Source organism: Enhydra lutris, unplaced genomic scaffold (genome assembly GCF_002288905.1).
Source record: "Enhydra lutris kenyoni isolate GAN:26980312 unplaced genomic scaffold, ASM228890v2 scaffoldscaffold57, whole genome shotgun sequence".
In the NCBI taxonomy this organism is placed as follows: domain Eukaryota; kingdom Metazoa; phylum Chordata; class Mammalia; order Carnivora; family Mustelidae; genus Enhydra; species Enhydra lutris.
In genome coordinates, this window is record NW_019154141.1 from 4452807 (window position 1) to 4574702 (window position 121896).

At 36.6% G+C, this 121896-nt stretch overlaps 1 protein-coding gene across 1 annotated transcript; it reads left to right on the forward strand.

The window, feature by feature from the left end:
* Positions 1-36006: 36006 nt before the first annotated feature.
* On the forward strand, positions 36007-107250 carry LOC111158165 (ATP binding cassette subfamily A member 5). Its single transcript, XM_022520062.1, is given in 40 exon segments — positions 36007-36058; positions 48720-48836; positions 49880-50084; positions 51988-52149; positions 53087-53175; positions 54943-55172; positions 56838-56979; positions 57926-58114; positions 59578-59725; positions 61875-62043; positions 63153-63211; positions 69898-70008; positions 71224-71399; positions 71943-72062; positions 73165-73303; positions 74293-74383; positions 74568-74707; positions 75634-75753; positions 79599-79800; positions 82001-82019; positions 82021-82171; positions 84451-84578; positions 85014-85151; positions 86450-86563; positions 89248-89418; positions 90373-90486; positions 90861-90995; positions 92536-92610; positions 93115-93206; positions 95256-95382; positions 95674-95791; positions 95888-95979; positions 100374-100549; positions 100920-100995; positions 101119-101213; positions 102367-102486; positions 103813-103962; positions 104362-104441; positions 105538-105593; positions 106289-107250. Coding segments are annotated over 39 exon segments (4929 nt in total). The 5' UTR covers positions 36007-36058; positions 48720-48734; the 3' UTR covers positions 106397-107250.
* Positions 107251-121896: the final 14646 nt, after the last annotated feature.

Genomic DNA, 121896 nt, shown 5'->3' on the forward strand with positions numbered 1-121896 from the left:
GGAGAGGGAGAAGCAGGCTCCCTGCTGAACAAGAAGCCCGACGCAGGGTTGGATCCCAAGACCCTGGGATCATGACCTGAGCTGAAGGCAGGCACTTAAATGACTGAGCCACCCAGGCACCCCTGTTTTTCAAGTTTGTATTCTACTATCAGCTGCATGGTGAAGCGGTCTCTAACCATCCTACCTACAATCGCCCCTTTGATTCCTCTCCCCTGATTTATTTTTTTTTCCCATAACTCTTACCATTATCTGACATACTAAAATTTTACCCATTTCTTTACTTACTTACACCCTAGTTTATTGTGTGGATCTTGGGATAAGGATGCTGAGTCCACGAAGGCCGGGATTTTTCTCTGTTTTATTTGCTGTGCTGTGCCCTGTGCCCTTTGCAGTTTTTCCAGGAAACATGTAGTAGTTACTCATTAAATACTGAAGGAGTGTAATAGTGAATTTATTGAATACTTCCTTTCTTCTAGGCATTGGGCTCAATACTGCGTATATGAAAGGGAGTGGAGTCCTGTCCCTGCCTTCAAGAAGCTTACAGTCGTGTACAGGACACGTGCACGTGAACACTTAAGCACAGTTGAGAGAGACACTTGCAATAAAGAGGAAAATGCAGGGAGGTAGGCTAGAGGCATAGAAGGGGCTGGTGGAACACAAGGGGACTGCAGTGTATTGAGGAGGAAAAGGAAGGGGCGGGATAAGACTTAAGATGCTCTCTCTTGGGCCACCTGGGTAGCTCAGTGGGTTAAGCCTCTACCTTCAGCTCAGGTCATGATCTCAGGGTCCTGGGATCGAGCCCGGCATCAGGCTCTCTGCTCAGCAGGAAGCCTGCTTCCCCCCCTCTCTCTGCCTGCCTCTCTGCCTACTTGTGATCTCTGTCTGTCAAATAAGTAAACAAAATATTTTTTTAATGTTTATATTAAAAAAAAAGAGAGAGAGAGAGATGCTCCCTCTTGCTACCCTGTCTCAGTCCATCAGCTGCCTGTCTGCTACAGAGTCAATATAAAGTGAATGGCAACAGAAAGCTACTGTGTCTGCCAGTGGCCCCTCATCCTGGACACCTACACTTGCAACATGAATTCTAACTCTTTGGCATGCTATGGGAGGCTCATCGTAAGTTGGCTCTCTGCCCAGATTTATCTGTTGCCACTCTCCTCCAAACCGCCTTTCTCACAAACTAGGCTGGTGGGAACAGGATGTGGTCTCGCCACGTGGAGGCTGCCCCCACCTGGGGGATGTCCTCCCCCACTGCTTGGTCCCCCTTACAGGTTTCAAGATTGGGCTGTCATGGAATAACCCCTACGAAGGTTTCCTCGATGTCACCTCCCATCTGGGTGACTTATCACACAAAAGGCCAGAGTCACCTGTATCAGACAGCTTGGAAGAGTGCATTTCTAAACAGAATGATCCTATTAAGCAGGTTCAAAGAACGGTGCAAAAAAATAAATACCATCCATCAAGTCTGTGTTATGAAATTTGAGTAACTGCAGTCTAAGATGCTCATTCCCGGAACAAGAAATGACAAACCTGTCATAGATCGGTATAAACGAGGAGAAGGCCTGGGCACAGAGCCCAGACAGTGAAAGAAGGGGAAGATCAGTACCTTTTCCAAGCATTTCCCTCATCTGCCTGAAGTTTAATCTGGGAAGGATTAGAATTAAATTCTGGACCACACTATGTTTGTGACTACATATAATTATATTTAAGTGTACATGACAGCGAAATGGGTAGTAAACTAGGTACGTTTATTTTGGGTTTTCAGTTTTATGATTTATTACTCCTAATTCCTATTATCCTGATAAAGTTGTAGGTTGAAAGTACTGACTCAGGTAATTTTTTAAAGTTTTTTTTTTTTTTTAATTGATTTGACACAGAGTTAGAGAGTACAAGTAGGCAGCGCAACAGGCAGAGGGAGAGGGAGAAGCAGGCTCTGCTGAGCAGAGAGTCCAATGCAGGGCTCGATTCCAGGACCCTGAGACCATGACCTGAGCCGAAGGCAGCGGCTTAAACAACTGAGCCACCCAGGTGCCCCTAAGTAATTATTTTTTTAAGGAAATGCTATAATCAGGTAGACCAGAGTGTGGTTACAATGAAGATTCAACCGGAGTCTTAACATTTGGTTAGCAGCATGCTTTGTAGAAGGTTATTTCTGTAGAACCTGTTACTCTTTGAATATTTATTCAACAATTGAATAATTCAATATTAAATTCAATATCCAAGTGAACAATTCTATAATCAAAGGCCTAAGCGTCAGGCATTATTTTGATCTTACGACATTCTCAAGAACCTGGGAATTAAGTGTATTCTCTCCACTTCTGGATAATGAAGCTGAAACTTAAGGTGATTTAAGACCTTCACCAGCCAGCAAGACAAGAACTCAAGATCCAAACCCAGTCCGTTTCAAATTCAAATTCAAAGCTCATCCTTTTTTTAAAAAAAGATTATTTATTTATTTATTTATGAGAGAGAGAGAGAGCACGCGCATGGGGAGGAGCAGAGGGAGAGGGACAAGCAGGCTCCAAGCTGAGCATGAAGCCCGGCGCAGAACTCCATCCCAGGATCTTGAGATCATGATCTGAGCTGAAACAAAGAATCGGACACTTAACTGACTGAGCCACCCAGGTACCCCAAACCTCATTCTTTTTTTTTTTTTCCCCCAAACCTCATTCTTAACTACCATGCACGTCTGCCTCTGTGCTACATCAATGAACGATTTCATTTTGGGCCTTTGTGTCTGAATTGAGGATAATCTATTCCATCTAATTTATACAGATTTTGATGGTAATCTGTATCATGAATCTTGGTGAGTCACAGAAATTATTTATTCAGGTTGTAATTATTACACACTGTCAACTCACTGAGGTTAATGAAATAGCTGATAATAATGTTTGAGGCCTAATTGTCAGTTTGGGCAGGTTTACTGCAGGCTAGGTATCTAATCACATAATGGGCCTTTGTGAAAACGGAACAGTTGTGAGACTAGTATCGGCAACTCTTGAAGGAAGATTAAAGCAGCTGACAAGGTCTTGAAAATTCCCATGGGTATTATGGATTTCATTTTAATTGAAAAATGCAAAGCCATTATATTTCCTGTAACAGAATTCCTTGATCACACACAATTCACACTATTCAAAAGTTAGCAACCTCGATTTCTTACAAATATGTAAAAGATATTGGTGCATATGGAAAAGATGAAGTGGTTATACAAAAAAAGAAAACATTTTTGGTCTAAGGCTAGTAGGAGAACTAGAGGATTTTTCTCTTTAAAAGTTTTTCAGTATTACTTACTGTTTTAGTGGTTTCTCATTTTTAAAAGAAATAAGTAAAACTCATTTACTATTTAATGCGTAGAAGAATGTAGTGGGTTGGATTCTGTTTTACTATTTATGTTGCTACATAAACATGTTGATGTTACACAATTCACTCCATTGTAGACATTTAGAATATATTTACTATAAAAACAACTAGATGACAAGTTATCCCCATCCCTTCTACTTGTCTTGTGATCCCTTGGGGGCAGATCACCTGTGGTAGGTTGGATTATATTCCCCAAAAGATACATTCTAGCCCTAACTCCTGTGAATTTGACCTTGTTTGGAAATATGTCTTTGCAGATGCAGTCAAATTAAGACTAGATAACATTGGATTAATATGGGCTTTAATCCCTGGTATCCTTACCATGCAAGGGGCATTTGGGCACATGGAAGACAAACAGGGAGAAGGCTATGGGCCAACAGAAGCAGCAGTGGGAGTGATGCATCCAGAAACCAATCAACGCTAAGGATTGCAGGCAACCACCAGAAGGAAGAAGCAAGGAAGCCTGGGGCGGGGTGGGCAGGGAGCGTGGCCCTGCCAACACCTTGATTTCAGACTTCTGGCTGCCTGAGTTTTGAGACGATGAATTTCTGTTGTTTGAATCTACTCCGTTTGTGGTCATTTGGTACAACAGCTCAACTTTGGGTGCTGCATATCCCAAACCTGCAAGGTCCACATGGAATCACCATCTGCATGGGATGAAGCCAAGGAAGGGCCCCCAAATCACCCACAGGTACTCACTGAGAGCAGCAGCCCAAACTGGGAAGGACTCTGCTGGGTTCAATTCATGAGTTTATGTGAGAGGCTAGGATGGCAAAAGGTCTAATCATGTCTACTGATAACTTGAGGAATCCAGTTTCCGTAAGCTCAGGGAACTAGTACATCTAAGATCCTTTCCAGGTTACTTCTGCTTTAGACGTGACAGAGTAACAGACTATCCAGCCTTCCTTCAGATGAACTCTGAGCCAAACACCAAAAACAATAAGCAATAGCAGGCAGATTTGGGAAGGCTTAAGCTTGGATGGAAAGCTCCCCTTCTTTCTGGTCGGGCAGACCAGGAAAGGAGCTCAGGGTAATCAGAGCTTCCACAGAGTGAGGAGGGAACCCAAGAAATGGTCCCATCTCATGAGAGATCGAGGACCCCAAAGTCAGCGTGAAAACCTGCCAAGTTTCATGTTCACCCTCAGAACGAACATGCACAAAACAGACCCAAGTCAGACTGAACTGAGAGCAGAGATGCCACCCAACACAGGTGTTGACAGTTTGAAGTTAATTGCCTACAAAAATGTAAATATCAACAATCTGGAGGAAAATAAGAGAATCCACAATGTCCAGGTGACAATGCAAAATTATTGCATGTACAAAGAGCCAGAACAGATGTGATCCGTTTCAAAGAGAGAAGACTGTCCACTGATGCCAACTCCAGGATGACCAACGTGTTGGAGTTAATCAGGCTAGGTTTAAAAGCAACTATTGTAACTATACTAAATGAGGCAAAAGGGAACATGCCCACAGGGGATCAAAATAGAGGAAATTTATAGAGATGCAGAAGAGAAACAGATTTTTAAACATAAATCCAATATAAAAATATATTCCTATGATATAAATTCAAACATAAAATGTATTGGAGAGGGCACCTGGGTGGCTCAGTCTGTTAAGCATCTGACTTTTGACTTTGGCTCAGGTCATGATCTTGGGGGCCTGGAATCAAACCCCCATCAAGCTCCACCTTCAGCAGGGAGTCTGCTTGAGGACTCTCTTTCTCCCTCTCCCTCTGCTCCTCACCCCCCCCTTACACAAATTAAAAGAAAAAGAGAATCAGTAACAGTTATAAGGGATAATGTGTTGTACTGTAGATATAGTACAATTATTTTCAAGGGTGAAGAATTGGGACTTTATGTAAAAAGTAGAATAAGCTTTCTGGTCTTCTTAGTGGTCTTAAAACTAAAAAAAGCTAAAGTCAGATGTTGGGCAACTGAGGGATAAAAAGAAAAGGTAGGTGAGATTGTTGACAATTCAATATTGTTTACAGTAGGATACCAGCCCACAATACATTATGACTACATGCAGTTTATCTCAGGAACGCAGCTCAGTATTAGAAAATCCAAAATTTATTGCATTTATAGGGCTAGACAGGAAGATAATATAATCATCCCTATAGATATATAAAAGAAAAAAAGACATTTGACAAATTCAATACCTGTTCTCTAATACCTTTCTAAAAATACTCAAGTATTGATACATGGATACCTCCTTATATATGAACTATGGACACACACACACACAAACACATACACGCACAGTATCAGCATTTTTCTTACTTAATGGGGAATTATTAGAGTTTGTCCTGCAAAACTCAGAAACAATATAATGATGCTTGCAGTTTCCACTCCTATTTAATATTGTGTTGGAAGGATTAGCTGATATAATTAGATAAGAGTTAGCAATCAAGACACACAGATTAAAAAGCAAGAAGTAAAACTATAGAGACCTCTGCTATCCAATATGATAGCCCATAGCCACCTGTGTTAATTCACATTTAAAGTAAGCATTGTCAGTCTTGGGGTACCTGAGTGGCTCAGTTGGTTAAGTGTCTGCTCGAGTCACAATCTTCAGTCTTAGGACCAAACCCTGCATGGGGTTCCCTGCTCAGCGGGGCATCTGTTTCTCCCTCTCCCTCTCCCTCTGTCCCTCCCTGCTGTTCGAGCTCTCTCTCTCTCAAATAAATAAGCAAAAATCTTAAAAAAAAAAAAAAAAGTATTGTCAGTTTTTTGTTTACTTTTCAGGTTTGTATTACAAGGTTTATTTTTTATTTTTAAGATTTATTTATTTCAGAGAGTGAGCAAGCAGGGGGAGGGGCAGGAGGAGAGAAAGAGCAAATCTCCAGCAGACTCCCCACTGAGCTTACAGCCTGTTGCGGGGCTTGATCCTAGGACCCCGAACTCATGACCTGAATGAAAATCAAGAGCCAACCACTTAACCTATGGAGCCATCCAGGTACCCCCACGGTTTAATAATACAAACAGTTTTTTGGAAAAAAATTAAGTAATTATAAGTGAAAGAAATTTAGAATTCAGTTCCTCAGTCATACTAGGCACATTCCAGGTGCTTAATAGCCACAGGCATATAGTGGCTGCTTTTTTGAACAAGGTAGATATTAACCATTTCCATCATTACAAAAACTTCTATTGGACACTTCTATTACAGATGATATATGTATAACTTGAAAACCCAAAAAAAGCAATGGAAAAAATACTACAAACAAACATTAGGAAGATACTGAGTTTTAAAATTAACACACCAAACCAATAGCTTTTATATATAGACAATTTTTACAATAGCAATAAATAAACATAAATCGAAATACTCATGTTCTTGGATGGGAATATTCAACATCGTATAAATTTTTGTTTTCCCTTCATTCATCAACAAACATAATGCAAATCTCCCCCAGAAATATTGTGATGTTTTTTCTGTAACTAGACACATGGGTTATAAAAGTTTGGGGAGAATTAAGCAAGAAGACTGTGACTAAAGAGAGAATGGGGAGGGGGGCACACTGGCCCCCTACAGGGAGGACCAGGAGAGACAAAGGCAGGTCACTCCAGAAGGACAGGTGGTGGTTTTAAGAAGAAGGAGACTCAATGAGGCTTGCCTTGGGTGCCACCCGTGACTCCTACCTCAACCCCTAGCTGTGACAATCAAAAATGTTCCCTGCCCTGGAGGGGAAACAAAAGTTGAGAATCCCTGCCTTAGAGTATATTTTAGTATCTGGCAGTACTACTATTGGAGGAGGTCATGGAAGGAATATGACTGCCGGTTGACCCCCGCAATGGACCCAGGTACTCAGGCTTCTCACCCCCTCCCCTGCCTTTGGAATGTATAAAGCATGTTTTGCCAGCCATGCGGACAGCCAGAGGTATTTTCAAGGAAATACGACATCAACATATGTGACATATGTCACAACAGAAGGTATTTTCCTGATGACAATATTTCCTCCTTCCAGAATTAATCACTACTCTGATATTCTGACTTTTATGGAAATCAGTTCCTTGATTTTCTTGGTACCTTTTAAGAGTCTAAATAGAACTATTGCATTCTGCCCTTTATTACATTTTATATAAATGGAAGCATATTGTATCTCTTCTTAGGTATCTTCCTTTTTTTTTTTTTTTTTTCCTTAAGACGTTTTTGTAATATATCCACATTGGTCTGTCTGATTATAGTTCATTTTGATTCTTATAATATTCCTTTTATGGGTTTACCCCCATTTATCCATTCTGTTGTTGATAGGTTGTTTCCACATTTTGGCTCTTATGAATACTGCTGTTACAAACATTCTTACATATGTGTAATGGTGCACATATCCACTCCAACAGTATATTGTTCCAGAATATATAGGAGTCTCTGGGGGAAGGATATGTTATCTTCTTGAAAAGAATGTGCAATCTGTGGTTGTCACAAGCAATGCTCTATAGAGGTCTATTCAAGTTTTGCTAATCATGTTTTTCAAATCTTTTATATCTGTCTGTCCTGACTTTTTATTTATTGCATTACTCAAAGGGCTTTTCTTCCCCCTCCTCCACAATACAATTTATGGATATTTGTTCTTTTTCCTGTGGTTCTTTTTTCTATTTTTATACTGTGTCATTGAGTGTACCTAAAATGTAGAATGGTTTCCTTCCTTTTAAAGTTAAATGCTTTATCCCTATGAAGTCGTCCACTTTATCCCTAGTTTTGTTTTTGATTTTTGAGTTTACTTTCTTGCGTATCTACTTGGTTACCCCAGGTGCCCCACTGGGCGTGGAGCCTACTTAAGTTTCTCTCTTCTGGCTCCCTCTGCCCCTCCATCCCTCCTCTCTTGTGCTTTCTCTTTCATAAATAAATAAATAAATAAATAAATAAATAAATAAATAAATAAATGAAATTTTCTTGAATGTAGTGTAAGAAAAATAAAAGGAAGTGAAACTGGAATTGTTGAACTTCACATATCTCTTTACCACAGGAAAACTCATTTCCTAAAATATGTCTCCAAGGTTAATTTAAAAAAATAACTACAGGTATGAAAACATTAAAAACAAGAAGCTATTGGAGTCATGCTCTTTGAAAACACGGCAGGCTTCGTATTTAGGAAGTACTTCTAGACCGTCTGCTGGGAGCCTTAAGGATCCTCTCCCCCACATCTTCCCTGTGCCGAGTTGCAGCCCTCTTACACCATGGGGCTTACTGTCTTCCTTCACATTTGGTTTGCTGTAATCCTCGTGGTGGTTTTGCTCTCTGACCAAATGGATTCGAAGTTACCACTGTGCTTTCACTTCTTGCTTCTTTGTTCCTGAATTCTCTGAGACATCTGTATTGTGCTATCAAGCCTTCAGAAAGGTTCATGGTGCAATTGCACAGAGTCATTTCGCGTTTGAAAGTCTGACCTTCTAAAGAGAATAGCAAACTAACTGAAAGAGAATATTCCTGCCGACGCCCTGTTTCCGTGAAGGCATTGTAGGTCACTAATTCTCACACTTTCATATGTGTCAGCATTACCAGCAGACTTGTTAAAAATGCAGACTCAGGAAGCCTGGCATTGGGTCTGAGATTCTGCATTTCTAACAGGGGTGCAGGTAGCGCCCATGCTACTGACCTGTGGATCCCACTCTGAGTAGCCCTCTTAAGAACTTTGCTCCATTGTCTTTGGACCTTGGATGTGGCAACAGGGAGGTTGAACACCAGTTTTACTTTTCCCCTCTGAAAAGATGATTTGCTTTTTCACCCTGGATGGCTCAAGAATTCTTCTGTCCTTGAGATTCATCTATCATGTGGGATTTGAGCATTCTCTCTCAGATTTCCTGGGAGTGGGGGGGAAGAGTGTCCTTTTTAATTTGGAAATGCAACCTCTTTCTTCATTTATGGGATATTCTTCTTGAATTATATTTTTGTGCACATCTGTAGCATCTGATGGGTCCTGATTTTGTGGAGCGAAATTTATGATTGAATTATCTTGGTCTGTGTTCTGGGTCTTGTCACTTCATTTATTGCTTTAATTTCTGTATTTTTTTTAAAAAGATTTTCTTTATTTATTTGACAGAGAGATCACAAGTAGGCAGCAGCAGGCAGAGAGAGAGAGATGGGGAAGCAGGATCCTCGCTGAGCAGGGAGTCGGATGTGGGGCTCAATCCCAGGACCTTGGGATCATGACCTGAGCCGAAGGCAGAGGCTTAACCCACTGAGCCACCTGGGCACCCCATATTTCTGTATTATTTTTTATATGCATTTACTCTGATTATCCAAACCTTCTCTATGCCAGTAATTCAATTATCACTAGTGTCTATCCTATTAATTATTCATTCTTCTTTCCTTCCTCCCTTCCTTCCTTCCTTTTTTTTCTTTCTTTCATTCTTTCTTTCTTCCTTCTTGGTTCTGTAATTATATAGTTTTGGACTTTGTGATAATTTTCCTTAGGTCAATATTACCCTTCCTGATTACATTGTTGAACTATGTTTTCCTGTAAGGTAGCTCTGTGCGTCTTATAAACTATATTCACTCCTCCCTCCATATGATACTTGAAGTTACCAAGCCACTGCCTTTTGCTAAGACTTGAGTTCCTCTCTCTCACCTGATACAATATGATGACACCTTGATTCTTTTCCCACAGTGCATTACATCTGTTTATTCAACCTTTGGACCAGTTCCCTCAATTCAGAGTGTAGCCCAGCAAGATAGTGAAGCTCATTGTTCATCTCTTTATCTCCCTTGCCCCCAACCACAGTGAGATATTGTGACTTATGGGAAATATATGTCTTTGGTCTTTCAGAGGACCGAAATATATTTCTCATATGCATTTGTTTTTTAATCACTGTTCCTGACTCGCAGATCACAAAACCCTTAGAATTTCCTGAGCAATAAAGGCAAGGACAGCATCCTCTGTTATAATATTTAGTCTCTTGTCCTTATCCCCTGCAAATGCTTCAAAGCCATCAAGGTGCAGTGGGGGTCTCCATATTCATAACCAGCCCCTTTCCACTACAATTGGGTTTATGTTAATGAGGTGACTTTCGGAAAGCACTACGAATGAGGGCTGGTTGTCAGGGGAACAACCCAGAATACGTTCCACCCTCTGATTTCCGGGGAGTAGGGAAGGGTTAGAGGAATCAATCACCAATGACCAATGAGTTAATCAATCATGCCTATGTACTGAAGCCTCCAATAAAAACCCAAAGAGGAGGGGCTTCAGAGAGCTTCCACATTGGGGAACCAGAAGCTTCCATGTGCCAACATGTCAGGCCCCAAACTCCAGGAGGACAGAATCTCTTTAGTTTGGGATCTCATTCTGTGTATCTCTTTATCTGGCTATTGATTTGTATCTTTTAATATCCTTTGCCATAAACTGGTGATCTAGTATGTAAATGGGTTTTCTGAGTTCTGTGAGCCACTCTAGCCCATTAATGGAACCCAAGGAGGAGGTTGAGGGAACCTCTGATTTACAGTCCATGGGTCAGAAGCTTAAGGCTTGCAATTGGTGTGTGAAGAGTAGGGTAGTCTCGTGGTACCAAAACCTTACCTTTGGAATCTGACACTTTCTCCAGATAGAAAGCATCTGAATTTGGTTGAATTATAGGACATCCAGCTAGTGTCCCAAGAAATGTGGGGAGAAATCTCCTCCTTTACACATTGGCATTGGGTGCAGAACCCAAAGTAAACCATGTTCCTCATCCTTGGTTCAAAGAGAAAAAAGAGAATAAACCAACTCAACTTGGTTGTCTCCAGACTTGGGAGAGGACATTTTTTTATAATGGCTCTTTGCCTGTAGGAAGCTGGTGGGGGAAGCATAAGACAAGGATGAGAGCCAAGTACTTCCCATTGACTCTTTTATTTCTTGTTGATTCTTTCATTATTTGATTGTAGGTGTTGTTTTTCCCCTCTGGCAATTTTTTTTTTTAAGATTTTATTCATTTGTCAGAGAGAGAGAGAGAGGCAGAAGGAGAAGCAGGCTCCCTGCTGAGCAAGTAACCTGACGCGGGACTCGATCCTGGGACCCTGAGATCATGACCTGAGCTGAAAGCAGATGCTTAACCAGCTAAGCCACCCAGGCATCCCATCTAGCAATTCTTTTAAAATTTATGTCAGCTCATAGCACTCCATTATTTGAAATTCTCCAGTGGCTCCCCATCTCTGAGTGGAAAGCTAAAGACTACACTGGTTCCCATAAGGATCTGCTTCCCTTCTCAACAGTTACCTCCCTGACAGTTACCTGACAGATCCCATAAGGATCTGCTTCCCTTCTCAACAGTTACCTCCCTCGTCCAGTTCTCTCCTTCTTGCTCATTCTGATGAGGCCAGCTGGCCTCCCTGTTACTCCTCAAGTACACCAGGCTTTTACCTGTCTCAGTGACTTCTGCCTCGAACATTCTCCCCTCCTCCCATCCCACCCCGTATCTTCAGGTTGGCTTCTTCTCTTTAAGTCTTTGTTCAACTATCCTCTCAAGGTGACCTTTTCTGACCAGGCTTTTTAAAACTATAGCCCTCAGTCTTTCTCTTCACTGTTCACATTTTCTCCATAGTGCCTATGACTCTAACATACCATATCATTTATTTCTTCATTTGACCTCCTGACCGTCTCTACTACTGTGCTCCCTGCCAAGGTAAGCTTCACCAGGGAAGAGATTTTTCCGGCTAAAAAAGGACTTGGCACGTGGACAGTATTTAATAAATATTTGTTGAATTTATTTGTTTGGTGGTAGTTGTGTATTTTGCTCATCATGGTATTCAGGGAAAGAAATTGGGGGGGGGGGTGTTTCTCCTGCCTCTTCAACCCATCTCACTTAATCTTCTCAACAATCTGCTTTATATATCTTGATGAAAGCCAGGCTTGTTCCCAGAAAACCAGCTCTAGTGTGTAATAAGTTTGTAATCGGGATGCCTTCCTATTGGTTCAAACTGTTTCTTTAACTGTAACCAGATCAGATTCCCTTGTTCCCTGGGGTAACTGAGAAATACATCCATCAATAAAATATCCTTTGCTTCTCTGCAGTGCAACATTTATTTTGGTAGTAAGATAAACTGGAGGAAGTTTATTTTGACTCCCTTATTTTGCCTTTTATTTACCAATCCTTCTTATATCTTCCCCCTTGATGACAAAAGCCATATGATTAACGAATCTTCAGCAAGTGGATGCCCTCGATTAGTGGCAGAACTGTGAGCAGGAAGAGTTGGTTCCTTTCAAACTCTCTATGTTTTTTTCAGGTGGTTTTTTTGAGCCTCTGTGTCCATATACACTTCAGGTGATAATTTCCGCTAGTCCCTTCACAGACTTAGAAAATATTTAATATGAATCAAAACATGACTTTAAGTAAGATTGATATTTGAACACTTATAACCAAAATAGATGGAGTTTATGGATACATAAGTCCTTTCCTCAAGTAACTGTAGCTTTAATGATCTTCAAACCGTCTGAGTTAAGCCTTTGTTATTTTTTTTTAAAGATTTTATTTATTTGTTTGACAGACAGAGATCACAAGCAGGCAGAGAGGCAGGCAGAGAGAGAGGGGGAAGCAGGCTCCCCGCTGAGCAGAGAGCCCCGATGCAGGGCTCGATCCCAGGACCCTGAGATCATGACCTGAGCTGAAGGCAGAGGCTTTAACCCACTGAGCCACCCAGGGACCCCAAGCCTTTGTTATTTTGAATTCTAACCCACTCCCTGTGAAGAAGACGCTTGTTCACTGGAACCAAATCTCACCTGGTCGTAGACTAAACATAAATCATCACCATCATTATGTCTCAGGCATTGTGCCTAGTACTTAACACGTACACATTATCTTACTTAATCTTTACAGTAATCTAATTATGTAGGATAATTTTTTAAAGGTGAAAATAAAATAAGTAAATCGTGACCCTAATACAAATATGCAATGAACACATCCAAGATTTTATTTAACTTACTATTTAACCAGGAAACTGATACATGTTATAACTGATTCAAAGGAAATTCAAGGAATTACAGAGCAATTAGGAATGCTGAAATGAATTTACAAATGAACCTAAAACATGGTCATATCCAAAGGCAACGGTCAATTGCATTTCAGTGGACCCAATCTGCACATCTTTAAACACGAATCTGTTTGAATCACTACCAGTGTTTGACATCCTACAAAGTTACAAAATACCTCGATAACCCAGCAGGATATTCTCAACAGGACACTTAATATTCTGTCCACTACCCCGTCTTTCACAGCTGCTGTGTTTTCCTGATGGTATTATTCCAACTTCGAGATTTTAGAACTCAATACATAAGAAAAAAAGATCAGCTTAATATAAGTAAATTCAATTTTTGGAAAACAAAAGGTGATGTTTAAATAAAGCAAATTATCACTGAATAGTAGATCTGGAATCCAACACTGAAGATCAAACTTGACATTTTATACCTGAAAGACTCTGTTGTTAAATAATTTGCCAAAATCATAAAGCTGGCTGTTAATGGGCTAGGAAAACAGAGAAACTGGGACTTACTCCTAGAGGATTACTAAAAAAACACAAAAAAGAAAAACCGTGTGTGTTAAAAGTACCTTTAAATATATTATGTTTAATGAATTATCTCTTTAAGATAAAAATATATTGAAGCAAACGTCAGTCAGAATTCCCTAAGGATTATATAGTTTAGAATAAGACCAGAGTCTGTTAGTTTCAGAAAACCTATTTTCTCCCATCAGAGCAAATGCGATGGACTCACATTGCCTAATGACACAAATAGTATATTCATTTAAAAATTACAAATATGTTCTCTAACTGTAAGGTTTCACTGAGCTGATTATTATTTCTTTGATTCAATATATCTGCAAAGAGACATTCTCTGAAAAGACAGACTCATCAACTGGCATTCTCTTTTTAATTAAGTCAAAATATTCCCTTGCCTTAAGGATACATTATCAAAGAGATTACTTCAATTACAGACTTCAACGCTAATTTAGTAAATTAAGGATGTGCGTGACATTTCATCCAACAGATAGCTAACCAGAGCGCTACAGTATTTAAATTAAAAATCAAGTCCTGTTCAGATTTGCTTCATGTATATAAAAAAAAAAATTTACAAGAATTTTTCTTAAGTTCTTTAGGCTTCTAAAATTCAAATAGAGGTTTTGATGCAGCTTCATACTTTAGCAAATGGGAAAGTCCTGGAAACCCACTGGTCTGCTTACTCAGATTGGCATGACCGATATAACAAAAAGTAAACAGATACCATAACTTACTGTTTTGGGAAACAAGCCAGGGCTCCTGGGGTGGACGGAGTCCACAAATCTCTGTTCTTTGTACTGACCCAGTCTATGTCTCTTCCTCTATTCTAAAACCATTCACTTTGACTTTGACAAAGCATTTCTTTTTTGTTCAAAGTAGCAACTGATCTGTCAACATTACTACTGGACAGAGATTAACCATGACATGGTCTAAAGACTGGACAGGTTCTGGTGAACAGAAGGAGAAGATTACAATCTCCCTTGGGAATAGAGATTGTCGTCCTGCACTAATATATGCTTGGTTTAAAACTCAGTTATACTGGCCAGGGCAAGGGTTTTTTTAGATACATCTTGCCTTTGGAAAAATAAAAAATGTGGGATGGGTACTATGAAATCTTTTCACTGTACTTGTAGTTCTGATTGACCTTCTTTCTAGTGCCATATTGAATTTTAGATACTATAATTTGAATGTTTCATTGAACCTTATGTGTCTTACTACCAGGGAGGAAGAGTTTCCTCTGCCTTGTGGTCCTTCTGTCTGGACTTAGAATCAAATAGACATGAAGCCGACTAGCAGGAGAAAATCAAATGTAATGGGTATATCTGTGGGGAATCCACACAGACTGGAAATTCTAAAGACAGTGTGACAACATGAAGCTCATCTGAGTTAAGGAGAGGGGTAGCGTCAAGGCAACAAAGGGAAGGGAGGCCATTAACAGGAAGGAGAAGGGACATGTTTGGAAAAACAGGGTTGCCTTATTATGCCGATAAGTTTCTTAGGTAAAGGGGAGTCATCATTAATAGTTCTCTTCCTGGAACGGCTCTCCTTTCCGATGCAAACTTTAGCAGAGAGCTTTTCCTGCATCTGCTGGGTTTTGATTACTTATAACTCAAAATAATCTTTATGCCAAAGTGGCCTATCTTGGGGCAGCCTGCCCTTGGCTTCTACACTATCATTAAAATTGGAAATAGGGATTTGAGAATATAGAATGCCAAGGTTAAATGAAACTGGGATTTAATCTTGAGAAGAGAAAAATGACTTTTAAGTCTTGAGTTAGTGATTCAGTGAACACAGAGCCCTCCCCGTGTGGTTGCTAAGGATGGATCACATAAACCCTGTTGTCCCAAAGCTTTTCCACATCATTGTTGCAATACCTGAGGAGGTGGTGCCTCCTAGCAGATCCAGATTTGCTTTTTAAAAGCTGTGAGCCACTAAACTGAGCTCTTTTCCTAGTTTTGTAAAATGGGGATAATAATGCTCATTAATTCCTGGAATGATTTTAAAGTTCAAATATGTTAATATTTGTAACATGTTTAGGACAGAGTCTAGAACGTATAGGCATTGTATAAATATTTGTAAATTAAATACATAACACAAAGAAACCCCATAGTGCTAGATATGGTTGGAATCCATTGGACGCTAGAACCTAGTAAGGGAGCTGAGAAGAGCTATGGAACAGAAGTTCTAAGTCATGCCCAGGTGACCTGCAGCTTGTGTATGCCCAGGTGACCTGCAGCTTGTGTATGCCCAGGTGACCTGCAGCTTGTTGTCCTCTACTCATGAGTTCACAAGCTGGAGATCCACCGTGAAAAATCAGGACTTCTAAGTCATGGCATTGAAAATTCGGGATCTTCACTCTTTTTTATTAAAAAAAATTTTGTTCCCCAGTCTTATTAGTAAAGAGACAAGAGATAACAGGTGCTGGTAAGGATGTGGAGAAAAGGAACCCTTGTGCGTGGTTGGTGGGAACGTAAGTTGGTGCAGCCACTATGGAAAACAGTATGGAGGTTCCTCGGAAAGGTAAAAATAGAACTACACTATGATTCAGCAATGCCACTTCTGGGACATCCATGTGAGAACACAGATGGACCTTTTCTCTTTTCTATTTACACTCTCCCTTGGTGATCCCATCCAGTCTTGTGGCTATCAGAATTTGGTAAGTTTTGAATTTATATCATGTCTGAATCTGTGTCCTGAGTTCCATATGCCTACTTAACACCTGCATGTGAATATTTAATAATGAATATTAGTAATGCCAGTGATGATATTAGCAGTTTATTTTGCTCATTATAATTTATATTAGTATGCAATTTTATTTTATTAATAAAATTTGCATATTTAAAATATTTTATTTTGTAAAGCACATGATTATATGTTTATTATATTATTTACATTATACATTTTTATTTGTGTTAATGTTATTTTATTTATTATAATTTAATATTTAAGAGGTCCAATATTAAATTCTTTGTAGTCTCTCCCAAACCAAGTACTCCTATATGGTTATCTTCGTCTCATTATAAAGACATCTTAATTCTATACTTTCTTAAGCCAACAACCTTGAAGATGGCTTTGACCACTCTTTTTCTCACTAACTCATATTCAATTCCGTGAACAAATCTATAGTCTCCCCTTCAACATTTTTCCAGAAATCGACTTTGTTATCATGTCTGAATGACCCTGGGCCAAGTCATCATCACCCTAATTTATTACTGTAACAAATAATATTAGAATGGAGGATACTGATTTTTTTTTAAATCAAGAAACATTAAATAACAACTTCATAAGAATTTTGATTATCTGTATTCACCCTGAGTATAAAACATTATGGTCAGCAAAGGCCTTAACAAATCTCCGGGGATTTTTTAAATAGCATCTGATTTCTGAAATATTTATATTGATAACAGTTTACTTATATATATTTAACCTAGGCCAGACTCTGTATACTTTCTTACTTGACAGATATTCCAATGTGACTCTTTCTACTGTAACACATCAAACAAACTTACCTAATTATTTCTAACATCTCTCTTTTTATAAAGTAAAAGAATAAACTTCTGTGCTTTTCCAAAAGCCCTCTACAAAATCTCTCAGATAGTTTTAATATACAAAAATTTTTTAAAAAATGTTTTTATATGTAATATCTAGTTGTAGGAAAGGAATTAAAAATGTCATTAAAGGAAATGTGGGGACTTGATTAAGATAAGATAATGGGAGCCTGTGAAACTGTTTAACCAAATTGACAATGTAACATTTAATAATCATCACAGAAACAAAGATCGCCATCTATGAACCAGGAAGTGGACCCTCACGAAGCCAAATCTGCCAGCACTTTGATCTTGGACTTCATCTTCAAGTCTCCAGAACTGTGAGAAATACATGTCTGGATTTTTATTTAAAAATAAATATATGAAAAAATAAGCATGGAAAATAGCATTATTTTAAAGACCCTCTTAGTTCTTTCAAAGGTGAGAATCTTTGTTTTTCTTTTTCCTGAATAATCAAGGATATAATAACGTTAAGATAAAGCAAAGAAAATCATTCTGATATGACACAGACTCTTTGCTCTGTAGGCAGATTACACATAAGGGAAACAATAAACTTTGATATTATGGGTAAAGCCACTGATCAGTAAGGCCAGGAAGCAAGACCATCAGAATTGAGAAAATTTTGTTATAAATTTTAATATTTTATAGCTTTTATTGAGACTCGAGTAATATAAATCAAAGCAAATAAATTCGCTTTCAAAGTTTTGCGCTTAATTATGCTCTTTCATATTCTGGAACAAACCAAAATTTTAGGAGAGTGGTTCTCTCAGGGTCTCTGTGATGTAAAAATCATACTAATGTAATAATAATACTGGGATGACATTAATGTTAATATACAATGTGTTCACCATTGCTGTCTTCAAATCAACAAAATAACTTTTCAATTTTTCAATCTTCAATACTTTAAGTATGGATAATCCTAACCCACATAAAACTCTTTGGGAACCTCAGTAGGTCCTAAAAGTGTAACATAGCCCAGAGATGAAAAACCCTAAAGCTTGTTGTTTTAGAACAAAACTACTCTTCTTGAAAAAAGGACTATTACTCCTGACAGAGTCTCCAACCCTTGGAAGTAAGTTTTTTTTTTTTTTCTTTTAAAGATTTTATTATTTATTTGAAAGAAAGAGAGACTACAAGTAGGCAGAGAGGCAGGCAGAGAGAGAGAAGCAGCCTTGGGGCTTGATCCCAGAACCCTAAGATCATGACCTAAGCCAAAGGCAGAGGCTTAGCCCCCTGAGCCACCCAGGCACCCCTAGCCCTTGGCTATAACTTTTAAAGAAGTGTCTGCCTTCTGCTTCTCAGAGGAAGGCAGGGGATGGACAATGAGAACTGTATCATACACAAGGCTTTTCTCACAGACTAGCAACACTGTTGAACACACATGCCAGAACTCAGCAACCACGTTGTTACGGACCCAACGGCTGTGTCCCCTTCAATTTGTATATCAAAATCCTAACCTCCAGCGTGGTGACATTTGGAGGCGAGGCTGTCTGAAGGTGATTAGGCTGTGAAGGTGAAGCTCTAATGAATGGGATTAGCACCTTATAAAAGAGACAGTTACAGAGCTCTCCCACACCAAAAGCCAGGTGAGAAACGGAGAAAATGGCCAGGATGCGGGCTCTCACCAGATACCAAATCTGCTGGTGCCTTGATCTCAGACTTCTCAAAAACTGCATGGAAATGGATGGGATCCTCACATTTTTATCTATGGTATTTGGTATTTTTATTATGGCAGCCTGAATAGTCCAAAACACAAATACATCTCGTACATGTTCCTAAAGTGACAAAAAAAAAAAAAAAAAAAAGAATACATTGATCAGTATGACCTCAAACTATGGCCTTGCTGTAGAATAAAAAATAAAATAAAATAAAATAAAAGCAAAAGTATGTAAAACCCATTAATCAACTAAGTTTAGTATTTGTCCAAGACTGGGTGGGAAATGTGAACTAGAAGAGGATGGTGAGTAAGACTGAAGAATTAAAGTTAGCTTTGAGGTTCCTCATGGGTGGGAATTTTGTAAACAGAGAAGAAGATCACAAAGTGTAGGCACAAATTCCCAGCAGGTGATGATTTCTGCTTGAGAGGTCAAACAATCAGAGGAAGGTGGGCAGCCAGCATCTGGCCACATGTTACTGTATTTGGAAGATGTGTCCCCCTTTATCAGAGGAGGCCATGTTCCAACACCCCCTAGCAGATGCCCAAAACAGTGGATAGGACAGAACCCTATAACATACTATATTGTAGGCTCTACATACCTACCTAGGATAAAGCTTAATTTATAATTTAGGCACAGTAAGAGATTAACAATACAATTTAATTACAAAATAGAACCATTATTACACTATACGGTAGTAAAAGTTATGTGAATGTGGCCACTCTCTCAAAATATCTTTTGTTGCTGTACTTACTCTTCTTGTGGTGATGTGAAATGAGAAAATACCAACACTGCGATGATGTGAAGTGAGCTGAATGACACAGGTATGGGGACCTAGTGAGGCTACTATTGACCTGAGAGTGTGTCAAAGTGAGGGCTGTCAGCTTCTGGACCATGGTTGACCATGGTTGACCATGGGTAACTGAAACCACAGATAGGGTGACATTATTTGGGCTGGGTCTTGAAGTTAAGAGATTTGTTGGGTACCTGGGTGGCTCAATCAGTTGAGTACCTGCCTCTTGGTTTCGGCTCAGGTCATGATCTCAAGGTACTGGAATTGAGCCCCGTGTCAGGCTCTGTGTTCGGTGGGGAGTCTGCTTGAGGATTCTCTCTCTCTCTCTCTCAAATAAATAAATCTTGTTTTGTTTTTTTTTTTCTTAAAGGTAGCAGATTTGTGATTTGTCTTTTTTGAGGTGATACTAAGGCCATGCAAATAGATGAAATGGCAAAGAGAAGTTTAAGAATAACAGATTTTTTTTTTCAGAATGTAATTGTTATTCTGTGTGTAGGTATAACTTCATTCACTTCTGAAATAGTGTTGCTTATAACTGTTTTTGAAAGTGTAAAAGCTAAGGGGCTCGGTTGGTTGAGAGCCTGACTCTTAATTTCAGCTCAGGTCATGATCTCAGGGTCATGAGATGGAGCCCTGCATTGGGCTCCATGCTGGGTGTTTGCGACACTTTCTCCCTCTCCCTCTGTCCCTCCTGCCCATCCCCTACTTGCACTCGTGTGCTTTCTCTCTCTTAAAAAAAAAAGTTCAAAAGCCAAAAGAGGTGATCACCATGGCACGTTCAGGCTTGAGGTTACTGACACAATTTAAAAAAACAAAAACAAATAAAAAAACCCCAAAATACATCTTAATGAATACTTAAACCAGGCTCTGACAATTTCGCCGGTTTTTAACCTTCCTTCTCTCTACATGGAGCTTCTTTTGCATTGGTTCCCCTACAGTTTGTGACGTACTTCATTTTTTAGCTCATTTATTTCTTGTTGCATCTGCCTTGGGTTTCTAACACTGTCCTGATTTACCTGGATGCCACCCTGGAAAGCAAATGGGATTCTGCTTTTGTAACTTAGTTCATGGTTTTACTCAGGCGATGGTATGCACACCTTGCCTGTGTGTGTTTTCCTAGCCTAAAATAGTAAATAATATGATGAATATTTTTAAGCATTCATTTAGGGCCACATTCTGGTTACCTCTCCCCACTCCAAACCCCTACCTTGATACCACACGAAAGGATGGGTTCCTGGAAACTGAATTATTAGGTCAAAGGTTATACACATTGCTATGGACAGAGTTTTGTTCCCCCTAAAATTCATAAATTGAAGCTCTTACCTCCAGCATCCTGGTATCTGGGGATAAGGCTTTCAGGAGGTAATTAAAGTTAAATGTCATCCTAACAGTGGGGTCTAATCCCGTAGGACTATGGCCTTTTAAGCAAAGGAGGTGAGAGCAGTCTCTCTCTCATTATCTCTCTGTGGCCCCCTCCACCACGTGAGCACACAGAGAGATGACAGTGCTCTACAAGCCAGGAAGAGAGTTGTCCCCAGAAACTCAGCCATGCCAACACCTTGGCCTTGGACTGCCAGGCTCCAGACCTGTGAGAAATAAATTTCCATTCTTTAAGTCCCCCAATCTGTGGTATTTTGTTAAGGCAGCCTGAGCGAGTATAAACATTTTGGAAGTTGTTGATATATATTGATAAATTACTTTTTAGAAAGGTATTACCAAATTACCCCTTATGACCCTATATCCTCAACAGTACATTCAAATTTTTTAATGCCTAACTTTATTCTTTGAATATAAGTAGATAGCCTTTCAAAGTGTTTAGAAGCTCATTCTTTTAAAGGGCTACTTCATCCAAATAGACCGAGTTTCCATGGCATTGCCTCATGGATATTTTGAAGTTCTCAGTGTTAGTAATATTTCACAGAGATAAAAACGTCCACTTGGGAATCCCAAAACAAAGCAAACAAACTCATAAGAAAAAAACTTAAAATTTTCCATCATTTTATCATCTCCATTTTTATATTTATTGAAAGGAAAAGCTACGAACTAAGAACTTGAGATGGTCTCAAGGCCATGTATTAATAGAATTGACAAAGACCTATCATATAGGCTCTCTTCATTTTAAAGCCCGCACCTATTTTGCAAAAAAAAAAAAAAAAACAAAAACAAAAAACAAAAAACAAAAAAAACCATTTTTGTAAGAAAAGAATAATACAGAAAGATTGCTTTAGAAACATAAAAAAATACTTCTTTAGTAACTTTTTATTATGCCTTGAAATAAAGTGCTTACTAGCAGAACACCCTCTTTTCCCCATTTTGTACCCTTAACTGTTCTGTTTCACGTTCCATACTTTTCTCTCCTTCAGCTTCCAATAGAAATCAGTGACTTAAGAGGTAGAATGGAATTAAGAACTAAATTCCACTTTCTGATCTACTTTCCTGCTGAGAACATTGTGCCATGCTGTCCACAGAATGCAAATATTTATAGCACAAAATCATGTACTATTAAATAGTAGCAGAAGTTTGCCCATGACGGCCACTGGTGATTATCCTGAGGATAAATTCATGATGCCGTGACTTTATGTCTGACTCTGACTCACTTTTCCATTCTTAACTCCATTCTTAACTCACCTGTTCCATTCAGGATTACTTTACAGCACATAGCGCACTCTTCTCCTAACTTTGTCCTGAGTTGGCACCGAGTGAGTGGAGATGAAAATATCTTTCACGTCAGTCTGTCTTGCCTCATAACATTCTCAAGCTGTTTTCCCCATTTTAGCATTTCAAGGACAGTTCTGCCCTCCTGGGTCCTCTTGAGGTTGAATGGATTTCCACGGAAGAGGGGCCTGCAGAGTTGATAATTGAAGAAAGCAAAGAGAAAATGAAATTATCCTATCCTGACCAAGTGGGCAAATGAGGGCAATCCAATGTCAAATCAAGGATGTTTCCCAAGTCCGTCTTCGCGGACTTCTGTTTGATGGGAAACCTGGCCAGAAAGGCCCTCAACCCAGAAAGTTTTTCTTATGGGCTTTCAGTTTGTATCTTAGTGTTATTTTTATAGCATCTGTATTGGTTTTCATCTACCATAAATAGAAAAAAACAGAAACAAAAACAAAACCAAACCAAAAAAACCACGGAGTTGAGGAACTGGAAAGATAATTTGAGCAGAGTGATGAGTAGGTACCGTATGGAATAAAAATGCCAGTGTTTCATATAGAAAAGTGTTCTATTTCAGAAAAGAAAAGAAAAAAAACCTTCTGGCTCTAAAAAAAAAAGTCATTTCAGCGATCCTTGTTTTGTTCAATGTAGAAGTGCATAGAGCAATTCTAATTTTTTAAATGACTAATGCTCTTTAAGTTGAACATAAAAGATGTAATTTAGTGTGTATAATTTACTTGAAATGAAATTAGGTTCAAATTTAATTCTTCCTCTGTGCTCATTGTAGTGTGAAAATGCCAGATTTTTAATAATCTTTCAGAAAAAAATGCTGTTTCCTTATATTAGGATCTAATACGATTGGAAAATAATATTCATGTGGCTTCAGTGGAGACATTAAGGAAGGGGTTGTGTCTAAGTCAAAGAACATTTTGTGCAGTCAAAAATCCACATATAAATTTTGACTTCCCCAAAATTTAACTAATAACTTACTTACCAGTAACATGAACAGTCAACACATAGTTTGTACGTTGTATGTGTTACACACTGTATTCTTATTTGAAATTAGCTAGAGAAATAAATAATAAGGTTAGAGAAAAGAAAACAGGTTTATGGTACTGTGCTGTCTTTGAAAAACAGCATATACGCAGACCTGCACCATTCAAACCCATATTGTTCAACTGAGTACGCTGAGGAGAATATTTTGTACTTAGGTAACAGACACCATAGTGTTTAGGCGGAAAGGGCTATAGTGTTCGCTACTTATTCTCAGATGGTTCAGACAATAAAAACAATCTGTGCGTCCACAAAGTTTTAAGGGGAAAGGGTGTTAATGCAAGAATTCTGTGTTCAGCTAAAGTGTGATTCATGCATCAAGGTAACAACATTGGAGGGGCGCTTGGCTGGCTTAGTTGTTAAGTGTCTGCCTTCGGCTCTGGTCATGATCCCAGGGTGCTGGGATCGAGCCCCACATTGGGCTCCCTGCTCAGCAGAAAGCCTCCTTCTCCCTCTCCCACTCCCCCTGCTTGTGTTCCCTCTCTCTGTCTCTCTCTTTGTCAAATAAATAGATAAAATCTTAAAAAAAAAAAACTAAACTAAAAAACCGAAGCAACCAAATTGGAGTATAAACATCCAACTTGCTAAGAGACTAGATCTTAATTATTCCCACCACAAAAAATAAATGACAATTATGTGAAGAGATACAGGTGCTCGGGAAAGATTTCAGTGTATCGAAATCAACGCGCTGGACACCTTAGCCTTATACAATGTTCTCTGTCAAGTGTACTTCAGTTTTTTAAGAAAGTTCCTCAGATGAACCTGATGCCCAGCTAGATTTAGGATCTGCTGACATCATACTCTGTCTTATAGTTGTATACATGGCTTTCTCCTTCACTGCCGTTCAAGTTTCTTAAAGACAGGAACTCTGTTTTTCAGTATTGCTTTCTCTTGTAGAGTGCCTTGCACATTCACAGTAAGAAATCAGTGGCTGGGGGCACCTGGGTGGCTCAGTGGGTTAAAGCCTCTGCCTTTGGCTCAGGTCATGATCCCAGGGTCCTGGGATTGGGCCCTGCATCAGGCTCTCTGCTAGGTGGGGAGCCTGCTTCCCCCTCCCTCTCTCTCTGCCTGCCTCTCTGCCTACTTGTGATCTGTCTGTCAAATAAATACATAAAATCTTAAAAAAAAAAAGAAATCAGTGGCTGTTTGTAGAATTCAGTTGCATAATGGCTGAAAGTTCTTACCAATTAAAGGCATATCATTATACCTTCTTTTCTTTGTAGTAGCAATAGATATATTATATATTTATGTATATAATATATATAAAACTTTATGATTTTAATGCAATTGTGGATATTATAAATATTCTTATTTGAGTTAGTAGCATACACATTCAGTTTTGTCTTTGTAAAATGATCAAGTGTTAGAGCACCAATTGGAAAAAAAAAAAAAAACCCTAAAAGATAATATAATCAAGTTGTTGAAAGCTCTGGGAATTGGTAGTGATTTTTAAAGCTTAGAAAATCTGGATCACGGAAGGCAAATATGTGCCTCACATTCTTTCTTCTTATTTCTAGTGCCTCTTAGGAGACATTGCTATAGATGAGGGTATCACTTCATTCACTTCACTTTCACTTCAGTGAGGCTTGGCTTTAGAATTCTTCTTTTCTTTTCTTTTCCTTTCTTTTCTTTAAAAAAAAAAATTTAAAGTAATCTTTACGCCCTATGTGGGACTTGAACTCATGACCCCCAAATCAAGTGCAGCATGCACTTTCCAACTGAGCCGGCCAGATGCCCCTAGAACACTCCTTAACCCGCATTTCACACAGCCACTAAAAAATTATGTGGAGAAGCATGTAAATAAAAAAAAACCCTGACCATCCATTCTTAAAATAAAGGAAAAGGTAATCAAGTTTGGTTTTTTTAATGTAACTTCTTGAGTTCTTTCTGTACTTTTCTCCCTCCACTTGAGTGATTTTTTTTCTTCCTCTTTCTCCCCCTTCTTTGTTTACGAGTTATATATTCATCTCCACTTTTTAGTTGGTGTGTCAGTGGGAAATTACCTTGGTGCAACGATGGCCTCCAAGTCCCACTACCAAAGGGCTGACCAGAAAGACTGACAGAACAAATTAAGATGCTGAAATCACACTATTTGTTGACTCCATTTAAAGCATCTGGCAAGAGGCAAAGGGAAGGAGATGCAGGAGATTAATAGTGTTGAGAAGGACCAAATTACCTGAATCTGGTGTTATGAAATAGTCATGTGTCCTACCTCCCATTTTTCCACATCGGCTTTCCCTACTAACATTGTGGCTACGAGGACCAGAGTTGAGAGTGAGGTAAGAAGACTGGGAAATCAAAGGTACCTAGAGCCAACTTATGTTTTCTCTACCAGCCCCAAGGACTGATATGCCTGGCTACCATTGTTACTCAGTACTGATGACTCGCTGAGCTCCTACGGATTTGATCTACCTGGCTTGAGCAGAGGACACATGGGGCCAAAGGGGCGTCCTCGTGAATATCTGGTGCTTCACGGGTCTCATGAATATTTAGTGCTTATGAGGCAACATTGGTAATAACTGTAGCCTCCTCTCAAAAGCCTTCCAGAATTTAGAAACACAAAATGTTTCAACCCAACTTCTTTCATGGGATACTGTTTTCATTTTGGTGGTTAGAATGTATTATTATTATTATAGTCAATACTTATTTCCTTTCCCCCAAACTTTGAGATGTTTTCTTTATTTGGTCTTTCTTCTTGCTGTTGTTTTGTCCTTTTGGATTCATGCTTCATCCTTTTGGATTCAACTTTTTGTCTCACTGAAATACATCTGTTAGTAACCTAGGTCTGTAAATGGTAAACTCTATTGATTTTTTTTTTCTGAAACTGTCTTTTTCCATCCCCACTTTGAATGACAGTTTAGCTGAGAATAGAATTTCCAGCACTTTAAAATTTTTATTTCAATCTTATTTTACAATGAGTTGCTGGATTTTTTTTTTTTTTTTTTTTTGGCATTCTAGACACTTTGTAGATGTTCTTTCTTTGTTTCTTTATTTTTTTTTTCCTGTTACAGTTTTCCTCTTGTTTTTAGTGTTCTTCAATTTTAAATAGAAGCTTTTGGATATAGTATTTACTTTTTCTTTTTAAAGAAGCTTTTTTTTTCTTTTCTTTCTTTTTTTTTTTTTTTTTTAAGTTTTTTTTTACTGGGTGCCTGGGTGGCTCAGTGGGTTAGGCCGCTGCCTTCGGCTTGGGTCATGATCTCAGGGTCCTGGGATCGAGTCCCACGTCAGGCTCTCTGCTCAGCAGGAAGCCTGCTTCCCTTCCTCTCTCTCTGCCTGCCTCTCTGCCTACTTATGATCTCTGTCTGTCAAATAAATAAATAAAAAAAATTAAAAAAAAAGATTTTATTTACTTACTTGACACAGAGAGAGAAAGAGGGAGAGAGCACAAGCAGGGGGAACATGGCAGGCAGAGGGAGAAGGAGGAGTAGGCTTCCCACTGAGCAGGGAGACTGACATGGGACTCCATCCCAGGATCCTGGGATCATGATCTGAGCTGAAGGCACACACTTAACCCACTGAGCCACCCACGTACCACCAGTATTGACTTCTTGAAAATTTATTCGGTTGAGGACTCACTGTATTATTCCATGGGTCATGCCTTTCTTTCTTTCTGAGAAATTCTTTGCCATTTTCTCTCTGAATAGTGCCTCTTCTCCATGATCTCTTTACTCTCTTTTTGGGACGTCTATTAGATGTGCATTGGACCTTCTTATTGTTTCCCTACCTCTTTCTCTTTCTTTTTTAAAAGATTATTTATTTTAGAGAGAGGGAGAGAGCGCACAAGCAGGAGGGACAGAGGGAGAAGGAGAGAGAACCTCAAGCTGGCTCCCCAGTGAGTGCAGAGCCGAGGTGGGGCTCAATCTTAGGAAGAGATTGGAACCACAAGATCATGATCTGAGCTGAAACCAAGAGTTGGACCTTCAAACAACTGAGCCACCCAGGCATCCCTATTCTCTGTATCTCTTAACTTCACTTTCATATTCACCATTTTGTTTTAATCCTCTGTGCTGTGCTATGGGTAGTTTTCTAAGGTTTATTTCTAGTTGAATAATCATCTCTTCTGCTGTTTTTGTTAAACCCATCTGTTGAGTGTTTTATTCTCAATAGAATACAAGCTCTATGGTAGTAGGGAATCTGTATATCTTGGTCACCGTTTTATCTCCAGCACCTCAAAGAATGACTGTTCAATAAATAGTTGTTGAAAGAACTAATGATTCAATAAAGTCCACCTTTTTCAAATATTTCTTTGTTCAAATATTTCTATTTTTTAATCTCGTTCTTTCACTTTATTTTTATTTTACATTCTTTCTTTTACATTTTAAATCATTTTATTCTTTGGTAGTCATGTTAAAGTTGTTTTATTAACAAGTTAAATGGGCACAGATTTTTTTTTTTTTTTCCAATTTGGTGTATCTGCTGACTCTCTCTTGTGGTGGATCATTCCCTTGTGTATAAGGACATTGTTACACAATTTACTGAGAACTTATCTTCAGTGAAGGTAGTTTATTCTGTGGGATTCTTCTGTGCCCTGAGTTGTACAAGTATCCTTATTACACATTTTTATACTTGTTTCTCTAGTGCGTTGGCAGTTTCTCTGTTTCTAAGCTTGGGCTTCTGTTTTCAAATGTAAAACTGGATTTCCATAGACAAGGACTTTCCATTTTCATGGGAACTGTGACCCCCTCACCTCTATCCAACCTAGGCTACTGGGCAGAAGTTAAGCTTCTTGGCACTTTCCTTAGGCTTTGAAAAGTGAGAAGCTTTAGGGTCCTAACTTATGCAGGACTTTTAGTTCCAGCCTCATTAAGTGACTCTAGGGCCTCACCTCTTGGCCCTGCAAGAAATTAAACCTTAACTCTTGGCTCTGATTACTATGACTTTGAATTTCTTCTTCATTTCTGGTATCTGAAGTTTTGAGTACTCTCAATTTTGAACTCAGCTTTATAGTTTAAAATAGGTATATTCTATCCATTATTTCTATAAATTTAGAGGAGGTGAGTTGCATGCCATGGGTGTGATTTCTACTCGGAAAGATGATTTAGTTCCCCCCCATCTTGCTAATGAATTTCATCCAAATTATCCTAGAGACTATCACTAAGAGTCATCATCTCTCTTTTTTTTAAAAAGATTTTTATTTATTTATTTGACAGACAGAGATCATAAGTAGGCAGAGAGGCAGGCAGAGAGAGAGAGAGGAGGAAACAGGCTCCCTGCCGAGCAGAGAGCCCCATGTGGGGCTTGATCCCAGGACTCTGGGATCATGACCCGAGCCAGAGGCAGAGGCTTTAACCCACTGAGCCATCCAGGCACCCCCATCATCTCATTTTTGATTCATAGAGTTTTTGGCAACAATCTTATAGAGACTACCATTCAAATCAACTCAATAAATAATACAGTGCTAAATGCTTCGGGACATATAAAGATGACTAAGGTGGTTTCTGTGCTCAAAACGCAAACATTATATAGCAGGGAGATTATGAAATGTTCATAAATAATCGTGAGGCAGGAAGTCTTTAAGTGCTACAGAGATGCATACAACTTTAGAACCAGGCATGCTATATTTATTATTAAACAAAACACAAAGCTTGTTTATACAAGGAAAAGAGAACTGAAAGGTATTTTCTAGTGGTAGTAACAGAAAAAATGTCATGGTAGAGGTGGTAGTTGAAAGGTGTCTTGAAGAACGAGTGGGATTTCTAAAGGGAATAATAATGGAGGCAGAAGTATTTGACCGGTGAGAGTGGCTCTTTCAAACAGAGGGAAATTCAGAAGCTTGGATTAGGAGATGGGGCAGTAGAGAGCATGTAATAGGGAACAGGTAGTCTAATTTGACAGCTTAGGATGCTGGAATGATAGTATTATTAGAAAGTAAAAATTAAAAAAAATAAAAATTTTAAAAATAAAAATATTTTTAAAAAGTAAGTAAAAATAAAAGAAATGGAAATAAAGCATGAGTGGGTGTGGGGATGGAGGTACAGGTAATTAAATTATAAATTTATCCAAAAAGAAAGAAAGATGTTGGGTTTATTTTGTTGAGGATACATGTAAGAACCAGGATCACTTAAAAATTTAGTTTGGGTAGTTTCTTCTTCCCCACGTCCCAATCTTCTAATTGGTTAGTTTCTCTAGTTCCCAGGAAAAGAGGGAAACTGAATCAGCATGTTTGTCTCTCAGGCATACGTGCGCCATCTAGTGGGCATAGCAGTAATCACAGGGAATCCCAATTCCTCTCTATAGAAATATTTGTTTATTTTTCACTTGTTATTTATAGTATGATTAGCTAATTAAAGGGGGCCAAGTCTGACTGGATAAGGAAATAGAGTGGTCTAAAACAGTATTGCTTGATCATTGGATTAAGTGAATGTGGAATCAGATACAAATGGATTAGTCACCAAAGCCTTACTCAGTATGAAACGTGAACATTTCCTATCTGAGACTTAACATCAAATTGTATTTTGGGATGAACCTTAAAGCAGGATCTATCTGAGTTTGTAGAGAGAGCTGAGAATAAGAAAGTCAGTAAGTGAGGAAGGACCTGAGCGACTGCAGGTTACAGTACTCTCCCAAAGTTTTCTGTCCTTCTCCTTTGCCTAACTCCATTCAGCCTTCAGACCCTAATACGACTTCTGTGAACCATGTTCCTTCACCTCTCAGATGTGTATTAGGTGAATCGCTTACCTCCTCCTACTGACAACTATACCCATCATGCTACTGACACACTGTTATGTCACTCCCAATTTATTTTTAAAGATTTTATTTATTTATTTGACAGACAGAGATCGCACGTAGGCAGAGAGGCAGGCAGAGAGAGAGAGGAGGAAGCAGGCTCCCCGCTGAGCAGGGAGCCCGATGTGATGCGGGGCTCGATCCCAGTACTCTGGGATCATGACCTGAGCCATCCAGGCATCCCAAATAACAGTAAAGTTTAAATGAAAAAAAATGTTTTTGAGGAATATTACTAGTAGGAAAAAGCTTTTTTTTTTTTTCATTGTATACCGATTCCCTCCATGATATCCATTTATTTGTAATCTCTGGCGTTTTATAACTTTAAAAATATTTTTCTCTGCCTTGGTGGGGGAAACATAGTAGTCTATAGCTCACATTGTCCTTGTAGAGATTAAATAAAAGACTACATGTGAGGCATATACAGCAGCGTGGAGCACATATTACGTGCTTAATAGTTGGCTTTTATGATTTCACTCACCTCCTCTCAAAAACTCCCTGAAGCAACCCAGAGACTCAAAGATGGTAGATATGTTCTATCCTCCTTTATAAGTTGGAAAATTAGTGATCATACAGGCTAACGATGCATCTATGATGATGGAGTCACATGAGTTATTAAGTTTATGAATCCACAATATCTAAGTAATAATTCATTGTCCTTTCTATGGCATTATGTTGCTCACTTCGACGGAGAGAAGGAAAGAAAGGACATTTGGATGCTAAATAATAAAAAGACTATAAGGCAGAGAATGAAAGCGAGTTGTAAGAGGTGTATTATTTTTCTAATGCTGCTCTAAGAAATAACCACAGCCTTAGTGACTTCAACACCACAAATTTATTATCTGATTGTTCGGTGGCTTAGAACACAGGATTAGCTCTGCAATAAAAATCAAGGGGTTGGAAGGGTTGCATTTCTTTCTGGAGGTTCTCAGGAGAGCGTGCTTCACTTTTTCCAGCTCCTAGAGGCCACTTGCAATCTTTCATCCAGCTTCAAAGCCAGTGGTAGGTTGAGTCCTCACTCTCTGTCACGCTGACCTATTCCTCTGTTTCCTTCTACTTTTAAAGACCCTTGTAATTGATTACACGGAGTCCCCCTGGATAATCCGGGATGATCTCCCTATTTTAAGGTCAGCTGATTAACAAACCTAATCTTCTTTTTCCCTGTAAAGTGACATATTCTCAGTTTCCAGGGATCGGGATGTGGACATCTTCGGGCAGATTACAGGCCATATTCTGCCTATTCCAAAGGGATAGGGAATCCTAAGGCGAAGACTGGGAAAGGGATCCCCTAAGGATGAAAGGAAGGGGCAAATGCTTTGTGGGCACAATGTTTTCAAATGGAAATGTTAGAGGCATCGCTGCAAGCTATCGGACATATATTATTAACTCACATTGATTTTGGCAGACAAGGAAACCTCTTGATGATTTTCACAGGGCTAAACCAGAATCTTGTTTTGTACTTCCTTTGTGCTTTTATTTTTCTATTTAAACCGATGTAGGGACTTTCATATATTCCTGTTAAATTTTATCTTTATATTTCAGCGCAGGGTTCAAGTGTTTGTTTGTTTTTTTTCCCAAAGATTTTATTTATTTATTTGACAGAGAGAGATCACAAGTAGGCAGAGAGGCAGGCAGAGAGAGAGGGGGAAACAGGCTCCCTGTTGAGCAGAGAGCCCGATGTGGGGCTCGATCCCAGGACCCTGGGATCATGACCTGAGCCAAAGGCAGAAGCTTTAACCCACTGAGCCACCCAGGTGCCCCAGGGTTCAAGTTGTTAATCTAATTTTGTTTCCTGGTCCTGTCTTCAGAACAGAACTTTGGTTACAATTATCCAACTTACTTCGAGTTTATCTAATTATAATTATAATTGATTATAATTATATTATAATTATGTTGATTATAATCAAGCCATTATTTAGGAGTCTTATCCACAAGTATCATGGAAGACTGGATTAAATGCTTTGTTGAAATTAATTTCTATCATGACTATACAATTCCCATTTTAACTCAAAGATCAAATAAAAAAAAGAAGTATAGGATGACTTCTCTTTAGGTAGTCTGGTTCTCAGTAACCAGCAAACCCTCTTCTAAATGTTCGCAAATCTATGAATTGTGGAATGTTACTTTTTTGTTCTAAAGCTTTTAGTGTCTGTCTTTAAGCCAGTTTTTTGAAAGCAGGTGATTTGTCATCTTTTTTTTTTTCATTTTTTACAGTTTCTCTGAACTTCCCAGTCACGGGTCTTAGGTTATCCGTGAATAGCTGTGGGATGTAATTTGTGCCTGGAAACATGAACTTATTTGAAACAGATAGGTGTGATCGCTATCCCCTCACCTCTCTCGAGTTTCACTTCTTTCTCTACTTAGTTTCACCTTTACCACTTTCAAGTCCATTTTCCTTACTGAAGAAAAAACGCACAGATGGAGTCAGCTCTCCAGTTTAGCCTCTATGTTATTCTCTTCTGTAAACTGATAATTCTGTGTTTATGAAAATCTAGGCAGACATAATTATTTCTTTGAGCCCTCTATTATACTCCATGCTACTTTAAACCCATCTTTCCACCTTTTCCTCTCGAAGGTACCAGGTAACTCCAGCCCTCAATGTTTTCTTCATGGCCCTTTATAGTTTATATGACATCGTTTAATGGTGGAAAAAGTATCACCTTCCATTTGAGGCTTTTTAATTATTTATTTTGTTGTCTCTCAGAATAACTGTTGATTTCTTTGCCTTTTTTTAATTTACCTGCAAAGCTGGGGTTCTTTCTAAGCAAGAATGCCAGGTACTGAATATATATTGTAGGTTAGTTGAGTTTCTTAAATATCAAATTTGGATAGATATTCTTCACATATTAATCTCTTTGACTGATTTTCTTGTAATAAAAGCCAAACAAAACTACCTTTAGAAGTGGTCCTCATCTCCAACCTTCTACCGATTATTAATTAATCATGTCTTTAAGCTATTTAATAACAATCTCAGCTACATTTGAGATGGCAGTTTGGAATTCTATTGCTAAAGAGGCAAGACTCTCTTTCTGCTTTGCCAGTCAAGGCTGTGTTTCTTTATTTGTCTGGCCTTATTCTAGAAAAAGATTCTAATTTGAAACTTCTAAATTATACCTAATTTAAACCCTGAATTTAGAAACCACATCCCTTCTCTTGGCACTATTTTTTAGCTTGGAGAATTGGTAAATGTTTAAAAACAAGAAATTATAAAGAGTGCTTAATAGTACTAATTTAAAAATGTTATATATAATTTTCAATGCATTGATAATCATGCAGAATAAGCTACTGATGTAACATCGGGAAAAGGGTAGCAAGTTTAATTCTCTTTTCTACATTAAATACTGTCAAAATTCTGGTTCACCGTTTATTTCGTTCAGCTAGGCAACTTGTTAAATCTCAGTCTATGACTTCTATGATCTATGTATTCCCATGTGATTTATTTGTCTAAAAATCTATTAATGAGATATGGGGATTTGGGTTGCCGTCATGACAACCACGCAGTACAGCTTGTTTGCTATTTCCTAGATACAGAAGCTCAGAAAGGAATATCCTCCCTGCAGATGCTTATTTAGTACTGGGACCTGGTAACTATGGAAATTTAGTTTGAGATTATGTAGCTAAATTGTTTACAAGGTACACGAAAACAGATAAAAGAGAGAGTAAAATATGTTATGGTCAATATATTTTTTGGTGGCAGTCTTATTATGTAAAGGTCTTGGTGTTCTCTCTCTATAATTCCCCAAACCATATTATCTTCCTAATTTTGTGATCCATTGTATAAGAAGAATTTAATATCTTCCCTTTCTTTTATTAGGTAGATTTTGTTGAGTGACTAGTTCTATTTTGTGGGGATAATAATGACAATAATATTCACATCCTATTGCACACGTGCTTTTTTCATCCCTAGGTACCTCACATTATGATGCATAAGACATGGAAATCCGGATTGATGTAGGAAAAAAATCTTAATCCCAGACCACTTATAATTTAAAGAGACAGTACATATGTAAAATGATGGTGAACAAGACAGGAGCATGTGTGCTGTTGAGAGGACAGTGGGATCATTTTGCCTGAGGTGAGATGAGTTTCGGAGAACTGGGTTTTGGTCTTGAAACAAGAGTAGAAACACCAGCAGGCAGAATGGATGACAGAGAACCTTATAAAAACAAGAAGCTCAGGAAATAAATTCCCCCTATAGCTCCATAAAAGAGGAGAACTCTGAAGTTAGAGCAGATTGAGACTACTAGTGAGAAGTATAATTGCAGAGTTGATATGAATATGTGTTTCAGTAACCCATTTTTACCAAGTTGATTTATGTTTGACCTCCATCGTATTTACTTGCCCACAAATCCTAGGCCATCAGGAATTCACTCCTCTGAATTTGTAGCTAACGCGTCTTACATATTTCAAAAGCGAAAAAAAAAAAAAAAAACATGGTTGAATAGTTTTTATTACCTGCCTTCTTCAGTTTCCTGCATCGTTTCTAGGACATTCTATTTCCCCTCCTGCACTCCCACTGCCAGATTTTTAAGCATCATGGATTCTGCCAACCCTCTTTGAATTTCTCATTTAATCCATGTTGGGTAGGAGAAACAAAACGCGATTCCTTGATATTTTGGGGGGGATAGGATTTGGCAGTGACATTTGGAGAGATTTAGTTTAAATTTGAGAAATTTGGTGTATACAGGATTAACAATTTTCTAAAAAGGTTTTAAATAGTTAAATCCCCCCAAGTAAAGAACTGTGCAAGAAATGTGACCATACAGAAGTCTGGAGAGGAAAGTCTGTAACGCTGGGCGTTGAGCTTTTCTTTCCTTTATGGTAACTTTTGACTACCATCTGGGTCACTTTGGGCAATAAAACTCAAAACATCGGTTTATATTTTTAGCAAAAATAAGTGCGGTTTAGAATCTCCCACAGATGCCTGTGCATCAGGCCATTTGGAAAATTCAGGATTCTCCCCATTCCCAGACTCTCCTGAGGACACTTAGAAACTAAAAGCATCCTCAGTGTCCAGATGTCTCAGGTCTGATGGGGGAACGAGGCAGAAGGTAGGAGACAATGAGGACACTGCAACCCAGACACTGCAGTGGGGAGGACAAGGGGCAGCGAAGTGAATCGAAACGCAGCCCTGCGAGAGGGCCCCTCAAAAGCCGGGAAACACATAAGAAAGGGATCCTAAAACTAGATGCCACCGGGGAGGCGGATGGAAGGGCTGCAGGTCAAGGTCAAACGCTAGGAGGCGGCAGCGTCTGGAGTCAAACGCAAGCAGCTGGCTTCAGGCGCGTTGTTTTGCCTGTGCCTCGAGGGAGAGCATGCCAAGGTCTCCGCAGACCATACAGAACCCAAGCTCCAGGGCCGGCGCCAGAGACACTCCAGCTCTGCGGCTGGGCGCGCGCGCGCGCATGCCCCAACCTCAGCGCGCCTCGTTCGCCCCGCTCGCCCCGCCCCCTCGGAGCCCCGCCCCCAGGTGCGCAGGCCTCGCACGCGCGTCAGCCCCACAGCCCGCGACGGGACGCGCGGGGCCAAGCGCCGGGAGCGCGCGTGTCCGCAGATCCCGGTCCTTCGGGAGCCCCGCCCCCAGGTGCGTTCGGCAGGAGGCGGAGCGAGGCTTCCCGCGCTGCGCGCTCCCCAGGCAGGCGCGCTGCCGACCCTGCGGCTCTGGGGCTCACGGGGCCGAGCGTCAGGGGCGCGCGCGCGGGGCCGCGCTCTCTCCTCACACACACTCCTATTTCCGAGCTCCGTCACCCGTGCGGAGTGTCTCCCCAGGCGGAGCCTGTCCCTGCCTGACCGCGCTGCGGCTCGGCCCTGAGGTGAGGGGGGCTTGGAGGGCCGCGGCGCGGGCGGCTCGCCCCGGGGGACGCCGCCTCTTCGGAAGTGAGAGACGGGCGAGGGAGAGGGGTGGCGCGGAGGGGGTGGAGGGGCGGGATGCAGCGGGCCTCCGTGGCGGCCCCAGCCCGCGAGCTGAGGGGGTCGGGAGGAGACCCCAGGTGGGAGGAAGCGCGGTTTGCGGGGGTCGCGGTGGCCGCTGCCCGGGTGTCGCGCGCGGGTGCGGGGGCCGCCGCGGGACGGCGGCTCCGGGGCTGCCGTGGGCGCGACGGGGTCGGTTCCCTCGGGACGAGAGGGGCGACGAGAGAGAGAAAATGTTGTGCGAGTCCGTTTCCCTCCAAGCGCCTGAGGCGCCGAGCGCCGGTCACCCCCGGGGACTCTCGCGCCGCTCCTCGCCCTGGGTGTTAGGAGGAGAGTTTGGGTGAGAGGAGAACGCGCAGGTCTCATGACAGGACTTGGGGGGAAATGCCCTGATTCCTGAGACGCAGGGCAGGGCTCGGGCACCGAAAGATTTGCGCGTCCCCAAAAGCTGGGTCGGCGGGAGGCATCCATGTATGGGGTTGAGGCGCTCGCGGCTCGGAGCGGGGGTTGGGGTTGGGGTTTCTCCTGTGCTCCTGGGGCTGACCTGCGCCTTTTTGGACAAATATGTCAGAAGGACTATAGATGATCGTGTGCTTTCTGTCGAGGACGTTCTGAGGGAACAGAAGCGCGGGGGGTGGAGAGATGTGTTGGGCTCCCAACCGTGAGGCAGGCTCCATGTTAATCTCGTTGCATCCCGACAGCATCCCATGGAGCTTGGGCTCAGGTGGAAAAATGGGTCCCAAAGAGGTTAAGTCACTTAGGGAGGTCTCCGCGAGCCAGAAGGGTAGAGCGAAGATTCTAACCCAGGGATGCCGGACTCCAAATTCTGGTGCTTTCTGTACCCACCATGTTTTGTGTCTGCCCAAGAGACGTGATGGGTTATCTTCGGGGAAGACTCCGCTCGAGAGAACGCTGTTAGGGCAGTTAAGGCTCTTGGGATGTTCGAGGAGAAATCAAACTAACGAGGCAATCAGCCTTGACTGTGTGCTGTTCGAGTCCGTTTCCCTCTAAACAGGGTTTGGTCTAAGAAATCTTGCAGTCCGGGTCGAAGCAAATTTATGAATATTATCCATAATTTATTTGAGCGTCTTTCGTATTCCAGATACTATGTGGGGAGAGTACCAAGAGGAATAGGGTTTTTATAATCTCCGCCCTTGGGTTGAGAGGATGATCCTGTAAAATAACTTTGCAATATTCTTATAAATAATCATAAATTATAAATAATCATAAATAATGAAGATACATAATCATGAATTATAAATAAATCCTAATCTTTACCGTAATGCGAATTAATTGGATTAAAATAGTCATGAGCTCAAACTTTTAGGAACCTATTATATGTAAGAAGAGGGGCGGGAGGGACCTCTGGGTGGCTCAGTCCTTTAGAGTCTGCCTTCGGCTCAGGTCATGATCCCAGGGTGCTGGGATCCAGCCCCTGGTCAGGCTCCCTGCTCAGTGGGGAGATTGCTTCTCCCTCTCCCTCTCCCTGCTATTCTGCCTGCTTGTGCTCTCTCTTTGTCAAATAAATAAATACATCTTAAATAATTAAATACATCTTTAAAAAAAAAAAAAGGATGGGAAAGCTGGTTATGTGGGCACCATTGCATTGTTGTTTTCCGGTTCAACAAAAAAATAGTCATAAAATTCAGGATAAATCATGTTGTCAGTATTTTGTTTTATTATTACATTACCTTCAGTAAATCTTAAAACATGAGAAAAGAGAGTATTTATGACTTACCCCCCCCCCATAAATTAAATATTATGGTGCTTTTATTAGTTGAGAAACCCGTGATGTAATTTGGCAGGAATTTCTTTCATCTGCCTGATATATTCTTAACCTCTTCTTCCAAAATATAAACCTTAGCTACCAGATTAATCCTTTATGGTTCAGATTTTTAATGAAAACAGAGTTATCATGTTAGCCAGAAATGGAATATTGTTTAAATATTTAGCATTACCATAGGCATAGTGGGAGGTGGAAGGATAGCGGGACATTTGGAAGTTTCTTCTGATTGCTTCAGTTTTTTCAGTGAAGTAGAAATCAAGGCTTTAATCTGAGTGTGATAGAAGTAGAAGTAAGTGGAGGTCTGGGGTTTGGGAGAATGAATGGACTAGTGAAATACATGATTGCTGGGCAATTAAACAATTACTCTTAGGTATGAAAAACAAAGTAGAGGAAATAGAGAGTGCTATATATGGGTGCACAAGGTAAAGGTGTCTAATCTAATTTTGCATACTGGGTGTTTCACCATCCATCTCCAGGGCCTGTCCTTTCAGTGTCATCTAGAGCAATCCACCTGTACCCTTGGCCCTAGTTCACTTTGTCCGTGCCTCGGCCATGCCGCAGGAATCCCTGTTCCTTATATAAGTCAAGCCCTTTTGGGATTATAGCTTTCCCCTTCTTTTCTCTTTGCCTGAAATTTCTATTCCATTCTTTCCCCAATTGGACTTACTACATTATATTAAATTTTATCTATCTGCAAAGTCATCGACAGTGTCTGTTTTTTCCCATTATGTTTGATGCATAAATTTCTTCGTAAGTGTTAAATGAGTGTGCCGCTTTTCTTCTTTCTCTCTCCTTCAGTCTGTAACAGTGGTCAGCAAACTTTCTGTAAAGAGCCAGATAGTAAATATCTTAGGTTTTGTGGACTATATGATCTCTGTATCAATTAACTCTGCCATTGTAGCACAAAAGCAATCATAGACAATGCAGAAATGAGTGAGGACGGCTGTGTTAGGATCACACATGTGAAAAACACTGTTAGTTCATGGGCTGTACAAAATAGAATTTAGCTCCTACCTCCTTCATTGTAGTTGGCGGACCTTTGATCTATAAGGACTCTTAACAAGCCCTGATAAAGGAATTTGCAGTAAGAAGTTATTGGTTATAAGATTACCATTGGTGGTGGAGAAGCAAAGATAAAGCAGTCTTTTTGGTCAAGAATCTCATGGTCAGGTTCAAGATTAAGACATGTAAACAAATAATGATGAGGACACAGTATAGTAATGGCAGTTAGTTTATTTATTGGATATGGAAGTGGAAGACAGTAGTGATAATCATTTTTGCTTGGACTGGGAGTAATCTCTGACAGTTATCTGTTGGGGATGGGGAACATTTTCAGCAAAGAGCCTTTCCAAAAATCTTTGAAGCTTGCTAAAAAGGTGACTGATCACATCTCTTACCAGGAAAACTCAATTTCTTTATTTTACAGGATATAATCTTGATTCATTTCTCTCAGAAGTAAAACTAATACATTCTAATAATTCATAACAATTTTTTCTAATAGTTCTGCATGTTTTTTATTGCTTTGAGAAAGGTAGAATATATTTCACAGCAGGTGTAATGTAGTAACCAATATTTCTTTAATAAATGAATAAATGAATATTTAATATTGAATACTGGATTATATTACATCTAGTCTTAAGTCGTTTATCAATACATTAGAAAAGGAAGATGAGCTTTAGTGGGCTTTGAATTTTCTTGCAATTTATAGATTTGGTACGAATCGTTTTTATCTAGGAAAGTTAAATATTTGATTGAAACTTTAGTGATACTAGGTGTTGAAACTTACCTAATTATTTAAAAGCTCTACAACAAACTTAATGCATTCCCCAGGTATGCTGTGGAGAAATGGAAAGTAACTTAAAATGTTTAGAATCATTATGTACTCTTATTTCTGTGTGTCGGTCATTGCTTTTAGCATTGTTTTTTTGTTGTTGTTGTTTAAATTTATTTGACAGACAGAGATCACAAGCAGGCAGAGAGAGAGGAGAAAGCAGGCTTCCCTCGGAGCAGAGAGCCCGATGTGGGGCTCGATCCCAGGACCCTGGGATCATGACCTGAGCTGAAGGCAGAGGATTTAACCTACTGAGCCACCCAGGCACCCGCTTTTAGCATTGTTTTAAGAATTGGTTTTGTTAGACAGTTTTAAGGATGCTGGTCTGGTACAACTTTGTGCTGGAACTATGTCAGGTATTATAAGTTTTCTAAAAAGTATGATTTGTTAAAAATGAGACACTAGAAGTTTTATTGTATTTCAGTTGTTAGCCTATGCTTTCAAGGATTCTCTTCCAGTATATGCTGCAAAAGAGGTCTTAGGTGTTGTCTCCTCAGAAAGCTCCTTTTGGTGTTGTGTAGTCCTCTCTACTGTTCACAGCTCTGCCGTGGTTTTCATGAACTCCATCACTACTGAGTGAACTCCTGAACGTGAGATCCTGTTCCCACTTATAATGTCAAATGTGGGGCTGGCTAAGCATCTTTTCTTGCCTTTTCCTTTTGTTCTTTTGAATGCCTTTACAAGGCCTTAAAGTTTGAGATAATTAAAGAGAGTTAGAGTGCAAAAGACGACATTTAGAGCCCTGTGCTAAATATGGCTTTTCTTATGGTTTAGGGGAAAGGCACCTGGCAACCTAAACTCTTCACAGATGTCCCCTCGCTGGCCACACCTCATTTCTAACTTTGCAGCCTTGTTTCGGTTCCGTCTGTCAGAAGCACCACTTTCATGTCACCTCTGTTGATGGATCTCCTCCACCTTTCTTTCAGGAAAACTCATTCACCCACCCATAGGAGTTGGTCTCATCTCAGATATCATCTCTTTATCTTTGATTCATTATAGAAAACACTGCCTTCCCACATCTTTCCTCCACTCTAATTTCCCATTGGAAACCCTGCAGAAGAGTGTGGGGAATGAGGGTGAGAAGGGACTTTTGTGATTACCCTACCAGTGTGAGTCGCAGATACCCTTCTTTTATTTTTCTGTCTTCTTCCCAAGGGGCAAACATTCTCAGAGCCAATATGGTCTGGATACTGGAAGAGGAAGCAAAATATTTTCCCAAACACCCATAATTTGCAGGGAACCTTTTACAGTAGAGTCAGTGCTTCACATTATTGTGCAGAGCAGATGTTGCCTGTTTATCCCCATGGCCCCTTTCTTTCGGGCCTGCTTAGGCACTGTGGGTTGTGAGGGTGAGGACATACAGGTCCATTGTTGTGTCTGTTTACAAAAACCTGACTATAGCTTTAAAATTACTGTTTAGATAGACATTAAACTAAAAAGTTTGTGAAGATTCGATGTTAAGAATGTTTCAGTTTCTTTTTTAAACAGCCAAACCAGATGTTACATGACAAGCAGCCAATTGGATTTTCTTCTTAAAACATCTTTAAGATGTTTTACTAATTTGAATAGATAGAAGTTCAAGGTTATTGAAATTTAACATTTTCACGTGATTAGACTAGAGCTTGTGAATAGAAGAAACATTACTTTGTTTAGGCCAGTGTCATGAGCACACTATGAAGGCGCACATACCAACTTGTGTCTTTCCACAATGTCAGCTTTATTCAGTCATAAAACGAGGTTAACATTATTATAAAGCAGTTACAGGATTCCAAACTCAATGACATTTCATCATGTGATTAACTTGGCTTCTTACTCAGCACACAAAGCAGAAACATAGGACAAGTCACACAGCAAACAGGATAACACAGAGATTAGGAAGTTAATGAACCAAACATGAAGTCAGTAGGTAGACTCACAGTTGAGATAAGGCATCCGTGGTCCTGGTCAGCTCTCAGCACTTACTGCCTACCATGTTTGAGCAGTGAAGAATCTCAGTTCCTGTCAGAGATAGTTGGACAGAGCCTTTGGTGGCAGCTTTAAGTGGTCAGACATAGAGGAGTCAAGTCTGAAGAGTCTGACGATTTGCTGCAAAAATCCTCCCTTCTTAAAGGGATTTAATCAGTCTAGGGCCCTGCAGACCTCCTCTGCTTCTGGTGCATTACCCTTAATTGATTGTGTCTTGTTTGACACAGGCCTGGCATGACATAGGTGACTCCATCTTGCTCTCTACAGTCAGTCATACAGATCCATCTTTATAATTTTATAACAGATTTCATAATCATTTTTGGCTCTTTGCACGTTTACCATCCATTCTGGAAGATTTCCTTACTCAGCGTTCTTTCTAACTCACTGATTTGCTTCAGATGGAGATCGCGATACAGGGCTTGATCCTAGGACCCTGAGATCATGACCTGAGCCAAAGGCAGAGGCTTTAACCCACTGAGCCACCCAGGTGCCCCTTCAACATGTATTTCAACTTGCCATGGACCAGACACCATTTTCATGTTTTTAATTACATGTATTTATTCTTTTAGTCATTCTAATAAGTCAATGAAGTGGATACTATTATTATTTCACTTACAAATGAGAAGACTTAAACACAGAAAAGTTAAATAACTTGCCCAAAGTCTCAAGGCTAGTAAGTGGCAGAGGCTGGGTTCATATTTTTATTGGTTTGCCTCCAGAGGTCACACTCTTATGCTGCATTATTAGTTGTTGGGATGGTAGACTTTGTTGTCTCCTCTTGTTGGTATTGTTTTTATGTAAATGCTTACTGATTCCAGTTTATTTCAGCATGTCTGAAGATTCTGCTTGGATTTACTGTGGCCTTTTGTTTTTTCATTGTGTGTGTGCTGGGGCAGGGGAGAATAGTAGCAGCCTGCTGAAAGTTAGCAGCCACCTAAGTAAGGCCTTCGCTGCCTCTCAATTTAAATAGAAACATATACTCTTCCAAAGGGAAATAGATGAAGAGGTAAGATTGGGATTTTTACCTTTTAAGTTAACCTCTTTTTAAAAAGGTATTATTTTAATTCAAAATAGAAATCTTTTTAAAGTGTTGAAGTCAAATGTAGATGGAATATTTCCTTTCTGTAAATATTAAAACAGCAGTTAGCTCCGTTTATGTTTGCTTTGATTTTGAATCTTTTTTGGTGGAGAGGGAGGACAGATGATAAATGAATCAACTCAGCCTCATATTGATGAGATTATCTAGGCAATAAGTAGGAAGTATTCCCTGAGAGATCTGGGTACAACTAATACAGGACGGTTTGACTAAGGAAAAGGACAAGGACCCAAAAATCTACCTGAAGGAATAGAGAGATCAGGAGCAGAAGGGAAACAGCATGAAAGCACATTTTGCTTATAGGGATTTTGTGCTTTGGAGGAAAGGACATAAAACCGAGAGTTGGACGGATACCAAATTACTGTGTGTTCTCTTCTATAGAAACATTACGCTGTTAATATTATTTTAAAGCGGGGCGCCTGGGTGGCTCAGTGGGTTAAGCCGCTGCCTTCGGCTCAGGTCATGATCTCAGAGTCCTGGGATCGAGCCCCGCATCGGGCTCTCTGCTCTCTAGGGGAGCCTGCTTCCTCCTCTCTCTCTGCCTGCTTGTGATCTCTCTGTCAAATAAATAAATAAAATCTTTAAAAAAAAAAAAAAAAAAAAAAAATATTATTTTAAAGTAACTTGAAGAACTCTACATCATTCAGTGGTTCTCAACTTTTTATCTGCCCTTAGGCACTCCCAATAGTATCAGTGGAATTCTTTACTTAGTAGGGAGGGGAGGTAGACAGGTTTTTAACATTCCCCTTACCGTGCTCACTTTGAAAATCACTCTTGACCTTATGAATATTCCAACTATGGAGTTAAGGACTTTATAACATTATAAATTTATAACATTATACTGTTATATTAGTTAAGTGGATTTGCTTGAGAAGAACAGAATCTGATTTTTTTTTAAAAGATTTTATTTATTTAATTGACAGAGATCACAAGTAGGCAGAGAGGCAGGCAGAGAGAGAGGAAGGGAAGCAGGCTCCCTGCCGAGCAGAGCCCGATGCGGGGCTCGATCCCAGGACCCTGGGATCATGACCTGAGCTGAAGGCAGAGGTTTTAACCCACTGAGCCACCCAGGCGCCCCCAGAATCTGATTCTTGCTAGCTTATGTGAAAATAAAATATATTAGGTGGATAATAGGGCATTTCACATACCATAAGAAAGAAAAACCAAGTTTTGGCACAGGAGGTATCATACTTTAATGGAAAGCATAGTACCAAGAGTGCATGAACTTTCTTTTCTTTTCTTTTTTTTCCCCTTTTAAGTAAGCTCTATGCCTAACATGGGGCTCATCCCACTGAGCAACCAGGCGCTCCTGAATTTTCTTTCTTACATGTTTCCATTAATGTAACTGTTTACATGACTCTCAGTCTCCGGATCTTAGTTAAAAATTCCATGCTTCCAGGAGAAAATTGATTACAGATCAGGGGTAGCCATAGAGGTAGGAGTGGTGGGGATGGCCATGGTTTGTGTGTCTCTTGGCATGGTGGGAAGATAGAGGGTGATATGTTTTTGGAGTAGTGTTGGGGTCCAGAGCTGATAGCCAAGAAAGAATTCTTGAGATTTCTTCAATGCAAAAGGTGGTTCTATTAAAGCATGGGGACAGGACCTGTAGGGGGGACCTGCAGCCCTGGGATCATAAGGGACAACTGATTATATACTTTGGGGTTGAGGGAAGTAAAGGCAGAGGGAAGTTTCAAAAGGATTTTCTGGTGCTAAAGAAGACTCTCAGGATAGTGGAGGCGTGGCTTGTTGTTAATCTGAGGTAGTTTTTCCCTCCAGCGAGGCATTGATGTTAAGATTGTTGGGAGCTTTCTGGAGGAACATTATGCTCTGCCTGCCTCAAGTTGTTTGTCAGTGGGCTGCAGGTTATAAGGACATTTAATTTTGTCTACATTTCCTTCTGCCTTTTTTTCCCCACATAGAGGGTAGAAGTAAGTTTTGCTGTAAAAAGCCCTGATTAGTGGTGGGGTAGGTCCAAGTGTTCACAAACTTCAGACGAGCCTGTTAAAGACAAAATCCTGAGTTCAGGGAGCAGTTCTCAAGGAAGAAAAATATTTGTGAGTCCATCAGCAACTTTATGAGGAGCCTGTTTTCTAAAAATGAAGGCTTACTTAAGCATGCAGCATTCAATTTGAATGAATAATTCATTGGTGCTCACTAAATCAATGTGTTTTGGCAGATAATGAGAATGTTCTTGCTGTACTGGTTAATGTTTCTGTTTGTGTTGTAGTAGATCATCCTTGAATGAGTGTATTTTTTCTTTTTTTGTTTGTTTCTTCTTTTTGGCCTAGAGATGATTATCAGTTCTTTACAGAATCTAATATAACATTGAGACTGTTGGAAGAATTTATTTTTAATGTATCCTCCATTCTTGACTGCTTTACTAGTTCTGTTTTTAATCTACTTATTTAATATTTTTTACATTATGTCTAATTGTACCATTTTTTAAAGAACTTTTAATTTAGTTTTAAGTAATCTCTACACTGAGGTTAGGGCTTAGACTACCAACCTTGAGATCAAAAGTTGCATGTGTTTCTGACTGAGCCAGCCAGGCACTGCTGTAATTTTTTTAGTATGTGAGTAACACATATTAATAGGAAAATTGAGAAAATGGAAAAAAAGCACAAAGAAAGTAAAAGTTGTCTATAATTCCATTGTTTAAAAAATCTCTCTTTGTGCACATAAAGAGGATACTTACTTAATCAAAACTTAATTTATATTTACCTTTTTGAGTAAGATGAACTGTCTCTAAAAAGTTGCCTGTTTTTTTTTATCTAGGTGGAGATGGTCAGCCAAGTTGGAATGGATTGTTCTTGTTTTGGAGGGAAACACACCAGTGGCCCCCATCAAATAGGTTTTAGATACAATAAGGCAATAATTAACATTCTAGAAGATGGCCTAACAGGACTTTTTTTTGTGGCTTTCAAGCTGCCCTCTCAGTACCCTCTGGTGTGTAGAAATTTTAGGTTATTGGAGTAAGCAAATGAGACCACAGAGATTGCGGTTGAGACTCTGGCCACTTCTCTTGAGTTCAGCTTTAATATAACCTCTTTGAAAATTTGAGATAGCTCCAACAGAGGTCCACTTGCAGAAGGAGCTCCAAGGACCTTCAAAGGGTACAGTTAGGCTGGAAGAGGGATACTGGACCTGTGATAGTGATTTAGGTCATGCTATATTTCTTTTTGCTTTTAAAGATTTTATTTATTTGAGGGAGAGCATGAGCTAGGGAAGAGGCAGAGGGACAAGCACACTGTGCATTGAGCAAGGAGCCAACCTTGGGGCTCAGTCCTAGGACCCTGAGGTCATGACTGGAGCTGAAGTCAGACGCTTAACTGGCTGAGCCACTCAGGTACCCTTTAGTCATACTGTTTAAAAAAAAAAAATTAAGGCGAAATTTGTTCCCATCACTTCAAAGTAAAACCCCTTACTCAGTAAGCAGTTTCTCTTTATTCTCTCCCCAGGCTCTGGCAACCACTAATCTCCATTTGATTTCATTTCTATGGCTTTATACATTCTAGAAATTCCAAATAAACGGAATCATATAATATTTGATCTTTGTGTCTGTCTTCTTTCACTTAGCATAATGTTTTGGAGGTTCATCCTTGTTGTAGCATATGTCAGTATTTAATTCCTTTTTATGACTGGATATTTAATTGTGTGTATATATCACAATTTGTTTATCCGTTCATCTGTTTATGGACATTTGGGCTGTTTCTATCTTTGGCAAATATGAATAGGGCTGTTATGAACCAGTGTGAACATGCACTTGTTTGATTCCCTGTTTTCTGTATTTTGGGGTTCTTTTGGGTATATATCTAGAAATGGAGTAGTGGGGAGATATGGTCATTCCATGTTTAACTTTCTGGGGAGCTGACAAACTGTTTTCCTCAGCAGTTGAACCAGCACTCCACCAGCAGTGTAAGAGTTTCCAGTTTAACCACTGAGTTTCTTATGAGAAATCTGCTCTCCTTCAAGTCATTATTCCACTGTAGGTAATGCATGGTTCTGTGACTGCTTTCAAGGTTTTTTACTGTCTTTAATTTTTAATGGTTTGATTATGGTGTGTATGGATATGGATTTCCTTTGATTTATACTCTTTGGGATTCACTTCTTGGAACTTGTAGATTTTTACTTCTTGCCCAAAATAGTTTTTATCATTAACACTCTTCTCTCCTTTCTGGAACTCTGATAATTTGAATGTCAGACCTTTGTTAATGTCCATGGTTCTCTAAGGCAATGTTAATTTTTTGAAAAATCCATTTTCTTTCTGTGGTTCAGACTGAATGGATAGCACCTTTTAGTCTGTGAAGTTCACTGACTTTTTCTATTATCTCTGTTCTACAGTTGAGCCCATTCCATGGGTTTTAGTTATTTGTCATTGTGTTTTCCTGTTCAAAAGTTCCTTTTTTTTTTTTTTTTAAGATTTATTTATTTACTTGAGTGAGAGAGAGAGAGAGAGAGAATGATTAGGCAGAGCAGCAGAGGGAAAAGGAGAAGCAGACTCTCTGCTAAGCAGGGAGCCCCGTGTAGGGCTAGCTAGATCCCAGGACCCTGGGATCATGACGTGAGCCGAAGGCAGATGCTTAACTGACTGAGCTGCCCAAGAACCCCTGTTCTAAAGTTTCTCTTTGGTGCTACTTTATGTCTTATTTCTTTGCTAAGGTTTTTTTAATTTTTCATTTTTTTCAAGAATGCTTGCTGTTGTTTGCTGGAACACTTTTTAAATATCTACTTTAAAGTTTTTGTTTGAATATTCCAAAATTTGTCATCTTGGCATTGGCATCTGCTGATTTTTCTTTTCTTAAGAGAGTTGCTGTTTTCCACCCACTACTTCTGCTGAGTTGTTTTGGATTGTATGAGACTGGGTTTTGTTTTGATTGTATGCAAAGTATTGATACTTAATTCTAGCATGCTGTCAACCTGGTTAGGTTCAGGCCACAGGTTTCATCTGCATTCTTTGAGTTGTATTTCTAATTTTGGTTTACTTCTCAAAAGCCCTTGTAGTGCCATTTGGATCTGTCCTGTGTATGCCACCTTATAGTCAGTCTGGATCTGGGCAGTAGGCTGTCTTTTAGTTCAGTTCCTCAGGTCTTTGGTACACAGAATAGGATTAGATCCATGTGTGCCTGGCTTTGGGGTTAGTTAGTCTAGGAGTTAATAAACAACTTTATTATGTTGCTTTCCTAAGCTCTTCTTTTTATTTGCACTCCCTACTACTTTCGAATTCCCTATGGCTTTTCATTTCCATCATACAGCCAGAATGCTAGAGTTTATTTGCCCCATTGGGCGACGCACTTGTGCAACTGCATCCACCACATCCAGAGCCCAGGGGCAGGAGAAGAACACCTTGGGATTTGGCCGCACCCTATTTGAGGTATAGCTCCGCTTACTGGTGAGGAAGGTTTTCTTGCTTCAGAGTTGGGGCTGCATTAAACTTTGATTACTGCAATCTGACACTGCTATCATGTGATTGCTTGGAGAAGAGGGCATAAGAGAATGTAGGAAAGGAAGAAAGTTGGGTAGTTTCGCATTCTCTGTGAACAAACTTTCCTTTCTGAGTTCTCAAGCCAGTACTAGAGAGCTTTTGGACCTTGGTTTCTCTGCCCCAGTGTCTACTTCCAGTGCATTTAGTTTGGGGATATGAAAAAAGAAAAAGTGGTGAGCTCACTGTTGTGGGGATTTTGAATTCTAGTTCCCTCTTGTTTCACATGCTGCTGTTTAGTTTTCAGGGTCTTCAAACTGATGTTGCATGCATTCTGTCCAGATAGGAGAGACAGGTCGGAGTATGCTTAATTCCATCTAACCTGAGACTGAAAAAGCTATGTTTTGCTATTAAAGGACATGCGCTTAATGTGTGGTTCCAGTTTTTTTCATCTACTCTTTTAACAGACTGATTCAGAAAACATGGCTACTGCAATTAGGGAGGTGGGAATTTGGAGACAGACCAGAACACTCCTACTGAAGAATTACCTAATCAAATGCAGGACTAAAAAAAGTAGTGTTCAGGTAAATTAAATAACTTTCTTATGCCTTATTGCCATTTTTGTACTGACATATTTCATCTTTAAGAGGATTTATTTTTCTGGGTACATTTTTATTATATTTTGATATCATTAGGTCTCTCTAATATGCTTAAGAAATAAAACTTGTGTCAGCACAGTGAAGTACCTACATTACCTAAAGCTTTCTGAATGTTAAAAATTTTAATAATGATTTCTAAATGTAGTTAATTTCTGATATCAGTGCTTAAGTTTGAACTTTAGACATGCATTTCCCAGGTTTCATGGAATTAAAAAATAATTCCACAGGAAACTTTGGAACTTTTCCACAGTTTATTCCCAGTGACTTCCCATCATTTGAACTCTGGATTGAATTACCCAAGATTACTAAAATTATGTCATGTATTTGTTTTCAACAATATATATTACTTTAAAAGATAAAAGAAAGTAATAACTCTGGCTAACCAGTTAATAATTCTAAAGGCTGAAAATATATTGTTCCTTTTCTGAAACCAGTAAAACAATTAAACAGGTGAAACAGTAAATAGTTCATCCCTATTAAAACTGATTATTCAGCTTAACAGAATATAGTTTTAATAGTAGACATTTAGGTATAATTAAAGCATGAGTTTTAAATTAGATTTGAATAAAGATATTTTTATGGTGAGCCCTAATAGAGCTGTTTGGTAAGTTAATTTAAATAATGTTATATGTAAGTAAAATTATTATTATATTTTCCATTTAGTAATCTGAGAACTTTAAATATTAGTGTTTATGTCATTTTAATTTATTATGTGACTTGAATTTTAAAGTATTACAGTGAAACTGAATATAAAGGAAAAATTGTCTAATATTGCTGTTGGGTTAGGTGAGATGCTCAGTGTAATATTTCTTTCAGGATAGAATTGCTTTTACTTTTTGTGCTTAAGAAAGGATACCCAGATTCCTCCTGTTTTGTCCTTGGTATTACATTGTTTGCATAGATATCTTGATGATATTTGCTGCCAGTGGTATATTTTGTAACCATCTTGTTTGTCTCCTTTATTATAGGAAATTCTTTTTCCATTATTTTTTTTATTTTGGTTAATATTAATTAGTATGATGCATCCAAATAAGAAATACGAAGAAGTGCCTGACATAGAACTTAACCCTATGGACAAATCTATTCTGTCTAACCTAATTCTGGGATATACTCCAGTGACTAATATTACAAGAAACATCATGCAAAAAGTTTCTACTGACCACCTTCCTGAGGGTATTGTGAACTTATATATGGATTCTATCTGTAACAGTATTTTTCTGCTTGCTTTACTGAGTAAATTACACTCTTAACACTTAAAGATATGTCCCCTCACCAAAATGTAGTTTAATAAAAATTATTAAATCATTCAATCCTGCTGAAGCACGTTTTATAGGTCTTAATATTTTATATTTCTCAGACCATTTATAAAATAAGCATATTTATACAGGATAAAAGATTTGAAGGCATATTTCCTTTTGATTCTGACCCATATAATAAGCTGGAGGTATAAAGATTACAAAGCAGTAATCATTTCAGACTGCCATGCTTATTTATGGAGGTATATGGTGTAAACAGAAGTGGTGCTTACCTTTGGAGACGATGACTGTGGCTAAGTACCTAAGTCTATTTCTCTCAGTTTGTACTTCTCACAAGAGATAGACTGGAAAACAGTGTAAATGATGTGATACTAATGAGCCTAAAGTTGGCTGTGAGAGAATCCAAGACAAGAACTAGAGGAAGTGACAATTTATACTATGATGATTAATTTAATGAAATACTAAATTGCTGAAAATAACAGATTAACATGTTGTCTTATATAATCAGATAGTTTTAATTAACTTCTAGTATGTATCGTCATAGTTCTGGATAATGCATCACTGAATAGACAATGCTTATACAATCAGGAGCCAGATAACTTTCTCCTATTGGTTTCTTCTTGACTTACTACTATTTAATATCTTATTGGTATGTTTGTTGGTTTACCTGAGCATAAGTAGCATGGATAGCCATAAGCATTTAGCATGCCAACTCAAAAAACTGATCAGAAATGTTGAGAACAAAATTCTTTGATAGTTCTGACTTAGAGGAAAGCATATACACCAGAGAAACGCAAGTCAGTGTGTATTAACTTAGATGCTAAAATAGTAGAAATATATATAGATACTTTTAAAAAGTTCTGTCTTTTTAACAACAGAACTGTGTGAAAGTGGTACACGCATCCATATATGGCAACATGACTGGTAAGATGTTGAACTAACACCCTCTTTAGTCAGATCAATCTGTGTTCACCTTCAAGGTCCAGAAAATCATGACGATTAACACTGAGGTAATACTTTATAATTTACAGAGCATTTTTATGTTTGTAATTGCATTCGTTCTTAACAACTAGTGTAATCAGCTAGGTATTAAGGATGAGGATGCTGGAGTTCGGAGAATTCATTTGCTTATCTCTGCTCACACAGTTAGTAAGTAACATAGTTAAGCACATAATCCTGTGTTCTTCCATTTCACCACATGTCCTGAAGCTTCTGTAGTGAACACTAGTTGCTTGTAAATAAAACTCTAAGAAAATATTTAAAAATTGGGATTATTTGATGTGAAAGGAATCTCAGTAGAGATTATTTTCTCCATACATCTTCTAGGAAAGGAACAAGCAATAATGGGGTTGAAATGGCAATTTTTTATTCAAAGGAGAGTTGTGTCTTAGTTACCAGAGTACATATTTGGTTTCTGAGAAGGATAATGGAATTTTCTTCTTCAGAAGAAATACTTGAAAATAAAATATCCATTCACTTACCAAGGAGTTATCTGTATGGTTTACTTTGAAATAGATAAGTGAACTGCATATACTGCATAAAAAGTATATGCTGGACTTCATCATATTAATAACTTTTATGTGTTACACAGACATAAAATTTATGTACTCAGATGACAGCTGAGAAATAGTGTCTGAAGTTGTACTGTTATTAATTATCATGTATATTTTTAGAATGGCTCTATTTTCTTGAAAGTTAGAGAATAAAACAGAAGTGCTTATAAAATACTATATTCACCAAATATTATGCTAAATTTGGCCTGTTGTATGATAGTAAACTTTTAATTTGTGAGTTAACTTTATTGTTATAATATTTTACAGTTATAATTACTGAGGAATATGCAACTGAAAGAGAATTGTTAGTATCCAGTCTTTCTAAACCCAACAACTTTGTGGGTGTGGTTTTCAAAGACTTCATGTCCTATGAACTTCGTTTTTTTCCTGATATGATTCCAGTGTCTTCTGTTTATATGGATTCAAGAGGTAAATAGCCCTAAACGATCTTGTAAATCAAGTAAATGCATGTCTTTCTGGTTTTAGTTCATATGCAAAATTTGATTGTCTCCAACATTGGCATTTTCAACTGTACTTTCTTGTTCAGAGAAGAAAACAGTCAAGTGTAGCATAAATATATATGTATAAACAAATATCTGTCTACATCTATATGTAATATGAAATATAATTTATATAACATCCATTTTAATGTTAATACATTTATATATATATCATCATTTATATAATACATATATAGTATATAGTATATTATATATAATACATATAATACATTTAAATATATCTTCATTACAGTAACAGCAAAATTTTATCTTGAATTATATGACTTTCTGAATCAGCATTTTTTTCTCCATGTAATTGTTTTTCACATGTGGTGTGCTACATATCTTCAAAATTTCAAGGTCTTGGACCAATGAACTTTATTAGTTTTATGTTTATATCATGGAAAACAACCTTCAGTGCTTAAACCTCTAAAGAGATACTATCAACCACAAACATTTATTGAACAATGTTGAAGTCCCTTATGCTGAGTGTTGAATTTGTGACTTGATTCCAAAAGGCACTTAGAAAAAAATTTTTTTCCTGTCCTCTTAACCTGGACTTGTCCTGGCAACTGGATGTGCTTTGAATCTGATTAAGTCACTGTAGAATGACTTACCTTGAAACAGAAAAGTGACTTATTTTAAATAACCATGGTTACAGTTGATTTCTTTCTATGTAACCGTTTTATTTCAAAACTTCCAAATAAATAATAAAGAATGTGCTATTCTCTGCCTTCAAAGGACAGCTCCTTATTTTCTTTGGTCCTATGGAGATTAATTAATTATATTGCTTTAGCAACCCTCCATATAAAAGAAAGCACTTGAATGTTGTGCAGATATTTCTGTCTCACATTTTGTCCCCATAGCTGGCTGTTCAACATCGTGTGAGGCTGCTCAGTACTGGACCTCAGGGTTCACAGTTTTACAAGCATCCATAGATGCAGCCATTATACAGGTAACTATGATGAAGGAAGTAAAATAAAGCTAAGCCATATATATATATATTTTAAAGATTTTATTTATTTGAGAGAGAGAGAAAGCCAAACCATATTTTGACAATTATGCCCTAAGTCTTTATAGTTAGGAATTTGTCTACTGTCATATGTACAGAATACATACTACAGCTCTTTAAGAAAAAAAGGTAAGGAAGAAGTCATGTTTTCTGATTAAATATTTTTCAGACTCCCACTTTTATTTGATGGTTTCTAAGCACGTGAACTTAGCATTCCATATATCTGTATTGTTGTATCTGTGTTGACCATAGGTAATACTTATGAAAGATGTATATTTGCAGACTTTTCCCTTGAATAAAAACAAGTTAAAGAAAGTAAGTATTTTTATAATGTTAATTATAGTAGTAGATTTCATTTTTTTATGTAATAAAAATTTATCACTTATTTGCCAAGCATCATTTCTTTTTCTTTTTTTTTAAAGATTTTCTTTTTTTTTTTTAAGATTTTATTTATTTATTCATGAAAGACAGAGAGAGGCTGTAGCAGAGGGAGAAGCATGCTCCCTGTGGAGCAGGGAGCCTGATGTGGGGCCTGATTTCAGGATACTGGGATCATGACCTAAGCTGAAGGCAGACACTTAACTGACTAAGCCACCCAGGCGCCTGCCAAGCATTGCTTCTAAGTGATATACTAATATGAATCCATTTAATCTGTAACAACCATATGAGATCTGTGCCATTGCTCTCTCCGTTTTAAAAATGAAACTGAAGCACAGGGAGATTAAGTGACTTTCCAAAATTCAGTTAATTAGTGGCAAAGCTAATTCAAACTCTGGCTTTTTGCCTCCCAACTTTGTGTTTGAATACTGTACTGCCACCAGGACTAGGATTGTGTATAACTGTTACAATTATCATCTAAAGACATTTAGACCTTATCGAGTGTCTCACATTTTAGTATAAAAGAACAGGAGACCTTGAATAGGACACCTATCTCTGTTAGTTGTTAGACTGCTATATAGTAAACTGACTACAATCATAATACTTTATTTGACAGGGTTGTTTTAAGAACCAACTGATAGGTATAGGATTGTCTTATAAACTCTTACAAGATGGTATAATGTATTAATATTACCCAAATTCAATAATATAGAAGTTTAAGGTAAAGACAGTGAAATATAGGATCTATCGCATAAAAGTAGTATAACACTTTTATACTACTTTTTTGTGTTTTGGCCAAAGACCTTAGCCATTCACAGCCTAGACCACACTGGATGGATAAGCAGAGCATATATTATTTTAGACAAGGTAGAAGTATCATATGGCATAAAATTGTATAATTCTGTCTATACATGCTGCGTATATAGATCTTAAAACAATAGAACATATAATTTAAAAAAATTTTTTAAAGAGAGTCTTTCATGGTACTATAATCATTCCTTAATTCTCAATTTTATAAATGCGTATTTTTGTTAAGATGTATATAATTGTCTGGTTAAGAAGATATTGTTAAATTTTATTTTCTTTGACAAGTTATTTCATCAAAATTTATAGACTTAACTACAGACTTTATGGTATACTTCCAGAATGAATAAAAGCAATAATGTATGCTATATCATGATATTGTAGTCAGTTACTTTATTTCAGGTGTGGTTTTTGAGAATTGTATTTGTAATAGGTTTGTACCAAATTTGGGAGTGTAATTGTCACATTTTATTGGGGGCCACTACCTGCATTAAATTCACTGATTATATTTTTATTTTCCAATTCTAGCTGAAGACCAATGTTTCCTTTTGGAAGGAACTGGAGTCAACTAGAGCTGTCATTATGGGAGAAACTTCTGTGGTTGAGATAGATACCTTTCCCCGAGGAGTTATTTTAATATACCTAGTTATAGCATTTTCACCTTTTGGATACTTTTTGGCAATTCATATCGTAGCAGAAAAAGAGAAAAAGTTAAAGGAGTTTTTAAAGATAATGGGACTTCATGACACTGCCTTTTGGTATGTTATTACAAGTTTATTGTTTAGTGTGATTAGTAATTAATTGTAAAGATCGTCACGTTGTAATTTTGTTTTTCTCTCAAGTTGAGGTGCTGATTGTAGATTGTAGATCGTCAGATTGTAATTTTGTTTTTCGCTCAAGTTGAGGTGCTGATCCTTTTTACTTGCAATGATTGCCTTTGTCTTGGAATATGAGACTAAGGCAATAATAAGCTTTAACAATATATTGGCTTCTTCTTCTTTTTTTTTAAACCATAAGGGAAATGGGATTTGAAAAACTGATGTTGATATAACTTTAAATTTTATTTCACATTTTGTCTTAATTGATGAGGTGTGTTCTTTGTATTTCAGTATCTAGAACATGAAGGATTTTGGAAAGTTAGAAATTAATTGTGTTATACTCTTCCCCCCAATATCATAGCATATGCATTTATTAAAAATTTAATTAAAATGATTGAAGTTTGCATATGTGGTATGTGGGATTTTCCCCCTGGGAAAAAAGTCATTTGCATGAATTAAGATGAAAATATACAAGATAGTTTATAGAGAAGCAAATTTGAAAAGTGTTTTCACAAGTGAGCTTTTATGGGTCAGCAATTTTATATAATGATGATGTTATAGAGGTGTGACTTTTTATAAATAATTCTGAGTGAATTTTCCTTACTTTTCCCACTGTGTAGTAGGAAAACTTATTTTGACCTCACTTTGGGGTAAAGTTAATACTGTGTATGTGAGTTGCTATTATAGTCCATTTTATAAAATTTTATTCCATTTAGCCCAATGCAGCAATTAATTATAGCACTTTAATAATATCACTTTACATAATGAGGTCATTGTGTATAGTGTATTTTCTTTGCATGTTTTTTTTTCCTGTTATTTGAGTAGTGATTGGTTTTTAAGATGCATTAAATTATTAAAGTGATTTGTGAGGAAGCGGTATTTGAAAGCATTTAGACAAATCAATTTCTTAGTGCCTCCGTTTTGCCTCTGTAAAATGATGGGAAGTCAGTTTTGGTAATGTAGGTATCTTATAGTCCTATTTCATTGCTTTTATGGTAGCACACATAGATTATGATCTGCTTACATTAAAAAAACAAACAAACCCAAATACTGTAGCAGTTCCATTGAACTCTGATTTGGGAAGAAATTTTGAGTAAATATAGCGAGTCCATTGTTGATCTTTATCTTACACTGTATAAATGTAGTAAGTATGTTGTTTATTAGTGATTGTGTTGATTAGTTGATTAGTGTTGTTTTAAAGTACCAAAAGCTGTCAGAAGTTTAATTATATCCCAGGGCATAAGAAAATTGTCATTAGACTCTTCTGTATTTTAAGAAAATCAGAAATGTTGTACATTATTGAACTTTTGAGAATATTAGATTTAAATTAGTCATAAATTGCTATTAATTTGTGAAGTTTTTTTTGACTCAAAAGATAATCACTATTTTACCTCTATATCAGGTTGTACTTTTATCTTTAACTTAACTAATGTATTTTTAATTAGTTGTAAGAGCATGAATTTTTAGTAAATGAACATACATAGGAGAGAATAAACAATTTTAAGAATAAAATTGCTAAAATAAAGCTGAAGTTTTGTTTGAAATGATTTTTAATTGTTAAAGCTTATGCATGTAACCATAAATACGTTTATATTCTCATTATAGGCTTTCCTGGGTTCTTCTGTATACAAGTTTGATTTTTCTTATGTCCCTTCTTATGGCAGTCATTGCAACAGCTTCTTCGTTATTCCCTCAAAGTAGCTGTGTTGTGATATTTCTACTTTTTTTCCTGTATGGGTTATCGTCTGTGAGTATTTTAACTTGAAATGGGAATAAAGAACTGTCAAAGTAGTTGATTAATATAGCGAATTATTATTCTTTGGTTAACTTATAGTTGATTTGTTACTAGGTTACTGATAAATGAATTTTGTATAGCATCATTTTACCTCCAGATTTTTAGGAAAGGTACAAAATAGTCTCAAATTTAACTTGTTTTCATATAATGTATTTCACGTACAAATTTCTGAGTCTTTTACTGTCTTCATATAATCAAATTATGTGTATAGTTAAGATTGTCTAGTACTAGAGTTTTTTCAGACCCTTTATTTTCATGAATTCCTGACTATTTCAAGTTAATTTATGTTATAGGGTGATGATTTATAAAGGTATGCCTTTGTAAATATAGCTCTTTGGCAGTGTTGATATTCATTTGGTATATTGGCTGAATGCAGCTGTTGTTTCCAGTAGTTCCAGTTTCCATTTTGATTGGCTTATGTGTCTATGCTGTACTGGTTAAATTTTTTGATTCTCAACCTTGCTTTTTAACATGATGATTTACAGACAACTCAGACTTCTATATACAGTTAACTGATTTTGCTTCTTATTAACACATTGAGTTTAAAAGATAGGTTCTCTTTTTAAAAGCTGGTTGGTTTATTGTTTTGGTCACATATATATATATATATCTAACTGCAGAAACATGTGACTGTTTATGGTTTCTGTAGTGTAGAAGTAACCATGTTTGCCTTATGTAGGTAAATTGTAGTTTTTAACATTTGTCATCTTAAGTTTTGTTATGTATTTATCATGATTTACATGAAAATAAAATATTTTACCATAGATAGCATTTAGAAAGTATTTCAGTGAATGTATTAGCCAATGAAAATAACTTGTTCTTTTACAAGCAAAATTAATTTTATTTTCATACCTATGTATATGAACAATGCATTAATCTTAATATTTATATTTTACAGATATTTTTTGCTTTAATGCTGACACCTCTTTTTAAAAAATCAAAACACGTGGGAATAGTTGAATTTTTAGTCACCGTGGCTTTCGGATTTGTTGGCCTTTTGATAGTCTTCATGGAAAGTTTTCCCAAATCATTAGTGTGGCTTTTCAGTCCTTTCTGTCAGTGTACTTTTTTGATTGGTATTGCACAGGTAGGTAATATAGTCATCTTGCTTTCACTAAATATTTTTTTTCTTCCAATTCCATGCAGCCTGTTATACTACAGTGCATACTATCCTGGATTTGCGAAGAAATTATTTTAAAATGTCCACATGAGAAAGTAATCCTATTTGAAACTAGAGTACATTTTACTGGATTTTATTTACATTTTCTTCATTGCTAAGTTTTTCATTTACATGATCTGTTTATAAGTTTTCTACTCCATGTGTTAGTGTGTCTCAATAATCTATTTCACTGCAATAATTCAGTTTGTTAGATGTCATTGTTTTAAGCATCAGGTAATCTGGATTGCTCTGTGGCCTGGGTACATTGCTCCTTTTGTGAATTTATCTCAGATGTGTACCTGGCAGAAAATTGTGTGTAAGCAAAACAAATTTTCATGACTGTATTAATGACATAAGTAGACCTGGTGGATTTTACTGTGTTCGGGTTCATAGGATTGTCATTCACCTAAATAATATTTATATTCATTTATTTTTAAAGTATTTATTTGATTTTTATTAGTCTTTACAGGGGCAGTCAGGTTCTAAGGGAAAAATTCTTATGAGAAATTGCTTTATATAATAAAACATAAATTTGTTTAATGTATAAAGAGAAAATATAACTACTAATATAAGAGATGATTCATGTTGACTAGATAGAATATTCTGATTTGTGAGATCTAAGATAGATTGTTTATGAGCATTGCATTAAATGAGTTTTAATTACATTGGACCTAAGAACTGTTGTTTATACATTTTAAGAGTCCATTGAGTTCTCCTTCAACTTAGAGAGGTAGAATTAGAGATTCATATGTTTTGTTCATTGTGGGAGGGACTTTTGATGTTTATTTAACCCATCTTCCATTTCACGGAGGAGGAGACTGAGATCCAGAGTGGTGTGATTAAAGTTTATTCACTTAATGGCAGATCTAGGACCTAAATGAGGCCTCAGCCTCTAGTATATTTCTTTCTGCTCTCTCGTATTTATCTACTATGAACAATGTAATAGTTGTGTTAATCAAATCAGAATACCTTCCTATTTTCAGCATTGAAAGGATGCTGATCATAATTTTATCCTCTAATACTTAATTTGCTTGACTGCCACATGGACCATTTGTTTGCATCAGTTACTGTTAATTGGATATTTTATTGTTATTTCATTTGATAGTCATTGCATCAGAATTAAAAGCCCCAAGAGTGGATGTATACTCCTTTTAACAAGTTTTAGAAACATAACATTAAAAAGGATTGAAATAGATTGTTGTGATAAATTTATATTTTAGTGAAGTTTCTGTTGTTTTCCTTGTAAATTCATACTAATTTGGTAGATTGTTTAGTCTGTTAAAAGGCCCAGTTTGGTTACCACCAATCTGGATATAATGAGTAACTCTGGTGTTAGCTTTCAGTTATTTTTATCATTTTTATATAATAAAGTTTGTGTTTCTGTTTTTCAGGTCATGCACTTAGAAGATTTTAATGAAGGTGCTTTATTTTCTAATTTGGCTGAAGGCCCATATCCTCTAATTATTACTATTGTCATTCTAGCACTTAATAGTGTATTCTATGTCCTCTTGGCTATCTATCTTGATCAAGTCATTCCAGGTATGCAGGTAGTTATTAGATTTTGCTTTAAAGATTTTTAGTTTTTTTGCTCATATAGCATCAATTTAATTTAAATTTTTTTTCTAGCCAGAGTACCCCATCATATTTGTTGTCCAAGCTTTTAACTTAATTTTAAATAAATATACTTTGTACCTGTGTCTTAACTACTAGTGAACATAAGGAGATTCTGTTAAAAAGAGGAGTTTGCTTTTGAAAACATTAAGTCCTTAACTGAATTTATCTCTGTCCTTCCCTGTGTCAGTCTTCCTTGGCTAAAGTATTTGACTCTTTTACTCTCTAAGGTACAAAACTGTGAAGTAATCTTGTAACTTCATAGTTTTCACCTTATGTAGTTCATTTAATTCTCCTTATCTATCATGTATCTCTAGCCAACTCCTGTAGATTCAAAATATTATTAAAACATCTAACACTCCCTTGACTTTCCCCTTTGAGTTCCTCATTATACTTTTGTCTGTGTTCTAGACCTGCACTTATATGATAACTACTAGACACGAGTGGCTTTTAAAATTAAAATTAATTAAAATTAATTAATTTAACAGTCCATTTCCTCCATAGCACAAGTCACCTTCCGACTGCTCAGTAGCTGTTACCATATTGTACAGATAGAGGACAATTCCATCCCAGCAGAGGGATAGGCTGGGCAGCACTAGTCTACAGCATTATAATACCTCTTATCTCATTATCTGCCTTCAGTCTGTCTAAAACTTCACCATTCCCTTTAATCAAGTTAATCATCTGCTCCGAAATCACCTCGCTGGGCATATCCTAGTGAATTAAATAGAAACTCCTTATGTATTAATGTCCTTCACAATACTTTTATATATTTAATCCCTTTTTACTTTCTCCCTCCTTACTGTATTCTATACTCATCCTATTTACCTATTTAAACACAGCTCCAGTATATCAGTTAGATTGTTTTTAGTTAGAAAACCATTTTGGTTGACTTAAACAAGAAGGAAATTGGCTGTTTCACTTAAAAGGAAGTCCAGAGAGATAGGATAGACCCCGAGTTGGTTGTCTTGCTCAACTGTTTCAGCAGGGACCCTTTCTCTCCATGCTTTGGCCACCTGTATCTGAGTCTGGCACGTTTGCTCTCTTCATGGGTGCCGTGGAATGCTTCTTTGTTCGTGTCCAGGGGAAGAGGGAGAGTGAATCTTTCCCCTACCTACCTAAAACCTTTGCTTTTGTCTAATTGGTTACATGCCTATGGTTGGAGCAGTAACAATCACCAGAGCGTGCCACATGCTGATTAGATCAGTTAGGTTCTTCTCTGTAGTTGGGATCAGATCAGGTGTGGTCATCTACAAGAGGAGAGGATATTGTAAAAAATGGGAAGTATCAGTTTTTGTGGGGAAAGAGGTGAAAATGGATATATACTGTGTGAGCAATCATTACTGTCTACCATGTCTAAGTCTTCTGTGCCTCTCCTGTTGCTACATTACTCTCCTGATTTTAAAAAGGCTTCTCCATGATGGAGCACCTGGGTGGCTTAGTTGGTTAAGTGGCTGCTTCAGCTCAGGTCATGATCCCTGGATCCTGGGATCGAGCCTTGCATCGGGCTCCCTGCTCAGTGGGGAGCCTGCTTCTCCCTCTCCCTCTGCGTGTGGCTCTGCCTACTTGTGCTCTCTATCTCTCTGTCAGATAAATAAATAGAATCTTTTTAAAAAAAAAAATAAGGTCTTCTCCATGAACTACATCCAATTTTCTAAGTATTAAATATTAGCTGTTTTCATTGACTCTCTAAGATGAGACACATTTAAGCCTTCAGGATATGTTCCCTATCTAGTTATAAACTTTTCCTCTTTTGAACTCTTATTAGTACCATGCATGACATGCTTCATGTTCTGCATTGTGTTCTAGCCACTTGTTATAGTGTACCCATAAAGACACAAGTTCCTTTAGAATAGAAAATGCATTTCACGCATCTTTATATTCTCATGCACTGTAAGTATCTCAAACTGTTTATGGACTAGAATTATTTGTCAGTAAAACATTTCTCACACAATGATGACTTAATACTTTATATGTAAACTTTAGATCTAGGTCTTGTGTAAAACATACTGCTTTTATGATTTAAAACATGGTTTTTAGAAATAATATGTTATGATAAAGTTTTTTTATTTTTCAGGGGAATTTGGCTTACGGAGATCATCTTTTTATTTTCTAAAGCCATCATATTGGTCAAAAAGCAAAAGAAATTATAAGGAGTTATCAGAAGGCAATGTTAATGGGAATATTAGTTTTAGTGAAATTGTTGAGCCTGTTTCTTCAGAATTTATGGGAAAAGAAGCCATAAGGTATCATTTAATCATTGGCAATTTAGGTATAAGAAGTATTGATGAAAAAAAAAAAAGAAGTATTGATGGAAACTGCTACATTTAAATCCTGTTTTTAAAAAAATGTATGTAAGTATTATATCTTAAGAGTTGGTACAGATCTCATGATTTTTAAAACAGTATTAATGTGGGCTACTTCTCTTAAGTTCTTATTTTCTTTGTAATCATTTAGAGTAATGTGCTAGGTTTGAGATTTTATGTTTCAATGGAAATTTTTAAAAGTAATGAAACCTAGTATTTCACAATTAAGCTGTTTTCAGATTTGCTCCATTATGTAGATTTAAACAGAATAAATATTAACTTTATAATTTTATTCAGGCTACATTGTATATTGTCCTTTGTTAATTTCATAGATCTTTGGGTATTACAAGGTAATTATGAACCAAAGAAATTTCTATGAACCAAAAAAATTCACTACTGTACCTTGCTAGATGAATCAAAACCAAATTTAAATAACAGGAAAAAGAAAGAGAAAAGAAATAAAAAGAAAAATGGAAGAAACAGTGTTTTTCAAATTTGAGAAAGATAAAAGCAAGGAAGAACCAAATACTTAGGATATAAAAGTGGGCTAATGGTCTGCTTTCTCAAGGGCAGATTTTGAACTGGTTAACGAAACAATTCGTTCTTTAAAAAGTGATTTCAGACGTTTAAACTAGAGTGAGAGAACCACTTCACATTACAGATAGTTTGAAATGTGTGCTGATGTGAATTATAGCATTTGGTTTTTAATCTCCCTTAACTGATGTAACAAGTATTTGATAAATTATAAATAGGAAAGTATCAAAAATGAAAAGAAACCTATAAATTCCTTCAGCGAAGTGCTTTATTTTTAGAAGTTGGCTTGTTAAGAAAAATGAATGAATAACACTTAGAATGGAGAGGAGTATATACTTCTGTGGTTTCTTTAAAGTGATTTTATAATTATTGTCAGCTCTCTTAGGTTTATTGTTTTAGTAGAAAGGTACTTTATTATAATTCCTATTAAATATGACAGCTTTGATAAAAATACTATGTATGGAAACACACATCTTTATGCTTTAAATACTTAAGTAGAAAATGGTGTTTTTCAGAATCAGTGGTATTCAGAAGACATACAGAAAGAAAGGTGAAAATGTGGAGGCTTTGAGAAGTAAGTAGCTTTTCTTTATTCAGTCCATAATTGTAAAGTACAAATCAGAAAATAATTTGCATAGTTTTTTTTAGTTTGTGGGAAATTTAAACTTCTTTACCACAATTTTCTCTTTCTTTTAGGGCTACTTTCATTTATTTATGATTAATATTCATAATAAAATTAACAGCATCAAAGTGGTAAAAGGAAAAAGTACTGTCTATTAAAGATGAAAAATATTCACCTATTGGGATGCCTGAGTGGCTCAGTTGGTTAAGCATCTGCCTTCAACTCAGGTTGTAATCCTAGTGTCCTAGGATCCAGTCCCACATCAGGCTCCCTGCTCGGCAGGCAGCCTACTTTCCACTCTCCCTCTTCCAATCCCTTTGCTTGTGCTCGCTCGCTCTCTCTCTCATGACTAAAATCTTAAAAAAAATAAAAAAATAAAAACCACACAGAAAAAAGAAAGAACAGTGTTCAACTATCTGAACAAGTATATGTCCTTTTTTGTTTTATTATTATGCATGTACATATGTGTTATTTTTTTTCCCTTTTGACCTAGCACAGGGTTCCTCAGTGTCAGTACAGTACTACTTAAATTTTGAGTCTGAAAATTAGTTGCTGTGGAAACTATCCTGAGATTTGTAGAATGTTTAAAAATGTGTCAGGATTCTTCAGAAGGAATAGAACTTATACACACACAGACACAGGAGCACATACATACAGAGAGCAGGTGACCTGGAGGGATAGGGGAAGGTGGGAATGAAGAAGTTATTTTTACGAAATTGGTTCACATGATTGTGGGACCCTGCAGGTCGGAAATCTGTAGGGCAGAATGGCAGCTTGGAAACTGAGGCAAGAGCTAAAGTTGCAGTCTTGAGTCCAAAATTCATAGGATAGGCTGTCAGGCTGGAGACTTAGGAAATCTATGCTGCACTCTTGAGGAAGAATTCTGTCTTTTTAGGGAAACCTGTTTTTGCTCTGTAGGCCTTCAGCTGAGAAAATATGGCTCACCAGTATTATGGAGGCATCCAAATTGGAAAGGAAGCAAGGAAACTATTTGTAGTTGATATGAGTGTCCATTTAAGAAATCTGAGTAGATTTACAAAAAAGTCAGTGGAACTAAAAAGTGAATTTAGCAAGGGTGACAGGATATAAGATAAATATGGAAAAATCAATTATATTTCTATATACTATTAAAAAAATTAAAAATAGTATATATCTTAGTATCAGAAAATGTATCTATAGTTAAATCTGACAAAGATGTAACAGATTTGTACCCTAAAAAAACATTGCTGAAAGAAATTTAATATGTAAATAAGTGGAGAGAGATACCATGTTCACGGGTGAGAAGACTCAATGTTAGATGTTAACTTTACTCAAATTTAAGTACAGTCAGACATAATTAAAAATCCTATTAGATTCTTTCTTGTATATTTTGACAAACTGACTCTAAAATTTACATGAAAATGCAAATGAGCTTGAATACTCAAAACCCCTTTGAAAAAGAACAAAGTTGGAGAACTCGTATTACCTTGTTTCAAGACTTCATATAAATGTTCCAGTTATCAAGGCAGTGTAATTTTGGTATAAAATGACAGAAAAATAGATCAGTGAAACAGAATAGAGAGCACAGAAACAGGCCCATATAGCTGATTTTCAGCAGGGGTACAAAGAGAACTTCCTAGAGAAAAATGGACTTGTAACCAAATTGCTGTTGAAATAGTTAGGTAAAGTGAGCATTGGTCTGTGCTGGGCACCATATACAAAAACTAACAAAAAAAGGGTCATACACCTAACTGTAAAGGAGCACTGGGTGTGGTACAAAAACAATGAATACTGTTATGCTGAAAATAAATTAAAAAAAAATGATTAAAAAAAAAACCCTGAAACAATAAAACTCAAAAAAGCAAACATTGGAGAAATGCTTTAGAACCTTGAGTTCGACGAAAATTTCTCAGATACGGCATCAGAAGTATAAACTGTAAAATAACTAATTGATAAACTGGACTATAAAAAGTAAAGAGAGTTCTGTTCTTTGTAAGACCCTGGTAAGGGAATGAAAAGACAAAATACAGACCTGGGAGAAATAGTTGTAAATCATGTATCTGATCAAAGACTTCGATCCAGAATATACAAAGATTTCTCAAAACTCGGTAATAAGGAAACAACCCAATTAATGGGTAGAATATTTGAATAGACTCTTTGCCAAAGAAGATATAAGAATAGAAAATAAGCACATGAAGAGATGTCCAACATTATTACTTATTAGGGAAATGCAAATGAAAACTGTTAAGATACCACTACATATTTAGTACAATGATTAAAATTACTATTTTCTATATGTTATGCTATGCTTACTGCAAGTGTAGCTACCATCTGTCCCCACACAGCACTGTAGAATGATTAAAATCGAATCATACCAAGTGTTGGTGCAGATGTGCATCTAGAACTCATGCACTGCTGGAGGGAACGTGAGGTGGCACAGCTATTTTGGAAAATAGTTTGACAGCTTTTGAAAAAGTTAGATATACACCTATAATGTGATCTAGCCATTTTACTTTTAGGTATTTGCCCAGGAGCATAACTTTATAGAAAGACTTATGAATATTTACCATACCTTATTTATTAGACAAAAACTGAGAACAACCTAAATGCCTATCAGTAGGTGAATACACAAACCAACAGTGGTATACCCTTACAAGGGAATGCTATTCAGCAAAAAAGAAGGAATGAAATCTTAATACATGCTATAACATGGATGAATCTCAAAATAATAATGTTACGTGAAAGAAGCCAGAAATAAAATAGAAATAGTGTATAATTAAATTTGTATAAAATCATAGAAGAGGCAGAACTAGTCTTTAGTGAAAAAAAGCAGATCAGTGATTATCTGGAGATGGGTGGAGGTGGGTAGAACAGGCAAAAGGGGGAGACATTTAAAGTATCACTTTTTGTGGAGATAGGTTCATTATCTTGATAGTGGTAATGCTTTTATGGTTATATACACATGTCAAATTTAGAAGATTTAGAGGATTGTTTGATATAGGTACAGTTTATTACTTGTCAACCATATCTCAGTAGTGTTATTTTAAAAAATTAAATCAAGTGACTCTGAGTTGTAAGATTGAGCCCCACTTTGGGCTCTGCTCTGGGTGTGGAGCCTGCTTTAGATTATCTCCCTCTGCCCACCACCCTCTCCTAAAAAAAAAAAAAAAAAAGAAATCAATTGATTATAAATGTGTGGTTTAACTTCTGAACTCTTTTGTTCCTCGGTCTATTTATCTATGCTTGGTTCTGTTTTAACTATTGTAGCTTTTTTTTTTTTTTTTAAAGATTTTATTTATTTATTTGACAGACAGAGATCACAAGTAGGCAGAGAGGCAGGCAGAGAGAGAGGAAGGGAAGCAGGCTCCCTGCTGAGCAGAGAGCCCGATGCGGGGCTCGATCCCAGGACCCCGGGATCATGACCTGAGCCGAAGGCAGAGGCTTAATCCACTGAGCCACCCAGGCGCCCCTTAACTATTGTAGCTTTATAGTTAGTCTTGATAACCTTAAATATTATATTTTGGGCACTTTGCATTCTCATGTAAAGAATTACATGGAAATACATTAGAATCAGTTTATAAGTTTTCAGCATGTGTCTATTTTGGTGAGTTATTTTCAAGGGATTTGTTCATTTCATTTAAATTGCCAAATTGATTGTTACAGGTTGTTCATAATAATCTCTTATCTTTTTAATGTGTGTAGAGTCTATAATGATGTTCCCTCTTCATTTAGTAATTTGTGATTATTTCATTTGCTTTACAGTGGGTTTGTCAATTTTATTAATCTTTCAAGGAATCAACTTTTGACTTTGAAGTTTTTCTTTTTTTTTAAGATTTTAGTTATTATTTATTTGAGAGAGTGAGAGAGAGCGAGTGAGAGAGAGAACATGAATGGTGGCTAGAGGGGGAGAGGGAGAGAATCCACACAGACTCTGTACTAAGCACAGAGCCCATCATGGGGCTTGATATCACAACCCTGAGCCAAAACCAGGAGTCAGACAATTAAATGACTGAGCTACCAAGGTGCACCTGATTTTGTTAGTTTTCTGTATCATATATTTGCTTTGTAGTTTACTGAGCTGTGTCATTGTCTTTGTTATTTCTCTATTACTACTTTCTTTGGGTTTAATTTATTCTACTTCTCCTAGCTTCTCGTTATGGAATCCGTTACCTATTTCTGCTCTAATCCTAATGCTCAGTGGCTGAAGGCAACCATTATTTTACTATGGCTAAGTAATCTCCAGTTCTTCATTCAGTTCATGGATTATCTGGGATTGGATGGTGATCTGGGCACATAATTGGCTAATAGGCTGGTTGGTCTAGTGGACTGTAGGTGACATAGTTTGCCTTTTTTTTATGGTCTCTCATCCTTCAGTAGGCTAGTTGAACTGGAAGCAATTGAGTATTTTTTTATTGTGCCATTTCTCATTTTCCCTCTGTTGTCTTCTTAGTTATACATGCCTTTTTTTAGAAATTACTCTTGATATTCTGACATATATTCTTATAAATTAGTGCTTTACTTATTTATAGTATTTGTAGAATAGTAAAGCAAGAATAGGAAGTCCAGACCTTACTTTTTTTTTTTTTTTAAGATTTTATTTATTCATTTATTTGAGAGTGAGAGAGCACAAGCAAGCAGAAAGAGAGAGGAGGAAGCAGGCTCTCCACCGAGCAGAGAGCCCGATGCGAGGCTCGATCCCAGGACCCTGAGATCATGACCTGAGCCAAAGGCAGAGGCTTTAACCCACTGAGCCACCCAGGTGCCCCCAGACCTTACTTTTATCCTTACTTATCCCTATTATCCCTATTCCAACTTATATGCTGTTGTTTTCATGTATTTTAATTCTATGTACATTTTAAACCAGAGATAATGTTATTATTAGCATTGGTTTTAAAAGACTGTTCCATTTATATTTACCTGTATATTTAGCACATCATTTATCTTTGTTACTTCCTGCATTTCTGATCTTCTATCTAGGATAATTTTCTGTGTGTATGAAAAAGATGTTTTTGCTTTTTCCTTTAATGCAGGTCTGCCGATGATACATTTTCACAGTTTTTGTTTGCAAATATCTTTCTTTCACCTTTAGTTTTGAAGGCTGTTTCTCTAAATGCATAATTTTAGTTTGACGGTTATTCTTTTTCAGCAGTTTAAAATGTAATCTCTTGTCTTCTTATTTCCGCTTTTGGGCTGCAGAGACAGCTGTTAGTTTTATTATTTCTTTGTTGTTGGTATATATGTTTACCCTGGCTGTTTTTAAAGATCTTTTTTTTTTAGTTTTCAAGAGTTTTACTACCGCTTGCCTTGGTGGTGTTTATTTGTTTTACATTTATTCCACTTTGGGTTTATAAATGCTTCTTGTCTCTCTGGCTTGATGTCTTTCTTCTGTTTAAAAATATTCTCAGCCTTTTCTTTAATTCAGTATTGCTTCTGTCCTGTTTTCTCTTTTCTCTCCCTTTAGGTTTATTATTACAGGTTATGACTTTTCATTTTATCCCAGTTACCTTTTATTCTCTTTTCTGAATTTTTTATTGTTTTGTCTCTCTCTCTGTGTTAATCTAGGTATTTTCTTGTGACATTTCTTGTCATTTACTAATTTTCTGTAGTTCCGCCTAACCTGATTAAATACGTATGGAAATATTTTTCACTTACTCTTTCTAGTTTTTGTCTTGTCACTTGGTTCTTTTATATAGTTTTTAGTTCTTTGCCAACATTCTCTTGAGAGCATGATAGCACGGTTGTTTTAGAATCTTACGGTGTCAATATTTAAATCTCCTCTGGGTCTGTTTCTGCCACTGCCTTTTCTGTTGGGTTTTGATCTTGCTATTTCCTATCTTGTTGTTTTTGACTGAGTGCTGTGCATCGCATACGAGAATTCTAGAGATTATTTGATGCTCTGGATGATGTGATCTTCTTCCAGAGAGGATTTATTTTTGCTTCTGGCCTGAAGCTCTAGGGATAACTCAGAATCCCAAGTCATCATCAAAGCAGGGTCTACAAAAAAACAAAAACAAAAACAAACAAACAAAAATAGCAGGATCTACAGTGATTTAAAGCTGGGATTTCAGATCCTTTTCTTTTATCCTTTAATCTTTGACACATCCATCTAGTGATATTTCTTCATTTTATTTATTTCATTTCTTTAGAGGAGAGAGTGAGAAGTGGGTGAGGGGCAGAGGGAGAGAGAGAAAATCTCAAGCAGGCTCCCCACTGAGTATAGAGCGGGATGTGGGGCTCTGTCTTACAACCCTGAGATCATGACCTGAGCCAAAATCAAGAGTCAGATGCCCAACCAACCGAACCACCCGGGTTCCCCATGTTTCTTTTATTTAAATTGAATTTCTCAAGCACTTACTCAGCTATTCCCATTCTGTTGGTTAGTTTCTAGGTTTTTGCAATGTTTAACCTTGTTAATACCCTTGGGAACAAATTTTTGTTTGTCCCTTATTTAATTATCTTAGAAAGTCTCAAGAGTGGGTTTGTAGAAACCCTCCCCAATGTTTTGTGTATTCAAGTATTATGTTGTTAAATATGCTAATAACTTTAAATCTATCACTAAACTTACTGATTACTTCAAGATTATTCAAGTATTTTGTATTATTTTGTGTAGCTCAGTAGAAATAAAAATCACATTTGAGTCTTCTTGTTTTCTGAATTAGATTTGTCATTTGACATATATGAGGGTCAGATTACTGCATTACTTGGCCACAGTGGAACAGGAAAGAGTACATTGATGAATATTCTTTGTGGACTATGCCCGCCTTCTGATGGTGAGAGTTTTCCGACTTAAAAAATCTCTTGCTTCGGTTTATTAGTGTTATTAACCAAGGTACCACAAAATAATTATTTATCCTTGACTTATATAAATATATGTCATTTATTATTTATCCTTGATTTATCTAAACATGTGCTGATTTTTTTCAATGAATTGAGACCAACCTTAGTGTCTGTAAATGTGTTTTATTATTTTTTTATTTTACACATTTTTCAGTAGAAAATAACAATGATTTAAATGTTTAATAAAGTAAACGGATCTGATTTTGTTACCTATTTTATCAGATATTTGTGTGTATTTTTCATTTTCAAAGAAGGATAAGTCACTGATTAATTGGAAATTAAATGAGACCTATAGATATTTTAGATTGTAGGTATAGATTTCTAAATATGCAGCAACAGTTCAAAAGGAAAGAATGATAAATATCAACACCATCTCTTAAAATAGAATTATAAGAGCAATACTGTAACAGATAATTGTTGTATGTGATTGCCCCATAGGTGAGAATTTAATATGGCAACTCTGTATTTCCACAGTAACCTAATAGAGTGGCAGTACAGTAAATACTGTACTTTAAGAAAGGCTGAATTTCCGTGTATTGAAACTGCATTTCTTAAAATGTAGTTTAACTTCTGTAATTAGTTTTGTTTTGTTGCTTATCCCTAATTGTGTCACTTTTTAGTGATGGTAGTAATAGCTTACATTTAATAGGAATTTATGATTTTGTTATAATTCTCCATATATTATCATATTGGTTTAATAGTTCTTAAATTTAAGTAGGATATATTGGTAGTTAGATTATAGAAGAGAAAAGCTGGAATTCAGATTGATTTTCTCAGGACCACACACTTGTTAGGGGAAACTTCTTAGTTTCTTTCCTCTTTCCACTATTGAATAATGCCTGGAAATGAAGGCAAATTGCTACTGGAATATAAGTGTAAATAGTGTACCAGTACACAATTATGTTTAGTGTTAAGCTCTGATTCCTTGTTCTTTTCACTATGTGATATCACCTGAAAATGAAGGAAGATGAGGTTGGAAATAAGGTGGAAGCAGATCACCAATCTTATGGAAATGAGGGTTTGTTGTAGCTCATACCTTATATATTTACTACTTACAAGTAACTAAATTATTAGTGTATATTAAGGCATATATACTTTTTAATACTTAATATAGTTAGTATAAATTTAAATATATATCTTGCTTTTAGGATTTGCATCTATATATGGACACAGAGTCTCAGAAATAGATGAGATGTTCGAAGCAAGAAAAATGATTGGCATTTGTCCACAGTTAGATATACATTTTGATGTTTTGACAGTAGAAGAAAACTTATCCATTTTGGCTTCAATCAAAGGAATACCAGCCAATAATGTAATACAAGAGGTATGTCATTCATATAGAAATATTTCTTTGTTCCTTATGAATTACTAATTTTTTGTAATAACTGTTGTAAAAAATGCATGAAAATCTAAATAAAAACCTGTTCTGAGCCAATAAACAGAAATTTATTATAAAGAATTGGATGGAATTTGGAGTAAATATTTTAGCACATATAAAATTGTCCTTGTTTCATCTGGAGGATTCTAGCTTCTCAATTTAGGTTTTTTTTTTTTCTTCCAAACTTTCCTTGCCTTTCACATCTGCCTCCTTTCCTCCACCACCATCCCCCTGCCCACCCACCACCATATAGAGCTTTCCAACTGATCCCTTCACCACTACGTAGGAAGTCACAAAAGTAAAACAGACCTATCAATCAGGAATCTTTTTATCTATTATTTCAAAATTATATATGAGTACATGTCAAAATTAAAGTATGTACTAAAAGAACATTTTTAAGTTGATATTAAAATCAGGACACTTAAAAATTAATATTAATAATTATGTAAATTATATAATTTAAAAAATAACATTGTTCTCACTTTATAGGTGCAGAAGGTTTTACTGGATTTAGACATGCAGGCTATCAAAGATAATCAAGCTAAAAAGTTAAGTGGTGGTCAAAAAAGAAAACTGTCTTTAGGAATTGCTGTTCTTGGGAATCCAAAGGTAAATAAATATTAATGTATTATACACAAATATAATATGTATTTATGTACAATAATACATTATGTAAAGTTTCAGTATACATAAAATGCTATACGTTATTATGGGTGTGATTTATAGTAATAAGGTTTGAAATGTGACTTACAAAGATAAAACATAATTATGATAGTGGTTCCTTCTAGAAAGGGTAATGGAAGGATGGATTTTAGTTATATTTGCAATGTTTTATTTCTTTAAAAAGAGATCTGCAGAAAATATGGCCTAAAAAAATGACATTTGTTGCATTTCACTGGTGGCTTTAACGGTATTGTTCTAATTCTCTCTTTAGTTTTCTATATGTTTGTAATAGTTCAGAATAAAATTTAAAAACAGACAAAACCAAATGATAGTTCAGTTTTTCACTGTTCTGCTGATTTTATTTTGTATGTGCCTGTTCTGTGCTCTTCTCTGTCCTGTGTAAACAGAACCATCTGTTACAGTGCTTTGCATTGGGCTGGGAAGCTGCAGCCTGAGCCCTCTTGGTGCCTGCCATCCTGCTACATTTCTCCTTGCTGCTATAGCTTGGGATGACTCTGGGTTCTGGCTTTATGTTTTTTTGTTTTGCTTTTAAAGATTTTATTTATTTATTTTTGACAGAGAGAGACAGCGAAAGAGGGAATACAAGCAGGGAGGTGGGAGAGGGAGAAGTAGGCTCCCCACGGAGCCCGATGTGGGGGCTCCATCCCAGGACCCTGGGATCATGACCTGAGCCGAAGGCAGACACTTAATGACTGAGCCACCCAGATGCCCCTGGCTTTATGTTAATTTATCTTTCTCTCAACCCCCATCAGTGTTTTATTTTTTAGTTTATGTATCTGATTATTATTGCATTTATGTCTTATGTGTTGCTGGTATTAGTCTTTTAAAATTGAAGCAAGGAAAATATTCACTTGCCAAACAGTTTAAAAAATTTATGTTAGCTCATATAAGAATAAAAAGCCCAGATTTAGTATACTTCTTGTTAGAAATAATAATTAGAAATGGGAAAGTTTCCCAGTGTCCAGAAATTTTATGTATTTTATATTTTTTGAGGATTCTCTGCCATTCCCTGCTCTTTTTCATGTAGATATTATTGCTGGATGAACCAACAGCTGGAATGGACCCCTGTTCTCGCCATATTGTTTGGAATCTTCTGAAATATGGAAAATCTAATCGGGTAACAGTATTTAGTACTCATTTCATGGATGAAGCTGATATTCTTGCTGGTGAGATTTTAACTTTATTTTTGAAAGATAAGGTCATGGGGCCAAATAAGAGATGGACATAGACATACTAAATCCTGAGGAATAAAGAAACTGTGATTTTCACAGCTGTGTGTTTTAAACTTTTTAAAAATCACCTATTTTTGTGTTTGGGAGTCCTACAGACCATCTCAGATTCAGCAATTTGCTAGGAGAAGTAATAGGACTCGGCATTTAGTTGTACTTACAGGTTCTTACCACAAGACTGAAAGGATGCAAAGCAAAATCAGCAAAATGAAAAAGGCTTATGGGACATGGAGGAAACCAGACACAAGCTTCCAAAAATCTGCTCCCAATAGAGTCACACGGAATATGCTTAATTTCTCTAGCAAGGAGTTGTTAACAACATATGTGAAATGTTGTCTACCAGGAAAGCTCATTAGAGACTCTGTGCCCAAGGTGCTGGTCATAGAGGCACCTCCTGACTACCATGTATGAAAACTCCACCTTCCAGAAGGAAGCAAATGTTCAGTACAATCTACATAGTAGATTCATTTTTTCAGTAGTATCTTTGTTTTTTTTGTTTTTTATTTTTATGTATTTTGGAAACCCAACAGACTGACTTTTTTTTTTGGTTGTTTTTACATTTGATTATAAAGGAAATTGTGAACATGCTTGTAATAGTGAGCCTTTTAGGAAGAGTCTGAGATATTTGGAACAGTATTAAGGAAGTAGACTCCAGAGTTGGACCTGTGTGGGTACAATGTCTGGGTTTATCACTTAATAGCTATGTGAAATGTGGCCAAATGATGTTTTCTTATTGCCTCAGTGTTCTCATTTAAAAACCAGGAAGTGATAATCTGGTTTCTTTCTAATAAAGTTGTGAGTATTTAATGATGATATTGGTGTCTTACATGGTAGTTCACAAAATACAAATGCCAACTGACTTAAAAACTTTGAAATGCGGATGCTGTTACTAACCTAAAAATTGAAATGTAAATTTCTGTTTACAGATAGGAAAGCTGTCATATCACAAGGAATGTTGAAATGTGTTGGTTCTTCAATTTTTCTCAAAAGTAAATGGGGGATTGGCTACCGCCTAAGGTATCATTCATTCTTGATTGACTTTATTCTTTATAGTATTCTTGATCTACTGATACTATATTTCAGATTTGCTATAATGTACTTTGGCCAATTTTTATGGCACTAACTTTACTTCCAGCATTTAGAATTTACTTTTGGTTGTTCATTAATTATTTAAAAAACAATGACTTTTGGTTTTCTCTAGCATGTACATAGACCGATACTGTGCCACTGAATCTCTTTCTTCCCTGGTTAAGCAACATATACCTGGAGCTACCTTATTACAACAGAATGACCAACAACTTGTATATAGTTTGCCTTTTAAGGACATGGACAAATTTGCAGGTATTACTTTCAGTTTCCTGATTGTTGAACCAGGCTCTTGCTTTAGGAATAGGTTTTCTTGATTTACTTTGTTGTATATTTTTGTGTAATATTTACATGTTCCCAGGTGGCTTTACTTTACTCTTACATTTCTACTTTACTTTACTTTTGAAAATCAGAAACTACAAGCTAATGTGTTCCCCACCCCCCATTTTTTACAAACCCTATGCAGGAAACTAATATGTTAAGTAAAGGTATTTGCTTTGTTGTCAAGAAAGATTGCTCCATTTGCTCAGAAGCCTTCTGGGAATATGTATACACACACACACACACACACACACACACACACACAGTTGTTTGTATATGTTCTCAAGTTCTTTTCTCGTTTCATGATTCCATAATGAAGGACATAATAATATGGTAAACCCTTGAATTATTTTAATTCTGGCATTATTTTTCTGCTTTGTAACGAGGAACTCATACTTAGTCTCCTTATCTATTCAGGGAATCTCTCAATAACCGAAAGGATATTATTGATGCAGATATGTTATGTGGAATTCCCATAACACTTATCTCATTTAGATAGAGATTTTCTATTTAATTTAATTGATTTTTTTCCTAGGGGAAAAAAAGAATCCTTCATTAACTAGAGTGAACTACATAAGCCAACTTTAATGTACCCTGCCTATCATTCTGTCTGTAAAAATACTTCTTAGGTTTAATTTATAATATGATAAATATCTATTAGATATATCTCTATAAGCAAACATTCCTTAGGGTCCTTAGCAATTTTTAGGAATGTTAATGGGGTTCTGAGACCAAAATGTTTGAGAACTAGTGTGGTAGCAGAGTAAATTTAGTCCTATCCCATTTTAAAAGAGTATTTTAGAGAAATTCATGATGATATGCTTAACAACACAACATTCTTTCATTTTTTTTTCTTTTAGGTTTATTTTCTGCTCTAGACACTCATTCAAATTTGGGTGTAATTTCTTACGGTGTTTCAATGACGACTTTGGAAGATGTGTTCTTAAAGCTGGAAGTTGAAGCAGAAATTGACCAAGCAGGTAAAAACGAAACTAACAAGAAATCTTGGGCAATTAACCAGAGAGATGGTAAGCGAGATGAATAATTACATAAACATGTGAAATATGTTTTTAGAGGAAGAAACAGTAGATGGAAACAGGTAAATAAGTAGTTGAGATATTTACTGACAGCAGTAGGAGTTACGAAGGAAACAATGGGGCGCTCTTGGGAGGCAGATATCTTAGATTGCATCTTTAGGGAGGACTGTGTTGAGATGATAAACGAAGACTTGGATGGCAAGAAAAATCTAAATATGGGAGGATTTTGTTTCAAAGCTTTTTCAGATAAAGGGAAGTGCTACTGCAAACTTTTTTTTTTTTTTAAAGATTTTATTTATTTATTTGACAGAGAGAGAGAGTGTGCACAAGGGGGAGCAGCAGGCAGAGGGGAAGGGAGAAGCAGGCTCCCCACTGAGTAAGAAGCCCGATGTGAGCCCTGATCCCGGCACCCCGGGATCATGATCTGAGCCAAAGGCAGATGCTTAACTAACTGAACCACCCGGGTGCTCCTGCAAACTGTCAATTAAGGAATGAGTTGGATGTGTTTGATGACAGAGAACAGACCACTGTGGATTGAGTTTAAAGAGCCAAAGAGAGATTAGAGGGGAGGGCCAGGGGCCAGATCATGTCTAGTCTTTGAATATCTGGAAAAGAATTTGGTTTGTTTTCTTAGTGCAGTGTGAAGCTATTGAGAGATCTAAGCAAAAGAGTAACATGATCTGATTTGCATGTTTAAAAAATGCATTCTGGGGCGCCTGAGTGGCTCAGATTGTTAAACGTCTGCCTCTTATTGCAGCTCAGGTCATGATCTCAGGGTCATGAGACTGAGCCCCTTGTCTGGCTCTGCACTGGATGTAGAGGCTGCTTAAGATTCTCTTTCTCCCTTTTCCTTTGCCTCTCCCCCCTCCTTAAAAAAATTAATTAACTAATAATAAATTAAAAATGCATTCTGATTGTTAAATGATGAGAAGATTGTAAAAGAAGTGGAAGCAGGAGGACCATTAGGAAACTATTACACTTAATCTTGGCTTGAGCTAGGGTGGTTGTGAAAATAGGGAAACAGAATAGGGTTATATCCCTGGTACTGGGGATGACTTGCTGGTGGATTGTCAGTTGTTGGGGAAAGGGAGGACTCAAGAATAATTCCTAAGGGGGTGCCTGGGTGGCTCAGTCATTAAGTGTCTGCCTTCGGCTCAGTTCATGATCCTAGGGTCCTGGGATTGAGCCTGCATTGGGCTCCCTGCTGAGTGGGAAGCCTGCTTCTCTCCCACTCCCCCTGCTTGTGTTCCCTCTCTAGCTATCTCTTTCTCTCTCTTTCTGTCAAAAATAAATAAATAAAATCTTTAAAAAAAAAAATTCCTAAGCTTTTTGCTTGAGAACTGGGAATGGCATTTTCTAAGAGTGGGGGAGAAACAAGTTTGTGGAAAGGAGGAATCCCGGCACAAATTTTAGGTATATTGTTTGAGATGCTTGTTGGACCTCTAAGTGGAGGTGTACAGTGTGGGCAGTTGGATTAACACATTTGGAGCTGAGTGAAGATGTTAGGGTTGACGATTTAAGTTCTGAAATTACTCACAGATAGATGGTGCCATGGGTTTGGATGAAATCACTCAGGGAAACAGTACAGATAAAGAGTGGACAGGCAAGCCCTGAGTTTGAGTAATGAGGGGCCAGAAAGAAGTACCCATCATTGCATTTTCTGTCTTTGCAAAAGGAGATGTAAAAACCCAGAGAAAACAACATTTTAGGAAAGAGGAAGTGATGATTACTTGTTTGCTGATTGCTGGGAAGAATAAGATAAGAACAAAAAAGATGGTTTTGGTAACAGGGAAGACGGTAAGGGCTTTGGTAGTATGGAAGTCAGTGGTGTCCTTGACAGTAGCCATTTCAGTGGTGTGGTAAAGGTTAGAGTTAGTTCTGTGAGGTTTAAGGTGAGAATTCGAATTGAGGATACTTTTCTTACGATTGAAAGTTAGCGAGGTGGTGGTGGTGGTAGTGGGGCAGGAGGGTGAAGGAAATAGGAGGTTTCTCTCGAACATGGAGAAAGGACAAAAGTCAGGCTTCTAATAAGGTTGTGATATCAGACTGTAGTCAGAGAAAGTTCAACTAAAAGTTTTAGATCTTACATAATTGGAGAGAGAACAAGATGTCAGATTTGGACATGTGTTCAGTTTGATGAAATTGAGTAAATAAAGGTGAGGAAATGGGAGAAATAGAGGAAATTAGGGGTTAGAATGTAGGACACATTATCAGTGAGTATGTTTATAGTACTTCAGGTGATGAAAGAGAATTAGATGGAGAAGATGCTTATATCTGTGATGCTAAAACTTTGAGGTATTTAATGAGTAGTCTGTAGAGTTGGATGGTGGGATAAAGATGAGAAGGCTATGTGCAGTGTAGGTATTACTGGCTTTATTTTGTATATCTTTAAGTCCACCATGCAGAATAAATATACCTCTAACATCGCTTGCTTTCATTGGCTGATTTTAAATGATTTATTTTTCAAAGGTTAAAAATATCAAATTCCGTAGAAGGTAGATTGGTGCTCACTGAATACCGTGATTGTGATATACAATATTTTAGCCCTAATATTTAGTTTGGTTTAGTCCATTGTATCAGGGGAAGAGAGGGTTTAGATTGGTTCATCTTACGAAATAAGTCATTCATCTAAACAGTTGAGTTGCTAAGGTCCCAGGATAACCAGGCTGTGGTTCATTATTATTTTATGCATTATTCTATTCCACTCTTAAATTTTTAGTGTTTACTCAATTTTTTAAATTTAACATAAGTCAGAGAAGTCCTTCTTTGTGGCTCTCCTCATACTGAAACCAATTTTCATCTCTTCATTATTTTTCATTTTTTAAAAATCGAATCACCTATAAAAATAACCTGTCCTTTTTCCTATTCTCATTGATTAATTTTATCTGTGTTTGGTCTCATGGAATAAATCATATAGCATGGGGGCACCTGGATGGCTTAGTCGGTTACACATCTGCCTTCAGGTCAGGTTATGATCCCAGGGTCCTGGGATGGAACCCCGCTTGGGCTTGGGCTCCAAGTTCAGCATATATATTCTCCCTCTCCCCCTCCTCCCCACTCTTGCTCTCTCTCAACCTCTCTCTGTCAAATAAATAAATAAAATCTTTTAAAAAATCATATACTATGTCTTTTATGTCTCGTTTCCTTTACCTAATATATGTTTGTAGGGTTTAAACTTACTGTGGTTGTATAGTACTTTATTCAGTTTCATTGTTTTAAACTATTCTCTTACAGGATTATTTCACTACTTATGTGTTCACCTGTTGGTAGGCATTTGGATTCTTCCTAGTTAATGGCTATTCTTTTTTTTTTTTTAAAGATTTTATTTCTTTATCTGACAGACAGAGATCACAAGTAGGCAGAGAGGCAGGCAGAGAGAGAGAGAAAGCAGGCTCCCTGCTGAGCAGAGAGCCCAATGTGGGGCTCGATCCCAGGACCCTGGGATCATGACCTGAGCCGACGGCAGAGGCTTTAACCCACCGAGCCACCCAGGCGCCCCAGTTAATGGCTATTCTTGACAGGTCACTAGCTAAGAATTTTCTTGTATATGTGTTTTGGTGGACCTATGTATGTATCTTCCTTTCATTTATACTTAGTGGAGAATTTTCTGGGTCATAAGGTATGCATGTGTTCAGTTTTAAGAATATTGCCAAAGTATATGAGAGTTCTGTTTGTCCTACCTCACTACCAGATGTGTGCTTCTTTAAAATTTATATGCCTCGGGAAGATTTTCATTCTTTTAAGGAATATCCCATAATTTTCTGTCTTTATTTTGTTTTGGCAAATAGATTATAGTATATTTACTCAGCAGCCACCAGAGGAAGAAATGGATTCAAAATCTTTTGATGAAATGGAGCAGAGCTTACTTATTCTTTCTGAAACCAAGGCTTCTCTTGTGAGCACCATGAGCCTTTGGAAACAACAGGTGTATACAATAGCAAAGTTTCATTTGCTTACCTTGAAAAGGGAAAGTAAATCAGTAAGATCAGTGTAAGTATGATCATTTTCCTGACTGATGAGTTGTTTTTTAAGGCTACAAATTCAATTTGTCATCTTAATTTTTTAAAATGTAGACGTATGTAAATCTATGTAGTTTTGTAAGATTAAGACTATAACTTCACAATGTCAGAGAAAAGAATTACGCATTTAGGGATTTCTTTGAATACCACTAGAGCTTTCACTCTTTTTTTAAACTAGCATTTTTTGTCTCATCTAAATGAGGGACTGTCATAATATTCTTTAATTGTGTAATTTTTGAATTATTGCCACTAAATTTTATTTTGCGATTATATTTTACGCAATTGTTTTGTATGTATTACTATTATGTATAACCGCTTTTGTAAACAGCAGGAAGAGTAAGTTTTATCTCTGTGTATTGGTTAAAGAAATGGAAATATAAAGAAGGCTTTATAGCTTGTAGAACTGGGATCAAAATGATATCTTTTCAACTTTGCTTTACCTCTTTCAGGTTCCATGGGTGCTAGACTTTCATTTTTTGGGACATAACATTAATTATTTTCATAACACACTCCGATCTTGTTTGATCCAAAACAGCAGTAGAAAAAAATTTAATAAGCGAGAATATTGTTATGTGCTTGAGATATGCTGAAATCATTTTTTTTGCCCTAGGTTAGTCAGTATCAAAGAAATGTCAGTCAACTGTCTTATATATTCCAGTCTCAGCATTACTAAAAGAAAAATATTTACTTAAATCAGCATGTTTCAGTTTATTGAACATTACTCTCCTAAAATATTCCCTGAAAAACAATAAAAGTCTTAGTTCAGACTGTGATAACAAAATAACATAGACTCGGTTGCTTGAACAACGAAATTTATTTTATCATGGTTTTAGAGAGTGGAAATCAGATTAGGGTACAGAATTGGTCCTAAGAGCACTCTTTCTGGCTTGCAGAGATGGGCCATTATCTTGCTGTGTGCTCATATGCCTTTCTTTGTTGATGCACAGGAGACAGAGAGCAAGCTTTCTGATGTCTCTTAGAAGGGCACTATTCCTATCTTAAGGGCCCAATGCCCATGACCTCATCGAATCCTGATTACCTCCCAAGAGCCTTATTCCTAATACTATCACACTGGGGATTAGGGCTTCAGAGTATGAATTTGGGGGGAGGATGACACAAATATTTAATTCCTAACAAAAAAAATATTCCAAATATGCATTTGACCATCTGTGCATTTAGGAAATACTGTATCCTGTATTTCCTGTCTTAAAGATTTGTTTATTAGCATATGAAAACACATGAGAGGTTCTATGGTAAAGAAATTGCTTCAATTTTGTTAAATCCAGAGTTTCCAAATACTGTTTAATCATGAATTTTTTAACGTAAAACACCTATTAACTGATAGGATTTAATGCAGTATGCTTTTGGAAATGCTGATTCAGGTATACTTACAGCAATTTATAAGAATTATTTTTTAAAAATTAGAGGGTTTCTGAAAATTATAAAATGCTAAACTGATAATCTAAGCTCTCTCTGCCCACTTGCTATGATACCTGTTATATAAAATGTAGCAAATATTTTGTAGGACAAGACAGAAGGGCATTTTGAATAGGTAATCGAATTATGTACTTGACAAATAACAAATAATGATCCTTATAACTGACCATAGTATGTTTTGCTTTGCCTCTCTCTAGAGGAACAATGGAAATTAGTATGGTATGGATGACATTTCAAAGATATCATTCAAAGTTTCACTATATTTAAAAACAAAAGAAAGGCTCCCTGTATTTTTGTTTCCTTCTCTGTATCTTATATATTTTTGTAGTATATCTTTTCTATAGGAGAGTAAGTAGTTAAGACATAGGGCAGAAAATAAAAGTTCCCTCAGGACAGTGGATGTGTAAATGTGGCATAATGTCTGGTTCTTAAAAAGCCATAAGTACAAGTTTATATACCCATAAAAGTTTCAGGATGACTTGATCTTAGTTTCATAAGTTTTAATTTTGTCATTGAGTACTGGCTTTCTGTCCAGTTGTGTCATGAGATCATTTTGGAGAATAGAAATTCTATTCCCGAACACTATTTTTTTCAGGTTTTTCTTTTCTCACTCTCTCTGTCTCTCTCTCTCTCTTTTTTAACATGTATACTTTTAACTGTTATTTGAAGGAGGATTTTTAAAAATAGATTTACGTACTAATGTACCCTGTGCTGTTTTATTTTTTTCCTTTCAGGTTGCTTCTGCTTTTAATTTTTTTTTGCAGTTCAGATTTTTATGTTTTTGGTGCACCGCTCTTTTAAAAATGCTGTGGTTCCCATCAAACTTGTTCCAGACTTATATTTCCTAAAAACTGGAGATAAACCTCATAAATACAAAACAAGTCTGCTTCTTCAAAATTCTACTGGTGAGAGTGTGTGAAGGTCTGTGAATGTGTGTTGGTTGGGGCATGGGGTCTGGGATATAGGTTAGAGGTTGGGATTTAAGAAATAGATCCAAGGTAAAGTCATGGTTTGTGTATACAAATTTAAGTTTTAAAAAACTATTTACTGATGCTGAGTAATATTACAGAAATGAAATTTTGGTTAAGTGTAGATTATAATTTTTAAAAGTATTGTACTGTTTATGATGTTAAGATTCCGTTTTTTTAATGGTAGCAACATATTCTGAGTTGTGTGTTTCATATTAAAGTTTATTATAAGCAAAATAAACTTCGGAAGTTGAAACACCTTTAGAAAGAGTTACAGTATATAATATTTATGCAGTTATATATCTCAGTAGAAATGTTTAAATAATTTTTCAAGGACTGTAAAAAATAAGAATTAAGAAAAACTCAGATATTAATATAATCAAATATATTAAATTGGTAATGAATATTTTTGATTTTGCTGTTGCTTATTTTAATTATGTAGTTGTCAAATATGAAAAAAAATTAAGAACCATGGTCTTGAGCAAGGCTCAGAACAAGTAAAAAAAAAAAAAAAACTGACATCGGTTTCTGCTTTTCAAAAATAATAAAACCTAATACAGAATTTTGAATAGTTGTTCCTACAAAATCTCTCATCTGCATAGATATAGTCCTAAGGTTCTTGAAGAGTAAATCAAAGTTAGCTAACTCTGGCAGATTTACAGAAGAACAGAGGCAATTTTATTTGCTTGTCTTGCTGAAATAGGTTAGAAAATTGCATTTAATATAATCATTTATATAACTCACAAAATCTTCAGAGTTTAGTATTTTCCAACACTTACACATATTCTAGTATCTTTCCTTTATGATTCACTATTAACTGAAGAGTTTTGACCAGTGTTAGATAATAATCATAGTTAGGGATGATTATAAATTACTCTTAAAATCATTCACTTTTAAAATGTGACTCTTAGTTTATTATATAATCTTTATTCTTTTGGAGAAAGAATATATTTCATGATAGAAAACTACTCTTGAATAGAAAATTGATGCTTTATAATGTATTTCTTTGATTAGAATTTTTGTTTTGATTTTAATACACTTTTCATGTTGTTAAAATACAGTGCTACATAAAGCTTTATACTTTTATAGGGGCATTTTTTGTGTGTTTGGGAAATTGTATATGTATCTGAAATCATTTTGGTTTGAGTTCACTCTCACTGATCTGCAGAAATACTAATATTTTCAAAGTTTTGTCCCTTTTGTTATTTTTTAGTATTTCTAGAATTGCTTACTTATGTACCCTATATCTTCCTAGGCCTTTTTGGTCCTAAATAAAGCCGTGTTTCCTTTGGAAATTACTGGCCTCTGTATGTCTATATTGGATTGTATCTGATCCTCCTTGGAAAGCTTTTTGTATCAAGGGTGATATAGTTCCTTCAGTTACAATGTAGCTCTCTTCTGTGGCAAACTAGAGAAAAGAGGTCATTTGAGGTACTAGATAAGGAGTAAATGTAGGATCTAAAAAGCTCCAGCGAGAGCCCTAAAAGCACCATTCCCTCTGACACTCAGGTTTGCTACGGAGTCTGGTCTACCTGCCATACTATTTTTAATTACGGATAGTGGTTTCCTTTGCTTGGTTTTGATTTCTCTCAAAGTCACATTTGTTCTTTCTGGCTTTTGTGAAGATGGAAGGGGAGCAGTTTCCATTCATCAGACTTATTGGTATAGACTTAAACCTAAGACAGGATCCATCATCTTTCTATTGGCTCCAGGCAATTTAAGGAATGTAGATGGAGACCTGATTATGTGGTTTAATATTTTAAGGCAGTTGAGGCAATTGACATTGATAAAATTTGTCTGTTCCAAGCACACAGAAACCCTCTAAGGAGTGATGTTACCTGACTTCACATCCTGCCTGTTTCTACCTTTCCGAGCCTAGCAGGTTCTCTTATTCCATAAAGTTGTCAGATTTTTTATTCTCACAATTTAGTTAAATTTCCTGTGAGTATTATAGGTAAACTTTCAGTGTAACAATCGTAGCAGCAGCAGGAGCCAGCATTTGTACAATTACTGTGCCAGGTTCTGTTTTTAAAGCCTGTATGTATTGACTTGGATTTGAATCCAGGCTGACTGCCTCCACTGCCAGTGTTCTCACTGATGTCTTGTCTAACAAAGATAATCTTTTTTAAACAAAGTTCTTCCCAATGTTATTAAAAGTCTGGGTCTGTTTCTTATTTAAACTGATTCTTTATTATTTGCTTATTTTCTCATACCAGACTCTGATATCAGTGACCTTACGAGCTTTTTCACAAGCCAGAACATAATGGTGACAATGTTTAATGACAGTGACTATGTGTCTGCTGCTCCCCATAGTGCAGCTTTAAATGTGATGTATTCTGAAAAGGTAAGAGTAACAAATGTGAGTGAATACCTATTGGAAAGTTAATAGAACATTAAGATATTTTCTCTAAAGTTAATCGTTTGCTGAATTGACCTCATTAGTTGGAAATTAGAATTTGCTTTTGGACTTTTCTAGCGTTTATAATGTATTTTATGACTTGGTGGATGACCAAAATAAAAAACTGTAAGAAATTTAATTTAATCTTTGTGTTCTATTTTTGCTTAAAATACCAAAATATTTATAGACTCCACACCAGGTTATGTTTCTCCATCTGTCTTTATCTATTGAATATTATTTCTATAATTTGTTCAATCAATTTTTAGTTAGTGAAGATTCCCTTAGTCTGGGAGAAAAGCTTAGTACATAGTAGCAATGTATTTATATATGGTATGTAATAACACTCTCTCTCTCTCTTTTTTTTTTTTTTTTAAATCATAGGACTATGTTTTTACAGCTGTTTTCAACAGTACTATGGTTTGTTCTTTACCTGTATTGATGAATATTATCAGTAATTATTATCTTTATCATTTAAATGTGACTGAAAGCATCCAGGTCTGGAATACCCCATTCTTTCAAGTAAGCAAACTTTAAAAAGTATGTGTGTAAAAAAAAGAAAAAAGTGTGTATGTACACATGTGTATAATAAAAGCTAAGACCTAATACAAAGGAAATCTGTAGATGTTTTTAGTCTTACTAAAACTTGAGTTGAGGATGCTTTACATCTGAGTTTAGGAGTGCCCAGTATTAGTTTGCTTCAGGATCAAGGAAGTTCTCTCTTGGTACTGATATTTTTATAAAGCATAAGTATTTTTTGTATTAATCATACAAGAAAAATTAAGATAATTTAAAAATATTATTTATATAAGATCTCTTACTGGGGTATTGAAAGAAACTTGAGAAGTTGCTCATACAGTCATTCTTCCTCTAGATAGGACTATTGGATTATAAATGTGAAAATAAGTCTTCAGAAAAATTATCAACATTTTTCTCTCACCCTTATGTTTTATTTTTCACATATGAAAAATAAATGGACAAATATTTTTCTGTAATAGCATTTTTTACTTTCTATTGCTGTACTTTTTTTTAACAGTTTTTTTGAGATCTACTTCATACGCTATTAACTCGTTTCAATCGAATGGTTTTTATTATGTTCATAGAGTTCTGCATCCATCACTATATCAGTTCTAGATTTCATTATCTCTCCCACCTTCCAGAAGACCCTTGCACCTGTTGAGGGCAGCGGTAATACAATGCACTTGGTTCTGGGTAGTTTGTATTTGGGGCACCAGCTGTTTACTTTAGTTTTCTGGAAGTTTCCTTCTGTACTTGAGTCTTTGGGGCAGCTAGGGACCGTTGAGGTCTGTGGGAGTTATAGCGCCCCCCTGCCAAGGAGAAGAAACTCCTGTTCCCATAGGAGGCTGAGCTTGTTCCAAAGTACAGCTTTTTCAAAAGGGAATAGGGCCCCGAGATCCAAATGGCTCACAGTCCCAGCAACCAATGAATGTATCAATCTGACATGGTCCTGTTCATTGCATAGGACTACTGGTGGACATGTTACCTGCTTTTTCATGTACATTATTATTTTTAATTAAATGGTAAAGCTTAATTTAAATGTCCTATTATTCTATGTTGTAGATAAGAAAAGGAAATATGATGATCTGCTCAGGATTGTTTAGCTACTTATTAAGTGGCAGAGCTGGTCCTGTAACTCACTGCCTGTTAACTCTGCCATCTGTTTTTTCATACAGACTGTATGCCTAGAATAGATATCCTAATGTGTTTCTTCAGAGGTTTTGATAGTCTTTTATTGAGAAAGTACTAAGATGATATAAAGTGATTCTCAGTTTCATTTCTTACTCTGTGATTTCTTTCAGGAAATTACAGATATAGTTTTTAAAATTGAGCTGTATTTTCAAGCAGCTCTTCTGGGAATCATTGTTACTGCAATGCCGCCTTACTTTGCCATGGAAAATGCAGAGAATCATAAGGTAATGATTGAGTTAAAATTACAGGTAAAGTTTATACAAAACAATTACCTGCTTTGCATGAGTGCAAGACATATTTTAGGAGTAAGTAAATAGAGAATAAACATATTTAATATAGTAATAACAATAACTATCATTTATTACTTGAGTCCCTGTCACATGCTTCAAAAGTTACATCCTTTAATCTTTACAACACTGTGATGTAAGTTTTATGTTACCGACTTTATTTATAGGTCAGGAAGTGGGGATGGGAGTGGTCATATCATGTGCCGATGTTGTCTCATCCTGTTTAAGTAGTGGATCCTTATGTTCTTAATAGGTACACTAACCTTTCTCTCTCCCTTAACCCTTAATGGAATGTGTTGAATGTACAAGATACTTAATTTTTGCGAAATGAAAAGGCAGGTAGATAATGATTGTGACCATCAGAGCCCAGGACAAATAGCTGTGTGTACAGAGTTGTTCAGTATCCTTCACTTTCTTTTCTGCTCCTTTCTCTTCTGTCCTCAGGCACATGATGCTCTTGCAAGGTCTCTTGACTATTCAAAGCCTTCCACTCTCCTACCCTGCCGACGTTGTCCCTCTCTTACTCCTCTAATCAAAATTCTCATTCTCTGTATGTCTTCTTAGTTCAGTGTAAGCAGATAGTCTAAATTAATTTACCTATGTGACAAATCATGAAGTCTCAGAGCAGACAATTATATATTTTAATAATTTTCTCTAGTGGAAAGTGATACATGAGTCTCAGGAGGTATTTTAAAAATATATTCATTTTTTCTGTTATAAATATATATATTCATTGTTCTAATTTAGAAAATGTAAGAAAGGGGCGCCTGGGTGGCTTAGTCAGTTAAGCATCTGCCTTCAGCTCAGGTTATGATCTCAGGGTCCTGGAATCAAGCCCCGGGTAGCACTCCCTGCTGAGCAGGGAGTCTGCTTCTCCCTCTGCCTCTGCCCCTCCCCACCCCCACTCGTGCACTTGCTCTCTCTCAAATAAATAAATAAAATTTTCAAAAAAAATGTAGGAAAGCATAAGAAAATTAAGAAATACCCATAACACCCACAACTCACAGTAAAACTTACTAGACAATTGCATTTTTCTCTTTTGTTTCAACTTAAATGCTTTTAATTCAAATTTTTATTTAGAGATAATTGTAGATTCATATTAGGTATTAAGAAACAATACAGTGAAATCCTCTGTATCCTACTCACTTCACCTCAATAATAGCTTATAAAATTGTGGTATAATAGTAAAATCCCAGGATATTGACATTGATACAGTCAGGATAGAGTGGCTTCACCACAGAGATTCCTTCTATTGCCCTTTTCAAGTCCACCCCCCCACCCCCCCTCCCTGACCTCTGGCAACCACTAATCTATTCTCTATTTCTATAATTTTGATATTTCAAGAGTATATATATGGAATCATAACGTATTTTTGGGAGGGGTTAGATTTTTTTCACTTAGGATAATTCCCTGGAGATTCATTCAGTTTGTTTATATGTATCAGTAGTCTATTGTTTTTTATTGTTGCATAGTAGTCCATGGTGTGGATCTGGATTGTTTCCAGTTTTTGACTATTATGAATAAAGCTGCTGTGAACATTTGTGTAGAGGTTTTTGTGTGAATGTAAGTTTTCACTTCTCTGTGATAAATGCCCAAGAGTACAATTGCTGTGTCATATGGTGATTCCGTGTTTAGTTTTGTAAGAAGTTTGTCAAACAGTTTTCCAGGGTGGATATTCTGTTTTACGTTCCCACCAGCATTGTATGAATGACAAAAGCGTGGATGAGCCAGAATAACTCTATTTGACTTGGCTTATGTTTTCATACTTATATTGTTTATATTTTTGTTCTTATAATTCATTGAACATAAAAGTTGTACATTTTTTTTTATCACTTCTCTTCTTAACTAATCTTTATATTCCATACATCTGTTATCTCTATGGCTAGCTCCTTCATATAATATATTTAATTATTAGGAGTATGTTTTTAAAGATGCCAAAAATCAACTGAGTAAAATTGTTAGGTATTTGGATTTATAAAATATTTTTTGAAATTTCAAATTATGAGAAGATGAGAGAGGAAAACTCAGATCATTTAAGTTTACTGTTTGTATACATGAAAATGCTAATTACTTATAGTAATAACAACTTACATTTTTGTACTACAAAGGAGGATATGAAGGGCTAAAATGAATTATCAGTACAGAGTTTCTCTCTTTAGCTGAAAACCTTATGTAAATCCCGAAGACACTTGGCAGTTTATAGTTTTTCATGAAAGCTTAATTTTTTAAAAATGAGAATGTCTTTTCTGTTTAAACATATCTTTCATCTACTTCCACAGAGTTGTGAAAGTGACATTGTTTTGGCTACTTATTGTTTGCACAGCTGTAATCCCCATGACATCTTTTGCTTCATTTTAGTTTTGTGTTTCTTAACTCTACTGTATTCTGATTCTGAAAAATTTTGTCAAAATTGTTACATCTCACGACTGAGCCAAATTAAAGACTATATGGAATTTATATTTAATTGTAGGAGGGTTTTTATTACCTAGAGACCTGGAATGTGACCTGTCTTGTTTTGTTAATGTAAAATTAAGAGTTCCACAATAATTTGCTAATTTTTTGTGTGTAAAATGTTTACAGTTATAATCAGTTTTCCTTCCTCCCTCTTTTTTGTTTTGTAGATCAAAGCTTATACCCAGCTTAAACTTTCAGGACTTTTGCCATCTGCATATTGGATTGGACAAGCTATTGTTGATATCCCCTTATTTTTTCTTGTTCTTATTTTGATGCTAGGAAGTTTATTTGCGTTTCATTATGGATTATATTTTTATGCTATAAAATTCCTTTCTGTGGTAAGTTAATATTACTTGTACTTATGTTATTTATAAATGAAATGTTATTTAAAAAAACTATTTATAAACATGACAAGTGGTTTGTCAAGTAATTTGGATATTAATTTTTTTAATAGAAAGTAGAGCCAGTATCTATTTTAATCATTGTATATGATACTTATAATGCAACTTATATTACTATAAGTGATTTTTAAAAAAAACAGCAACTAGCCATCATTATAAAATAATTCCTTGAGACTGAGGTGGTCTTTCTGCAGACTACAATACTTGTGTATAGTCAGGAATAATTAAGCAGTCCTTCCTTAAAATGTCTTCCTTGTCCCTATGCCTGAAAATAATTTCAAAAGAAGCTCTTTTATTCCATAATTTAAAATATTGCTGAAAATACTAAGGAAGAGTATGGCTTACATTCATGTTCATGTGTATATCACCCTTCATGTGAATAATTTGTATTAGGGAAAAGGGAAAATAGAACTAGGTGAGGTTGAGATTTCTGAAAGTAATTTTATCATTTTGCCAGAGATAATACTGACTTTACATATGAATTTCTGGTTTATAAATTAATAATTTTTTTCTTAAATATTTGCCAAATGTATTGAATGCTGTATATTGAAATAGTAGCTAATAGTTGATTAAGAAGGGTAAAACAGCTAGTATACTTGTTCTTATAACATGGGTAGAGATAGCATTTTGGTTGGCATAAAAAAGAACTTGAAATAGTGTTCAGTGTAGATTATTTATTCAGGATTGTGTTGACAGGTAGTTAGAAGTATGAGTTTTACTGTGCATGGTAATTTCTCAAGTAACTACAATTTCAGTTTTGGAGTGATTGCTTGAGACATAAAATTTGAAAAATAATCATTCCTTAATATTTTGATACAACTGGTGTTTTATGTCATATGTATTGTTAGCTATTCATACTTTTACATAAAAGTGCACATTTCTGTTTTACAGGTTTTTTGCCTTATTGGTTATGTTCCATCAGTCATTCTGTTTACCTATGTTATCTCCTTCACTTTTAAAAAAATTTTGAATACCAAAGAGTTTTGGTCATTTATCTATTCTGTGGTAAGTCATGTTTTGTATTATTTCACCCAAGCTTTTCATAGTAGCTTACTTGTATGTCATGAGCTCTTGCAGGCTTATGTTCAAAATGTTATTGTGTCTTTTCTGAGTACAGAACTAGCTAGCTGACAGCATCTCTGTGTCTAATGCATCACCCATTCCACTAAGGGGTGGTACTGAAGGCATGTAAGAATTACATGGCAAGGATACCGGGGGCAAACAGCGGGGCCTGGCCCCTCCTGGCTAAGTATCACCTCTGGTTCAGTGTTTCATTAGAGGATTGAAAACATAGTAAATACCAAGGCACAGACTTAGAAGTGGGTTTGTATAAAATTGCTAAACACTTTTTCACTTGTTTTCTCATTTTTTCTCTTTAGACAGCATTGGCTTGCATTGCAATCACCGAAATAACATTCTTTATGGGATACACAGTTACGGCTGTTCTTCATTATACCTTTTCCATAGTCATTCCAATCTATCCACTTCTAGGTTGTCTGATTTGTTTCATAAAGGTAGGTCTTTTATATGCTTTAGTATTTGTAAAGCATAAATACTGCCTAATCTTTGAGATCTTAGTTCTTATACTGAATATAGTTAAAAAAAAAAAAAAGAGCTTAGCTGCTCTTTACTTGATTTGAATATTATTAAGCAGCAGTTTAAGATTACTGTGAAATCTTTTCAAGCATGTCTTTAAGCCGTAAAATCTCAGAGGAGTTCGTCCATTAACTAACTGTTCTTTGATTCCCAAAAGGATGCACATAAATTCCAAGTATGATCTGACTTTGGTCAGTGTTTGTTTTGGGGGAGGTTTTCAGGGATGAAATAATGTATTGTACTACAGAGGGATGAGAGAAAATAAAGTGTAAGAGACTTTTTTTCAAAGAAAAAATAAAACAATATATAAAAACTATATATAAAAGTTTTATATAAAAAATATATAAAACATTAGTTTAATTAAGCCTGGATAACTGAAAAAATTTGCATGGGATTAGAAAAAAATTAAATAATGAATTAGTGATTTAGAATGATGCTGACTTAATTGTATGCACTGGCCCTCCCTTCCCCCCCCCCGCTTTCTTTTTTGCTTCAGTTTAATATGTTTAATTTATACATCCCCAGATAGAAATATTTTGGTGTGGGGAAGATTTTAATCTAAGCAGAAATAGCTATTGATACTAATAGCTAACTTATGTATAGAGAATACATCTTTGCTGAACAAAATGCATTTTAATCGAAGTATTCCTGCACATCGCAGCTCTAAGAAAACTACTACTCGCAACACTTCTGACACCAAATGTGTACGGGTTTTTCACTCACATACAGCAGTTCTGACACCTAACTACCTGGAGTTAATGCAGACTCAGGGCTACGTTCTGGGTTGTGAAGCATGCAGTCCCACAAGACTGCCCCCTTCATTTCAGATGCCGGATCCAAGTAGTGGGTCTGCAGCTAACCCGTGTTTGTTGTGTCTCAGGTGGCTACAAATCCACGGTACCTGTGACCTCTTGACATGGTCACTAATTTGTTATAATGGCTTACAGAATTTAGGGAAACACTTTATGTACTTTTACAAGTTTATTATATTGGATATGCAAGTAAGTAGATTCAGAGATAGGGAAGACAAAGTCCAGAAGAGTCCCAAGTACTGGAGCTTTTGACCCTGTGGAGTTTTGAGCATGCCACCCTCCCAGCATGTGGATGTGTTCACCGTCCTGGAAACTCTCCAAACCCTGTGCTTAACACAGAGGATTTTATGGAGGTTTCCTTACTGAGGCATAATGAGATAATCAGTCCCTCTCCCCTTTTGATCAGTGGATGGGGCTGGTAGTTCCCACCTTCTAATCACTTGGTTGGTTCCCTTGTCAAACAGCACCTTCCTCCAAGAGTCACCTCTGTAGAATGAACTGTTTCGGTTGATTGGGGCTTATTTTAAATAACAAAAGATCCTCCTTTCACCTCTGTCCCTGTGTCCTGGGGACTAGGTCAAAGACCAAATACCATTATATCATCTTATCACAGCAGCATGTCAATTTAAAAAAATTTTTGTCTTAGATTTCTTGGAAGAATATTCGAAAAAATGAAGACACCTATAATCCATGGGATAGGCTTTTGGTGGCTGTTGTATCGGTAAGAAATAACAAAAATTTTGGCCTTAGCATGCTACCTTCAGAGCAGTTTGGTTGTATGATTTTTACTCTCTTTTTAGTTTTTACCGTGTTGCATAAGAATGAAGGTGCCTCAAAAAGTCAAGTGGGTTAGTTAGTGCCATCCAGTATGCATTTTGGTGGTAATGCCTTTATTGACTATGTCCATTTTAAATATATTTGGCTCTCTTATGTTATTCTATTTAATTGTAATCCTGGCTTCCTCAGAAGCACAAATGACTTTTCCTGTGATTATATTTTATGAAGCTGACAACCGATGAATTTTATGGAGGTAGAAAAATATGTGAAGGATTATTTTACTAAAAATCTACATTGGTTTGCATTAACAATCTTAACACATATGACATGTAAAGAAAGTAATGATTATTTTGGTGTGATGGTAAGGAACCTGATGTATGTGGTCTTTGTTCTATTGATATGGGGGAAAAAAGATTGAGTCATGAGCTCTTATGTGTTCTTCTTGTAGCCTTACCTGCAGTGCGTGCTCTGGGTTTTCCTCTTACAGTACTATGAGAAAAAATATGGAGGCAGGTCAATAAGAAAGGACCCTTTTTTCAGGTCAGTTAATTTTTTTTTAAAAGTTTTAATTTTTTTTTAGTATACTTACATAGTATATAATCTACTTTTAGGTAATTTCCTTCACTCTCAAAAAAACCCCTTAGAGTCATCAGTGCCCCCCACCTTGTGCATGTGCCCAGCCCTGTATAACCACTAATTTACTAATCTGGTTGCTACAGATCTGCCAATTCTAAACATATATATGAATGGAATTATATAATATATAGTCTTTTTGTGTCTGGCTGCTTTTACTTACCATAATGTTTCGAAGGTTCATGATGTAGCAATACTTCATTACTTTTTTCTTTTCTTACTAATATTACACTGCAGATAAGTCATATGGTAACACTTGACTTATCTGTTCATTAGTTGTTGGACATTTGAGTTGTTTCTATTTTTGGCCATTATGTATAATGCTGCTGTGAACATATTTATTATCCACTGAGGACTTAGCATCTGGCTCTCCTTCTTTCTCCTGCAGTCATCTTGGGGGAGAATCAGCGTCCACTGAGATAACCTTTTTAACACCCTATCCCTCAGTGTCTGATTTTCTCTGCACTCATGTGTTGATTTGGGTCAGAGCCAGGCCATCACTGCTCTTCACTTCATCTGTGTCCCATGCTACCAGTCACATATCATGTTTCCAGCTTTCTTATTTTATTAGTCTTATTGGACTTTTCTCCTGTGGTTTCTACCCCTGAGTTTGTTCTTCAGATGTATCTACTAATCACTGTTTTCACCTTTTCTCTGTTCAGCTTCACTCATGTGATTCATCACTTTCACCCCTTTCAGCACCCTGTATTCAACTTTGGTATTTCTTTCACTTGTCTGCTAAAAATCATAATTTTTGGTAAGTCTAATTACAGGGTAGAGAAAATCAACCTAACAGTGCAGTTTGCTAATACAATGGATTTATCCTGTATAAATTCAGCTTTGTGTTAACACTTGTTACCCCATTTTCTTCCTGTCTCTTTTCGATAGTTATCCCAAGCCTTCTTTGTGTTCCTCAACTTCTCCAGGTCACCTCCCCTCATTTTCTACTTCTCAGTAGAAGATCTTGCCATCTCTGAAAACAGAAGCACTTAATTAGAAATCTTTACACACTTATCCACCTCTTTCATCATTTATGCCTTTTCCTAGTTCCAGAGGGAGAGGCACCCCACCTGTTACCCATGTCTTCATTTATTCTGTCTACTTAAGGACGTTGCTCTGTTACTTTTATTTTCTCTTTCTGTATCTTTCCCTTTTGGATCTAAATAGGATATTTTTCTCTGGGGAGGGAGTTAACCTTTCTTACATAAAACAAACTAATAGAAATCAGAACTCCTAAATCTCATTTAAATTTGAATCCCTCTAGCTCTTGTCCTGTATGTCTTTTCTTTCATAGCAAGAAGCTTCTACTTCCAGTTCCTCACCTCCCGTTCACTCCTTAACTCCCTGCAATCTGGTTTCTGCACTTGCTTCTCTGCTGATGCTATTTTCAGTAAGGTGACTAATGATTTCCTGTCGCTCATCAAGTAGGCTCTGCTTACTCATCTCAACTGCTACTTTCCTATGATTTACTTCTTCCTCCTTATTTATACTTTTCTCTTGTTCCTTTTTTGTCCATAATGTCAACTCCTGTTTTATCCCTTTACCTCTCTTATACTTCAAAATTTCCTTTTGAAGCACTTTTTTTTTTCTCTGCCTACTTTTCTAGTGTTCCTGTGAGTTCTGAGTTCAGCCCTCTATATCCACTTGGCCCAGGACAATGTCATGTATACCCACACAGTAAATTCTTTGAGGGTTGGCTAAATGCTTTTTTAAATCTTTTTATGTTTGTATGAAATAGTACATGACACATACCAGTCATATATGATGTTGAAAAATGAATGAATTTTGATAACATCATCCAAATGGATTCATAAGTGAAAAATAGCTCTGTAATTCCACCTTTCAGAAAGAAGATCACAGATCTCAGATTGGTGTATTTTTTTGGTCTTTTCCCCATGAAGTGCTGAATTTCTTACCCTATTAATTATTTGAAAATCCATTATCTTTAATGTATAGGACTCTTTCAACAAAGTCCAAAAATAGGAAGTATCCAGAACCACCAAGCAATGAGGATGAAGATGAAGATGTCAAAGCTGAAAGACTAAAGGTCAAAGAGCTAATGAGTTGCCAGTGTTGTGAGGAGGTAATTTAGTCTTTATCATAAGTCTTATTGAATGTGCAGTCATCATGTACAGGAATTAATCTGAAAAATACTTTTCATATGAATTAAAAAGTCTTTTCTTTGAAAAAATGTATTTGTCTATTTTTGAATAAGACATTATTTCAGTCATAAATGGATCTTTATTTACATAATATTTCTTATTAGTGAATATAGTTCTTATGATATATGGACATGAATTGTGGGCAGCCTGTCATTTCATGATAGGTATATCTGATTTATTATTCTCTTTTTAAATCCTATTTCCCTTATTAGAAGCCAGCCATTATGGTCAGCAATTTGCATAAAGAATATGATGACAAGAAAGATTTTCTTCTTACAAGAAAAGTAAAGAAAGTGGCAACTAAATATGTCTCTTTTTGTGTGAAAAAAGGCTGGTATTTGTTTTTTCTTAAATAATTTTTCCAGAAGAGTAATTTCCATTTTTAATTGGATTTACATATGATGATTTTTCTTCCAACTTTTTTAGGAGAGATCTTGGGGCTCCTGGGTCCAAATGGTGCAGGCAAAAGCACAATTATCAATACTCTGGTTGGTGATATTGAGCCAACTTCAGGCCAGGTATGACATATAAGGGTGTGGAAGATTCTGACTATGATTTACATTTTTAGTTAAAATAAATTTCTTAACAGCCGATTAGGATTTTATGTTCATAGTATTCATTTTTTAGTATAGCTTAATCATATTATCTTTTTGGTTATCTTTGAAAATAATGGACACAATAAAATTTACACACATGCAGATGCACACATAGACAATGTTTTTGCTTTTATAATTATTACATTCATGGGTGATTTGTCTACCTACTTAATGGAAGACAATCTCTCTTTTTTTTAAATTTTGTTAGTTAACATACAGTGCATATTAGTTTCTGGAGTAGAATTCAGTGATTCATCACATACATATAACTCCTGGAGCTCATCACAAGTGCTCTCTTTAATATCCATCCCCTGTCTAGCCCATCCCCCACCGGCTTCCTTCCATTAACCCTCAGTTTGTTCTCTATCATTAAGCTTGTTTCCCTGTCTCCTTTTTTTCTTTTTCCCCTTCCTATATGTTCATCTGTTTTCCTAAATTCCACATATGAGTGAGATCATCCAGTATTTGTCTTTCTCTGACTTATTTCACTTAGCATAATATGCTCTAGCTCCATCCACATCATTGCAAATGGCAGGATTTCATTCTTTTTTGATGGCTGAGTAATACTCCAGTGTGTGTGTGTGTGTGTGTGTGTGTGTGTGTGTGTGTGTGTGTGTCATTTATCCATTCATCAGTCAGTGGACATTTGGGCTCTCTCCATTGTTTGGCTATTGTTGATGATGCTGCTATAAACATCAGGGTGCATGCACACCTTTGAATCTGTATTTTTGTATCCTTTGGGTAAATACTTAGTAGTCCAATTGCTGGATTATAGGGTAGTTCTGTTTTTTACTCTTTGAGGAACCTCCAGACTGTTCCCCAGAGTGGCTGCAATGGTTTGCATTCCCACCAACAGTACAAGAGGGTTCCCCTTTCTCAGCATCCTTGCGAACACCTGTTGTTTCTCGTTGTGAATTTCAGCCATTCTTACCGGTATGAGGTGGCATCTCATTGTGGTTTTGATTTGTGTTTCCCTGATGGTGAGTGAAAGTTCAGCATCTTCCGTAGTTTTCAGAGTACAGACCATTTACATCTTTAGCTATGTTTATTCCTAGGTATTTTAACTGTTACTGGTCTGATTGCAAATGGGATCGATTTTTTGATTTATTTTTCTGCTGCTTCGTTATGGGTGTATAGAAATGCAACAGATTTTTGCACATTGATTTTATATCCTGCAACTTTGCTGAATTCATGTATGAGTTCTTGCAATGTTTTGATTGAGTCTTTCAGATTTTCTACATAAAGTATCATGTCATTTGCAAAAAGTGAAAGTTTGAATTCTTCCTTGCCAATTTGGATACCTTTGATTTCTTTTTGTCTGATTGCTAAGGTAAGGCTTATGTTAAATAGTAATGGTGAGACTGGACATCCTAGTCTTGTTCCCCATCAAGGGTGAGCTGTGAGTCTTTTGTATATGGCCTTTATGCAAAGGCCATATTGAGGTATGTTCCATCTATCCCTACCTTTTGAGGGTTTTTATTAAGAAAAGATCTGTATTTTTGTCAAATGTTTTTTCTTCATCTATTGACAAGATCATATGGTTCTTATCCTTTTATTAATGTGGTGTATCACATTGATTGGTTTGCGGATGTTCAGCCGCCCCAGCAACCTAGGAATAAACCCATCTTGATCATGGTGAATAATTCTTTTAATGTACTGTTGAATTTGATTCACTGGTATTTTATTGAGAATTTTTGCATCCATGTTCATCAAGGATATTGGCCTGGAATTCTCCTTTTTAGTGCGGTCTTTGGCTTTGGAATCAAGGTAATGCTGATTTCATAGAATGAGTTTGAAAGTTTTCCTTCCATTTCTATATTTTGGAATAGTATGAGGAGACTAGGCATTAACTCTTCTTAAAATGTCTGGGAATCCATCCAACCCTGGACTTTTGTTTGTTGAGAGATTTTTGATTACTGATTCAGTTTCTTTGCTAGTTTTGGGTCTGTTCAAAATTTCTCTTACTGTTTCAGTTTTGGCTTTGTTAGTTTGTAGGTATCTAGGAATTTGTCCATTTCTTCCAGGTTGCCCAGTTTGTTGGCATGTAATTTTTCATAGCATTGTCTGGTAATTATTTGCATTTCTGTGGTTTTGGTTGTGATCTCTCTTCTTTCATTCATGATTTTATCTATTTGGGCCCTTTCTCTTTTCTTTTTGATAAGTCTGGCTAGAGGTTTATCAATTTTACTAATTCTTTCGAAGAACCAGCTCTTAGTATTGTTAATCTGTTCTACTGTTTTTGTTTGTTTGTTTCTATATTGTGTATTTATGCTCTAATCTTTATTATTTATATTCTGCTGGCTTTAGGCTTTATTTGCTATTCCTTTTCTAGCTCCCTTAGGTATGAGGTTAGCTTGTGTATTTGAGACTTTTCTTGCTTCTTGAGGTGGACCTGTATTGCAATATATTTCCCTCTTTGCTGTATCCCAAAGGTTTTGGACTGTCCTGCTTTCATTTTCATTTTCTTCTGTGTATTTTTTTTTCTTCTTTTAATTTCCTGATTAACTTAGGATGTTCTTTAACTTCCATGTATTTGTGGTCTTACCAAATTTTTTCTTGTGGTTGACTTCAAGTTTCATAGCACTGTGGTCTAAAAATACACATAGTGTGATCTCAGTCTTTTTGTACTTGTTGAGGGTTGATTTGTGACCCAGTATGTGATCTGTTCTGGAGAATGTTCCATGTGTACTCGAAAAGAATGCATATTCTGCTTTAGGATGAAATGTTCGAAATATATCTGTTAAGTCCATCTGGTCCAGTGTATCACTGAAAGCCATTGTTTCCTTACTGATTTTCTGCTTACATGATCTGTCCATTGCTGTAAGTGGGGTTTTAAAGTCCCCTTATTGTATTATATTATTATCATTGAGTTTTTAATGTTTATTATTAATTGAATTGTATATTTGGGTGCTCCCAAGTTAGAGGCATAAATATTTACAATTGTTGGATCTTCTTGATGGATAGACCCCTTAATTAAGACATAATGCCCTTCTTCATCTCTTTTTACAGTCTTTGTTTTAAAATCTAGTTTGTCTGATGGAAGTATGACTACCTCAGCTTTAGGTCTAAAATGAATCTCTTATAGGCAGCATATAGATGGGTCTTGTTTTTTAATCCATTCTGGTACCCTGTGTCTTATAATTGGAGCATTTAGTCTATTTACATTCAGAGTGATTACTGAAAGATAGGAATTTAGTGCCATTGTGTTACCTGTAAAATTGGTATTTCTGGTAATGTTCTCTGGTTCTTTCTAACCTTGCTGCTTTTGGCCTTTATTTTTCCTTCGCTCGAAGAGTTCACCTTAAAATTTCTTGCAGGGCTGCTTTAGTGGTCACGAACTAATAAAAATAGTTTTTGTTTATCTGGGAAACTCCTTTTTTTTTTTTTTTTTTAAGATTTATTTATTTACTTCAGAGAGAGACAGAGACAGAGATAGAGTGAGTCAGGGAGAGGTAGAGGGAGAGAACCACCAAGCAGTCTCCCCACCACATGTGGAGCCCCATTTGGAGGTGGAGCTTGATAACATGACCCATGAGATTATGACCTAAGCCAAAAACAAGAGTCAGACACTCAACTGACTGAGTCACCTAGGTGCCCCTGTCTGGGAGACTCTTTATCTGTCCTTCTATTCTGAATGACAACCTGGAAAAAGAATTCTTGGCTGCATATTTTTCCCATTCAGCATGTTGAATATTTCCTTCCACTCCTTTCTGGCCTGCCAGGTTTCCGTGGACAGACCTGCTGCCAGCCTGATCTGTGGAAGACAGTCTTATTAACTTAAGGAGATATAGGAACTAATATTGACCCTGCCATTAATTACCCTTTGATTGTAAGCATATCACCACTTTGTGGAAACTTCACAGAACTGCTCTGATCCTGTCTTCTGCTCCTCTCCCCATTTCTTACTTTACACCAACCACACTGGTCCATTGATTTCCTGGAAAATGCCAGGCATACTCTTCTGGGTTTTTGCCTTAACTAATCCTTATATTTAGTGTTCTTTACCCTGTAGAAATCTAAATGATTTAATTTGTTTTACCTCCATGGCACAAATAACACCTTCCAGTGAGGTCCCTTGATCATCCTAGTTAAAATTGGAGTTTGTATTTTTAGTCAACCTACATTCCTTAACGCCCTTTTGGGCCATGTCACTGAACTCTGACTTAGCTATGCATGTCCTTTCTTCATCAAAAGGAATAAAATTTTGACTTAATATTACCCTGGTTCTAGAGAAGAGTTTGAATTAATTCACTTACCACTTCTTCACAGTGTAAATTAAGCCAAAAGTTATTTAAAATTGGTTTGTTTTTCTGTAGGTATTTCTTGGAGATTATTCTTCAGAGCCAACTGATGGTGATGATTCCGTTAAGTATATGGGATACTGTCCTCAGATAAACCCACTGTGGCCGGATATTACATTGCAGGAACATTTTGAAATTTATGGAGCTGTGAAAGGAATGAGCTCAAGTGACATGAAAGAAGTCATAACTCGGTAAAATTAAAACTTTTTGTTACCCAGAGAAAGGTTTACATCTCACATTTATAAGTTTAATTTTTAAAAACAATTTTTGTGGATCATACTGTTCATAGAAAATGGTCATTACTTTTTCATATATTCTTTACATAATTATGATAGTTATAAAAATAAAAAATAATTTTTCTATTTTTAATTACAGAATAAATATACCTGTAAATGTCAAACTTAAAGTAAACCTTTTTGTCAAGATAGTGATTTGTTTAAGATTATGTAGATTGGAGGTCTAATTTATAGTAAGCTCCAGCTGAGTGTTCTGGAAAGAAGATTGTCAATGATTACAAACAGTGAGTGATCATATAGTCATTTTGTATTACCTATTTTGCAGGATAACAAATGCACTTGATTTAAAAGAACACCTTCAGAAAACTATAAAGAAACTACCTACAGGAATCAAGCGAAAGGTACTTTTTTTTTTTTTAAACAACAGATGTGTATATGGCTTATTTATAGTTTAGAGCCTAATACTGTCTTGATAAAATTTCTTATGCAAATATTAGTCCCCTCCCCATTTTCTTTCTATCTAGTTGTGTTTTGCCCTGAGTATGCTGGGGAATCCTCACATTACCCTGTTAGATGAACCATCTACTGGTATGGATCCTAAAGCGAAACAGCACATGTGGTGAGTATGACGTGGAAGATGCTTGAGACACATTATACTAGATCATACTTTAAAATAAAAGAATAGTTTGTTTTATTATAACTAATGGTTTTATATTAGTTATATATGCATGTTGATTTAAAATCTTACACAAATGACAAAATAGTAATTAAAAATTAAACATTTTGATCTCTAGGGAACACCATAAACTTTTATTTATTTGTTTTTAAGCTTTTATTTATTTGAGAGAGAGAGCATGAGCAGTGGGGAGAAGCAGAGGGAAAGGGAGAAATGGGCTTCCCACTGAGCAGGGAGCCCGACATAGGGTTCAATTCCAGGACCTGAAGATCATGACCTGAGCCAAAGGCAGATGCTTAACCGAGCCACCTAGGAACCCCTGCCATAAATTTTTAAACTTTATCAGGCTTTATACTTTCATAAAATATTAATAATATTTATTCAAGAATAAAAATAAATATATGGTTAATTATTACGATAAAGAGTACTGCTGGGGCGCCTGGGTGGCTCAGTGCATTAAGCCTCTGCCTTCGGCTCAGGTCATGATCTCAGGGTCCTGGGATCGAGCCCCGCATTGGGCTCTCTGCTCAGCAGGGAGCCTGCTTCCCTTTCTCTCTCTGTCTGTCTCTCTGCCTGCTTGTGATCTCTGCCTGTCAAATAAATAAATAAATAAAATCTTTAAAAAAAAAAAAAAAGAGTACTGCTGTCTGAATAGCTTTTAAAAGATTTTTTTCCGAGTCATTTAACTTAAGTTCTAATTCTCATAATAATGTTGGCTTGAGTTTATGTTGGAATGCCTAGGAATTCATGGTGCTAGTTGGTTGACCAACTCTTTGAACTTACATTTCCATGTCGTAAAGTGTGAGGTGTAGGATAGAAACACATTACATTTTCCCTATGATTTTATGGCTATTTTAGTTACAACATGAAAAAGCATCAAATTTTATCATTTATTTTTAATGCATAAAACATTTGAAATCATGGAATTTCTGTTTATTTGACAAACTTTCAAAAATAAAGGAAAAGATATTAGAAGAATCATAGTTGGGCAATAGATATATAGCAATAGATACTAATAAATTTTAGTTAACCAAATAGTTGGATTTTCATTAACATTGAGATGCTTTACTCTGTTTATTTTACTTATCTTTTATAGGCGAGCAATTCGAACTGCATTTAAAAATAAAAAACGGGCTGCTATTCTGACCACTCATTACATGGAGGAAGCAGAGGCTGTCTGTGACCGGGTGGCCATCATGGTATCTGGGCAGTTAAGGTAAATGTCTGAAAGGCATGCTGTTTGGTGGTGGCGGGAGTTGGGGGTTGCTGAGTAATCATTTCAAAAACTTACAGTAATAAATTTAAATGCCAAAAAAAGTGTCCTTACTTGAATTTTTGGCTATTAGTTTTCTGTAGAATTACTTGGAAATATAGTTTATTTCTAAGAAATTTTGCTAGCTACTTTGCATTTGTATATTAGTTTAATGGCTCAATAACTTGGAATGTTTTTTTTAAACATGATAATTGTTATTTTTTTAAAAGATTTTATTTTTTTAAAGATTTTTTAAAGATTTTATTTATTTATTTATTTATTTATTTATTACAGACAGAGATCACAAGTAGGCAGAGAGGCAGGCGGATAGAGAGGAGGAAGCAAGCTCCCTGCTGAGCAGAGAGCCCGATGCGGGCTCAATCCCAGGACCCTGGGATCATGACCTGAGCCGAAGGCAGAGGCTTTAACCCACTGATCCACCCAGGCGCCCGATATTTGTTTTTTTAAAAAAATTGCTATGCATTTTATTGGGTTATAATCCAAAATATAAAGTAAATATATTCATAATTCAAGTTCATACTCTTTGTAAATAAATGGTTGAATAAATAAAATAAATGTGGGAGGAGAGCAGATTTTCCTTATGGGAAAGATTCCAAACAGTATATGTAGATACTGCTCCCTCTGGGAGGGGGAGGTAATCCTCCACCTCCTAAGTGTAGTCTGAATTTAGCCAGTCTCTTCTAATGTATGGAAAGAGGGCAATAGTAAGTTCACAGAAGAGCAATTTCGTGTGGACATCATGTACCCCTGATAGGAAAGATACTTCAGCTCTGTGGCATTTCCTCCAAAACTTCTAACCCCAGTCTAAAGAGAAAAATGTCAGACTATTCCACATTGAGAGACATTCTACCAAAACACTTGACCAATTCCTAAAACTGTCAAAGGCAAAAAAAGGAGGAAAGGGTGAGAAACTGTCACAGACCTATGGGGACTAAGTGCAGTGTGTATCCTGGGTAGATCCTGGAACAGAAAAAGGACTTTAGTGAAAAACTGGTGAAATCCAAATAAAGTCCAATATAAAGTTAATAGTTATATATCAGTGTTGGTTTCTTAATTTTGACAAATGTACCATGGTCATATGAGATCATAATGATAGGGAAACTGAAACTGGGTGCGGGGTATATAGAGACGCTCTGTATTATATTTGCAACTTCTCTATACATTTAAAAATATCCCATCATACATGTAATTTAACTCATCCATTGAGAAATCATTCTTTGAAACTGTCAAGTCATTTTATATCTGAGCTTTCTTTTAAAATCACTACAGATGTATTGGGACTGTCCAGCATCTGAAGAGTAAATTTGGAAAAGGCTACTTTTTGGAAATAAAGTTAAAGGACTGGATAGAAAACCTAGAAGTAGACCGCCTTCAAAGAGAAATACAGTATATTTTCCCAAATGCAAGCCGTCAAGAGAGGTAAAGATTTTAAAAATGTAGTTTTGTTTTTTGGTTTTTTTTTTTTTTGTAGAGCAATAGTTGTAAAAGTGGTTATTGCTTTAAGGATTAGAAAAAAAAAGTTCTGCTTGTATCACCAGTATTGGACTAATATAGTCTGATAACTGCGGTTTTATATCCAACTTAGTATTAGATCTTGCAATATTCAATAGTATTTAAATTTTAAAAAGTTCTCATACCAGTAGTAATGAGAGAATTTCACATGGAAATATTTTAAGATTTAAAACAATTTTTTTTCTAAGTATGTATCAAAATAAGTTGTTGGAGTTTAATTCTTAACCTTAAATAAAATTTGAACTTTAGCTTTAGAAAATATTAGTAGTCATTTTTAAATTTTTCTAATATTTTATCTGTTTCCAGTTTTTCTTCTATTTTGGCTTATAAGATTCCTAAGGAAGATGTTCCATCCCTTTCACAATCTTTTTCTAAGCTGGAAGAAGGTAAGATTTGAAAAAGATTGTAAGGTAGCTTTCAATTTATGAAAGAATTTTATTTAAAAATTTAGAAATTGGGACTGTTTATTGTGGAAGCTATTGTAAATAAAAAGATAACCTTTTATTAATTTAATGTAAGATATTGGTTAAACACTAACATTGTAGAGGTTTGGTAGGTCAGGTATATTGTAGTGTAAACCTTTTACTATTTTAGTTGACATCACTGTGGTTTTTCACAGTGCATCTGCGAGAAAGTTCAGTTTACTTAGCACACAGTGGTTCATTCCAGAAGTGAGAGCATTGAGTTTCCAGAGTCCTCACTTTGTATCAGGCCCTAGAAGTAGCAGTGGTAGCAAAACCAGTGGCAGCATAAGGGAGGAGAGGAAAATCCATAGTGTAGGGATATGGACATTCCTGGAAGCTTAAAGAAGCTTATTGAAATGTGATGTTTTTTTAAAATAAATGGTTGGTAGGATAAAGATACCCTGCCGGCAAGTGGTAAGAGGTAAACTCCTGGATGGAACAGGTATTCTCACACAGGTTGTTTTATGGAATTTGTAAACTATGCAACAACCTAATAAAGCTTGGGGAGAATTTCACTCCAGGAATAAATAGAAAGCCAGAAAATTTAATGTTAGATTAGATTGCAACAGGATCTGAAATAAATACAAAAAAGTATACGGCCATAGAAACTGTATCCAGCATCTAGTTCAAGAAGTTCAGAACAGGCTGTAGTGGAAATTGGGGAATGGGAGATAGGGAACAGGGAGCCAAAGAAGTCCTGAGAAAAGCCACAGTAAGGAAGACAGAGGAGGGTGAAAGGGTGAGGTGAGGCAAGTAATGTTGCTGGTAGGGTGCCTCAGGGAACCAAGATAGAGGAAAATAACATTTTTTGGCAGTTTCAAATTTAAGTGGATTACAGAATTTTTTTTAAAACAGGTTTTTAACCACTTAGTAGTTATTTTTTTTATTCTTTAGAAATGAAGAATTTTTATTCTTTAGAAATTTTTATTTATTAGAAATATTTTTTATTTATTTTTATTCTGCCATTTTTTTCTTTAGAAATATTAATAAGTAAAATATTGTTTTCATATTTTAATAGCTAAACATACTTTTGCCTTTGAAGAATACAGCTTTTCTCAAGCAACATTGGAACAGGTACTCTAAAGTTAAATTTTTAAAAATTCTTTTATATAAGTAAGTGTTGTCTAATTGTTTAGATTTATTTATAGGTTTTTAAAGATTTATTTATTTGAGAGAGAGAATGTGTGTAAGGGGAGGTGCAGAGGGAGAGGGAAAGCAGACTCCAGTAAGCATGGAGCCACATGGGGCTTGATCTCACGATGCTGAGACCATGACCTGAGCTGAAACCAAGAGTTGGAAGCTTAACCGACTGAGCCACCCAGGTGCCCCTAATCATTTAGATTTATATTGGAGAGGGATGGTGTTTATGAACCAGAGACAAATTGTTACACAATATGCCTAAACTTTGCATAATCTTAAACAACTTTAGGCTCTCCATCTGCTTATTTTGAAAGGCTCACTATTATTCTTTAGTAAATAAAATGGGTGTTGTTATTTCATATATCTGAAGTTACATTGCTGAAATATTTATAAATCTTTTTATGACTGCTACTTATATGTTTATCAAGAAACAATCTGTTAATCCTCATAGCATTCAACTTTGTGATTAAAGGAGGTTATTCTGTTTAAGTAATATTAATGCAAACGTATCTCTTGATAGTTGAATGGTTAATGTATTTAGATAGAGTCTTACACTCTTTCTGAATTAAACATTCTTTGAGATAATTGCCATACTGGAATACTGTATTAATTTATTTACTTTCATTTAGGTTTTTGTAGAACTCACTAAAGAACAAGAGGAAGAAGATAACAGTTGTGGAACCTTAAACAGCACGCTTTGGTGGGAAAGAACGCAGGAAGACAGAGTAGTGTTCTGAAGCAGTTCAGTCTGCTTACTGAATTTATTTTAACTCTGGTTTAAAAGGTGTATTATTTGGATGGTGACTGAAGAACCATGAAAGCACTTGGGATTTTCCTAATTTCCTTGACTGAAATGCTGTGGTTTTGTGTTTTGCTTTTCTTTAAATAAAACTTGTGTATAAATAATTGAAACTGCATGTTTGTACATGAAATATATTGAACTTCAGTCTGTATGTGAGGTCTAATACTTACTTTTTTACTTCTCAGAAACAGTGCTTTTAAATTTATGATTTAAAGAAATAGTGATAGAATAATTTTATCTTTAATGGTTATCTTTATTTTTAAATTTATACTATCTTAACGTAAGTATGTGATATCCCAGTCTAAATAAAAAGAACTAAAACATAAATAATATATAGAAAAGAAATATAAAGCAAAACTTCCTTGCTTCTCCTTTTTAATTTCCAAAGAAACTGAGTGGAAGTTGGCATCCCAGAAAGCAATAAAGACCAGATAATCTCTATGTAGGTAGAGATTTCCAGGCAGCGACATCCACGAGGCGGCACTTACTCATCATGATAAATGAAACGAGACCTTATTCTATCAGGTGATGTTAGACATAGATGATTTAGGTCTTTGAAAAAACATTTCTTTTGCTTACACTAAAATTCACAGGCTTTTAAATTATAATACAATTAAAGGAAGACTTTGTGTAGAGTCTTGTTATGTAATAGCCTGATTGCCCTTAGAATGACATCATCTACACAATTGGAAGACTCGCCGTACCTTTTCCTGTACCCCTCATGGAATATATAAATTTTTTTATCATCTTTCTCCCAAAGGCACATTATATTTTGTTACAGAATAAAATAATTTGGTAATCATTTTTGTTGGTAAACTTTATTATTTAAATCTCTCCTTTATAAAATTGAAAGTTTATCTGTGTAGATTTACTTAGTAACTCACCTCAGATTCACTTTGGAACATGGTGGGAGATAAATAAGCCTTTGGGGGTTAAGTTAAGGATTAGAATTAAACTACATAATTCACTTTAATGAGAAACAGAATTTTACTGTCAGAATTGAAGTAAGGTTATGGTTAATGTAATCTTGGAAGTACTTCCTTGTAGAACCCATGTGTGGACTATAGGTATAATGTAATACAAATAGTACCAGCTGACATTCTGTTTCCACCAGGTGAATGAAAGTTATTAACTTGCAAAGACAAATATTTTGGGAGTGTAATTATTGCATTGTAAGAGTCAAAAAAACAAAAAAAAACCAACAGCAACAACAGAAGAATTTGGTATTGAGTTAACTTTAAATAGCCATATCCTTTACTGAAATACTGTTAACACTTTAACTTAGGTAAACTTAATGAACTTTTAACACTACTGTGTAATAAAACATCTGTGGTTTTAGGCTCTAGCAGCTGATATAAAATAGCATTCCTTTCTGAGTCCACAGCCCATGACTGATATGTCCCCCATTGTTTTGGCAACTGCTGTACATATTCCTAAAGATACCTACTTTTCCAGCTACCTCTGATAGATTGTCAGTCAGAGACAATCTGATCTAATCTGTCACTCATCTAAATGAGCTGTTTTATAGTCTGCTTTGATTTTACAACCCACAGCTAATAAGTTATTTCTCCTTGTAGGCTTTACTTGGCAGAGTTTTTAATGTTCTGTCAACAACTAACAGCCACTTGCCTCATAATATCAAGTTTTTGGATTTTTCACCTGAGAATCTCACTTTTTCATCTTTAGTACTGCATAATGAGTACAACTCGATGCATTTGAAAGGAAATCTTCACCTTTGTAGATAATTAAATAGCACATTGCATTTTCTAAAGCAAGTCACAGCTAAATGGTGCCATAAATTTAAGGAGATACCTTTCAGTATCTAGTATTCATATAAATACCCAGGGGCTTCTTTTTTGGGGGTATGTTTTCATAGCCATATATTGCCTGGAGCACTTAAACTTTGTAAGAGACAAAGCAATCTCTAGTTATGCTAGGACAGTCACTGAAAAGGTAGTTTCTTAGGACCTGACCACATTGAGGAAAATGTGTTAATTTAAATAGAGCGTGGCTGATGGAGAACATTACCTGCTTCCACACATTGATTCACTGTACATCTATGAAAGTGTGACCAACGTAAAGGGAAGTGAAAGTTGAGGTTGTGCTGAGTAGTTGTAAACATGTTCTTATCCATTATGTTTCTTCAGTTACTTGATTATTGTGCTCTTGTAAGCAATAAAAAAAAAAGACACTTGAATTTTTTTTTTTTTTTAGTTTTTACGTAGAGTGACTATATTTTGATCATGAGTTAAATTATATGTAGGAATAGTCCCTTTTTCACAGTAGCAAAATCTTTCCTTTTCCGAAGTTTAAGTTATTAGAGTTTTAAATTCCAGAAGTATAATTTAACTAATACTTAGGAAAGCAAGGGTAAATTGAAGTGAAGAAAAGGAAACAGAGTCAAATAGGAAGTTTATCTTTATTTACAGTGGACGGTTCATGTTTTTGGACACATTTTATTTCAAAATGTCTTAAATTACTGATCTTAAATTTTCTATACCGATAATAAATATAAACACATATATTAGGCAAAGGTTGGAAAAAGTAGCACCACCTCATTTATACTTTCTGTGTATGATCAAATTTTTCTAAAAGTAAAGCTTGGATTACTACTGAGTGACTCTGGTTACTGACTGATAAGGCGAACCGAAATCTTTCTGCAGCTGTTAGGAACCAAGCAGATGGTAGCAATGAAAACGCTCTGTGAGGGTACTTTACATTTCACTTTGTGGGCTCTTAATTTTTTTTTTCAAGTTCGTTTTCAGTAGAGAACAACAAAAGGCGGTAGGTTTTCTTTAAAAACATTTTTCTTTTAAATTGACAGAAACTACCTTAAATCAATATTTTGATTTTAATCATTAAAATATTTTTAGAGTAATTTAATTCGACAGACTGTTTTAGTGACAATCTTTTAAGCAGTGGGTTCTTTGGGTAGAAAGAGGACTATCCATTTTGGCCCTGTAAGATCTTACAATCTAGTAGGAGAAAGATCAATACTTATGTAACTATAATAATATAAATGCTTTGCTGGTGGCACTAACACTTTTACTGGAGCACAATTAATTCTACTTAGGGTAGATGTGTCCTTGTTTTCATCATTCTATTGGTCATACATTTCATTCTGATTGTACTATGAGTTTGATGAAATACCATTCTGTATTTTCATATAACACATAAATAGGCATTATTTTTTTTGAAAAATAGGAATGCTTATCCTTAATGTATTTTTAATATTGCTAACATCCATTTTTTAATTTTCTCTCCTGAAAGAACATATTACATACAATGAAAGAATTATTTCTCAGGTGAATAATTTTTATATCAGCTATTCTTCTAAGGTAAAAGTTTACTTATTTTTTAATCATAATGTGTTATACGTAATTCTAAATGCTACTCTTTATGAAAAATAAATATTATTAGTAAGTTTTAAGAACTAAACATTTAAGATAGCCTTTCATTTTATATACCAAAATGGATTTGTTTGTTATTTAGTGTTGATAAATGAATAATGAATGACTCATTAAAAATGAAGAAAAGAAACCTGGCACTAAAATTGTTAGTAATTTTTTTTTTTTTTTTTTTTTTTAAGATTTTATTTATTTGTGAGAGAGAAAAAGATCACCAGGGGGAGCAGCAGGCAGAGGGAGAGGGAGAAGCAGGCTCCCTGCCGAGCAAGGAGCCTGATTGTATGACTCTATCCCAGGACCCTGGGATCATGACCTATCTAAAGGCAGACGCCCGACTGAGCCACCCAGATGCTCCAAACAGGGTATTCTTGTAGATCTTTTTATCTCAATTTTATTTTGTGAAAATATAAAACAATAACTTCCATGTACATTTTATTACATTTAAGAGATTAAATTATTCCCAAATGTTTAACACTACTTATATATTTATCATTTTCCTTAGAATTTTTGAATAACTTTGATTGTCCCAAACACTTGGACAAGATTTTTAAATTTAATGGACAAATTCTTCCCAAGAACCTAAGACATGTTTGCAAATCTAATCACCTTTTTAAATTAAGCAAATAAACTTAATTTCAAACATGCACAAAACTACATGATTTAAAGGTTTGTTCCACACATGCATAAATGCAGGATTCAAAAAATGTGTCAAATATAATAATTTGAAGTAATTTTTTTTCACCATCTCTACACATATATCTGCCCCGGGTTACACATTTACTAATAAAGGGGCTATCTCAGGTCACCAAAGTTTACCTCTTGATAACTGGAAATTGAGACCTGGATGGTGGTTAGTTTGCTCAATTAATGATTGAAATGGATCAGGGACTATCTATGAAGTAAATTAAATGCTAATATGAGCATAAAACCTGGATTATGAGTTAACTGGCAGCTGTCCAGGTGGCCCTTCTTTTATGTTTAAGCTTTGACTCTGAGCTCTCAGTTGTGACTTAACTAAGTTTCAGGTTTTTGCAACCCAATATTTTTCTCTAAGACAAGATAGCACTAAAGTTTTGTGTTAGTTTTCATTGAAATCTTTGATAATACGGTTTTCAAGTTCAACGTTGTAACTATAGCTTACCTTTCTCAATTGAAGACTGGCTAAATGAATCCCTCACTTGGGTTGCAATTTTGTTTTCCTTTCTGTTTTGTAGTTCTTATATGTGCATTCACTAGAATACTGTGGCATTTTGCTAACAGAATGACATCATTGCTTTGGACCAGTTTATCTAATTGTTATCTATTAATATAAAGTCTGTCACATGGTTGTAGGAGAAGATACTTAGAAAGCTGATTTTCTTGTTTATGTTTTGGCTGGTAGTTTTTTTCGCCACATTATTCTTATTGTGTAATTATTACATAGTTGATATATGTTTTTTGTTCACTCATCCAACAAGGGTTAAGTCATAAAACAACTTGGCCAAAGTTATGTGGGGTTTGCTGAGGGAAAAAAGGGGCTGTCCCTCACAGGAGCTGCAGGACCTCACCACATCTACCCACAGGAGCTAGGACAGTATACACAGGATTGGATTCTGAGGGTACTTGGTGAAGTGGGGCCAAACATGAAGTTAGATAAGAAAGAATATTCGGTAGCACTCTTTGGGAATACAGGATTTTTAATACCCTGGTAAGAATCCCAAGAGATGTGAACATGCTGCTAAGATAGCTGCTAGAAGCATGCAAAAGCAGCGGCCCATACATTGTCACAAAGGCCAAAAAAGCCATGGTACATGATGTAAAAGGAGTGAAAAGATTCAGAAAATTAGGCGTGCATGAGGTTTACTATGAGACTGGAGAACACGATAAAGGTTAAATTAAAGGCAACAAGGAATATGCTAGTGAGGGGCACACCAACATCACCAACATGTCCTTTGAGCTGATGGTCTGCAGTCATTACATTAGTAGGCATACAAATAGCAATATCATGGCAGGTGTACATTGTATCTATCCCCACAGACCTCCTCCAGAGGGATCTCTGGCCATTAACCCAGGTAATTACACAGTGGGAAAAGGGGAATGCCCAAACATTTTAAGGTCTGTTGGACACAGGATAGAAGTTGATACAGAGACCTAAAGCATCATCATGGCCCCTGTGTCACAGCTGGGGCATTTGAGGGCCAGGTAATAAATAAGATCTTGGCCTAGATCCAGTTCATCGTCTACTAGTCTGTAGATCCATATGGTGTTCATGTCTAGTCTCTGAATATATACTTGGAATAGACATGAGAGTTGGCATAACTTGCATGTGTTTCCTTGGCTTGGATAAGAACTACTAAGATAGGTGTATTTGCTTCCTGAGGCTGCCATAACAAAATGCCACAAATTGAGTGGCTTAAGATAACAAATTTTATTCTCAGAGTTCTGGAGGCCAGAAGTCCACATTCAAGGTGTTGGTAGGGTTGGATCCTTCTTGGAGTCTCAGAGGGAGAGTCAGTTCCATGCCTCTTTTCTAGCTTATGGTAGTTGCCCAAAGTCCTTGGAGTTCCCTAGCTACAGTTGCGAAACTCCAGTCTTGTCACATGGCCATCTTCCTTATGAATCTGTCTTGGTGTGTGTTCCCCTCTAAGGGCACCAGTCATTTCAGATTGAAGGCTCAACCTGCTCCAATATGACCTCACCTTAACTGGTTGCATCTGCAAAGACCCTATTGAGCAATAGATGTCAGGAAAGAGGAGTTTTGAGGGGAAGGGGACATTATTCAACCTAGTTCAGTGGGGAAGACCAAATGGAAGCCTCTAAAAGTGTCTTCTTCTCAGCCAGCATAGGAAATAAAAACTATTTCATTCTGGAAGTAGGGAATGGAGAGAGAGCGGAAGAAACTAGAGATGCAGGTAGAAGTGGACTTTATTACATCTCCGTTTTAATATACTAATCTTTTTGCACAAAGATGATTTATGATTGTTTAATGCCAAGTATCTTAACCTTGGCCGTATTGATTTGGGCTGGATCCTTCTCTGTTTGTGTGTTGGGGGAAGGGTGAGAGGCCGCTGTCCTTTGTAGGATGTTGAGCAGCATCCCTGACCTCTTCCTGTTAGATGCCAGTAGCACAATAAAAAAATGCTTCTATTTTGTCAAATGTCCCCTTAAAGGCAAGACCTTCCTCTTTGAGAACATTGATTTAAAGCATAGAGTTGGGTTGAAAGTAGATTCAATTCATTTACCCCAAATTTTCATTGGAAAAGTTGTATTTAACACTATCCTGTGTTTTTTCCCTACACAGGAAATGTATGTTCATGAAATGAAGCATACAGTGTTTCATACTCTATGCTCAAGAGTGGTGGGTTCCCGGTTCTGGTTCACTCAGATCGAGTTAATAGACACATCTTTTCAATTCTAATTTTTTTCTCTTCTTCTAATTGACATGCAATGTGATATTATTTTCAGGTGTTAAAGTCTAGTTTTTAAAATAAACACTCACAGTTTGATAGACTACAAACTTACTCTGAAGGTTTTTGTGTGCATAATGAAGTTTTCACTGCTATTTTGAGTTACTCTTAGATTTTGATTATTTTGTGATTTTTCTTATTACATGTTGTTTTTTCTGCTATTCTTAACCCATTTCTTAATGAGGTTCCCAGTTTAGGACTGTTTCTTTTGGGGGGGGGGAGGCAAACCTATTTTCAAGCTTGCATTATGAATATTAGAAATGAGTTCCTGAGATGAACATAAATATGAAAACAGTATGGCAGATCCACATGTTGGTATAGGTTTGCTTATATTTTGAAGTTCAAGGTAAGAACCTTTAAAGAAATTCTACAGATGCTATCTGACTTATGGCTCTTACACTCATATACACTGTTATTACAGGATGTAAACCCAGATTCTTGTCTTGGTCCTCATGGGTGTTCCCATGCAGTTGGAGACACAAATCCTATCCAACAGATCACTGAGGAAAAAAAGATGAGAACTGAGTTGCATAAAAAAGCCACTGGAAGTTTCTTGGTCATTTTAGTCTAACTGAAAGTCAAGAAAATTTAGAGTAACTAACAATTTACAATTTAAATGCAGAGCTCTATGCTGGGGGAGAATGAATCTCACATTGCAGGTTTTTTATCCCAAAACATTTTATCTCAGACTTTACAATTAAGGTTCGGTCTCCCAGCCCCCTTCTCGCTCCCTGCTTCACTTCAGAGATCATGACGATCCTGCCAGGTGACAAGCCCCACGGTTAACATGCTGTGGATGCCTGGGAGAGACCCAGTAAAATGTGAGCCCCTTTGACCACCAGATGGCAGCAGAGGGCTATGTTTAAAGGGCATTTTCGCAGGACCAGAAGGGGGTGGAGTAGGGCCCTCTGAGCAAGGGCCAGAGAAGAGCCTAAGTTGGACCCAGCAAGGCAGCCTGGGAAGCCTGAGGCTGAACCCTACGGAGTCAAATGTCGTCCTTGTGGCAGTTCATTTGGGAAGTAGTGAGGAGAGAGCAGGGTTCACGATGTCTGGACAAAGAATAAGAAATGAAGGACAGTTGTGATTATCCTACTAAGGATAGAACAGCCAGAGGTTAGAAAGGACAGGAAGAGTGTGGTAGACAGAGATTCAGGGTGGATTTTTAAATCCCTCCTTCTGTTCATTTTAAGGAGTCACAAAATCCAAAACTTTTCAGGTACTCTCTAAAAGATGGACAGGGAATCCTATGTTATCTCTTATCTGGGAAGTAAATTTTATTGATAACTGGGGTAATTGGGAGATGGGCAGAGATGGTAAAAAGAAACTGCCAGAAAAGATGTTTTAGGGTAACAAGGTTAATAAAGATAACTATAGTCTCTAATCTGATTTTTACTTCTTACTTTGTTTTAAATAGTAAAACCAGTGATACACAGTTGAGAAAATTCAGCGCCCCCCCCCATGTAAGCAATTACTTAAGGATTTTCATGATGGTTCTTAGGAGGGCAAAAGTATCAAGATGAGTTAAAAAAAAAAAACAACAACTGTCATTTTACTGGAGTATCTTAAAGGTAAGTCAATTCCCCCCAAAAGAGATTTGATATGTTGAGAACTAAGCTTTAGAAATAATAGTTGCTAACATTTATTGAGGGCTTACTCTGTGCAGGGGATCGCTCTGTGCATTTTTTATAGATCAGTGGTTCTCTGACCAGCCACATCAGAATCTGCTGGGGATTGTTACGGTGTAAACCAGAGCCACTGAATCAGGCCACCCCAGAGCTACCGAATCAGGTCACCCCAGAGCTACTGAATCAGAAACTCCAGGAGTGGGGTCCAGCCACCTGTGTAATTATAGTAAACTCTCCAGGTGATCCTGATTCTTGCTAACGTTGGAGCATGTATTCACCGGTGTTGAGTATTGTATTTAATCCTTACAACAACCCTAAGAAATAAGGATCTTTATTGTCACCCTCCATTTGATAGCTGGAAAATCTGAGGCCAGAGAAGTTCAATGATTTGCCTAGTGACACTGAGCCCCTAAGTAGCACAGCTGGGGTTTGGCTTCAGAACTTATATTCTGGAGGTCTTCCTTTTAGAGGGAGTGCCACTAAGCCTTTCATGGGATTGGCTTCTGTCCTATAGGTCCTACAACATATTGAATACACTCATTTAAAGCAATGTGTGTGATAGGTTAGATCCCTCTGGGTGTGCACACACCTCCACACACATATGAGAGTGTGTGCTGCTCAAGGTGGCTGGTAGTGACCGAAATTTTATTTGTCTTGTCTTCCTGCAATGTCACTTGAGGATAATCAGTCAAAAGTAGGTCAGTTGTGAAAAGCCTAGAGAAATGAGAATTTGCATTAGCTGAACAGTGGTTTTCAAACTTCAGTGGACATCTGAATTGCCCGCTTTGAGAAATCCTGAATACAGTGAAACCTGAGGGGTCTGGACAAAAGTTGTGGATGGTCTAAAGAAGGAGACAGTTCAGGAGAAGACCAGAAGGTTTAGCATCTTTCCCTGAGGGTCTTCTGAAAATTAACCCTACCTGACTTTCACTCTAAAGTTATTAAGTCATTTAGATTAGAAAAGATAAATCACTGAAGAGAGCTTAATTGGCAGACTGACTTTTTATGGCACAGGAGTTTTGTATTCTAAGGTGTGTGTGTGTGTGTGTGTGTGTGTGTGTGTGTGTGTTGGGAAAGGGGGCCTGGGGAATAGCAAGCCACCCCCAGACTGGACTGACTTTGGTCACACACGTAGTATTCAGTGATTCAATTCAACGTTGTCTGTTTTTAAATTCTTGCAGTGGCCCAAACACTAGGTTAGGAGCTGTAGATAAAAGGTAAGCAATGCAGTCCTGACTTTAAAGGGCTTCTGGTCTATTAGGAGATACAAAGAAATAGATGTGTGTGTGTTAGTTATCTATTGCTGTGTAACAAATCACCCTAAAACTTAGCATCTTAAAATAAAACATTCATTAACTCACAGTGTCTGGAGGTCAGGAAACTGAGTGTAGCTTAGTTGTGTGCTTTTAAAATTAATGACCAAATAAACAGGACAAAAGGCAGTTTGGAGAGAGGCTATATAAGGAAATATGAGCTATGAGAGATTTAATGCAGCACCATAAAAAGAAGCGGGGTGCTATAAAAAAGAAAAGTCAGAGGATGAGACTACATTAGGAACAAGTGGGTTTTATGCTGGGAATTCAACTTCAGAGAATTTTAAGAATTGTAAGAAAACAGATATTTTAAACTCATTTTTTGCAGATGCATTTATTGTTTGGAAAATTTTAAAAGTTTACAATTAGAATAAATAAGAGTTCAGCAAAGTTTAAATTAAGATACAAAGTTAATAGTGCTTCTATATACAGCAAAAATTAAGTTGAAAATATATTTTAAAATAGATCCTATTAAGTTGTAATGGAAATTCTTTGCTATGGCAAAAAACCTCGCAAAAGACATGGAAGACTATTAAAGTAAAACATACAGAGTTTATTAAAGGATATAGAAGTGACCCAAATAAGCAGAGTTTCATCATGTTGTAGGGGAGGGAAAATCAACATTATGAAGAAGTGAACTCTCTTCAACTATAAATGCAAAAATATTTTGAGAGATAACAAATTTAGAATTCTTTTGTTTTAAAAATGTTAATTTAAATTCAATGTAGTTATGGCACTTGTGTGGCTCAGTCGTTAAGTGTTTGCCTTCTGCTCAGGTCATGATCCCAGAGTCCTGTGATCAAGCCCCACGTCAGGCTCCCTGCTCATCGGGGAAGCCTGCTTCTCCCTCTCCCACTCCCCCTGTTATGTTCCTATTCTTGTTACCTCTCTCTCTCTCTCAAATAAATAAATAAAATCTTAAAAAAATAAATTCAATATAGTTAAAATATAGTATATTATTGGATTCAGGGATGGAATGTAGTGTTATAGGCAATATAACATCCAGTGCTCATTCCATCATGTGCCCTCCATAACGTCCATCACCCAGTTACCACTTCTCCCCACCCCATCCCCTCCAGCAACCCTCAGTTTGTTTCCTAGAGTTAAGAGTCTCTTATGGTTTACCCCCATCTCTGTTTTCATCTTATTTTATTTTTCCTTCCCTTTCCCAATGTCCATCTGTTTTGTTTCTTGAATCCACCTATGAGTGAAGTCATACAGTATTTGTCTTTCTCTGACTGACTTACATCGCTCGGTCTAACACCTTCTGATTCCATCCATGTCATTGCAAATGGCAAGATTTCATTCTTTCTGATGGCTGAGTCATATTCCACTGTGTATTTATAGCACCTCTTTATCCAATTCAACAAGCGCTAACATTCTGAACTGGGTATCTAGTAAGAGAAATGAAAAGAAAGAGTGGGCCAAGTGTATTAGGAAGATAAGTCATCAACTTGGGTTTTGACATGTTGAAATGGAGTAGATAGATCCAGGATAGGGAGGTCATGGCTAGAAACATACATCTAGGATAAAGCTGAAAGGGTGGATATTTTTATTAAAGGGAAGGTCAGTACTTGAAATAAAAAGTGCCAAGGGACATAAATAAATAGAGGATTTTAGAAAAAGAAAAGTCAGGAAAGAAAAGAGTAGATTGTAACACAGAGTTCCTAGCAGTGGGTCAGTTGCTGCAGAAAGGCTAAAAAGAAAAAAAAGGTAAAAGAATGCTACTGAAGATGTCGGAAGCTGTTGGCAGGCTTTGAGAGCTTAGTTCCTTTCATCTTCATGGGTACAAGGGTAAGGAACACTGTCGAATGACCATCAGATGTAAACATTGAGGTGTTGACTATGTATTGCCTTCTGTGTTTGTTATGGGTTAAATTGTGTGCCTCAAAAAGATCTGTAGAAGCCCCAACCCCATACCTGTAAATGATTTTACTTGGAAAATAGGGTCTTCAGTAGACATAATCTCATAGTGGAGTAGGATGGGCCCTTAATCCAATATGACTAGTCTCCTTGTGTAAGAAGAGGGGACAACAGAGACTCAGAGGGGACCACCACATGATGATGGGGGCAGAGCAAAGACAAGGCATATGAAGGATGATTGGCAAGCTCTGGGAGCCAGGAGAGAGCATGACCCTGAGGTTGACACCTTGATTTCAGACTTCCAGCCTCTGAAACTGTGAAAGAATAAATTTCTGTTTGTTTTAATACACCCCGCTCGTGGCAGCTTGTTATAGCACTGCTGAAAATCTAATACCGTGGGGGTTTGTGCAGCAAATGTGAGATGAGTGAGTATATGAAGTTTATAGGATTAAGTAGCTTAAGAAAGGGGACAGCAGCCAGTGGAAAATATTTCCCCACGTTTAATGATTAGGCATGTCTGAGAAAAGTGGGGAGGAGAGAAGATACTATATTAGAAATCATAAAGAGGAAGCTGGATTTTAGAGTAGGTTGTAAGACTGGGTTGAGAGATTGAGTAGTGTGATTGAGTTTAGTGAAGACCAGCCCAGTTTCTTCTGGGAAGTTCACACAGAGTAGAGATGGTGGGAGGGAACCCTCCACCCAGTGGTCTCTGAGATTTCATTAAAACAGTACATTCATGCACTGAAGCAGAAGTTCAGCAGAAGTAGGGCTAAGGACCCAGGGAGAGTAGGAAGACAAAGGAGTAGATTAGAAGATCTGTGAAGTGTGCTGAGGAGGCCTGGCTTGATGCGACATGAGCCCCCACAAATCCAAGTTTGGAGGAGTTCAGCTTTGGGACCCAGAAGCAGTAATACCCAGGTGTTAGTGTGCAGAGGCTCCAAACAGAAAAGGTCCAGCGCCTCCTAATCCATGTGGAACAGAGGTCTGGGAATTCTGCCAGTGAGTGAAAGGATTGGAATGTAGGTCTCAGACTTCTAACCTTGTATCATGTAAGCACTTCCCTGTACCCTCTAGGATAATAAAATCCCCAAAATGACAAAAATAAGTTTGCTTTTAAATTCAGTCACTAAGAAAGGTGTGTGTATGTATTACAATATGATTTTTTAAAAAAAGATTTTATTTATTTGACAGACATTGAGAGAGGGAACACAATCAGAGGGAGTAGAAGAGGGAGAAGGAGGCTTCCTGCAGAGTAGGGAGCCAGATGCGGGGCTCGATCCCAGGACCCTGGGATCATGACCTGAGCCAAAGGCAGACGCTTAATGACTGAGCCACCCAGGCATCCCTACAATATGATTTTTATTGTTTTTTTCCCCATCCATATAAAATAAATCTCATCATTAATGTCTGGGATTGAAACCAAGTTAAATATTTGGTGTTGTTTGGTTCGTGGACTTTTACTTCGAGTAGTGACTGGCAAAACAAGAGGAGAAATGTGAGCACTAAAAAGGAAGGATACAATTAGAGTCAAAGACTATGTTTATATCCATTTTCTTGATAAAAATGGTAGTCCAACTTCTTTCAAGATATGTCTCCAAAGGCAAAGGAAACAAAAGCGAAAATGAACTTTTGGGACTTCATCAAAATCAAAAGCTTCTGCACAGCAAAGGAAACAGTCAAGAAAACAAAGAGGCAACCCACGGAATGGGAGAAGATATTTGCAAATGACAGTACAGACAAAAGGTTGATATCCAGGATCTATAAAGAACTCCTCAAACTCAACACACACAAAACAGATAATCATATCAAAAAATGGGCAGAAGATATGAACAGACACTTCTCCAATGAAGACTTACAAATGGCTATCAGACACATGAAAAAATGTTCATCATCACTGGCCATCAGGGAGATTCAAATTAAAACCACATTGAGATACCACCTTACACCACTTAGAATGGCCAAAATTAGCAAGACAGGAAGCAACATGTGTTGGAGGGGATGTGGAGAAAGGGGAACCTCTTACACTGTTGGTGGGAATGCAAGTTGGTGCAGCCACTTTGGAGAACAATGTGGAGATTCCTCAAGAAATTAAAAATAGAGCTTCCCTATGACCCTGCAATTGCACTACTGGGTATTTACCCCAAAGATACAGATGTAGTGAAAAGAAGGGCCATCTGGACCCCAATGTTTATAGCAGCAATGGCCACGGTCGCCAAACTGTGGAAAGAACCAAGATGCCCTTCAATGGACAAATGGATAAGGAAGATGTGGTCCATATACACTATGGAGTATTATGCCTCCATCAGAAAGGATGAATACCCAACTTTTGTAGCAACATGGATGGGACTGGAAGAGATTATGCTGAGTGAAATAAGTCAAGCAGAGAGAGTCAGTTATCATATGGTTTCACTTATTTGTGGAGCATAACAAATAACATGGAGGACAAGGGGAGATGGAGAGGAGAAGGGAGTTGAGGGAAATTGGAAGGGGAGGTGAACAATGAGAGACTATGGACTCTGAAAAACTATCTGAGGGGTTGGAAGGGGCGGGGGATGCGAGGTTGGGGGAACCAGGTGGTGGGTATTAGAGAGGGCACGGATTGCATGGAGCTCTGGGTGTGGTGCAAAAACAATGAATACTGTTATGCTGAAAATAAATTAAAAAAAAGAAAAGAAAAGAAAAGAAAAATGGTAGTCCCTGAAATTGTCTTACTGGTGTTTCTGTCCTCTTTCATGAATGGTTATCAACTCATGTATACATCTAGGACATGTACTAATTACAGTAAAAAATCATGGAATGAGAATTTTCAGGATTGATAAGCAGGGCTTACTTACAGTTCTGATAATGTCTCATATGTTTGCTGAAAAATAAAAGCAACACAATCATGAAAGTTCCACCATCTCGCCTAAACTATTAAACTATGAGAATGGGTATTAGATACTGTTTTCATTAGTATAATTTTCATAGTGGTCATTGAGAGTGAGGGGCTTGGAGTCCAAACGCGGCTGTGGACTCACATGTGGGCTCTGCTGTTATTTGAACATCTGCTGATACCTTCCACCTATAAGCCTCACTTTTCGAATCTATAACACGGTTGTGACTATAGCACCAATTTCATAGGTTTGCTTTCATTAGTAAGCAAGGAAATTCGTTATAAACCCTTCCACGTACTTCCTAGCACACAGGATTCCATCAGCATGAGGAACCACGTCACGGAATTGCAGTTAAGTCTTAGGTGAAGGCTACTTGTGTGTATTTTTCTGATTTCTGAGAAGATTGAGCCTCATTTTCCCTCTCTCTGCTCCATTCCCTTTCTTTTTATTCTCTTTTTTGGACTTGGCTGTTTAATTTTTAATCGTGAAAGGCTAATAAAGACTTACCCAACACCGTGGGTTTTTTTTCCTTCCTTTTGGAATCTGATTGCTTTTTATGAATGCCGGAAAGACAGAACAATAATTACCATGTGTCATGCTTAGCCAACCATCCACAGCTACATGGTCCCTGCAGAGTAATTGCACAAGAAAGACATGGGAAAAAACAAACAAACAAACACAAACCAACTTAGCAAGTAAAGAACATTTGACAGACTTTTTACACACGGATTGTGTCCTGTTTTCAGATGCCAAATTGAATAAAAACAGTTTTAAGCGAGGCAAACATTTGCAGAAGAGCCCTTGAAGGAATCTTAGCTGTTCTCCTAGAAAAAAAGAAAACAATGAATCAGAGGTGCTTCTAAGTTCCTCACTCATTTTCCTGAGAGTCAAATTTGTTTTTAACCTTC